Genomic DNA, 144,179 nt, shown 5'->3' with positions numbered 1-144,179 from the left:
TCAATTCATTCAAACATTAGTACGCAATTTTCAATTAAAAAGGCAGTAAATACTAGACTTAAGGAAATATGCTAAACTTTAGAAGGAAATAGATTGAGAATAGGTACTCCCAAGAAACAGAAATGTGGGCTTCATTTTTCTGATGATCTAGAAATACAAAATAAATCCATCTGCCCTCTAAACTTTAAATACAACAAAAATCAAAAATTTAAATATGTAGTACAAAATATGATGAGTAATACAATTTTGAAATTCTTCTAAAATGGATGTTTTATGCCTTGATATTTTATAAATATATCTATTTTACTTCCTTAAATCATCTCAGGCAGGTACATCCTGACAACACTAAACAGAAGAATGGACACACACAAATGAGACCATTCTAACTAGTGTGTGTCAGGTAATCACAGACCCAATGCTTTGTTTTAACTTATACAGATTTTTATGGGAAAAGTTGCTTGTAAATCTTGAAGGAAACTATGTAAGTCAGTCTCTTACCATATCTTCAGGAAACAACTTGCCTTTCTGTTGTTTAATCTTTTGCATCAGGTCCCCTCCATCACAATATTCCATCACAATATACAGATGTCCTTCAGCTAAAACAAATATAAGACTCTTTAGGAAAGCGTAGTGGCCATAATCAAATTCAGAAATGCATGCACCTGGGGGAGTTCATATTTACCTTCAAATGATTCTTTGAAGGCAACAATATTGGGGTGTTTCATTCTGGCTAACAAAACAGCCTCCTTCCTAGAATTCTGTGTATCAGAGAAAGACTAGAGGAAGATTTTAAATAAGTGTAAATGTAATATTCATTTTAAAGCAGACAGCTTCACAATCATATAGTTTATACAATACTTCAATGCCAGATACAGTTTTACAGCACTGCACTTTGACCCAGCTTAAGTTTCTCAAACTCTAAGAGAAAACATATGGTGATTTTTCAACTATGGCTATATTTTGCATGCTTAAGCTGACCTCTTATATTCTGACAAGTATAAATGTAAACTAGTGTTAACATCAGTCTAAGCATAACCTGATTTGAAGAGCCAGTAGGCCATTCACAGTAGTCTATCCTTAAAGAAAACTAGAGATTTCATGTTTTTACTGTCTGCATCTCTTTATCAGTCCACGGGCCCAGATAAAAAAGAATATACTGGTGTATTACTGCAGCAAAGATGGACAAAGACCATACGCAAAGTAGTTTCCAAAACTGTTTATCCTTTAATTTACTCTATGAGGATAAAATCCTGACTGCCTTATCTTACAAAGAAACCGCACAACGGTTCTCAGACCAGCAACCTCAGCACCAATAGGGAATTGGTTAAAACCGCAAATTTACAGGCTTGTCCAGCCGCCTCAAGCAGAAAGTAGGTGTGAGGCTCAGCAAAGCGTTTTAACAAGCCCTCCAGGTGATTCTGATGCTCACTCAAGTTTGGGAATCACTAAACGAGGTCAAGAATGAAGGTGGGGCAGGGAATAGCACTCTGGGAATTTTATTAAAATGCATTTTTAAAAAAATTGATCAAAACAGTATTAAGCAGCCTCCATGGCATGGATTCTTTCATAGGACAACTAAGTTACACAGTGATAAATAGTGATAAATGAGCACCTTCCTCATCATACAGGGAAATAAAACCTACAAACTGATCCACAGAATAGGTTCCCTGATACCAAAGGTTATTAGCATTTTAGGTCTTTGCTCTTCATTGTATCTTTATGTTCCTTTTTCATTAATATTACACCTGAGTTGTTTTTGGCAGACTCCCTACACTCTTAGGTATACAAAATTGGAAATTATTACAAATTATTCTGAGATAAACAGCAATCGTCACCTTGGACTATTTTTTCTTTTTGTTAATTACAATAACATAAGAACCACATACAACATATTAAAACCTTGTAAAGCTAATGGGTAAACCCATTACATCTTTGGCACCGAGGAGCAATTCCATGTCAAATCTCAAGAGCTTATTCTCCTATACAAATCGCATGTGCACTTTCAACATGAGCTAATTTCTTCAGCAGTGACCTTGGGAAGCCTTATTTCCTTCATGGCAAACATCTGATGACTGCTGTCCTGCTGAACCAAAAGGGCTCTGCCAAAGGAGCCCTCCCCGATCACTCTCAGGACCGTGTAGCCATCCATGCTGGGCACCGAGACAGCCCGGCTCCACTCTCGCAGTCACCACGAACTCCCAAACTATAGTCAAAAACAGAAACGTGTGAGTTACATTTATTTTCAAAAGGCTGAATTAATGCAAAGTAGCTCTAATCACCATGACAGGACAACAGCAACTTATTCCTTTATTATTCAACAGGTAGACACTGAGTACCTGCGCCAGATTTTATAATCCTGCACAAATCTCTCACCATCCCTGCCATCACGGACGCCGCCGTATAGGCGGGACCACAGATCTCAACACATGTAGAGTAGTGAGTCTTACAGAAAGAGTTGGCACACAGCAGAAATTTCCAGGGGAGTTAGGAAGAGGATATTTAAGCTGAAGCCTGAAGGATGAACTGAAGCTGGCTAGTAGGCAAAAAGGGTTTTCCCTCTGATGGAGGCAGAGGGAATTGCATATTTAAGGGCAAAAGAGATCGTGTTCAGTTTGAGGAATAGAAAGAGAACTTAGATTAATAAAGCAGACAGGGCCTGTCTAAGCCAAGTTCAGGTTGCCGAACTTTATCCTTGGAGTAACTAATGGGCTGTCTCAGAAGGGTTTCAACCAAGACAGCAATACAGTTATATTTGCCTATTAGAACACTCACTCACTCTGGCTACAAACTGAATGGACTGGACAGGGGATGGGGCAGGAGGGCCAGAGTGGAGACTCCAACAACAGACAAGGCAGGAAAACGATGATGGAATGGAATAGGGTGGTGGTAATAGGGATAAAGAAAATGGGACGGAAATATGTAGAAAGAATTGGCAAGATTTTTGGTGATCGATTTATGGGGGACAAGTAGGGAGAAGGTTTCTGGTGTAAACTGGGTTAATGATGGTCTCATTCTCTCAGAGAGGGGAAAGACACAATGGTTGTGTGCGTGGTTTTTGTTTGATTTTTCTGACAGTGGGAATGTGGCAGGGGTGGGGAAAGGCATGTTGAGTTGGAGGTGCCTGTGACTAAGAGATATTAAAGAGTCTCTTAATTTCAGTCTCCCCTTCTATGCTTCCCGGATAAAGCATCTAGTTGCACTGCTTAATATGTAAGATAGAATGAATATAAAGTTCCTAATACTTGGGTACATAGGCCTCCCAAATAAATGGCAGCTATTATTATTAAAAGCTTAGAAAGGTAATGCTTTCTTTTTTTCATTACAGGAAAAAACACTGGAGTGAATTTACTTGATTTTCAGAAAGCTTATTTGTAGTGTTTTATTTTATATTTTTTAAATCATACCACAAGGAATTATGAGGCACTGAGAGCAAGGTAGATAAAAAAATCACAAACCAAAACCTATGGTATAGAGAACTGTAAAACTTCGTTTATATTCCTGTTTATCATAGAATTAGGAGGAAACCCTAGAAATAATTACTTCATATAACCAAATCAGATGCATTGTCTTCAAGACAACTTCTCAAGAACAGTTAGGTCTTTCAGTTTATTTAGGGACCTGGAAAAAAAAAAGTTCTTTGCCACTATTCTACGTGACCCCTGGTATTACACGATTTAACACGGAGGCAAGTTTTCCCACATTCCTATTCGTTTTTACTGCAGGGTGTTTATTCTACTACGTGACCGGCAGTAACTGATAATAAACACAGCAACCACTGACACTTCTTGGCTGAAAACCACAATTGGTCCTCTCTGCCCACATTTGCCCTTTTATTCAACATTACACCCATAAGATCATTAAGAGACTTGCATGTACTCTGAATGTGACAAAAGTGTCCCTTCGCATGCCTATGCCAAACAAAAACTAATAAAGTGATTTGCAAATACCCAGAAGTGGGATCGCCGGTGAAATACAGGTGAGGTTGAGAAGGTGCGCGCGGAGTGACCGCAACACGGAGGAGACCAGTCACCCAGCTCACCGGCGACCAAATCCTTGCTCCCGGGGATCCCGCTCCCCGGACAGGACCCCACCTGCGCCGCCCTCCCTCCGCCCCCCGCCCCCCGCCCCCGGGTCTGGAGGCGGCGCGCGGCGGGCGGCCAGGCCCCGGGCTGTGCTGGGGCCCCGGCCCTCCCGCATCCGGGGCGCGTCTCCCACGCGCCCCCATCCCGCGTGGACGCCGCCCGCTCCCCAGGCCCCACACCGCGATCCTCCCTCAAGAGGCGGCCTGCCAGACTAGACGGCTCACCCACTCCTCGGCGGCCAGAGTCGGCTCCTTGGCCCCCAGGACTGGCGCGCTTCCGCTGGGTAGGCGGGCCTCTTGGTCGTCTCTCAGGTTGCGGGCCAAGGAAGCTTCCCTGGTCTGGCGGGAGGCCCCGTTCTCGGAGTAGGCGGGCCCATGAAGGGCGCGTTCTACAACTGTTGTTCCACCTCGCTCTAGAAAAATTCCAGTAGTATTTAGGGAAAGTAACTTTTGTCTCCAAGCGAACAGCCAACACAGATAAATGTCCCCGGGCACAGCACTCAGTTTACTGGCTGTGAACTTGGGCAAGTGTAGAGGGCAGAACAATGGCCCTCCAGAAAGGGCTACCAGCCAAGAAATGCAGGTGGCCTCAAGAAGCTGGAAAAAGGCCAATAAACGAATTGCTCCCTTGGGCTTCCAGAATAAACAGAATCCTGCTGATACGTTGACTTTAGTCCAGTGAGATCTATTCCAGACTTCAGATTTCCAGAAGATAATAAATTTATGTTATTTTAAGCCGCTAAATTTGTGTTAATTTGTTACAACTGCAATCGGAAACTAATACAGCAAGTAATTAAACCTCTCTATGTAAAAGTATAATAGGATTATTATTGTGAGGATTTAAATACATTAAATATATTAGAATATGTATGTTAGAATATATATTAGAATTATATTTTAGAATATATATTAGAATGTAGACATGTTAGAATAATGTCTGGTTATACTTGTAAGTGCTAAATGTATGCACTATAACATGTAATAGTTAATACCGTATATGGTTGTTCTGAAGTGTAGTGATAAGAGTAGGCGTATAATGTTTGAATGGTCAACACTGGCAACACTTGTACTGCTTGCTTTCATGGTATGCAATAAAACAGACTTGTTTCAATGAAAACAACGAAAACAAAACCACTACACATGCATATACCCAGAATGCAGCTTACAGCTTAAGTTTCCATGAACTACCACTCCTGCAGACTGAACAACAGGCACAGACCTCAACCACAGCATGGGGGAGAGAGAAGGTGATAAAAGAACCAACTCTTTTCTTCCCCACTGAATGTCAACAGTCATGAAAAAGACTCCTTCCCTGGTTTCATCAGTGTGTCAATAACATCTTTTTTGGAGTGACACAATTCAACCAATAACAATCAGCAAGCACAGACTGGTGAGGATGGGGACGTGGGGACATTGAGAACAGATCTGGCCCATTTTCTATAGCTATTGCCAAGCATGGATCCCAGCCAAAGGAGATTCTGAACTAGGTAGTGATTGGAAATAATAAAATGTTATTATAGATGACGTACACAAGTTACTAGGTGTTAGACACTGTTTTAAATGAGTTTATACGTGTAAAGTACTTAGAATAGGACTAGATAAGTGTTAGCTATTAACTCATATAATCTTCAAAATAACCCTAAAGGTAGATACAGTTATTATCTCTAAGGCGTAGACAGGTTATTTGCCGCAGGTCCCACAACTAATAAGTGGTAGAACTAGAATTAGAACCTAGGCAGTATGGCTCCAGAGTCTGCCTCACCCATTACACTACAATAATGTTAGAGAGATGGTGCAATAGTAAACAGTACCAAAAGTTACAAAGTCTAAAGAGGGCCCATTGGATTTAACAGGTAGTCTTGAAGAGAGTAGTTTCAATGTGATGAAGGAGAAAATCAGATTGCAGTAGTTGAGATGGGATGGTCAAGAAGAATTTTGAAGATTCTTAGCCGTACAAGGGAAGGAAAGAGGGTGATAACACTGGGTAGACGGAAACACAACATTATGAGAGTATTTTATTTGTGGGGAAATTATAGATAAAGTTATATGTTGAGGGATAATAAATCAATGAAAGGAAAGACAGGCTGAAAATATTAGAGGCAGAGGGGACTAGGAAGGTCTAGTTGAGACTGAAGCAATCAGAAACTGGTATAGGAAGTAATTAAACTTCTCTATGTAAGAGCCCAGTAAACGGATTCGATGACTGACAGACTCACTTCTGAAACCAGAGGAGGAAATAAGCTTGTGTATGAATGTAGGCAATTTTAGAGGAGAAGGAATCTTGAGAGACTCAGTTTTCTCTATGAAATAGAAAATTAAGTCATCTATGGAGTTTGGGTGTTGGGACAAAAATCTTAAAAAGATTTTTTTAATCAAGATTTTTATATTTGCTTATAAATTATATACAGTAAAATTCTGAATAGTGAAGTTTCGATTATTTTTATCAGAATACGAGAGGAAGCTAATGTGGACAAAGGTTACTGAGCAGCTCAGAGGTGATGCCAATATATAGCTGTGTAATTGTCTACCGGTAGCAGTGAGAAGTTTGGATTAATCTAAAATTGAGATTATACAGATAAGTAAAACAGAAGTACACTGGGATGAGAGTTGAGGGTGCTGCTTTCAGGATGGTTGAAGTGACACACCTTGGTATCTAGGCTGAATATCCTTGTGAAGGAAGTGACGTCTAAACTGGCACCATCCAAAATGGAGCCATTAGACATGTGCGGATATTGAGCTCTGAAAAAGTGGCTCATGCGAATAGAAATGTGCTGTAAGTATAAAATACACACAGGATTTTAAAGACTGTGTACAAAGTAAGTAAAATATTCCATTGGTAATTTTATATATTGATTAATGCTGAACTGATATTTTTAATATATTGGGTTAAGTAAAATATATAGCTAGTAGGATATTTTAAATTACATATGTAGCTTGTAATATATTTCTATTTCTAGTGCTGGTCTAGAGAGTCGTGATGGGGGGAAAGGGAGCATTTGATGAATCAGAGGTCTGAATTAAGTAAAAAAATACATATAGAGAGCCAGGGAGAAAGAAAGCTAGCAGGAGAGTAGGTGTGAAGAGAACGGGACCATAATGTCTAAGATGTCAGGAGAGGAGCAGTTCTTGGTGATGCCACAGTCCACGTGTGGCCTAGGAACCAGTAGCTGAAGGACGAGGCAATGTTCATTGGAATGAGAGCTGAGGGAGTGACCGAGAAGTCCTTAGATGAAATTAACAAGGAGAGGAGGCAGTAATCTAGTTCAGGACTTCTCAACCTCTGCTCTTGTAATGCAGGGTCTCATCTCCTGCTCCCCGCACAAGAACGCAGGATATGGTGAGGCCAAAAAGGAACACCCACGGAGCCATAGATAGGGGAATCATACCACTATATTCTCAATGGTGGTGATTGAGACACAAAAAACAAACATCCACCAGTACCCCAACGAGGTGTCTTCAAGTACCCCACTCGCTTGCGTCCCAGAGAGACACAGGAAGTAGGATCTGCAATCCACCATCCGCTTGTTAACCTCACTTGCTGGCCGCAATCCGCAGTCTGCTTCTCTGCCAGCCAACCAACCAACCAACCAACCAACCAACCAACCAACCAACCAACCAACCAACCCCTTGCCAGCGTAGCCACAGCAGTTATATTAGTGGCTAACGGCTAACTGGTTACAGCTGATGGCCACCCAGCCACAGTGGATGGCCATCTTATTATAGCTGATGGCCATCTAATAACCGAGCTAGCACCTTTTCACGTGAGGCCGAGAGCCTGTAAACTGCTTTCTGGGACTGTCCCCACAGCACTGTTGACAGTTGGGCTGGATAAGTTTTCGTTAGGGGGCAGGATGGGGGTGGCATTGTCCTGTGCTTTACAGGTTCTTTAGTAATTAATGTCTCTGGCCTATCCCTACCCCCTGCCCTCAGTCATGACAACTACAACTGTCTTTAGAAATTAGAAATGTCCCTGGGTGGGCATGGGGATGGGGAGAGGTGGAGGCAATGCAAAATTGCCCCTGGATGATAACCACCCATCTAGTTGGATACTCTGAGCCTCAAAAGAAGGTGGAAAAGTAACAGTCTTTAGGTGATAACACAGTAAGCAATTGCAGACATCACCTCTCAGCTTTGCAGTGTATGGGGTACAGTGAGCAGGTAAAAACTGATTACAGAGCCAGATTTGTCCTGGTAAACAGTATACCTACAACAAATATTTTCAAAATGTCAAACTAATACTGTGATACCCAATGAACTTGGAATCTCAAAGTTAATTTTCCGGAGTTCCTAATGAGATAATAGGCTCCAATTCCAGGACTTGTTGATAGAGAAAAAAAGATTCTTAATTTTGGGAGCTCCCTCTATGTATTAAGTGCGTTAGGTCTTACAGTTTCACTACAAGCCGTGTATATAGACATGAGGGACGCTATAGGGGCAGATTCAAGCAGGCATGAAACTGCTCTACTTCTGAAACTTTGATGAAAAGGAAGAGAATAAATCAGACCTGAGAACCCATCCACTTAGCATCAGGTGGGGCAGCTGGAAATCTGGGAGCTGCAATCATCAGAGGTCAGCTCAGGTCAGGTCTACCATTGGGCTGGAAAGACTCAAACAGCTGGGGGCTGGAACAGCTGGGGTTCCTCATGCATCTGTCTCTGTGTGGTTAACTCCTCCCAGATGAAAACCCCATTGCACCGACCTCCCCACAGTGGTTGGAGTTATATATTCTATTATTTTTTTAAGTGGGTATCCTTATGTTTAACTGTTGTAAGGTATAATTTACATATAACAAAAAATTCACCCATTTTAAGTGTACACTCCAATGTTTTGGCAAATGTATAGCCCCATAACCATAATTAAGATATGGAACATTTCCATTACTCCAAAACGTCCCCTCCCCCACATGTGGTCCCAGGTAGCTTCTGATCTACTTTGTCAATATAGTTTTACCTTTTCTAGAATTTCAAGTAGATGGCATCAGTAATTTTTTCCTCTGCCTTCTTTTAACGTTTTTGAGATTCACCGTATCGTGTTTATCAGTAGTTTGTTCCTTTTTCTTGTTTCCTTTTGCTTAATTTCCATTATGTGGACACAGCATACGATGTTTTTTAACTCATCAGTTGATGAGTTTGAGGCAAATATGCATAAGACTACTATGAACATCTTTATGTACAGTCTTTGTTGGGGTATGTTTTCATTTTTCTGATACTTAGGAATGGAATTGGTGGGTCTTATCCTTGTTTTATATTTTAACTTTTTAAAACCCCAAGTACTGAATGAGGTTTAAATGAGACGAGAGTACACGTTATTTCTGCATCCTGCTCCCAAACATGACAAACTCATTAGCAAAATTAGCTTTAATTCTGTCTTCAACACCTCTCCTGTTGAAATCATTGGAATATTTTCATTTCATGTTTTGTAATCAAACTTTAATACCAGGGGTGCCAAATAATGTATGCAAGTGGACACTATGGTCAGCGTTGCTCAAGCAGTAGTTAGCCATAATCAGAAGTGTCTGGACGCTGATGGTAACCACTTTGAGCACCTCCTGTAATTGCAGAAGTCAAACGTGACTTGTATTCATCTTTCGTTATTGGTATACATCGAGTATCACAATTGTAATAGTTTTTTCCTTTCTTAAAATGTGTATACTTTTTTTGCCACCCTCTGTATACCTTGGGCATATAGTTCCAGTTTCACAATCCATTTCCTCACAGAATTTTGAAGATCTCAGGTAGGGTAACTGGTCTGGCTCCTCAATGTCTTACACTAGTCCTGCTGCCAAGTGTGGCTAAACTCTGTGTGCTCTACCCTACCCTTCAATGTTCAAGATTCTTTTAAAGAGTCTTGCTCTTTTCCTAAGGAAAAAATGTACTTTACATTTCCTAATATACCTAAATTTAACTATTTATTCTACCAGGAAATTATTTTTGCAAGTGGTGTAGAGATTGGAATTTCTTGTTCTCAAAATGGAAGGCTGACTTGACTGACTCACAGCCATTCTTCTCTCTACTGTATTGAATTATAAAATGTACCCTTTACTAAACTCCCAAATGTCTTAATTAATGTTCCATTGATCTATGTCAATGAAAATTTCCTTGACTTAGTCAATTAGACAAAAAGCAAGATGCAGAACCATACATGAAGTATGGTGCCATTTATAGCCAACAAAGCAAAATAAAATCTACATACACACGTTTATGTGTGTATTTATGTCTGTGTATGTTACATATACAGAATAAAAATTTGGCAAGTTACCATACAAACGTTAGTTACATTTAAGAAGGGTAGTGGGATTAGAACAGAGGGATTTTGCTTTATTTGTATTCGGATTGAACACAAGTGTATTTGGATACACAACTACCCAAATATAGGAAAACCCCAGGCAGGAATGTTTTTCCCTTCATTGTTCCGTTGACTGCGACCTTTGCTACCCAACCTTCATATGGTCACCCAGTGCCTCATATTTATATATTTCAGGTCTAACTACATAGAAAAAATTAATTCAGTCCTGATTCCACACACCTATGGTAAAGAATCTGACATTCCAGCTATTATGGTCAGGTGTTCATTTTGGCCAATCAACCAGGGGGACAAGCAGATAACGTAGTACAAAATGATCAGAGGGGATTATTGCCACTTTACCTTCACAAAGATGGGGTTCAACTAAGTAGTCTCCATTGTCACATAACTTTTAAGGGAAGGTAGGAGCTGAGATTTTGAATAAAGGACTTCAAAGTTCTTGCACCATATATCAATCCTTAGAGGTAGTTAGCTTGGAACAAACCTAGGTCAGACACCTAACTGAAAAAGAGTTAGACTAATGTCTATAAATGTTAGCACTAGGACTATTTAGAGAGACGACTTTTCCTCAGTTAAGGGAGGGAAAAACACTCTATGGAATTTGTCCAAATATAGAACTTTATCTCAAGTTCTCTTTCACAGAAGTATTTAAAGCCATGCTATATGACCAAATGAAACTTATGCTATATATATTATAAAGCTCAGAAATATAGACCAGCATGAAGTGTATTTCAAAGTGGCATATTTTGCGCCGTTCATACAAAATATGTAAAGAACAAATTAAAAAATTGAGGTAAAAATTAGGGTAAAATTTGAGATAAGTACTAGATTGATAAATTTTCAAAAGTAAATAACCATTAAGCACATACTTATTTTAAGTGTTGAAAACCTCAAGTCAAATTCCGAAGGCAAGATTCAAATTTATTCACTGTGGTTAAAGTGCATTTCATATTTGTTGAAATAAATGTCATTGAAACATCATTATGTAGACATTTTAATTTATTGTATTCATAATAGCTATAGTTTAAAAACTAAAAATCCCATTCTCTAGAACATGAGAAGACAATAAATAGAAGACAAGTGCTATACAAATGGAATATATGAACGTCAGTAGGACTATGTATGTGACTTTCAACCATATTCACATCACACACAGTTTTAGCTAATCTTACAATGACTTACTTGAAACAGTAGAGCTGGTAGAGGACATATGCCATTTAAGTATCAGTTCAAAGGTATATAAAGACAATTTTATTGGTGGTATTTATGTGTGTGGGGAGAAGAAAACTATTTACAATATCTAACTATCATGTTTCAGGGGACATGATTTAGCTGAAGTTTTTATATTACAAAACAAGGTTAAGTATTCGTTATTTTAGAAATATCACTGAAACTAGAATGACATTTATTAACTATATTCAAGGAACATAGCAAACTAGTTGATAAAATTTACCTATCTTAGAGAAAACCTTAGATTGTTTAGATAACACAGGAGTTAGCTTTCAGACACACAGAAGGCAACACCCGCTATAATGGCAATGTTAGTAAAAGAGCTTACTGCCGTGAATACTTAGATACTTGGCCAACTCCTGACCTAAGAGACATACAAAGTCACAACAAACAAAACAGCCCAGGAGTAAAAACCTCATTCCTTATCATAGCTTCATTTCTCTTCTTTTGTTTCAGGCTCCATATACATCCGGCACAGGGCTGCATTAGGGCGGCATATGAAAGCATCACTTTCATCTCCCAACTCTGTTAACTGTTCCAATGAAGACACACAAGGATAATGATCTTTTAACATATCTGGCAATTTAGAAATGTTGTCTTGAAGACGTCGAGAACGTCTAACTGGTGTTAGAAACTTCAGCTCTTTAAATGTAGAATTTATTTCATCAACTTGCATCTTCTTTTTCACACTAAAAGAAAACCCCACAAAATTATTCCCAGAGTTAAAAAACATGTTAACATTTTTACTTTGTATTTTGATGCTATTTATCATACTATAACTTGTATTTTATAACCAGAGATTGTTTGTCATATAGAAAGAGAGGTACTGCAAGCTTCTTGAAATAAAAAACTTAACTCTTTTTTCTATTTTGGTTACAACTTATACACACTAGATACTTGAAAATCTGTAGAACTGGCTAACTGATGAATTCCAAAACCTACTGTTATCAATAATACACAATCAACGATTAAAGAAAGTGAGGTAAAAGTTTTCTTTTTCAAAATGGCAATACTTACAGGAAAGCAAAGCAAATGCAGTATTTAAAAGGTGAAATGTCCAAATGATATTCGATTTGTTCGAAACCTTTCTAATAACAAATACTAGTTCTAATCCAAAGCTATCTTAAAGATTTAAAAGTACCATATTTATTATCCCTAAGCATAAAAACAAATCCCAGCATATTACATTTTAAAAGCTTACCTTTGTAAGTATGGTGTAGTAGACACATTATATTTAATTAAGCAACTCTCTCTAGTTTCTGTACTGGGAGTTTTAACATCATTGGCTGGATCTTTTGTTTTGTCATTTTGCTCTGGTTCACAGTCTTGAAATACCACATTTCTATGATGTTTATTTTCCATTTCTGGTTTTCCTGACTCTAGTTTAACACCGGTATCTTCAATGTTGACTTCTTGGATTTGTTCCTTGGTTGCACAAGGCTCTTCAAAAATTTCTCCTATAGAAATATGTATATATATATTGAGCTTTTGGTCAAATTGAAAGAACAAAATCAAGCTACATTAAAGTTATTCATAGTGGGCCAGATTTTCAAAATAAAAGAAGCAAGCCATCTCCCAACCATTACTTTTCCTAAGCTAATACTGCTGACAACTGTTTAACAAATACTAACTCCTATGTGTCAGGGATTACAGATACAAATATAAGAATGTATCTTTGAGACGTTCACGTTCTATGGAAGAGACATGCTTGACAATAGTTAATTATAAAATGAGAAAAGGCTGTAATTGAGATAAGAATCCGTAAAAAGGAATAACTGAATTTGCTTGTGGGACAGGGCGATGGCTAGGGAAGGCTTCATGAGTGACATTTATGCTGAGTTTTGAAAAATGAGTACTTGACAAGACCAAGGAAGGCAATCTTGGCATGAAGCTTAAAAGAAAATGATCTACTAAGACAATACTAAAGGGCCAGTGTGCTTAGGATATAGGGTGAGGAGCAAGGTCAGAATGTGGGAGGAGGTGATGAGTTCAGATATGTGGTGTGATAAAAAAATTACGGCAAATGCTGCTGCTGAATGCCATCCAACCGAAAGGTAGGGATCTTCAATACCGGAAGTGGCGCATCAAACCTTAGTAACAATGTATGACAAGTTTCAACTTATTCGGTGCAGTCAGTTGGGCGTGAGCTACAGTTGAGAGAAAGTGTATTTCAAAGTGTGCCATAAATCATCCATCATGACAATGCTCCATTGTCATACATCTTCTCTGGTATGGAACTTTCTGTCAAATAAGAATATTACAGTGTATCCTCATCCACCTTATTCACTGGATCTGGCACCGTGCGACTTCTGGCTCTTCCCCAAAGTCAAAATGATTCAGGACATCAAGGCAGCCTCAGCCTCGACTAAAGAAACTCACGAACTAAAGCGTAACTAAAGACATTCACGAAACAGGACTTCCAGAACTGCTTCAGAAAGTGGCAAGAACGGTGGGATACGTGTGTTCGAAGCGAGAGGGAGTATTTTGAAGGAGATTAATAGAAATGTGTCTTTTACTGTAATACATTTTTTTAATTTAATCATCCACCATTTGTTTTTTTTGATCACACCTCAAAAAGGTAGGGAGGGATTAGAGGGTAATTATCTTTATATGCAAGAAGTTTGGTTGCATAAAAAAAAACAATCCGTTGGAGAGACAGAGATACAAGTAGATTTGGATACTATAAAGGATGGTTTGGAATAGCAGGAATGAAAACTAATAATCTGTGATGGTAAGAAGATAAAGCTGTTGTAACAGTCTAACCAAGGTGGCAGAGGTAGGTGCTGAGAAGGAAAAGCCTGATTTAAGAGTTATTTCTGAGTTCAGCAATAAATGAATGCATGTGTATGTCTGAATGAGTGTATGTATTAGGGGCAACTCTAGAAAAATTTCTTGCTTAGGAGTCTTTAATGACAGAGTAGGATTTTTTTCTTTCTTTTTCCTTTTCTTTTTTGGGAGGAAGACATGGTATGGGGAAGCAGTGTGGGAAGAATTCAAAATAAAACATGTGAAATGCTTGTGAGACATGGTAAATCCACCAAGCTGAAAAGACCTCTGGATTTGATTATTAGAAAATTATTAGAGACTTTTACTAAGAGATGTTTCAGTAGCATGATAAAGTGAATGCGGTTCTTTTAGTGAGAAGAAGTTAAAGTAGGAATATGGATTCTTTAATTCAACAAATATTTAATATATGCCTAATATACGCCAGGCATTGCATTAACACTGGGGAGACAATGGTGAGATCAAATATTGTCCTTGTCAATCAAGTTTATAGTTTAAAAGACTAGACATACAATCGAGTGCATCAATTATTGCACAGAGAGAAAAAACATGGAGCAAAACAGGTGCATCTAATCTGGCTGGGTGAAGGAGGAAAGGTGGCTATCAAGGAAGTACCCCAAAAGAATGACGTCTGAATCGAGGTCTAAAGGATAAAGAGGAATTAGGTTAAAAGTTGAAGACTGGCTTGGATAGACCCAGAGGCAAGACAGTATAGCCCCTTCTAGGAAACAAAAAAAAAGAAAGAAAGAAATTCAGGGCTGTGAAGGAGTGGAAAAGTGACAAGAAGAGGCTGGACTAAGCAGGTAAGCAGGTAAGTGATGGGGCATTTCGGTTGCAGTGTTGAGAATGGATTGGAGCTAGAAAAGAAAAGCACGCGAGTTAGGAGACTCGTGTTGTAGTCCAGATAAGGGCTGTAGGTGATCTTGACTACAGTAATGAGAGTAAGGATGAAGAGGATTAGATGGGTTTTAAGAGATGCTTATGAAGTTAAACTGAATTTGATTGGCTGAGAATAGGGTGATGTGGGAAAGAGGGAGCGAAATATAACCCCAAGATTTCTGGCTTGGAGAACTGGAGTGTCAGTTACTGAGATAGGTAACCAAAAGGAGGGTAAGATTTCCTTCTTGTGTGTTCAAGTTTGGATATGTGGGATCGAGGTATCTGGTGCTCGCCTCTCTTACTGTCTTCTATTTCCCAATGGTACCTACAAATACTCTTAATTTGTAAAATTGACTTTGTATCTACGACTTATAATTACATATTATAAGCCAAGTTTATTGATAGCATTTCTTTTTCCATCTAAAGACAAATATTCTACGTGTTAAAAAGATTCCACTAACTAGTATTACTCTATTAAGGAAAAATAAGATAGAAAACAGAATGAGGATTAAATACTGTTTTCTCTTTCCACATATCTCTCGAGCGAGTGAGAATTATGAAGAAGCCTTTTTAAGTGAAATTCTTATTTCCACTTTGCTGTCTTTAGCATATAAGGCACGAGATTGGGTTATTCTTTTTTTTAACTTTTAAAAATTCAGTTTTAATTGACTTATAATATTATATTAGTTTCAGGTATAAAACATTGATTCATGATTTGTATATATTGTAAAAACGATCACAATACATCTAGTTAACATCTGACCAATGCATAGTTACAAAATTATGTTTTTCTTGTGATGAGAACTTTTAAGATCTACTCTCTTAGCAACTTTCAAATATACAAATACAGTATTATTAACTATAGTCACCATGCTGTGCGTTACATCCCCATGACTTACTTATTTTATAACCGGAAGCTTATACCTTTGGACCCCCTTCACCCATTTCACTGGGTTGGGTTATTTTTAAACTTTTTTCCTCCTTGTCTGTGGTATTCTACTCTTTCCTGATTTTAGCTCCTACCTCCCTGACCATTCCTACTAAAGCTCCTTCATTAAATATAACTAGTAAGATCAGATCATATACATCTTCTGTATTTTCTCTTGGGGGTATATTAACGGTGACCATATATTGAAATAGTCATTGTTGAACTAAACCAATAAAAGATGACCCCCCGTTGCACATAGATAAGCTATTAGCACATTAACCTCATTGAACAGTTTTTATTTTTTGTAACATGTAATCAAAACGTGTATAATACACTTAGAATTTCAGTATGATCTTTGATTTTATTTAAAGTTTAGCCCTTGACCTATATCTTTATATTTTAAATTTATTTTGTGTACTGAAAATAAGGATACTTAAAACTAACCTGGAAAGCAATTTAGCAGCATATATGAGCAGCCTTAAAAAGTTTAAACTATTTGACTTTTTAAAATTAATCAAAAGAAAATAAACAGGTGGAATGAATGATGGTATATAATAGGTGCTCAAATATTTGTGACTGGGTGATATAGTTCCACTAAAAAATTGGAAATAACTCTAAACAAAGAAACAAATTAGCTTACACTTATACTCGTATGTAGTGATTTCTCCTCTCCTCTAAGCTAATTAATATTAATAGTGGCTAAAGATTAATAAACTTACTATGTGCCACAGAATTTGATACTTACATTATTTCATTCAATGGTCCCAACAATTTTGAGAAAGATATTAGCATTGTCTCATTTTATAGGTAAGGAAGGGGTTACATTTCTTGCAAAAGTTCACAGTAATTGGTACAACCTAGAGCTGAATCTAGAAAATGTTTCCATTTTATATACCTGACAGATAATGAATCTCTTCTCTCTTCTCAATCTACTAGTCCTAGCAAAGAGAATTCCTAAATGAGCTTCTCTACAGCACGGAACAGATGACAGAATCTCATATGTAAAAAGTCTATAGAGATCATCTAGTCAAACTGCCTCATCTTTAAGACAGGAAATAAAGACCTAGAAAGGTAACTTTCATAGACACTCAATGACAAATTTAGGTTTTGAACGAGATCTCCTAATTAAAAATTCTTCGTACTACACAAAGCTACTGAATCTGAGAGGTACGTCAACAAAAGTATGAGGAAAGATCAATCTACATATTTAAAAAATTAAAAATGATAAAAGAAAAATAATTCAGCAAAGAAATTTAACAAAATCACAATTCACTTGAAAGAAACAAAAGAAACTTACCAAAAGTAACTTTTTCTTGACTCTTCATTGTTAGAATATCTACAATTGCATGTCGCATCTCTTCGATAGGCTTGAATTTTTTAAATGAAAAGAGCAGACCTATATTAGTATGATATCCTCCGACAGTATGTTGTCCAAGTTGGAAATGTTAAAACCAGTGATTAAATTTCATATTTTAAAACAAGACAATGGCTCTTAGACACTTATTTGCCACTCAAATTGAAAAAATGGCTTCCTTTTCCAAATTATAAAATAAAAATGAACTTAAGGGATAGCATTTCATTAGTTTAAAAATTTTCCCCATAATTTCTTTTAAGCCTTTGGTAACTATTATTGCTGGATTACTTTGAACAAAATTAGTGAACAAGTAACAATTTAACATTATTAATATCTATTACAAGGCTGATTTTATTTAAGTTTATTTTATATTAAGTTTACTCCTTTTCTCCTACATTCAAGCACATGGTTGTATTTTTGTTTCGCATGGTATTAAATACATCTTTGCCCAGCTCAAGGTTCAAAAATTCTACAGTTCACTAACTGTCCATTATGTGCCAGGTATTATGAGCACTTCCTGTGTTCCTCTGAACTACCATACCTGCTAATGCAACATATTCAAGATATTATATAAACGGAATGCTCTAGCTCCTATTCTTAGTTCTTAGAACTTAGTCCTGAACTACTCACTCTCCCATCCTGCTTTCAATTTTCTTGGCTAATTTTGATCCTTGTTTTAAATTTCAACTCTAGTGTCACATCTTTTTCTTTACACTACTGCTTTCTATGTGAAACCTTAGCTCTAGTGATGCATCCTACTTCTACTGCCCTAAGCCGCCTTAAGTAATCCCCCACTTCTGGTTTGGTTCAATGTAGTAGGGACTTAATACTCCCTTCCAGGTGGGATTCTGTCAAATACAATTCTTCTTCTTCAAAATGTTTTATACATAACAGCCGTTGTGAGACTGTCTACTGAATATTTGATTTGATTCAGGTGAAAGGTCAAATAGCATTTGTTGGTTTTGCTGAGACTGTTGCAAGTAGACCTCTTATTAGTCTTTTCATTGCATTGATTTCAAGCTTGTTCTCCAAAATGTGTCAAAAATCCACAGATAATAATTACAGTGTTTATATCTTTAAGTAAACACAGGTAAGATGCTACATTTTATTAAAATAAATGATTCAAGTACAAAAATCTCCTATTGTTATTCATTCTTGAAAAACACAAAAATATAGGAAAATGTACATCTGCTTTCCTAAACTTCCTTTCTGGAACCCTGAGCTCATGGGGTAAAGTCGAGTGCTGCAGTCAGTGTCATGGTAATGCCGTGTTTTCCCGAAAATAAGACCTAGCCCGACAATCAGCTCTAATGCGTCTTTGGAAGCAAAAATTAATATAAGACCGGTCTTATTATTATAAGACCGTGTCTGTAACATAACACAACACAACACAACATAACGTAAATATATTATATAATAAAATATAATAAATGTAATATAACATAATATAATATTAATTTTTGCTCCAAAAGACGCATTAGAGCTGATTGTTGGGCTAGATTTTCGGGAAACACAGTATTACCATGCCACTGACTGCAGCACTCAACTTTACCCCATGAGCTCAATGTTCTAGAAAGGAAGTTTAGGAAAGCAGATGTACACTTTTCTATATTTTTGTGTTTTTCAAGAATGAATAACAATAGGAAATTTTTATACTAGCAAAAATTAATACAAGACCCGGTCTTATATTGTAGTAAAATAAGACCGGGTCTTATATTAATTTTTGCTCCAAAAGTGCATTAGAGCCGATTGTCCGGCTAGGTCTTATTTTCGGGGAAACATGGTTATCATTCACCTACAGATGAACATCTCAGCAAAAATGTGAAGGAAAGGCTAAAAAGAGAATTTTTTCAAAACTCTTTGTAAACAATCTCCAAGAATGCGTTTTTGAGAAACTTGGTCAAAAGGAAATACATTTTAGGAACAATTTGCCCATAAAAACAAACAAAAATAAAACACACTAAAGAGCCTCAAGATACAATTTATTCTATACCCAGAGCTCTGTGTAGTAAGAGCAGGAAGAGGTGAGAGGTACGGTATCAAACCACTATGGGTCAGAAAAACTAGTTTATTGCCATTTTCTGTATGTGAGCAGGACCTAACATACAGCATATAAATGTGAGTACATTAAGATATATTCCTAAAGTGAAAGAGTTCTCTTATAAAGCCATCAGAGCTGCTAATATTTAAAAAGTTAATTTAATTCCATTTGCTTATATTCAATAAATACATTTTAATATTAAAAATTGAATTTCCCAGTAGATTTCTCAACTAGGAAATGTGCAAAATGACATGTTGTGTTAATCTATTTCTCCCAGGAAGTTTCATTAAACGTACGTTTCAGCTTACAGTATATCCATTTTCTAACATCCGATTATCCCTAGTTTTAGGTTGAGAAACAGTTTTGTGACTGTAATCCTTGTCACCTTTAAACATTCATTGTGACATACGTGTATATTTCCACAATTTTATTCAGTTATTTTGATAACTGAATAATTCCAAATAATTCCAAATAATTCTGAATCATTTACACTGTAATTAATGAAGATCAGTAAGTTGTAATCTCACCTGAGCTCCTGCCAGAATCGCCTTCTCATAGATTGCGATAATATTTTCAATAGGACTCGTGAGTGGTTCAATTCGTGCAAGGCATATCCAATATTTAACAAGTTTTTTGGCATCTGGAATATTTTTAATCAGGCCATTCAGTGTGTCCAATATTTCTTCTTTTGGGCAGCCCTAAAATATCAAGAAATAAACTGAATGCTATCTTTTAGCCTAGAAAGTATGAGTAATTAAGTAAGCTTACTATAATCAAGATCAGTGACTGAGAGGGGCAGCCCATTAGCTCAATTGGTTAGAGCACAGTGCTCTTTAACAACAAGGTTGCTGGTTCGATCCCCACATGGGCCACTACGAGCTGTGCCCTCCACAACGAGATTGAAACAACTATGTGACTTGGAGCTGATGGGTCCTGGAAAAGCACACTTAAATAAATGAAAGTTTAAAAAGAAAAAAAAAAGATCAGTGACAGAGAAAAAGTTGACAGAAAATTATGCAGAAACATATTGACTATTATCTTCCTTACTCTAAACTTATTCTGAATGGCTAGCAAGCAGCATACCAGCCATAAGTACGAGGAACACACACACACACACACACACACAAAATACGCGCTGAGAAAAATATTGGTAAAACAGAAGACTCAGAGTAACACTCTACCTGGCTTTGATGTTTATCCTCTTAAATATTGTGGGATTCCATTTGTTAATACCTTATTTAGAATTTTTGTAACTACCAAATATTTACTAATGAAAATAACTTGCAGGTTTGTTTAAATTGCTTTGTCAAGTTTTGATAGTAAGGGTAAAATGAATCTGTAATGGTTTATATAAGAGCTATATATTGTTAAGCAGTAGGGCAGAAAAATTCCATGGTATCAATAAAAAAACCTCAGCTGAGCAGAAGTAAGAATCAGCATTCCCCTGACTGTAATTTCACTGGTCCTCAAAACTTCAAAGAGTTTAAAGATGCTCATGGAACTAGAGTGAGATTTGAAATCATATTCTGTATTGCTCTGGATCTTAGACAGTAGGGTGAGACCAAAGCAAAATTGAAGAGTAGTGAGGAAATAAAGAACATTCTGGAGTTCATTATTATAGTCTGTTTGATTCTGCTCCAAATAGTAGAATATGTTTAAGACCATGATGATATTGTTGGAGATTAATGGGATTTTTGTTTGCAAATATTTTAATTAACTTGAATTTAATCTGTGATAATAATGATTCACTAATTTGTATTGCTAGTCTTTGGTAAGTTAGTAACATCTTAGAGGAATACAATATTTATAACTCAAGTAAAAATTCTATCTCTGATATATTTACATAAACTCAATGAAATACAGTCCATTAAAGGAAAGGCTAAAGAGAAATAATCTCACTATTAACATGAAGTCTATGTAACACCACTGACACATTACTTGGTCAAAAAAGATTAGCAATGTAATTTAATTAGATATTTATGAAGGTGATAATATAATCTACTACACAAATGGAAGATAAACACTCTACCTCATTGATTAGGTTAAGGCACTCAGAAACTGTCTTGTTTACTTTTTCAGTAAATAATCTTTGCTCATCTTCTTCTGCCATGGTAGTCCAAAAGGACCCAACTGGTTTTTCATTTTGTCCTTCAGGTTCAGGGTGGGTAACTACTGAGCTAGAAGGCCTTTTCAGCACTCTTCCTTTGCCAGCTCTCCACTCACTCAGACGAGCTCTACAGTTAGAAACAGTATATAAACATTACTGTGATATTGCTGATAGCATTGTCAAATAAGAGGAAAAGTTTAAAAATATCTCAGGTCTTTAAGTAGTTCCATGCTAGTGGCACATACATAGATCACAAATTTGAAGAAAAAATATTAAACATATCAATGTTAATTTTATGCTTAACGACCCAAGAGTGAATTTTTAAATAGAGAGGTTACAAAATATTTCCCAATTTTATTAAGCATTTCAACTTTTATTACCTAAAACAACCTAAATTAAAATGTACTCCAGCACAATAACTTAGGTCATACTATTCCACCATATAAATGTGCGTAAATTTATGTGCATATGACAGAAGAGAATCCTCACAAAAAACTTCTAATATATTCAATAAAATTATAAACCAAGTTTACAAATGGTACAGTATCAAAAATTAAGGTAACTAGATTACATCTACTTACTTTCTCTCTTCTGCAGTTTCTTTGGGCTGAGCAGATCTACTATTGATAGTTGCTTTTGCGATAGTATGTCTACGCTGGTCAATGGTTTTTGACTTTTCTGTCAGTTTGGTACTAGAAGATGAAGCAGGCTTGGCTATAATTTCCGATGTGATGCTTCTTGATAGTGCCTCATTTCTTTTTACTTCCTGAGAAGAACTGGTTTTGACATTAGATGAAACTGAATTTAATTGCAGTAAACCTTTCTCAGGTGGCCCTTTCCGAATTGTAACATTGGCAGAGGTTCTACTGATGCCTCGGGTCATGGAGTCCTGGGTATTATTGTAGTGACTTCTAATTGGAGGACGCAAAAGTTGTCTGTTCTGAGATGTAGTGCTCACAAATTTAGTGGTAGTCTTCATATTTGGGGCTCTCTCACTTTTCACTGTTACACTGCTGGTGTTTATAGGCTGAGGCTTTGTGGCTTTAAAGATAGTAGTTGAAAGTTTCTTCGTTGTTGCAGAATTCTCCTCTTTGACTTGTACAGGTTTTCTAAATGAATTAACCTTAGACTGAACAATTTGGCCACGGTAAGATCCAAGCACAGGTTTCTTGAGCATGTAAGCATCTTGCTTTGGTTTTTCTGTAGTGATTTGTTTCTTTTTAATATTGTTTTTAATGTGAAATGCTTGGCTTAATGTCATACGTTGATTTTGGGGCTTATCTTTATTTGGTAACTGCAGAGTTTGATTATTAGTCTCCAAATTATGTGTGTCAATTGCTATAGTTGAATTGGTTAATTCATTAGAAGGTTTTAAAGGAATACAATTTTTTTCAATTGTTATGTTATTTTTGCTCCTTGTAGGTCTACTGATATTTTCTTTATCAGCCTAAAAGAGTTAAGACAAATCAGTATTTCAGAAAGAGTTTAGGAAAGGAAAAAAAGGACAGTTTATAAGACCATGTCCATATCGTACCATTTTTGTCTTAAGTTTCAGAACTTTTGTTTCTTCTTGGACTTGACCCTCAGATGTCATCGCTCTCTGGTCTCTACTACTTAAAAAAAGAAAAGAAAAGAAAATTTTTAACCCCATGCCAGTTTCCTTTTGGCGGGGAGAGATAGAAGAATAATAAGTTACCTGACTTCATAATTTTAAATGGAGGCAATAACTGAGAGATTTATTTGTCCTAAGCAAAACTTTTCTTAATATAGGGTGATCAAATGTTATAAACAAGATGGCTGAGAAATTTAAAGATATTTTCTTAAGTCTTAACACTCTACCCCCACAGAATATGTAAACACTTGATAACCTCATTCTAAACCATTTTGTTCTTGTCATTCAAACAAGTCTTCAAAAACCTTTATTAAGCAACACTTTCTTTGGTTAGTTTTAGTTTTAAGTACTCAGTAATGGACTTACACTGAAAATAATTTTAAAATAGTCTTCTCAAAAGAAATCCAAAATTTTCCACACACACCTATAGCTTAATCTATTAATATGGACTAGATGGTTTCTAGATGGCATTGCATTTAGAATATATATCCAAAGAAAATCCCTTCTCAAGAATTTGACTTAAACTCCTTTTCCTAGATACAAACTGGTTAGTACAGGCTGTGAGAATCTCTTAGCAAGTGAAGAAAGGAAAAAACAGGGTCAATTAGATGCCATTGATTCTAAGATAGATCCCTCGTTCGGAGATGTTCAAATGTGAAAAAAGTGTACATTTAGTCCACACAAAATAATTTTGGTTATATTTCCTTTCACATCTACTTGCTCAGTCTGCTGGCAGAAGGGACATGGCTTGTACCACACATTTTGAATGATGGCAGCGAAGGGTCAAAATGTGCCACTGAACAGGGTATCTTGGCAGCTACCTTCTGAGTGCTGATGCTTCCTATTCCTCCCAGGCAGGCCCAACACCCAGACCATTGCAGCGTCTCCCCAGTTTAAGCTCCTGCACTCCTAATGGCAAATACTCCTCTTGTCATTCCCTGGCCTGCTGTTTGGTGGGGTGGGAGGAGATGATGCGCAGGGTCAACCTGCCAGGGCGCTCCCAATGTGGTACCTTCACTAATCAGGTCCCTTATTGAGCTCAGCCTCTAATACTTCTGGGCTTACAGTACACTGTGATATTGTCTCACTAAGCAAATTAGAAGCAATCTTAACAAGAATTAGCTTATATTGCCTCCATCAAAGACTACCAGTCTATCTGCCTCTGCACCCATATACTCTGCCTCTGCACCCATATACTCTGCCTTCCCTCCTGTCTAATGTATGCACTGACACATGCTGATCTAGGGCCAAACTCTCCATTCCCTCTTGCCTACTTAGGGGCTTTGCTCCTGTGATTATTTGCTCATTCTTCAGCATCATTAATTTGTCCCTCTACTAGGTCATTTCCATCAGCATATAAACACTACGTATTATAGCTCATCTTAAAGTCTTAAATCTCATATTCCCGTTCAGCTACTTACTAATTTCTTTCCTTTATAGCAAAACTCCTCAAAAGGAGATATCTATATGCACTGTATATGTTATCACATTCTATCCTCTTCTTAGCTATGCCTATCAGAAATTTGTCCCCACCACTTTACTGAAATTCCTAATGTCATCTACTTCAACAGTTTGTACATTCAACTCATGGTCAATTCTGTCTTCGTCTTACTGAATTTTTCAACAGCACTGATACAGATAGTCATTCTTTCTTTAAAACATTTTCTTCACTTACCTACTGGATTATCAGTTCTTCTACTTTCCCTCCTACCTCAGTAGTCCACTTCTCTTTTATAAGTCTCTTTTCTTCCTAACCTCTCTGGGGCTCAAGGCCACATTCAAATTTTAAACTTTTCTTCTGCCTTTTAATTTCAGTTTTGTACTTCTGAGAGACTCCTCTTTTTCTGTCAGTGCTGACATAATTCTAGTGCTTAGTCTTGAAATTGCTAGCCTTCCTAACTGCTAGCTAAAAACTTCTCAGGATGAACAGAAACAGATTCTCAGATACAGAGAACAAACTGGTGGTTGCCAGAGGGGAGGAGCGTGGGGAGACAGGCGAAATTGGTGAAGGGGATTAAGAGACACAAACTTCAAGTCATAAAATAAGTCACAGGGATTTAATGTTTTAGTATAATCAATAATATTGTAGTAACTTTGTATGGTGACAGATGGTAACTAGACTTATTGTGGTGATCATTTCATAATGTATAAAAATATCTTATCACTATGTTGTACACCTAAAACTAATATAATATTGTACGTCAACTATAACTCAATTTTTTTAAAAAAAGGAAAAACATAAATTAAATGATTAAACCTTAAAAAAACAAAAAAAACCTAAGGATGATAAGGGAACCCACCTTATTCACCTGTCCAGTATGGAGACTTAAATTAAAATATATAATCCTATTCTATCTTGTTATGATAAAATTGCCCTAAGAAGAGTTATTTGAACAAAGGAGTCTTAAAATACCCACACTAAAGTTAGTGAAATAGAACTGTTTAATTTTGAAAAGCTGCAACTCTTATTGGTTGTCTATTTAATAATTTGTAGCTCAAGTAATAATATTTAAATTGACATCTGTTTCCTGAAAGGAGTAAAAATAGCACTTGTGAGGTTTCTTGGTAAAGCCAAGAGTTTTAGAATTTTCTTTTCTTTCGATTGTGTATAAATTATATACCCCATGACCCCAATGGATTCCTTATTTAAGTAGTTGAGAGTCACTGTCTTATTTGAATTAATAGTCTCTACTTATTCTCTAATAATCTCATTTCACTCCTAGGTGTTAAATAAATATCATCGACACACTGACAATTCCCACGTGTATATCTCCAGAGCCAATCTCAAACCCTGAACTTCAGACACATAAACTATTGGGCATCTCCACTTGGATGCCTTATTGCTACCTCCAATCAACATGGTCATGGTCGAAACAGAACTCCTAATTCCCCCACTCCTAGTTCAGTATTCCCCCTCTTAATATATGGTATCACTAGCCACTCAGCTATTCAAATCAAAAGTCCAAGACCATTTTTTTGGTTTGTGTTAAGCGAAGATTTATGGGATTTATGAAAATGTTTATTTAAAAGTAAAACAATTTATTCAAGTTAAAATTTAAAAAGAAAGTTTGGAAATAATGACAAACTTATAAAGTGGCAAAAGTATAAATAGTTCAAAGACTGCTCATGTACTGTTTACCCAAATTTGAAGATTGTTAACATTTATCCTACTTGTGCTATGATTTGCACTCTTTCTGAGCATGTGTATATGTGGAGTATATATAATTTTTTACCTGACATTTTTAAGTTAAGTTATATACACGATGGCCTTTTATTCCTAAATACTTCAGTGTTTATTTCCTTAAAATAGGGATTTTTTTTTTCCCTTACATAACCACAGTATCAAATTCACAAATTTACCTTGATATACCACTTTAATCTACTGTTTTCCACAGTTTTCTAGTTGAAAACTGACCCAATAATGTCCTTTACAGCATTTCCCCTACCGCTACAGGGTCAGGTACTGAATTTAGTTGTCACATCTCTTTAGTCTCCTTTAATCTAGAACGTTCAGGATCATCTTTAACTCCACTCTTTTTTATTAGGTTGGTACAAAAGAAATTGCAGGTTTTGCAATTTATTTTTAGCCTTTAAAACCACAATTACTTTTGCACCAACCTAATCTATCATACCATACCTAATCTATCACCAAGTCCTCCTAAATATAAGCAGAACCTGACCACTTTCCACAAGCAAGGGTATGAAGCATGCATACGGACAAAATACAACAATGAGTAAAGTACCTAATGCAAAGAACTAAAAATTAAAATGAGACTTTTATTTTTTTAAACTCATGAGGATGACAATGACATTGGGAGAAAATTAGGGAAACGAGGAGAATAAAGTATTTCAAGAACCAATCCACTGTGTGTAAAGCCAGTGAGATCATGAAATCATCTATCATTTATTGGGCTCTCACTATATTCCAGGCATAGCACAACGCATTCCCTATCTCATTTAATCTCCAAGAAAAACACCTATTACTACCCTATTTTCATTTAAGTAAATACATTCAAAAAAGCAGTGTAACGCTCCTGAATTTACACAGTTGTAGCGGCAGACTTCATATTCCAGCCCAGGTCCCTATGACTTTAAAGCCCATGCTCGTAGATGGCACAGAAAGAGCCTGGAAGGATGTTAACTAGCAGTTATTGTGAGAGAGTGAGGGGACCTTTTCATTTTCTGCTTTATATACTTTCATGGGTTTTTGTTTTAGTCACAACCATGTACTATTTTTAAATTTTTAACAAAACAATACAAATATATTCTTATGGAAGGTTGAGACTAACACAAATGATTTCTAAACATTAAGGAAGGTCACCTCCCAAAGAACAACTCCCCTCCAATACACACACACACACACACACACACACACACTCACTCACTCTGACTAAAACCTTGCAGAATTATAGAAAGACTGGCTTTTGTAGCACTGTAAAAGCCATTGGTCAGTATTTTAGTAAATATACACAACTTTGGATTAAAATGAACTGTTTCCTCTTAAGAGTGTGAATTAATTTACACAGAAAATCATACGGCTATTGAGCACTTAAAATGTGGCTAGGTTCAAATTGAGATGTGCTGAAAATGTAAAATACACATCAGATTTTGAAAACTTAGTGCCAAAAAAGAATGTAAATAATTTTTTTAAGTATTACATGTTGAAATGATAACGGGATATGTTAAATTATGTTATTTAAATTCATTTCATCTTAAAAAAAAAACCTTTCTAAATGTGGCTACTAGAAAATTTTAAATTATATATGTAGCTCATAAGACATTTTTATTGGACAGTTCTGATATAATTTTACAGATCTGAAATTTAAAAAAAATTGACCTCACCTGGATAATATCTTATTTTCCTGTTTGTATGCAAATATAGTTTTTCTTTTGAGTAGATGTTCCTTGAGGTTTTGTTTTCTTTGTTCTAAATAACAAAAGAGCTACAAGTCAACATTAGTTACAATAATAACATCAAATATTGACTACGTGAAGATTTTACTTCAAAAAACGTTCTACTTATGATCACATCTTGTATATAACAAAAAATTTCCCAATTCAGTATCACCTTTGAGAAATAATCCCATTTTTAAGAGACTGTTACCATAAAAGGTCCCCACAACCACTTTGCACAAGAATCACATCATCTAAAGTGAAGTACGTTGAATCATTTTCAACATACAGTTACTGAAAGGCAAGCTTCAGGAAGCCAAATAAGTGGTAGAGATGAAAACTAGATTCCAAGTTGTCTAATTTACCAGAACCGGGGTTGGGTGAGAATTTCTTTGTTCTGTTTTCCCAGGTGTAGGCCAAAGAAATAACAACGTTACTTCTGAAGACCTAGCCAACCCTAGATTTCTATAATAATGTCTATGTCGTTAAATTGGGAGCATCAGCTGAGACAATAATACCACCTCTCCAGAAATTCGCTCCCGACTCAGGAGGTGGGACTGCCCTGCGCAGGCGCAATCGGTTTTCAGCGTGGACGCCGCCCGGCCCCCGCGGGTCGGGTCCCAAGCCCCACACGCGCCCCTTTGCTAAACGGAATCCCTGAAGGTAGGCCTGCCTGTCTCCACCACCAATGGTCCAGACCCGGCCAGTAACAACCGCACGCGAAGCGCTCAACGTGCACACTACCACCACGGATCGGGCACCACTCTATCAGGAATGCAGCTAGGAAAAGCCAAGTGACTGGCTAAGGCTCTCCAACAACTGGTCAGGGTTGAAACTGGTCTGCAGACCTAAGGCCCTGACGGCTAAGCCGGAGTCACCCCTCCCACCCCCCAAGCCTCCCTCAGTCCGGGTGTCCTCAGGCAAACCACCCACCCGCCGCCTCGCGCCGATCGATCGATCCCGCTACCGCCGCCCTCACCTCTGAACGTGGGGTGGGCCCTCTGACTCGGGGGAAGCAGTAGGTCTTGTGGCACAGCTTGGGCACAGCTCATTGCAGTGCGGGGTAAGGAGTTACGCCTCGGATTTGACCGCTTCGCAATCCCTCTGAGTCCGGGAGCACCGCGCAGGCCGCCCGGGGCTCGGATTTTAGACCGCGCGGCTGCCGCCTCTGTCCATTGGTGCCGGCGTGAATTGAATGGGCCAATGGGCGCAGGGGGCGGAGCCTGAGCTACGGTTGCCGGGGCGGGCGTTGTGTCTGACGGTTTCAGCTGGGGCCGCTCTGGTCTGAGTCCTAGGGTTTCAAACCAAAACAAGGCTCTTTGCCCTGGACTTGTAAGTTCGTAGGAGTTGCCTTGCAAAGTCTCTGCCCTGTAACAGATAGGACTTGACTTTAGACGCTCACACTCCATTGAGGAAGACGTGCGGGAAAAGTGTTGTTTGGCTGCGCTTCTTATTAACCACGGGCGTGTTCACTGAGGAGGCGGAAGAGGGTCTAAGTACCGACTATCAAACCGAGAGCACTAGTATTTCCCTTTCACAAATATTACTTCTTTGCCACATCAAAGCTCTGAAGTGGGACATTATCATCTCCTGTTTCACAGATAAAGGAGCAAACTTTAAAGTTATTTGTCCACGTTTGCACAGCTTGCAAGAGGGAGCTGAAATTAGGGTATAATTTCTTTTGTACTACACAATTACCAGATGCAAAAAAGAGAGGAGAAAGGGATAAAATGAGGATAGACCCTTCTCTTATAGTCGTTCTGTGAAGATTAAAATAGCATTTGTTGTAGACATTTTGTGTGTTTGTGCGTTTCAAAGACAAAACAAAATAATTCAGAACTAGAAAAGGGGTGGGAGTGGCAGGGAGCTAGAGAGAGTTCTGGACTGTGCTTTTGTGGTTTTAAGCACTTGGCTCATAGCATTTCTCCGCCTTGCTTCATCCTTGCATTAAGGCTACACTGGACTGTTGCAGCAGGTATTATGCGTGGAGACAGAGATGGGAGAATGCAATTTCTACCTCCCCTGCCCAGGTGTGAGGGCCTCCACAGCTGACTCTCAGGCGTGGCTAGTTTTTCTTGTCTTTCTCTGCTTTTTTCTTTCTTTTCAAAAGATTTTTATGAAAGTATATCTAACATACAATATTATATTATCAGGTGTACACAATAGTTATTCGACATTTATATATACCTAAGGAAGTGATCCCCGTAAGTCCAGCAATGATCTGACACTGTACCACGCTATCAAAATATTATTGCCTATGCCGTACATTACATCGCCATGACTGGAAATTTGAAACTCTTATTCCCTTTCACCTTTAACCCCCTTTTTAAATGTTTCAATTACAGTTGTTATTCAATATTATTTTATATTAATTTCAGGTATACAGCATAGTGGTTATATAATTTAGAATATAATTTAAGAAGTGATCCCCTAACTAGTCTAGTACCCACCTGGCACTATACATAGTTATTACCATATTATTGACTGTATTCCTTATGCTTTACTTTACATCCCCATGATTATTTTGTAACTACCAATTTGTACTTCTTAATGCCTCCACCTTTTTTATCCTGCCCCCCAATTCCCCTCCTATCTATCACCTCAATAAATCTAGTACCCATCTGACTCTATACATAGTTATTACAATATTATTGACTATAGTCCTTATACTATAACCTACATCCACATGACTACTGTGTAACAATCAATTTATACTTCTTAATCCCTTCCCATTTTACACCCACCTTCAATACCCCTCCCATCTGGCAACCGTCAAATGTTCTCTGTATGTATGAGTTTGTTTCTGTTTTGTTTCTTTTGTTCTTTAGATCCACATATAAACGAAATCACATTGCATCTGTCTTTCTCTGTCTGACATCAGTCAGCACAATACCCTCCAGGTCCATCCATGCTGCCATAGATGGTAAGAACCCATTCCCTTCCCTGGCTGAGCAATGTTCCTTTGTTATATGTACAACCTACTCTTTATCCGCTCATCCACTGAACACCAGGCTGCCACCACATCTTGGCCATTATAAACAATGCTGCAAAGAACATATGGTTGCAAATGTCCCATAGAAGTAACATTTAGGGTTTCTTCAGATAAATACCCAGAAGTGGGATTACTGGGTCCTTCTTTGTCTTTTGTTATAGCCTTTGTTTTAAAGTTTATTTTGTCTGGTATAAATTTTGCTACCCCAGATATTTTTGTTTGTTTCCATTTTCTTTTTCCCATCCCTTTACTTTCAGTCTATTCGTGCCTTTTGATCTGAAGTGAATCTCTTGTAGGCAGCATATGTAAGGGTCTTGTTTTTTCTTATCCATTCAGCCACCCTATCTTTTGACTGGAGCATTCAATCCATTTACATTTAAAGTAATTATTGATAGATATGTAGTTTTTGCCATTTTATTATTCATATTTTCTTTTTTTTTGTCACATTATGTGACAGAACAGTTTAACAAAACAGAACAGTTAAAAAGTGACTCAAGAACCTCCAAAGCATTATGCTATGTGAAAGAAGGCAGCCACAATAGTCACACATGTGGTATGATTCCATTTATATCAAATATCCAGAATAGATATATCCACAGAGACATAACAGATTGGTATTTGCCAGAGGCTGAGGTAGAGGGAAGTGGGGAGAGACCACTTAATAGGTAAGGGGTTTTACTTTGCAGTGATGGAAATGGTTTGGAACTAGGTAGAGGTGGTGGTTGTACAACATTGTGAATGTATTAATGCCACTGAGCTGTTCATTTTAAAATGGTTAATTTTATGCTATTTGAATTTCAGTATTTAAGTGGGCATAGGGACAGAAAGAAGTGACTGAAAGAAAACTGTGGAGATCTCAATAGGCTGAGATGGTGAGTAGGAAAACCTACAATACTGCTAGGTTTTCCAACATGGCAATTCTCCTCTAATCTCCAGGCTCACCCACTCCAAGAATGGTATCTTTTTTTAAGACACTCTTTAAATACCATCATCCCACAATTGTTGGAAAGAAGGGAGACCATTTTCTAAAAGATCCAAAGAGAGGACTTCCTTCCAGGTCTTCACCAACACAGCTGACCAGGAAACTGCAGCCACCTGGAGTGTGGATGATCAGCTTCAGTTGTTCTTCCTGCGGTCATGTGAAACAGGTAAAGCACTTGTAAGAGAATAGGGTGGGGCAAAGGGACAGAAGGAAGACAAGGACCAGATGAGGTCACAAATTCCAGGGAGGAGGGAGCCTCAAGAAAGAGGGAAAGGTCCAGTGTTGAGCACTGAAGAGGTCAGATAGGACAGGGACTGAAAGGAAACAATGGGATCAGGGCTAGGAGGTTCTGGCAAAAACATTCTGTGGCAAAGTACAAAATATTGCTGAGGGAAACAAAAGAAACCCCTTAATTTAGAGAGATAGAATATGCTTATGGATCAGAAGACCCTATATTAAGATGTTCATTCTCTCTAAGTTGATCGCAATCCCATCCAAATCAAAATCCTAGAAGGCTTATCTATTGAAGTTGACAGTTGGATTCTAAAATTTAAATGGAAATGCAAAGGATCTAGAGAGACAAAACAATTTTGAAACAGAACAAAGTTGGAGAACTAATACTACCTGACTTCAAGATGTATTATAAAGCCACGGTAATAAAGGACAGTGTGGTATTGGTGTAAAGAAAGACAAATCGATGGAATAAAATGGAGATCCAGTGATATACTCAAGCCTGTATGGCGAATAGATTTTCTACAAAGTTTCTAAGACAATTCAATGGAAGAGAAGGATAATCTTTCCAAATAGTGGTGCTGGGACAACTGGCTATGCACATACAAAATACTAACTGTGACCCTTACCTCAACCCTTATAAAAAACAGAGAAACAAACAAACAATACCCCCCTTCCCCCAAAAAAACCACCTTAAAATGAATGTAGATGTAAATGTAAGAACCCAAACTATAAAACTTCTAGAAGAAAACATAGGAGAAAAATCTTAGTGACTTTGTGTTAGGCAAAATTTCTTATACAGGAAACAACCTGAACTATAAAGGAAAACATACATTAGATTTCACCAAAATTAAAACCTTTTGCTTTTTGAAAGACACTTTAGAAAATGACAAGGCAAGCTACAAAGTAGGAGAAAATATTTGCAAAACATATTTGATAAATGACTTTCATCCAGAATATATAAGAACACTTACAACTCAGTTTTTAAAATGTGCAAAAAAATTGCACTTCCCCAAAGAAGATAGAGTAACTGAAAGTAAGCATATAGAAAGATGTCTAACATCATTAGTCATTAGGTAAATGCAATTAAAATCACAGTGAAATACCACTCACTATGCACCCATTTAAATGGTTAATATTTAAAAGATAGACAATACCAAGGTTTGGTGGATAGTTGGAATTGTCTTACACTGTTGGTAGTAATACAAATATATAGCTAATTAAGAAAACAGTTTGGCAGTTTTCTTAAAGTTAAACATGTCCTTACCATGTGATCCAGCAATTATACTTTTAGGTATTTACCCAAGAGAAATGAAAATATATGTACACGAATGTTTATACCAATTTTATTCATAATAGCCTTAAGCAGAAAATAACAAAAACTCCATCACCTGATGAATGGATAAATTGTGATAGAATCATGTAATTGACCACTATGAGCAATAAAAAGGGACAAAATACTGATAAATGCAAAAACATAGATAAGTCATAATAAGATGACATTACATTTAAGAAGCCAGATACAAAGGACTATATAATACCTTATGATTCCATTTATATGAAATTCTGGAAATGCAAAAGTATAGTGATAGAAAGCAAGACCAGGGGTTCTTAGAAGCTAGGAAGTTGGAAGAGGAATTGAATGCAAAGGAGCCTAAGGAAATTTTTAGGGTGATGAAAATATTCTATATATAATGACTGTGATTATGTGATTGTAGTCAAAACTCATCAAATTGCATATCTAAAAACTGGTAATATTTATTGTATGTAACTTATACCTAAATAAATAAAGGAATTCCAAAGAGGGAAGAAAGGAAGGAAGGAAGAAAATTGCTATTTAGTGTCCAAATGAGTTTTTGGACAAGTTTTCTTTTTTTTTGTTGGGGAAGGGGAACAGGACTTTATTAGGGAACAGTGTGTACTTCCAGGACTTTTTTCCAATTCAAATTGTTGTCCTTTCAATCTTAGTTGTGGAGGGCGCAGCTCAGCTCCAGGTCCAGTTGCCGTTGCTAGTTGCAGGGGGCGCAGCCCACCATCCCTTGCGGGAGTCAAACTGGCAACCTTGTGGTCGAGAAAACGTACTCCAACCAACTGAGCCATTTGGGAGCTCAGCGGCAGCTCAGCTCAAGGTACCATGTTCAATTTCAGTTGCAGGAGGCGCTGCCCACCATCCCTTGCGGGACTCGAGGATTTGAACTGGCAACCTTGTGGTTGAGAGCCCACTGGCCCATGTGGGAATAGAACCGGCAGCCTTTGGAGTCAGGAGCATGGAGCTCCAACCGCCTGAGCCACTGGGCCGGCTCTGGACACATTTTCTTAATATGTCAAAGTATTCATCTATCCCTAAGAATTCATTTTTTTAATTAGGGATTTTGAATTATTAGTAAAAAAAATGTCTTTTTACTATTCTTTGATGATCATTTGATTTTTTTCTTTTTTGATCTATTAATTAGTTAAATTTTGATAACAGATTTCCTAATGTTGAATTGTTTTTGCACTCCTTGAATAAACTCCACTTGGATTACCATTCTTTTAATAGTCTGTTTGTTTGTTTTTGCAAATATTTTATATAATATTTTACATTCGTATTTATGTGTGACCCTTTTCTAGATACTCTGTTATAGTATTTTTGTTGGGTTTTTGGAATCAGTTTTTCTGGCTTTGTCAAAAGAATTTGGATACTTTCTTTGTGCTCTGCAAAAGTTTTCATGGTACAATAATTATTTTTTCTCTCAAGGTTTAAAATAATTCACTTGTGAAATTGGTCCTGACGTGTTTTTTTGTTAGTTTGTTTTTGATTTTTTGTAACTCTTTGATAACATTCAATTTTAGATTTTAAAATATATTTTCTTAGGTTAATTTGAAAGTTCATATTCTCCAAATATCCATTTCAGTCAAGTTTTCATATTCATTTGCACAGGGCTTTGCAAAATGTCTCTTATGGGAACCACAAACGGAACCCTACACCATTTTCCCCACATGTAGTGGGAAGCTCAGATCATAGAGCCCACCCACTTATATTTTTATTATCTCTCTTCTCTTTAAGAATTTGACTGATGGACAGTCTTAATCTTGATCACTGCATCTTGAGGAAAAGAGGGTCTTTATCTTGTTTCTACTGGCTTCTCAGCTTCCCCTCTCCATTGCACTCACCTGCAGAAACTGCTCCCAAGTTAGGGATCTGAGGACTGACCCATGGGAATCCTGACAGCCCTGCCTATTGGATTTCAACATCTTCCTGCTTTCAATTAAATGCTGTGATAGTGAATTTTCTGTCAACTTGGCTCGGCCACAGAGTACCCAAATAGTTGGTCAGATGTTATTCTGGGATTAACACCCAAAGTTAGTAGACTCATGATATTAACTGAAAAATTTGAAATACAGATGAGAAAAGTCAGAAATAGACCAGAATATGCACAGGATTTCAGAACATGATAAAGGTGGCAATTTAATTAACTGGACAAAAGATGGTTTCTGTTTATTGGTAAGAGTCTTGGCTTTCTCATAATGCCTGTGCTGCAGACCACTGATTACGTGACTGGAGGAGACAATGGAACCCTGGGGACAGAGAAGGTGACTGCCCTCCACCCTTCTGCCCGCATGGGCAGGCAGTTATGGGACTCGAAAGCCTGGGACTTGGGTGAGGCAAGTGGCCTCCCTTGCACGGTTTGGCCTCACTCTCCTTGCCCTAATCCTGGCCTGTTGGGTCCCACCGTTATTTAAAATGGATAATTTGTTCATCATGGATTTTTTAAATTAATATTTATTTTTTAAAAAATATTGCTTTAAAATATCATTTATCATTATCACTGAGTCTTTTGGCACCCCTTTAAATTTTGCATCTGAGGGGAGTGCCTCACTCCCCTCACCCTAATCCCAGCCCTGCCCAACATGAGAGTAACCAGCTGCTTGTCTTGCCAGCAGCATTGGAAAGAAGTTGAAATGCCTAGAACAGTGCCTGAAACACAATACGTGCTCAATAAATGTTTTAAAAATATTTGTTGAATGAGTGAGTAGGTTGAGGACTGAGACGCCTGTCTTGAAGTGATTCAGAAGCGAAGTTCTCAACTTACTGACCTAACTGCCTCTGTTCCCCTGGGAAAAAAACCACCTGTCAATCCATTCCATGTGAGATCCTAATAGGCTGCCCTGCATAGGTGTTGGGGAATCCCACCTACACTGATAAATAAACACAAAAGTGATCATAAGCCACTTACAGGAATAGTAGTGTGTGGAAAGGGAAACATTCCCCCTTCTCTCCTCTGGTTCTTTTGGCCTGTTAAATAATCAAATCAAAATGAGACACAATGACAAATGAAAATCTAATTTCAGGCACGGGAATCCCACATACATGAGAGGTTCAGAGGCCGTAAGGGAAATTGAGGTATATACGACATTCTGAGCTAGAGATGAGGTACGGCACGGCACGTTGGGTTTCAGCTCATTGCAGGAACAGCACATGTTCAGTAATGAGTGGTTTGCCCTGCCATATAGGTAGGTCTAAAAGGTTATCTCTTATTATGGGCAAGGCTTCAAAATTCAAATTCCACTAGATAGTTAAGGGCGGGATGGCAAAAGTTTCTCTTGAGCCCACAAGTTTCTCTTGGGCTGGATGCTTTTAGCCCCAAATAATCCATATACCATACCACAGGGGCACATCTTGGGGTGACTCGTTCTGAACCCTATTAACCTAAAAATAAAAGGCTTTTCAAAGTGAAAGGCAACACGCATCTCTTTGAGATCACTAAGAATATCTATCTGGTATGCACTGATTCAGGCAGAAGCCCAAATGGTATTCCGAGCAGGAGACAAAGGCAACAAGTATGGGAAAGGGAAAAGGAACAATTATGTCAATAGAAGGAAGGCATTTCTATTGGTGCAGGTAACATAACATAGTGATGTTAATTCTAAATAATGCTTTTAATTTTTAGTCTGATAGTCATCAGTTCAGTAGTCATAATATCTGTTTTCTTGTTATCCTTGCAAACGGTGTTTTGGGACACAACGTATCTTTAGGCCTAGTCCAAAACTAATTTTGCCCTGTTTTAACATTCCAAAAATTTGAGGCATAAGATGTCCAAGGCACTTCCTCTGGCATGGCAGCTCTGGCTCCATTTTAAAGTGGCTGTGTTTATGTTATTGTTAACAATCCATACAATTGCTTAAAGGAGAAGGAACAGAGGAATTAGAATAGGAGGCTACTGCAGAGTGCAGAACTCAGGGATGTAATAAAAGAAAACTTCATTAAAAATATATAATGATAACTCTCAGTAGATAGAATACTCACTCAAGTGTTTCTGGAACTTAAAAATATTCTAGCACTTAAGAAAATTCCTCATTTAAAAATTCAGTAGGAGAATTGGAAAAGTTAATGGTCACTGTTTTTTGTGTTTTTTTTTCTTTTTTTTTGCCTTCCCCGGGGCCCCAGGCGCAGACACCACCCAGCTTCCCTCCTTCCCAGCCGGCGGGGCCCTTTCCGGGCTGGGGAACAGCAACCCCAGCTGCGGCGGCAGGAAGCGAAGCCCTTGTTGATGCTGTTCCACCGCGCGCCTCCCCGCCCTCCGGCGGCCACCCCCGCTCTTCCCCGCTTGGGGGCGCCCCCTCCGTGCCTGTGCATTGGCCCGCCAGCGGCGGGGGCGGTGGCGGTGACCGTCAGTTTTCGCTGAGGAGAAGCATGAAACGGACTGGTTGGCTCTCCCCAGTCCCTTTCCCCGCCCTGACCCCCTCCTGGCTCTCTGGGATTTAGTCCCTGTGGAGTATCCCCTCCACCCCGCCGCCGTTTCCTCGGTCCTCGGATGGGTGGAAGTTACTGCCCTCGAGGAGGCAGCGGCAGCCGCCCTCGCCTCGCCGCCCCCGATTCGGTGCCCGTGGGCCCGGAGAGAAGGTGCCGCCGCCACCGCCGCTCCCCCCAACCCGCTGCCCTCGGGCCGGGCTGGGTCGAGCTGCGATGCCCTCGGACTTCATCTCATTGCTCAGCGCGGACCTAGACCTGAAATCGCCCAAGTCCCTGTACTCGCGAGGTGCGTCGGGCTGGGGGCTGGGGCGTGGGAGCGGGGAGGCCGGGCCCCGGGCGAGTCAGAGGGGTCCCCGTCGTGGGGGACTGACGAGCCCTGGCTGGGATGGCGTGTCCTGGGGGGTGAGGAGAGGCCGACGGGGGAGAGGCCGATGGGGTTGGGTGATGGTGGAAGGGGCCGGGGAGGAGTGGCGGCCCCTCCCCCGCGGAGGGGGGGGGAGGGAAGGGAAAATGCCGTCGTCGCCCCCCGGGTCTCTGCAGGACCAGTCGCTCTGAGCGTGTCTCCGCCTGTCTGGCCTAATGGTCACTGCTCCAAACACAAATTCAGCCCCCAAATATATACAAATTTAAACCAGACACTAACCAGACACTAATCATGTTTCTTTTCCTTGGTTTTGTGCATCTAGGTTAATATACTTTTGAAATGCCTCTTTTTCAGACCCCTCCTTCAAAGGTGTTAGGTCAGCTATGGGCATGGTCAAAGGGGCCAGGAGCCAAGTCATACCCTTCTGCCAAGTCAGACTCCTCCTCGCATGACAGAAACTGGGGCCCCTGGCATTTCCCTGAAGAGGCAGCGGACCTTTGGTGCGATAAACAACTCTGGATGCAGCCACTCGCGCCCGATCTGCACTGGGGGACCTGCCCAACTGCCACCTCACTCAGCCAACCCCCACCCCAAAAAATCACAGATATGCCTCCCTCGCTCTGCCCTGGGCGTGACTTCACCGGCCCTGTCTGTGGACCGGTGAACCTCGCCTGGGAGCACAGAATAAAGCACTCACCTTTCTTAACCCGCCTGACTCTCTTAGCCTCATTATCTCCTGGCAAGCCTTACGTTTGGTGCTGAAACCCAGGAGGAGCAGCCCCCCCCCCTTACTGGTGCGCTGGGCCGCCCTCCTCTCCTCCCTTGCAACTCAGGACCTATTGACCTTCCACCCAATTTTGGCTGTGTGAGAGGTAAGTCCCGCCCCAGGTCTGTCTCCAGCGATCATCCACCAACGTCTCCGTCTGTAAATTCGCGGCCACGTCGGAGATTGTCTTCCGTTCTGTCCTAGACCCAGGACAGCTGCGGAGACATCCCAGTTGTTCCTCGGGTCCTCTGCCCGTCCCTAGCCTAGACCTGGGACGCTGGTCTTTGGTCTTGACTATTGATCCCTGAGAACAGACATGGGAAACCAAAATTCTAAACCTGACCCTCAGATCATATCTCAATATAATAAAGGCCATTTATGATAAACCCACAGCTAACATCATACTCAGTGGGGAAAAGCTAAAACCATTCCCCCTAAGATCAGGAACAAGGCCAGGTTGCCCACTTTCTCCACTTCTATTCAACATAGTGCTGGAAGTTCTAGCCACAGCAATCAGACAAGAAAAAGAAATAAAAGGCATCCAAATTGGTAAGGAGGAAGTAAAATTATCATTATATGCAGATGATATGACACTATATATAGAGAACCCTAAAGACTCCACCAAGAAACTATTAGAGCTGATAGATGAGTTTAATAAAGTAGCAGGATACAAAATTAATATTCAGAAATCAGTTGCATTTGTATATGCCAACAATAAAACACCAGAAGAAGAAATTGAAAAAGCAATCCCATTTATAATTGCTCCAAAGACTATAAAATACCTGGGAATAAATTTAACCAAAGAAGTAAAAGATCTGTACTCAGAAAATTATAAGACACTGAAGAAAGAAATGAAGGAAGATACAAATAGATGGAAACACATACCATGTTCATGGATAGGAAGAATTAATATAGTTAAAATGTCCATACTGCCTAAGGCAATATACATATTCAATGCAATTCCTATCAAACTACCAATGACGTTTTTCACAGAAATAGATCATATAATCCTAAAATTTATATGGGACCATAAAAGACCCCGGACAGCCTCAGCAATCTTGAGAAATAAGGACAAAGTGGGAGGTATAACAATACCTGACTTCAAATTATACTACAAGGCTACAGTAATCAAAACAGCATGGTACTGGCATAAAAACAGACACATAGATCAATGGAACAGAATAGAGAGTCCAGAAGTAAATCCATGCCTTTGTGGCCATTTAATCTACGACAATGGAAGCAAGAATGTACGGTGGGGTAAAGACAGTCTATTCAATAAATGGTGCTGGGCAACCTGGACAGACACATGCACAAAAATGAAGCTGGACCACCTCCTTACACCATATACAAAAATAAATTCAAAATGGCTTAAAGACTTAAATGTAAGATCTGAAACCATAAAATACCTAGAAGAAAATATAGGAAGAAACTTCACAGACATTAGTCGGAGTAAGATTTTTACTGATATATCCCCTCGCTCAAGGGAAGTAAAAGAAAAAAATAAACGTGGAATTACATCAAACCAAAAAGTTTTTTCACAGCAAAGGAAACCATCAATAAAACAAAAAGGGATCCTACTGAATAGGAAAAGATATTTGCCAATGATATATCTGATAAGGGGTTAATATCACAAATTTATAAAAAACAACTCAACTCCCAAAAAACAAACAACCCAATTAAAAAATGGGCAGAGGACATGAAGAGACATTTTTCTAAAAAGGACATACAGATGGCAAACAGACATATGAAGAAATGCTCAACCTCACTAACCATCAGAGAAATGCAAATAAAAACCACAATGAGATACCACCTCACCCTGGTCAAAATGGCTATCATCAACAAATCAACAAACAAGTGCTGGCGCGGATGTGGAGAAAAGGGAACGCTTGTGCACTGTTGGTGGGATTGCAGATTGGTGCAGCCACTATGGAAAACAGTATGGAGGTATCTCAAAAATCTGAAAATGGAACTACCCTATGATCCAGTAATTCCACTTCTAGGTATCTATCCGGAGAAATCCAAAACTCCAAAAATCTTTATAAACCTGACCCTCAGACACAACTCGGGTGTCTCCTCCTCAATTTTAAAAAATTGGGCCTTGATCAGGATCTTTACCCTCGGCGCCTGATCTTTTATTGTACTGTTGCTTGGCCCCAATATGATTTGGACAACAGGTCAAAGTGGCCTGTAACCGGGACTTTCGATTTCAATATTCTCACCGACCTCGATAATTTCTGCCGACGAACCGGGAAGTGGTCTGAAGTCCCCTATGTTCAGGCTTTCTGGGACCTGCGCTCCCGTCCCTCCCTCTATTCCACCTGTTCCACAATCCAAATCCTCATAGCCTGCGAAACCCACTGTCTCTATCGCTCCTCCTCTCCCCTCTCCTCTCTCCGAGCCTCCCTAAAACCTGTCTTGCCCCCCTTCCTGTCCTCCGCCATACCCAGGGCCCCCAACACCTCCACCCCCCACTCCTCCTGCATTACCCTTACCTCCCTCTCCTACTCCATCCCCACCTCCTTCCCCGCTCGGGTCGCCTGTCAGTAGCCATACCCGTTCTCATGATCCTCCTCCTATTACCTCTGAGTCCCCTCTTGTCTGCCCTCTCCAAGAAGTTGCAGGGACTGAAGGGGTGGTCCGAGTCCATGTCCCCTTCTCCCTCACCGACCTGTCACAAATCGAAAAGCGCTTAGGGTCCTTCTCCTCAAGCCCTACTGCCTTCACCAAAGAATTCCGATATCTAACCCAGGCATATGATCTTACCTGGCATGATATACACATCATCTGCTCCTCTACCCTAACCGCAGATGAGAGAGAGTCTTTGAGGCAGCCACCCATTTCATTATGCAGTCAGCCCCTGACACCCGAAAGAAATTAAAAATGGCAGAAGATGGCCCTCAGACCCCAGTCCGAGATCTACTGAATATGGCCTTTAAAGTCTTTAATGTTTGTAAGGAGCTGGCAGAGTGGGCCCAAGAAGCGCGCCTGCGACAGAAAGTAAATTTACAAACCCAAGCCTTGGTAGCAGCCCTGCAGCCGACCCCTGTGTGCAACCCCAGGGGACCAGCGCACAGTGGGGGTTCGCGGGGGGGGGGCACGAACACCACCAGGAGCTTGCTTCAAATGTGGAAAAGATGTTCACTGGGCGAGGCAATGCCCCCAGCCTCGGGCCCCCACGAGACCCTGCCCAGTGTGCGGTCAGAGCGGTCACTGGAAAAGTGACTGCCCCTGGAAGAATGATGGACTGTCGGCGCCTCAACACAGAGGGACCATTCTTCCAGGGAACGACCTGCCGCTGGCCCTGCTGGGATTGGCCGAAGACTGATGGTGCCCAGACTCGATGACCCCCATCACCCTCACCGAGCCCAGGGTAACGCTCCAGGTAGCGGGTAAATCAATCTCCTTCCTGGTTGACATGGGGGCTACCTCCTCTGTCTTGCCCTCCTTTTCGGGCCCCCTTCCCCTTCCACAATCTCGGTCATGGGTATTGACCGCAAACCCACCTGCCCGCTAGCCACTGTACCCCTTCCTTGTCTCCTAGAAGGCAAGTCCTTAACCCACTCATTCCTAGTTCTCCCTTCATGCCTAGTCCCCCTCTTAGGCCAAGACCTCCTTACCAAGGTTGGGGCCACGCTGCAGTTTCCCCACGGCCCCTCGACTTCCCTACTCCTTACTCCCCTCCCCTTCTCCCCACAGAAATCCTGACCCCCCTCTCCCTCCATCTTTAGTCGCCCCGGCAGTCTGGGACACCTCTACTCCTATAGTAGCAAGACATCAAGTCCCTGTAAAAGTTACTCTTAAAGACCCAACTTCCTAACCCTCTCATCCTCAGTTCCCCATCTCTCTTACACATGGCCAAGGGCTCAAGCCCCTCATTACCCGGCTACTTAGTCAAGGACTCCTCATACCCATTAACTCCCCCTGCAACACCCCAATCCTCCCAGTCAGGAAACCAGATGGGACCTATAGGCTAGTTCAAGACCTCCGACTAATCAATGAGGCCGGCATTCCTATCCACCCAGTGGTTCCAAACCCCTACACCCTCCTTTCGCGTGTCCCGCCTGGTACCACCCACTTCACGGTGTTAGAGCTCAAGGGCGCCTTCTTCATCATCCCTCTCGATTCAGACTCCTACCACCTTTTTGCCTTTTCCTGGGAAGACCCTGACACGCAGACTTCCCAACTATTGGCCTGGACAGTTTTGCCTCAAGGCTTTAGAGACAGCCCTCACCTATTTGGCCAGGCCCTAGCAAAAGACCTTCTGCAACGCCCCCTTTTATTGGCTGTACCTTTAACACAGTTCGCTCCTAGTGACAACTCAGGACAGTGCCCTTCCTCCATCGCCAAGATACCATTATACCTTGCCCCACTTAACCTCACCTTACCCATATGCTACGGTGGTTCTAACCAGTCCTTATGCAATACAACCCGACCACTCTCGTCCACTCTTCAGGCTCCCTCTGGCACATTCTTCTGGTGCAACAAGACGCTCACCAAGTGTATAAATGCCTCTTCCCCCACCCCCTGCATTCCGACCACCATAGCCCCCCAACTAATGCTCTACACCCAGGCTGAATTCACAGAACTGCAGCCTCACTATGAGAAAACTTCCACTGCTGTTCAAAAGAGGGCTGCTTTCCTACCTCTTATCCCAGGGGTCTCCCTCGCCTCCCTCGCCTCCTTCTTTGTAGCTGCCGGTTTAGGCGCTGATGCTCTGGGGCACAGCATCCACTTTGCCCAGGACTTGGAGACACGCCTACAGGTTGCCATAGAGGCTTTCTTAACCTCCATCGCATCGCTCCAGCGACAACTAACCTCTGTAGCCCAAGTTGCCTTGCAGAACCGACGACCTCTGGACCTGCTAACCGCTGAGAAAGGAGGAACCTGCCTCTTCCTCCAGGAAGAATGCTGTTACTACATCAACGAGTCCGGATTGGTCGAGGAAAACGTGCAGACCCTGAATAAGTTACAAGAGGAGCTCCGGCGCTGGAGAGGGTCTACCAACCCTCCCTCAGATTGGTGGCAATCCCCCCTGACTACGTGGGTAATGCCACTAATAGGCCTACTCGTCCTAATCAGTCTCCTGCTTCTAATGGCCCCCTGTTTTTTAAAATTTCTACACAACCGCCCCCACGAGATGTCCAGAGTTACAGTGAACCAGCTTCTACTCCACCCACACTCCCGGCTGCCCACGAGCCCTCGCGTCACGGACCAGGCCTAGTACCCCTCTCCGCCCCGTTATCAGCAGGAAGCGGTAAGATTGACCTCGCCGCCCCCTTATAACCAAAAAGGCCGGAATGTTAGGTCAGCTACGGGCATGGTCAAAGCGGCCAGGAGCCACGTCATACCCCTCTGCCAAGTCAGACCCCTCCTCGCATGATGGAAACTGGGGCCCCTGGCGTTTCCCCGAAGAGGCAGCGGACCTTTGGTGCGATAAACAACTCTGGATGCAGCCACTCGCACCCGATCTGTGCTGGGGGACCTGCCCAACTGCCACCTCACTCAGCCAAACCCCACCCCAAAAATCGCATATATGCCTCCCTGGCTCTGCCCTGGGCGTGACTTCACCGGTCCCGTCTGCGGACCGGTGAACCTCGCCTGGGAGCGCAGAATAAAGCACTCACCTTTCTCAACCCGCCTGACTCTCTTAGCTTCATTGTCTCTCCGCAAGCCTTACAAAAGGCATGACCACCCTCAAAAGAGCACATAATTTTATTAATTATCCTATAATCAAGTCACAGACATTTTACCGCCTTCTTTCTCTCAAGTTCATGTAATCTTCCTTATGTTCCCTCCTTAATTTCAAATGTGTAAATGAAGCTGTCACTCTGGGAAGCATTTTTCCCAGTCTATTGAGATCTTTCTTGCTTCCAGGTATGTTCTCTGTTGGCCTCAAATAACCTCTTGTACTTTTTCCCTACAGGTTTGGATGTTCTTCTGTACATCTTTCTACCAACAGACTTAGACCTCTCCTGTCCAACAGAACTGCACAACTTAGAGAACTCATTTACATAAACAGGACCTAATTGGTAACCTGGGCGGGAACTTTCACTATAAAAGATGGCCTCCCCTTTGTCTCGGTGGAACATACTTTAAGTTGCTGCCTGAATCTGTGTCTCCTGAGAGCTGCCAATACTTTTTATTCTTTATTACAGTCTAAAATTAATTTTGTTTTACATTCCCTAGTGCCCTTATACCTTTTTTCTATCTCTTTCCCAGCCAGGCTTCCTCTTCTGAGAAAACTGAAACAATTCAGAGATTTTTTTGCAGATTTACAGCACAAAATCTAGCTACTTCTCAGGATCTGCACCACCATGCTCAGGTCTCCTCTGATATTAGAAATAGCTCTGATCCTCTCTTGTGCCTTCTCTCTCACTTAAGGATATCACTCAAGCAAGTCTCTCTCTCTCCCATACCTTATCAACTATTTTTTTACCTTCAGTCACTGCTTTTTGCATTCAAATGTATTATTTCTTCCACCTTAAAAACAAATAAACAAACAAAAACAAACTAAACTCCCTCTTAATCTCACTTCCCCTTCCTTTTAACAACCCATTTCTTTGCAGCAAAACTCCTTAGAGTTGTCTATCTTTCCTGCCTACAATTCATCTCCTCGTTCTTCTTTTAAAACCACTCCATTAAGACTCTTGCTTACTCCATACCATTGGACCTACTCCTGTCAAGGGACCCACTCTTGTGAAGGCTGCCAATAACTCCACAGAGTAAAAGCAGTCATCAATCCCCATAGCACTTGGCCATCAGCAGAATTGTATACAGTCCACCTTTTCTTCTCCCTGATATAGTCTCCTCACTTTTGGGACATTACACTCTGCTGGTTGTCTTCCTATCTCACTAGCTTGTTAAAGATCAAAACCATAGGCCCATAATGGCATCACTTGTGCTAAAAGCCCATGATACCAAACCTAGATTTAATGCCTGATCTATTTGCAATTTCAACCTCTCCCAGAAAAATAATCAACCAGTATGGAACTTTCTCTTCAAGCACCAGTAAGGTAATCCCTCACATAGGCCCTCTCCATCCCCCATAGAAAGAAGAGGCAATCTACATAATGAAACCCCTTCAACCCTTCCCCCAAAGAAGTCCGAACCCCAAAATGATCTTGCCCCCTTTTTTTTAAACCTAATAGCTCCCTTACCTTTCCCTTCTTCCTACAAAATCCTTCCCTTTCGTACAACCCCTTGCAGCACCCTCTTAGTTGCTAGATGGGATGCTGCCCGATTCATGAATTAATAAAGCCATTTCTATCTTTAAATTTACTCAGTAGAATTTTGTTTTTTAACAAGCTCCTTCCCCATCTGCTTTTCTGTGCCTCTTCTCCTGACCTGTGTTAATTTGGTCTAAATTAATATTCTTATGCTTTTAAGTGGAGGCTGTTCAACCTCACAGCCATTCTGAAGGACAATAATTTTCTGTTGATTAAAAGGTATTGAGAAATAGCCTCATAAGCAAATGAAAAAAGAAAAAGAAAACAAGAATAAAGTAACTATAAAGTAGCAAAAACTAATAACTTGGTCTGGGAAAAGACCCATTTGCTGGTGACATTGCACTGGTTAAATAAGACTTCAGTAGGTGGCAGGCACTCTAAAATGTGTTCAAACTCTTTAAAGCAGTAATTCTATTTTGGGAAGACACTCTAAAATAATCCTAGAGAAAAAAAGTATCAGTTGTAGAAGTATAAACATAGGTGTTCCATTTATAATGCAAAATATATAAATAAAATGAAAGGGGCAGTGGAAGAGGCCCAGGCGGTAGGAGTAGCTGCTGTGGACCTGTTTGAGGGGACCAATCCACGGGTAAATTTTGAAATGTCTAAACTCATGAGGTCTGTGTAAATATAGGAAATGCCTTAATGGGGGGGTGGGGGAGGAAGGAGCACAAAATAGTACTTACATACTGCCTGTATTACTGGCCAGAAAGAGTTCCATCACTGCCGCTAGCAGAGCCAAACACCAAACACTGAGAAGTGCAGTGGAGAAAAATTGGCTATTTTATTATGAATGGCGCCACCCAGGAGAACCGAAAGCTAATGCTTAAAAGCCGGGACTCCTGTATGGTTTACAGACAAGACAAGGGGTTTTAGAGAGCAAAATCACAAGTCATTATGAGTAAGGGTTTTGGGGTCATGGGTCTTGCTGATTGGTCTAGAGTGAGGTAAGAGCAGTAAATCATTTCAGGTGTTGAGGTCAACTTCGGTGTCTTTCAGTCTGGCTTCATGAGTGTGGCCCCGGGGTCTTTCTGTTTTAGGTCTCAAGAACTGAAACACAACTTAGGCCATGATGGTGTCTTTAGCGTAACTGAAACTCATACTTTGTGACCCTTAGTCAAGGCATGGCCATTTTTTCCGGCTGCTTCAGGGGATTAATGGCTACTAAAGCTTATAGAGCTGTTGTAAAGACACTGGAAAGTGCTGGGGCTACATATTAAATCAAAATCCCACATTAAATCAGGACCCTCTGTTTCAACTGCAGCTGTGTAAAAACAATTCAGGCCATAAATATTCATTTGGAAAATACATTATTTACAGCCTTTAATGAACATGGCAACATGCTGGGCACTGACAAGAAAACGGCACAAACTTACAGGAATAATGCACAATAAAGAAGTCCAAGCTGTGGTCTGGGCTCCATCAAAGTCCCTTGTAAGCCCTGGGTTTGTGCCCCAGTTGGACAAAAGATGGGGTAGACATCCTGTCTGGGGCCATTGGCGGACCCACAGCCAGGGGGCGTTTCAAGCACGTCTTCACGTCCCTGGGCTCCTGGGGGCCCTGCGCGCTCCCTAAGGAGCCCTCGGCCCTCTTGTTCGCCGCTCCCTCCCCGCCCGCCGCCAGGGGGCGCCGCAGGCCGCTAGGCGCTCTGTCGCCGCCAAAGAGCACCAGCGCAGGCGAGCGGCTGGGGTCGGCTTGGCGGCGACCATGGACCGCTTCGTGTGGACCAGCGGCCTCCTGGAGATCAACGAGACCCTAGTGATCCAGCAGCGCGGGGTGCGCATCTACGACGGCGAGGAGAAGGTAGGGCGGTGGCGCGCAGCCCGGCCCCTCCTGGCTCTCCCGGCCCTCGGCGCGCAGTCGGGCCGGCCTTCCGGGCCTCCCCCTCGCCGTGGGCGCCCGCCCAGCGCTGCGCACCGGCTCCAACTTTGGACTGGTTCCCGGCGGGCGCGGGCGGTGGCAGCTCCCCTCCGCCCCCCAAAATCCTCCTTAGGATGGTACAGCTGTGGGGGCCACGGCTGCACGCGTTCAGGGCGGTGATAATGACGGCCCACCCCTTGGGGTGGTCTCAGAACCCCTCAGACGCTGATCTTGGCGGAATGCCGGCGCAGGCCAGCCCCGCCTTTGTTAGGAGACTGTTGTGTTCCCTAACCCGGGGGCTTCGGGCTGTGGTCCTCGTGGGAGCCGCAGGGATTCTGGTCTTGGCCAGAGCGGCAGACAGATTGCTTTGAGAGGATTTCTGAAAAGAAGTATCAGTGAATCGTTGGGACGGCTTTGCTAAAGGCTTTTAAAAACAATTATTTTAGAAAGGAGTTATGAGCATTTATTTTATAAAGGGATGTAATAGGCCGTGCCTTGTAATCGTAGCATAAACCTTAGGAGATGTGTTTGCAAATCGAGAGGAAACATTAACTGTAAGCATTCTGTGGAGACTTCCATCAAACTATTCAACTGTCATCCTGTTCTGGATGAAATGTATAAGCTGGAAATAGAAAAAAATTAAAAACGCATTTATAGTTTCCAGCAGTTTTACTTGCTATTTCTCCTTCCTTGTTCTGCTAGTGAAACTTCTTTCTGTATCTTTGCATACGGTCCTTGCCCCATAGGTAGCTTTTCCTGGTCGGTGCTTACTGAAGCTTGAGGCTTCCTTCCGCCTGGAGAAATGGGGGCAGGGTGCCACAGCATCTAGAGGCACCGCTGACCCAGGTGCTCTCCCTCCCGTTCGCGCATTTTCCATGTACTGTGTTGTCTCCATTATTGGACCAAGGTCTTTTTCTTAAATAATTTGCTTGGACTTAATACCACTTTACTGCCTCAGCACTTTAATTAACTTGATCTTAAATTGGGTTTGCATCTTTTGGTTGGAGTGACAGCTTAATGTTTTTGTTTTTTAAACCAAAGATACACCTTTGGAACTGTTTTAAATGGGAAGCATGATCAACCTCCCCCCCTTCGGTGGGTGTGATGATGCCCCCACTCTCAGAACTGAATGCCTACAATGGTAGGTTGGTCTTCAGAGACTCCTTCAAAGCCACTCCCTTCTGAAAATCAGAGCACCGCACTCTTGTTCTATGCAATTCCAATATGCAAATTAGGAACACCTTGGCTGGCATAAACTACAATGTTATATATTTAAACAAAAAGAATTAGTATCTGTATATGAAAAACAATTAAACCAGCAAATTCTGTTTTTTTCCTTTAAATTTTTTGCTTTTTGTTTTAGCAGACAAGTAGATATAGGTATCAGCAGATTAAGGAAAACTTAGTTGAGACCCTTTGATCTAGTCAAGAATTCTTAACTGTTCTAAACACTTGGAGTGGTGAAGGAGGGGTGTAAGTGTCTTGGAATTGAAACAGCTCTAAGATGGGCCTTTTCACCACTGTGGACCCTGGGCTGGATCTGCTCAGTTACTTGCTGAGCTGCTGTTCCTGGTGTGATTGAGGGTCAGACTGATTCCTGGGGGAAAGTCCTGTGTCCTGGCTTACTCCATATGCTGGAAGGCTTCCAGACCTTAACATGGGCTGAAGACTCTAGGAAGCTGCACATCAGTCTCCAGATCTGATCAAGTTCCCTTTGGAAATCTCTCACTGACTCCCTTGATCTAGACACTGCAGTCCAGATTGCTTAGCCTTCATAGCTTTGCATCCCAACTCATTCCCCAGGCAGGCGTGCACATGGCAGCCTAATAGGCCAGTTGGACACCTGGAGGGCAGGAAGTGTGCCTTATGCATCGGTGTATCTCCTGGCTCATTTTTGGTATGAAATACGTTTTAAAAAACCTGAATAATTAAGAGCACCTACTGTGTGCCAGTAACTTTATATATAATCTCCTTTACTCCTCTCCATGGGCATGTGGTGAGTATTTTATGAATGAGAAAATAACTCTCAGAAAGTGACTTGCCTAAGATCACAGTTATCTGGAGAGACAGGAGTTAAATCTCTATTGATGAGACTCCCAAAGCCTGTGCTTTGTTCACTGTGATGCCACGCTTCAAAAATACAGCAGTCACCAGTGCCAGACTCTTTGTGTAGTGTTTAATATAGGTAATTCTCCCCAAAATGAGGACACTGAAACCCTCAGCTGATAGTTGAGAAAACTGACCTGTCCAAGGTCACACAATTAATAATTGGTGGGGCTGGAGTGGACTGTGCTCTTCCCCCTGGCCAAGTGCCTCTTGGGAATAAACGCCAGCTTGCTTGTTTATACAGGCACAGTTTTCATGGGCCCATTATGACCGGATAATGTGTTGTTTTCATAAGCAGTGTAGACAGGCCATTTGTTTTAATTCACCGAAGCGTCTATAGCCTCGGCTAATTTAAAACATAATGTGAGAAGGTTAGTAGCATATAAAGTGGCAAGTTGGTAGCATATGGTAGAAGATTTGGGAAATATTTCTTTTCTTTCATCTAGCTGGTTTCACTTTTGATTTGGGAAATAATCAGAGATGCATAAAAATATAAAAATATAATGAATGAGGATGCTCATCTCAGCATTGTTATATCTGTTATATATTATTATGTATAAGGAAAAATTGGAAGTATTCTGAATGTCCACCATAGGGTTTGGTTCATTAAATATGACACGCCCTAATCAGCATGAGGAATTGCTAATGATAGGCTGCTGAATGAAAAAAGTAAGTTAGAGTACTATAAATATCATGACCTCATTTTATTTAAAGATTATACACACACACACTATATATATATATATATATATATGTATATATATATATAATATATATACACATACACATGTATACTCACATATGTGTATGTGTGTGTATACACACTGGTATGATTGAGAGATTTCATTTTGTTTTTTAGACTTTTAAAAAATATTTTCCAGATTTTCAACAATATGTTACTTTTTTTGATTAAATTTATTGGGGTGACAATGGTTCGTAAAATTACATAGATTTAAAGTGTACAATTCTGTAATATGTCATCTATATATCACATTGTGTGTTCACTACCCAGAGTCAGTTCTCCTTCCATCACCATATATTTGACCCCCTTTACCCTCTTCTACCATCCCCCTCCCCTCTTACCCTCTGAATATATTACTTTTATAACAGAAAAAATACTAAATGAAAAAGAAAACAGGGTAAGAGCTTATTCATTGAATGCCTAAGTTAGATCAACTTTTAAGCAGTTAAAATTATTCTAGCTCTGAGTGGTAGAAGCAAACCAGCCTAAACTTGTCTCAGGTTTAGCTCATAATCCCTTGGAATCCCTGAAGGGAACTATTACACAATTTCTTGATTTAGAGCAGCAACATTTTACCTTTGCGTTGTTAATTGACATTGCAACAGAACATACTCTGGCTTCAGCTTTAAATTCACATCCTTATGTTTGGATTTCAGTAAGATAAATTGCAGTTTCTTAATCAGAACTATTATTATGCTCTATTGTAGCATCATGTACTCGCAAATTGATGAAATATTTGCTGTTGGAAAAGGGAAATCCTGTTGGCAAAAAAGATTTTTAAAATATCTTAAACTCAATTATTTGGTTTTACATACACGAGATTACCAAAACATTTGAAGACAAACTGAATTAAGTGCCAGGAGTATGTATGTTTTACTTCTGATTCAGAGGAAAACATGCAATTCATAAAGTCTTTTCTCTGAGGCGTTGAATAATCTCTCACAGAGTGTATTTAACCTAGATGGTTCAGTAGGCCTCTTACCATTAAAGTAACCATATTACTTAATACTTACTAATATTGAGATACCTTACTCAGAAAATGTTTTTTTTTTAAAATTCTTGTCAAACGTGTTGGTTTTTTATTAAAGGACTTTTTTGACAAAAGCATGTTTCTGCATATGTTTAACAGAAATAATTTATATACATTTCAAAGTTAACTGAAGTTACATATGGCTGTAACAAATTTCTTTATCTTTTTTTGTTAGACAGGTAATAAAAGTTGTTAAACATGGGTAAGCCAAAAGAAGAAACTTGAAATAATCAGTAATCCTACTAGCAATAAACCATTACTTTTGGCATACTCTATGTGTGTGTGGTTGCACGCTTGTGTATGTGCTGTGTGAGTGTGTAATCATACTATGTATACTATTTTGACATCTACTTTTTTCTATATTAATATGAGTATCTTGTAATATATTGTATCAACTACATACATCATTAAATTCATGGTTATTTTTACTTAAGGATGATATATAATAAAGTTATAATTGGTTATTTACTTGACAAACATTTTAACCACATTATTTTAAACTCAAAAGGATTATTATTTATAATAAACTGGACACTCACTAAAATGCTTTGAGTTTGTGTTGTAAGACAGCCTTATAAATTGGACCAACCTTGCAACTTTTGAAATAACAAATTATTCCTCAAAAGGATATAAGCAAGTCCTACCTGAGGGCAATTTCTACTTTCTAGTAATTAGAGTTAATAGAAGCTTCCAATATTTGTCTTGCTTTTAACAGAAATAAAGTGGTTTGATTTATTAATCTCTTGGGTTCCAACTCTAAAATTTGCTTATTTATATCATTTTCAATGCATAATACCAAATGAGGGCTAAAGGTTTGATCCTAAACACCCAGCTGGCTTTTTTTTTTTTTTTGTATTACAGTTTTTTAAAAAACAGCTTTACATTTATGTTTTCAGTAGATGATACAATCCCATGATAAAAATTCAAAACCCACAAAAAGTATAAAGTTAAAAGTCTCCCTCCTCCCGTTTCTTCATCACCCAGTTCCCCATTGGACGCTACCAGTGCATCATTCTAGAGAACTGTGCATACGTAGATATTTGTATAAAATATATTTTTTTCCTTTGTAAAATATAAATTTGTAATGTACTTTGCATACAAAGTTCTTATTGTTGTTTTTTTCACTTAATGTGGAGAATTTATCATATTTCATCAATTTTAAATGCACATTTCCCCTCCACAGTTTAACAACTCTGTGATCAGGATGTATCTTAAAATCAATGGCACCTTAGATTTTATCAAATACTATAAGTACATAAAGGGTCTCCTCATTCTTTTTAATGACTGAGTAGTCCCTTCATTGTGTGGATGTACATTTCCCTTTTGGTGGACATTTGAATTGTTTCCTATTTTTTGCTTTTAACAAACAGCAGTGAATTACATAGCAGTATATCATTGTGCACACGTGTGAATTCATCTGTGGGTTAAATCCTCAGAAGTGCAATTATTGGAGCAAAGGATATGCGTATTTGTATTTTGATAGGTATTAATACACAACCCTCCATAGAAGTTGGCTCTCAGCAATGTGTACAAATCTTAATTCCCCAACACTTCACTTGCATCATGTTATCAAACTTTTGGACTGCTGCCAATCTCATGGATGAAAGGGGTATCTTGATGGTCCCTTAATTTGCCTTTTTCTTACTATGGTATCCGTGAGGTTGGGCATCTGTTAATGTGTCTGAGTCACTTGTAGTTCCTTTTCTGTGAACTTGCTAATAGTCTGCCTATTTTCCTAATGGATTATGGGATATTTTCTTATTGATTTGTAAGAGTACTTTACATATAAAGGAAATCAGCCCTTTGTGATGTGAGTTACAGTTATTTTTCCCCGTCTGCTATCTTTGCCCTTGGTGGTTTTTGCCACAAAGAATTTGTGTGCAAGCATGTATGTGGAGTTGAATTTATTAATCTTTTTCTCTAATGCTAATTGGTTTAATGTTTTTGTTAGAAAGACCTCCTCCCTGAAATTATTTTTAAAATTCTCTCATTTTTTTCTAGTGCTTTTATAAGTTTTTCTTTTTTTAAACTCAGATATTTGATCCATCTAGAATTTATTTTGGTGCTATGTGTTAGGTATAAATCCAACTTTATGTTTATTGTTTTTTCCTACTGGGCAACCCATTTGTCCCAGTGCCATTGGTTGAATCTCCATTCACACTTATTCTTGTATGTGTTTGTGTCTATTTATGAATTTTCTTACTATATAAAAATTGTTTTTAAAAATTACATGAGTGTTATATACGAATTCAGTCTCATGGTAAAAAAATTCAATCAATAGTGAAGTTTTTAAAAAGGGTTCTTTGCTTCTCTTCTTCCTATTCCCTCACGCTTTTTCTGAGATAATCATTGTTAACAGATTACCAAGTATTCCGTTTAGAACTCTTTCTATTACTACGTGTGTGTATGTGTGTGTATACGTATATATATCTCACGCGTAGTTTGGGGGATATGGAGATTATATCTATCCATCTGTCATGTGTAATATACTGTAAGTTGCTTTTTTCCCCACTCTATGTCTTAGAATTCCATGATAGTCTGTGCAGCTGTATCTCATTATCCTTTTTACCCTCGATATGGATTCCATAGTATGAATGTATTATACTTGATTTAACCACTACCTTATTGTTACACATCTAGGTTGTTTGCAATTTCCCCTAATTTTAGCAAAGCTTTATATAAAACTTATGAAGTGTGTAGCATTGCTTCTCTTTAATTTGTGATAAGCCTAATTCTAAAATGTTTATTTATGATTAACTTACTATTGTGTAATTTGTGAGGAAGAAAAACTGAACTACATTGAGTGGTATGTTATTAATATTTGTGATCTTCTCTTTCTAGATAAAATTTGATGCTGGGACCCTCCTTCTTAGTACACATCGACTAATTTGGAGAGATCAGAAAAATCATGTAAGATACAGTTTTTTATACCTGTTCTATGTCTTAAATCACTGAAGTTTTTCTTTCTTCCTTTTTCCTTTCTGGCCAAGCTATAAATAGATGCCTCAAATTTTTATTTTCAGAATGTGAGCAGAATATGTCCCATATGATCTCTCTGAATGGAATACAGATAGATGGGTTGGAGTGTTTTCCCTCATTCAATTCCAGAAAAGTCTATAGTTTCTGAATAGAGAATCATGGTGACTCCTGTTTTTTAAACACCAGTCAGATCCTGCCCCATACTTGAATGTTCATGTGTAACAGGAGTAATTCTTCCATCTGTTGTCAGTGGTCCTTAAAAAAAACTCATACGTCCTCAAAACAACCCATTCTGCTGATTATTGTTGAGAATCAGGAGGATAGGTATGCTTGGAAGTGCCTTTTACCTGCTAAGAACAGCCCCTACGCCACTGAGCAGGAGGAGAAAATCGTTTTTTCATTTCTCAGAAGAGGAAACGAGTTATGTTTATAGAGCTGTCTTTATTCCAAAGAGCTAACTTGAAAGTGTGTGTGTATAAATTTTGGTAAAATAAACAATCTCTTCTACATTATTTTAATAATTGTTGCCCCCCCTCCTTTAAATTTTAATTCCACAGATAAATAATATACTATACTGAGGCTCTTTGAAAGGCCACTAGCCATTGTAAAATCTAAGACTTTATTTTTGCGCCCTTAGTGGTGATATTGCCCTTATTGATAATGCATTGCCTTAGAACTGTGAATGTTGTCCAGTTTTTTAAAAAGAAATATACACTGAGGAAAGAAATTGTTTTTGGAGGGATCGCTGTCTTTAAACCATATGTTTATAAATTAATGTTAGTAGAATTTTTTTGATTATCATATAAAGAGGTTAATTTAGGAATCCTTAAGCGAGCTATTAAATGCCAGCCATTTATAATAATTTAAAAAATGACATGTACTAATAAGAGGAAGCTACAGTAGTATTTTCTGTTAAAAATTACTTGTGGGCGGGTGAGTGAAGTATAAAAAATTATAAAGAAGAAAAATCAGTAACACACTCCTTAAAGTTGTTTCGATTTACCTGTTCTATTTTTTGTTTTCCTTGTAAGAGTATATTATATGTAAAAAGTTTCATGTAAATATTACTTTTTAAAAGACGTACCTACTGTAAAAACGAAGGTAGCTTTTAAACCTCTTATGTTCTTCCATGCAGTAAAATGCATTGTTATTTTTTATTAAGTGCCTTAAAGGTATTTGGCACTCTATTAAATGCTATCAAACAAGAATTTCTGACTATTCTTATGAAACATGTTTTCTATTGATTTCCTCCCAGGAATGCTGCATGGCCATTCCTCTTTCCCAAATTGTGTTCATTGAAGAACAGTCAGCTGGAATTGGGAAAAGGTAAGGTCTGTATATTACAGTCTTTATTCACTAAAACATTTTCATTCAAGCTGTTATCATTAATTTAGTTGATTTATTGCTGTGCCGTGACTGCATATGTGGAAATGAATCTAATGATTCATAACAATAATTTTAAAAAATACTTTTTTTTTTTTTTTTTTTAAAGATTTTATTGGGAAAGGGGAACAGGGCTTTATTGGGGGAACAGTGTGTACTTTCAGGACTTTTTTTCCAAATCAAGTTGTTGTCCTTTCAATCTTAGTTGTGGAGGGTGCCATTCAGCTTCAAGTTGTTGTCCTTTCAGTCTTATTTGTGGAGGGCGCAGCTCAGCTCCAGGTCCAGTTGCCGTTTTTCTAGTTGCAGGGGGCACAACCCACGATCCCTTGTGGGAGTCGAACCGGCAACCTTGTGGTTGAGAGGACGCTCTCCAACCAACTGAGCCATCTGGGAGCTCAGCGGCAGCTCAGCTCAAGGTGCTGTGTTCAATCTTAGTTGTGGGGGGCGGGGCCCACCCTCTCTTGCGGGACTCGAGGAATTGAACTGGCAACTTTGTGGTTGAGAGTCCAGTGGCCCACGTGGGAATCGAATCGGCAGCCTTCGGAGTTAGGAGCATGGAGCTCTAACCGCCTGAGCTACCGGGCCGGCCCCCCAAAAATACTTTTTTTTAAATTAAAGTTTATTGGGGTGACATGCAAAGAAAAACTTTAAGTATGTTCTAGGTCATTTGAATTTTCCTCTGCTGTGTCTTCCAAGGAGATCTAAACTCTATTAAAAAAAAATATTTAAAATAGTTACCTTCACAATAGTGTCTTATTTTTAAACATCTCCAGGGAGGAGGAATTCAGTTATATGCCAGGTTAACTTTTCTCAGGTATTCTCTTTAGTTCCCAGCTCTCCCCCCACTCCCAACAATTACCATATCTCATTGATTCAAAGATATATGTACATTTTCACTCTTAAGCATCTCTGAACCAAAGATACTTTTTTTTTTTTTAAATTTTTATTGGGGAATATTGGGGAACAGTGTGTTTTTCCAGGACTCATCAGCTCCAAGTCAAGTTGTTTTTTCAAATCTAGTTGTGGAGGGCATAGCTCAGCTCCAAGTTGAGTGGTTGTTTTCAATCTAGTTGTGGGCGCAGCTCACCGGCCCCTGTGGGAATCGAACTGCAATCTGGGTGTTATGAGCACTGCGCTCTAACCAACTGAGCCAACAGGTCGCCCCCAAGATATTTCTTTGATTTGATAGATTTTAAACTTGATGAAATACGGTATTGAATGATCCAAGAAATGATTATGTGAAAAAATTGGCATGGATCTTTTAGGCTGACTTTGGGATTTTTAAACTTCATTTTGTGTCGTAATTTCTTAGCTTTTCATTGGGTTTCCTTTGACAAAATCTGGTAGCAGGGCTCAGGTTTTTCACTTTTAAAGATTTTTTTAATGCTTGCACCCATCCTAATTGTCATAGTTTCTTTGCTCTACTTGGCAGTTCATTTCAAACAGTTGTGTGATTCTTGCACAGTTTATTTGCTCACCTCACCTAAAGATGTTTACCACAAAGGAATAGATGAAAAGTCCTTACAAATCTGTCCCCAGTTCACTAAACAAAACGTTTGTTACATTGAATAGGCCCCACACATGTTTCAATTTGATGATGATATTTAGGCAACCATATGGGCCTAAACAAAGTAAAATTGAGTAGTAGGTGAATCTGTAATGTGATCATAAAGAAAGCTTTAGGCTAGATATCCAAGGTATTTTGGTTAAGATTTTTGGTTTTGCTGATCTTTATAAAAGATTGTTTATTGAGCAGGTTGGGGGGAATAAAGAGGAAAAGAGACATAAAACTGAACAAATATAGTGGTATTTTTGATAGCATAGAAGATAATGGTAGTCATAAAGATTATGGTAATTTGTGTTCCTAGAGCAGCAGCACTTTGAGAATTGTTTTTGCTATTGGATATCTTTCTAAATCATGCTGTTGATTGAGTGGCGTTTTCCAAAAATGACACTGTAGCATGTTAGTTTTGGATGGAGTTTTAATAAAATGTCAGCTGGCCAGTTTTACACAGATAAGTTTTCACATTTTGTTTTCAAATGGGTAAGGTAGTGTGCTTTGGCAGAAATTATAGGCTCCTGGTAACCTCTGGGGATGACTCTGTAAATGGAAAACCCTCATCATAAATGAAAATCATAAACCACCCTAAATTTTACAAATTTATTTTGAACTTATTTCCTAAAACCACATTTTTATTTCGTCCATAAACCTAGTAACTTGAACTTTTTTGTTCATAGCTTGTAAGTTTTTGGTAGAGATATTTCTGAAAGGTTCATCAATACTGAATTAACACAGACTTTCAAAGGATTCCTTTCAGGATGTTCTTTGTTTCTACATGAATTTTAAATATGACCTGAAATATATTAAAAGCTATGAAAATAGAATCGATGATTTTAAAAGGCAATTTTACATGTTACATTTGCTTTTTCTTTAGTGCCAAAATAGTGGTTCATCTTCACCCAGCTCCTCCTAACAAAGAGCTCGGTCCATTCCAGAGCTGTAAGAACTCCTACATCAAACTCTCCTTCAAAGAACATGGCCAGATTGAGGTAAGTTTCTGTAAGAATAAAATTGGACTAGAAAGGTGTGCTTTATTCTATATGAATAAAATTGGACTAGAAATTTTTGTTGTTTGTTAATATGAAGGAAGGCAATATTGTTTACATATTGTAAATATGATAAAGGCAGCATACCAGGTATCACCATATTTTTACAATAAAATTTTTGATATCTTAACCCTTATCAGTGGAGAATCTGAAGTGTAGGTTTCAGTAGGAACAGGAAGCAGGAGGGTGTGGTCACAAGGAAAGAGCGGACACTAGAAATATGCCACTAGGAAAGTTTTCAGTGGTACATGTAGTCTGGTGAAAGGGACAGAGTGTAATGCAGTGACATGTTAAACTACTTCAGTATCTGAAAGCTCACTAGCCTTAGTTCAGCAGTGTATCTTTACCTTTATTAACTCCATACAAATATAATCACTTAACATACTTTTTCCATACTATAATAGTTTAAATGTTCTGATGAATAAGTTGCTGTATATGTATTATTTAAACATTTATAAGTCTGTGTGTTGATTGCCCCACTGATGTCATAAATGATCTATGTTCTTTTTTTCTATAGCACCTCACCCGGTGCTCTTCACACAGTAGGCACTAAGCAAATATTAGTCACTAACTGAAGTCACTCTCACTGTAGGTGAAAAATACAGTTGATTTTTTTGTGAACAGAGGCATGTTTTGGCCCTAATTTCTTAAATTAAGGCTCCCTACACATTTTAAGACAAATTATTCTCTGCTTCCTTCATGGATAATGGTTGTATATTTTTCTTGGCACTGTGTCTGCTTCACTATAGATTGAAAACAATCCACATAGGCAGGATTGTTTAAAGTAAGTATATTTATTTCATTGTCACTCATCTCTTTGTTGAGAATAGCTCACTTTATATAGACGGTCAGTTCCTTCTTTTTTTTTTTCTTTGTTCTTTCTGAAGTTGATCCAAGAAAAGAACTTCCTTTGATTTTCTTTGATGTCTCTGAGAATTCTAGGCTTGTTGCAAATGACTAAACAGACCTTTCAACTAAAGAAATGTTAAGTAATGATTTGTAGGAGGATGCCACAACTTGACTGACTCATTTAAAGTGTATCTGTGTGTATAACAGTTTTACAGGCGTTTATCAGAGGAAATGACACAGAGAAGATGGGAGAACATGCCCGTTTCCCAGTCATTTCAAACAAATAGAGGACCCCAGGTATTTTTAACACTGTTTCTTAATCCAGTATTTTTAGCTCTGTACTTATCTTCATTAAGAAAAAATATTTCTGTGATTATAGAACTTTCCAGAAGTAAAATAGTGATATTTTATTAAAAATTTATTCTCACAGAACCTCATTTAGTGCTCTATAGACAGGAGCCACTTAATAAAAATAAATGACTACAGAGTAATTCTTGGGATGGTAGAAGTTAGATTCCACTTGCTTCATTCTGTTCTTCATAATCAGTGTGACATCTGAGAGAACAGACAATACCACTGAGTAACATTTTCCAAGCCAGTTTTAAATTAACTACCAACTATGGACAGATACTTAAATGTGTAAAAGTAGTTTGTATAATAACTGTCAAGTACCAAAACTTTTAACTATAATTTTTTGCACATTTGAGACCCTATTATATATCAGATACATAACAGGTTGCCAAAGAACAAAAATGGATAGGAAATTTAATTTATAGGTAAAATGAAGAGTCAAATATGCCATTTATTGTATGTTGAATGCTTCTTTATGATGATTTGAAGATTGTTATGTATGGCAAGAAACTGACAAATATTTTGAAAGGAAACTAGATCTAATTGTGTGCTGTTTTTCTTTGGTTTTTTTGTGGGTCCTTTCCCGCCATTGAAAACACAATGTGGTGGGTTACAAAAGATTGTGTCCTTCCTATTTTGTATGTTTTATTTTCTACTTTTGTTTTTCAGCCAGGGAGAATAAGGGCTGTAGGAATTGTAGGCATCGAAAGGAAACTGGAAGAAAAAAGAAAAGAAACTGACAAAAACATTTCTGAGGTAACTCTTACACAAGTTCCGGTCAGCTGTCTTTTTCAGCCATTTGTGTTTATTCTTTTGGATACAGCTGTGACTAATTCCATTCTGTATATTGGAACATATTTAGTTTGCATGAAGCTACGCAGTACCTTATTCCATGTAACAGCCCTACTTCAGGTTGGCATGGTTTAGCCAAAATGTGTTTTAAAAAGTTTTTCCAAAAAGGAATACAAAAAGAATGCAAATTTGTATTTTGCAATGTTAGAAAATATCTGGGATTGTTGTATATAAATTTAAAAATGTAGATGGAATTTGTTGGAGGATACTCCTAATGAATTCAAGGTCTTCGATATAATTACTTTGGACATTTGGTCAACTTAGATGAGGGAAAAATGCTATTCTGTGGCCCTTAACCCTGGTCAGACACCACACAATTTTACGCTGATGACCTCTCAGGGACCAGACACAGATACAATAAGAATGGCTCAAACTAATCCATCAGCTAGGAGAACAACCCTAAGCATGTACATTTCAGTGTTTTTAAAACTTCATCATATATGAGGAAATTCAAGCCAAGGGGAAAGAACTCTAGTTAAGAAAACCTGTTATACATTAGATTCTGCAACTAGTTAATACATCTAAACATATCATTGGTTTTCCCACATTTATATAATAATGGCCATGGATTTTTATGAAATGATTCTATGAAGTAATCGTTTAGTTTTTATAATAATTTGTAAATAAAATTTCATTGAAGAGTGCTGTTCATAGAGTTTCAAAGATGTATATTAATCAAATAAAGTCTTAACTACAAATAGTTATTGAATACCTGTGTTAGTCAAGGTTCTTCAAAGAAACAGAACCAATAGGAGATAATACAGATATTGACATATAGATATATTGATATCTACGTCTCTGTGCATAGAGTTATAGATCTGTTTCTATCCATATCTTTTTATATATACACAGTGGGTTTATTATAAGGAATTGGCTCATGTGATTGTGAGGACTGAGAAGTCCCACAACCTGAGAAGTCCCAAGCTGGTGACCCAGGAAAGCTGGTGATATAAATTCTAATCTGAATCCAAAGTGCTGATGGTGATAAGTCCCAGTCCAAGGGCAGGAGAAGACTGATGTCTTGCTCAGCAGTCAGGCAGAGGAGTAAGTTCTCGCTTCCTCCAACTTTTTGTTCCTTCACACCCTCAGTGGACTGGATAATGCCTACCCACACTGAGGAGGGCAATCTGCTTTACTCAGTGTACCATTCACATGCTAACCTCATGTGGCAACACCCTCACAGACACACATTATTCTTAATGTTGGATCAAATACCTGGGTATCCCATGATCTAGTCAAATGGACACATCAAATTAATCATATAATAGTACCTATTCTGGGCCTACTAATTGAAAATACAGATCATTGTTGAGGAACCAGGGTATTTGTCCTATTAAGTGCCCGTCATATAGGTTTTGTTGATTGCATGCTAATGGTAAAGTTGTACCTGCTCCTCAGCCCTACGAGTTTCCCGCAAATTGGTAGCTAGATCCAGAGGCTTGATCAGACTCCTGTTTGATCCCTTTAATAAGACTAGAAGTCTGTGCTTTCATCAGGAGGTACATCATGTCTTTTTTTATGACGTTAGTAGCTGTTAATGTTCAGTGCATAGGTCTGTTGATTCATTGTTGGTTGCAAATGTTGATATTTTATGGTTTATTTTTCACTTATTAGTTGGAATACTTTTTAAAGAGATGTTTGCCTTCATCTACTGTTTGGCTACTCAGTGATAGGGAAGGTAGGAAAAGTGCCTTTTCCTTTATCATCATGGTAATAAATTGGTTGCTTATCCTCCAAAGGTAACTAATTAGGTTTTTTTACATATTATTATGAATTTATAAATTTTAACATTTTTGATAAGTTTCAATCATTTGCAATTATTATTCTATTTAAAGCTCAAATTGTCCCATCTTTGGCCAGTGGGAACCTCTTCAGGTTAGCTTTTGATGTGACCTGGTGGATTTGAATAGCTTCCTTACAGTCTGGTGTGAAAAAAGTTCGAGGACCATTTTGTACATTTCCTGCCGCATCCTGTACATTTCCCACCACAGATCTGGAATCAACCATACCTGAGAAACGGGTTTCTTTTAGTGAGAAATAGTACTTCAAAACCAGTCTACCTCTCAGGAATATTCATCTCTATCGATTGATCTTTATTTTTAGGTCTTTTCAGTGGAAAGAGCTACAATTTTTTTTGTTTTGGAAAAAAGTGCCTCATGAGGTCATACTGATAACTTCCTATTCAAATTCAGGAGTATGCTAACAAATAATAACTAAACCTGTTAAAAAGAATTATTTTGTATGTGTTCTCCCTATTCCTCCCGCATTTTAAAATTAGGTGTGCTGCATCTACTGTTATATATCAGTATATATCAGCCATATACAGTATATATCAGCCACTGCATATACTGTTTCCCCTCTAGCTCTCATTTAGTCTCAGTTTTATAAGTAACTATATGTGTAATACTACCAGTCCTTTTGTTGATCTCCCTTTATTCATTTTGGTTGTCTGAAGTTTATCCTCTAGTAGATTTTTCAGAAAGTATTCATGGGAACAATATCCCTTGAGTTCTGGCATACTTGTATTCCTTATATGTGGAAGTCAGTTTTGGTGGTTTTTGGTGGTAAAATCCTTGGCTCACATTTCCTTTCCTTGAGTGCCTTCGATATGTTACTTTCAAATTTTTGTCTGGCATGAAGTGTTGCTGCCAAATAATTTTTTTCTTCCCTTGAAAGCCACTTGCTGTTTTTCCTATATCCCCAAAGGATTTATTTATTTATGTATGTATTTATTTATTTAAATAAAGTCCAGTAATTTTACCGGAATGTGTTTGTGTGTTTACTAGAATGTGTTAGTCATTCTGGGTTGTTAATATGCTTTCAGTGTTTGGTTTCAGAAGGTTTTTCTTTTAGTGTCGGGGAAGTTTTTCTATAATTTTCAATAATTGTTTTGATTTTTTATTCTGAGATGTCTATGAACTGTATGTTGTAGCTTTACTGCCTGTCTTCACTATTTGTGACTTTCTTTCAAATCCTTTTTATCTCTTCCTTTCTTTTTTATTGAGAAAATTTTCCTTTTTTCACCTGTTGTTTCTCTTAAGACATTAACTATTGTGTTTATTCATTCTTGTGTTCTGTCTAGTGTAGTCTTTATTTCAGAAATGATTTTTAAAAAATCCTTTCCTGAATCTTGTCACTTCATTTCTGATTCATGTTGTCCTTTCTCAGCATGTATCATTTTTAAAACATATTTTAGCTCATTTTGAAGTAAAAGGTTGTATTTTGATCTGATCTATGAACATGTCTTTCTGGCATGCTTCACTGTTTGTAATGTTATTCTACTCATTTTTAAAAAATTTTTTTCTTGGAGAATGTTGGGGAACTGTTTTTCGAGGGCCTATCAACGCCAAGTCTTTATCCTTCAATATAGTTGTGGAGGGCGCAGCTCAGCTCCAAGTCCAGTCTTAGTTGCAGGGGTTTCAATCTTTAGTTGCAGGGGGCACAGCCCACGATCCCATGTGGGAATTGAACCTACAACCTTATTGAGAGCCCGCGCTCTAACCAACTGAGCCATCCGGCCGCCCCTCCAGAAGCTCAGTGGCAGCTCGTTGTCTTCAGTCTAGTTGTAGAGGGTGCAGTTCACTGGCCCCTGCGGGAATCGAACCGGCAACCCTGTTGTTGAGATCTTGCACTTTAACCAGCTGAACCATCTGGCCGCCCGTCATTTTTTTCTTATAATAATTTTGATAGGGATTTGACCTTGATACTTGCTGTTGCTAATTTTCAAATGAAATTAGTTTTCCTGAACTTTTAGTGGAAGATATAGTTCAAAGTAGCCTTTCTTACTGCACAGAGGTCTCTTCTGCTCTGTTCATACAGGGTTAAAAAGGTGGTGGCTTGCTTTCTGTGATTTCCTACCCGTTTCCATACTATTTTTATCAGAACTTTTTTTCTCTTACTCTCTTATCTCTACCTTGCTCCATTTTTTATTCCTCTTTCAGTAGTTTCTCCCCAGTGTGGGATTCTGTCCTGGAAGAGAAGGCTAAAGGGTCAGTTTCATGAGTTCATAGACTACTTCAGCCCTTCCTGAGGACCCTTTGTACCCACCCAGGATTGAAGTGGGCAAACCCTCCCAATTTGATTTACTGTCCTCAAGTTGGCCCATCTCACTTTTCCAGTAACCACCTATTGGGCTTTTGGGGGTTGTCTTATTCCAGACCTATAAGTTGCCCTGGTGCCTCCCTTTTCTTTCTCCTGCCTAGATGCTGATATTATGCAGATCTTGTGGCGTTTGGGGTTTGTCCACACCTGCTTGTATCTTGGGGTTTCTATGAATCTTGTCACTTAGTTTTGTAGTATAAGCTGTCTATGGGTTTTGATTTTGAGATCTAGTTGCCCTGTCTGTTTTTATGTTGGGAATTGGAGAGATTTAAAAACTGTACTGCCATAGCCACCATCTTCCCAGAATCCTTTATTCCCATAAAATTCCAGCACTTTAGCATTAGAGGGGTTCTTACTATCCAGAGAAGTGATTGTCTCAGAGCTAGTGACTAGATTTGGAACCGGGATGATGAGAACTCAGGTCTCCTGATTTGCAGGCAAGTGCAGTCTAATACATCATGGCTATTCTCTTTGCCACCCAGAAGGTGCTATCATGGTCCTCTTTCAGTGACATTTGTTGTCTTCCTTTTTGTGTGACACTTTTGGAGATGGCATCAGACAGTGAACTAATTTTGCATTACTAGTGTTCCTTTTTCTGAATGCTGCCAAACTAATTTAATGTTCACAGTATTGTTTTTCTGACTTTATGGAATGTTTCTCTGTTTCAGTCTAATTTCCCAGAGTTACATGCTCAAAGGGTGCTACACAAGCATTGTGCTCCCTTGTGCAGCACACAGTCCTTGCTCTCTACTTTGTGGGAGCCCTGTATCATGTTTGAGATGTGGTGATATGCCAGGTAGGCCGGCACACAGGCAGACAGACTTTCTCTGCAGTGTGAGAAATTCCATGTTAGGAGAAAACAGTGGCAGCAAAAGGAACAAGGCCTGTTACTTCAGTTGGGGTCACGGAAGACTTGTTAGCAGAAGGAATTCAAGGCCTGGAAGTTGAGCAGATGCTAACAGATGACCAGTAGGGATAAGAGGATCCATGTGGAGGGAATGCAATATGCAAAGGTACAGAATCAAGATTATTGAAACGGAAAATTCAAGAATGTATTAACAGTTACTGAAGCTAATAACCAAAGTAATGACTGAAAGTCAGTAAGAAATAATGCTACGGATCAGCTTAAGACAGTATTCCCTAGTTAATTTTAAGGCAGATGCCACTTTTTTTAAAATCAGAGTGGAAATTTACGGATATGGAAGAGAGAGAAGGTTCTGTAAACTGGAAATTGAAATAATAGAATGGGCACGTGCATCAATTTTGCGTTTGTACGTATGTTACTTCAATTTTACTGTAGATAGTTTCTCCACCCATTTTTTGGATAGTTGGCTAATTCCAAATTTAGAATAATAGAAATAGAAGTGAGGAAGCTTTTGTTTGTGTTTTATAATTACTCAAAATATTTTATAGGAAATTCTTCTAAGGCACTAAAATATTTATATTTATTTTTATGAACCATAAGGAGTAATGACTAATTTATGTGAACTCTGTTACTTTTAGCATATTTTTAATGAAAATACAATAAAGTGATTTACCATATAAAATTTAAAAGTATTGTCTTCCTAGTTTTCCTTAAACTTCTTTTTGTCTTTTCAAACTAAAAATCTAAGTGTATAAAGTGTTGTGTGTGTTTCATTTTTGAAAACTAGGTTGTTGGGTGATTTGCCCTCCATTTAAACGGTAGAATTGACTTTGTTTCAGAGCTGGTGCCCAGAGTTTCCCACAAAAGGTTTCCTGCATCTGCTGGCTGTTGCTGATAAGAATCCAGTGTTTAAGCCTTTTGTTTATCTGAGGAAATTCCTGTTAGGTGTGTGCACATTCCCCTTTGTTTTCAGTATTAGCCTTAGTGAGTCGGCCATAAGAATCCTACACAACACTCTATTCTTCAGCAAAATCCATTTGCAGGTGGGGGGTACTTTCCTGCATGTAATTAAGATGGGCATGAGCTCATCAGAACCTATTGATCACAATTCTATGTGGACGAAAGATTTTCAATTAATGATAAATTGCTTAATCGGTTTAAAAAAATAACATCTGTGCCCATCAATTAGACAGCAGGTATTCTGCACAGGAAGTATATTTTTGGTAATTTGAAACAAATTTATATAAATGTGTCAGATTAAATTTGAAGAGGCCTTGGAAGTGGATGTTCTTTATAGCAAATTAAACAGTCGATGGGTTTTATTTAGATACGTTTTGGTGGTATTTGAATGTTTTCCTTTTGTCATAGTGACTGTCTCCAAAGTCACAGGTGTAATCTGTTCAGTATTGAAGAGGCTGAGACATACGGTTTCAGTTAAATTATACCTGGTATTGAAGCTAACATTGTTATGGGCAAAGAAGTATTTCTGCAGCTGCATGTTGCCATTTTCAACCAGGAAAGCTTCCCAATGCCTTTGATTCTTGACCTCCCATCAGGAAATGATTTGGGGAAAAGCCAGTGACAAATTTTCTTACTTGTGTCAAAGAACAGTGAATAATATTTTCTGAACTATTACATATATCACTTTTTGTTTGTTTAATCATTAGTAACTATTTTCTCTTTGAAAACTTGTTTTTTGCAGTTTGTTTTGGAAAATTTATTCTTTCTTAGCTAAACTAATTCTTAGAATAAGAATTTAGTAATAGATTTATTACTTGTATAAATATTTGTATAAACTGACATCTGTAAGACAATTTTGTAAATTTTTATCGTAGGGAAGAAAATAAGAGTGCTTCATTGTTGTAAAACACTTTAATTCTTTAGACAGATTCCAACAAAAACTCATTTCTCATTTCAGGCCTTTGAAGACCTCAGCAAGCTAATGGTCAAGGTATGTATCATTTACACCTTGTAACGTCATACCAGTTATGATACAGTTTTGAAAATACCTTGTTAGCAGATACTTTGGGGACATTATTTCTTTTCAGTCTTTCACTGTTCTGTTGACAGGCTAAGGAAATGGTGGAGTTATCAAAATCAATTGCTAATAAGATTAAAGACAAGCAAGGTGACATCACGGAAGATGAGGTAAATAGGTTGCTTTTTAAGGCATTAGAAACTACACAGATAATGCATCGATGTATGGGGGATTTACTCGTTTGCTTTCTTAATGTAGTGTTTCCTTTCTTTTAGGATTTGAGGATATATGAAAGTGCTCAAGAAAAAGTTAGCCATAAAAACTTTGTTGATTCTAGTAGGATTAAAGGATATTTCACTAATTTTTCTTGGAATGTAGAAAACAGATATTGAAATATGTAAGGAGTGACTGTCTTATACATATCCCTGTTTGACATCTGTTTCATTAAATTTGTCTACAATTTGGTCACAGCCATGTTTCTGAGTTTTCGGCTGTATCATTGGGTTGACATTAAATATAGCATAGTTGTTATCTAAATCTCCTCTCACACCAAACTTGTGAGGTAAATGGAGTATGAGATACCAAGATAGAAGGAAGAATAATTAGATTTATGCAGGGAACTACTAGAAAAAGAGTAGAATTGAATTTATAATGGAGGGATTTCAAATGTCAGGATGGAGAGACTAATTCTGAACTCTCTTTTTGTACATTTTCTCCTCATTATAGACCATCAGGTTTAAATCCTACTTGCTGAGCATGGGAATAGCTAACCCGGTTACCAGGGAAACCTATGGCTCTGGCACACAGTACCACATGCAGCTGGCCAAACAGCTGGCTGGGATACTGCAGGCACCTTTAGAGGTAAAAATAAAACTGAAATGGTCTTTTTAAATTGTCTTAAATTACTTCCATGCCATCAGAAATCTTAACAAGAGCATAACTCCTTTTGTGACGTGGTTACTATTCAAATACATGTTATTTTTTCTTTCAGTAATATTAAATTAGTTCAGTGTCCTTGTGAATGGAGTCTTTGTCGGTAATCTTCTAAATTGTTTTCAGTGTTCATTTTAGAAATCTGTAACTTTGTAAATCTAAGTGATATGTTTTTCTTATCTCATTTTCAAAAGGAAATATATGATCTCTATATTTAGATATATTTCCATATAAGTTTTAAAATATGTACTATTAATAATTTCATAAGATTCATCTTCAACTCTAACATTAGTTTGGCAATCAAAACTTTCTTTATTAAAGCACTTGTATTAAGAAATATTTCAAACATATGATGAAGTAGGAGAGTGTAATGAATCCCTATGTGCCCATCACCTAGCTTTTTCTATAGGCCAACCTCCACACAGAGTTATTGTAAAGCAAATCCCAGACATCACATCATTTTATCTGTAAATATTTCAGTATGTAATTATAATAATAAAGATGTCTTTGAATGTAATTTATAATCCCATTCTACAACTAAAAAGTTAAAAATAATTTTTTAATATTATCAAATACCTAGTTAGTGTTTTCATTTTCTCTTACAGTTGGTGTGTTCAAATCAAGATCCATTGCAATTGGTTGATTTGTCTCTCAAGTTCTTGGGTTTTGTTTTTTTTAATTCCATGGGTTTTTCCCTTCTCCCATCTTCCGCCCCACCACACACAATTTATTTATTGCAGAAACTAGTAGTTTATCTGATAGTGTCTCAGACTCTGGATTTTGTTGACTTGTATGTTAACATGCTTCCTTATCCTGTGTATTCCCTGCAAATGGGTAGTTATATCTAGAAGGTTCTTTTTTTCCTGACAATATTTCATAGAGGTCTTGTGCATTTTCATCAGGAGGTACATAATGTCTGATTGTGATGTTAGCAGCCATCGACAGTTATTACCTAGACTATTAATTCATTAGGGTTTGCAAAATGGTGATATTCTTAATTAGTTCTATAATTTCATCTTAATTTCTTAGCTGGAATAACTTAAAACATTTAAATATACTTTTAAAACATGGTAGAGAGCCCCTCTTTTCATTTAGTAAACGTTAAAAGAGTGATAATGACCTTAAAGTCCAAATATTGAATTTGAAATACCTTATGATATCTGAATTCTCCCGTGTAGTTTTTAAAAGTTTCTTAAGAAATTTTATAATTTCTGATTTCACTGTGATTATGATTTCTAAGAACTGCTAACTGGTGATGGTTATAAAAATACTTTTAAAAATTTCATATTTTAACAGGAACGAGGGGGAATAATGTCACTTACGGAGGTGTACTGTTTAGTAAACCGAGCCCGAGGAATGGAAGTAAGCATAGAATATTTAGATATTCTTTTTTTTTTTAATTAAATATAGACTTTCTTTATACAAATTCCCCTACAGTGAATACAATGTGAGGAAGGGTTGTGAATATCAAAACTATTTGAGAAGAAGTACAGTGCAGGGAAGAGAACACTGCTCTGGAATCCATGAGGTGGGTTCGGATCCTGGCTTTGCCGAGTGACCTTGACCTTGAATAGCTTACTTAACCTCTCAGACTCAGTTTTCCTACATTTAAAATAAGGGTTTAAACTGACTGATACTTTTCCGCTTGTACAGTCTGTGTTTGTATTGTGATTAATAAGATTGTACATGATGGCCTGTCTCTGTGATAGTGTTTTGACTTAACTGGGTGGGGTACAGAGTGCCGGCAGATAATACTGAGGGAAAGCTGCCCCGCTCCTTTGCTGTGACTCAGCGGCTGTCCTTCAACTCTCATTGCTGCTTCACGCCCAGATATCCTTAGCCTGCAAGGTTCTGTCCCTGAACATTTTGTGCCCTCGCAGGTAAACACAGTTTTGTGGTGTCAGCAGTTACCTCCATGCAAATGACTCACACACCAGTGCTCACCCCGGTGCCCCGAGTTGAGCCTGTGGTTGGTGTTTTTATTTGAATAGTCATCATAACTGCCATGGGTGGGCACTTACTGTCCACCAGGCACTCTGCACTTATTACCTCATCTGTCCTCCTGGTAACTCAGTGAGGCAGCTACTGTTTTTACTCTCCCCATCTGGGGGGAATTGGGATGAGGAAATTGAGGCTTAGAAAGAGAAAATAATTTGACCTATGGTGTACCTGTAGACAGTCTGGAGCTGGACTGGCTCCAGAACCATTGTATGTGACTGGAAGCTGTGCTTGGCATTCACCACACCGAATGGATCCTTTAAGGCTGCATGGTCCAGAAGGGGAGGCAGTAACTAGCTACATGTGACAGTTGTGAACTTGAAATGTAGTTGACCCAACTTGATATGTGTTGTAAGTGTAAATTACATACCAGATTTAGAAGACTTAGTACAGAACAAAGAAATGTTAACCATCTCATTAATAGTTTTTCATATCAATAATATGTTGCATTTTTTGATCTATTGGGTGTGTGTGTGTATATATACATATAAATTAATTTCACCTGTTTTAATTTTTTTAATATGACTACAAGAAAACTTTAAATTACATATATGACTTACATTCTGTTTCTATTGGCTAGCACTGCTTTAATGAATAGAGAAGTCTTGGCTTCTTTGTTAATCTTTCTGCCTTGTAGTGATTAAGCCACCTAAAATTCTTGATAAATGATAATTTTTTAATTTCCTCTTCTGTTTTAGTGATCATTATAATTACATAGCATCACTCTATTAATTTGCAGTGTAAACTGGATTTTTTTCCCCATTAGTTGCTCTCACCGGAAGATTTAGTGAACGCGTGCAAGATGCTGGAAGCTCTGAAATTACCTCTCAGGTAAAAGAACCTATACAGGAAGTTTGCCATCCGTAACCACTGCACAGAGTGGACAGGAAAGCCCTCCCAGGTCTGCCATCCTGTGTGGCGAGCCTGCATTTTGCCGTTACATTATATGTGAACAGAATTCACGTGGCACCACAAGCACCTCTGTCATCCTAGCTTCCATGTTGTGCGTGGCCTGAGTGATTTGGGGCCTTGAGAGAAGAATATGGGCTCCCCCGATGAAGTCAGGGTAGCTAGTCCCTCTTCCCTGAGACTTTGTGTTTATCTCTGGGAACTCAGAAGTATAAATGTTCAGCTGTGAATTATATTTTTCTCATCCTCAGGTTAGAAACAGTAACCATATTTTATTCAGCATGTGGATTATAGTTCATATTTTTTTAAATCGTTCATTCATGAGCTTTTTAGTGATGCCATAATTGCTTGCAGTCTTTAGGTTTTAAATGTTGTTTTGTGTTAATAGTGCCCTCATACCTGGGCATAAAAGAAAGTGAAAAATATTTGTGCCTTCTTAGTGGTTGAAGATCCTATATATTCATGGCATTATTCTCTCATCTACGTTTTTTAGGCTCCGAGTTTTTGACAGTGGCGTCATGGTAATTGAGCTTCAGTCCCACAAGGAAGAGGAAATGGTGGCCTCAGCCTTGGAGACAGTATGTGAACTTGGTTTCCTCCAGTCATTAAGGCTTGCCGTGAGGACCTGAATGCCTAGCAACTTGAGAAACAGGATTTCCTTTTGAACTTAACTTTACTAAAAAGTAACGTTTGCAGACCCAGTTAAAAATGGTTTATCATTAACAATGAAGAAGTATTAATCAAAATTATACTTTGAAAGCTTTTCGAAGCTTGTTAACACTCAAACATCTTAATAAAGAATTAGAATTAGTGAGGTGCTCTCTTTTTGTTTGAAGCTTAGTCTTGACAATGTTTTTAACTTTGTTAATCAGAATGTTACTGATGATTGAACTTTTCCTTTCAGCAACACTTACATAAAGCAGGCTTACAAAACATCGCAAGCTGTTTTATGAAATTGTTGCTTCAAAAAATATGAAAAGTAACGATAGTCTAGATGGATTTTTATGGCCAAACTGCTATTACTCATTAGGATACTTGAAATATTACTGCTTTCATAGCTGCTACAATGAGCCTTATAATTTTGAATAACTCACATTTATACTTTTTATTTTCAACTAGATGAAAAACCCAAGACTATAGATATTTCAAACACACTTTTGAAACTAACCCTATACATAACGGTCCTTCACTGGAGCATATAATGTGCACTCAATTAGAATTTGTTATATGTTCCTTTTCAGAATATTGAAGTTTTTTTGTTTTTTTTTTTAGGATTTAGTACAGTGCCTTTGTTACATTACAGAGGGTTTCATAGTATGTTTTCATCTACTTTATTTGGTCTGGGTCCTTCAGCTTTTATAGAATTAAACATTAGTGAAGAAGACTTACTTCTATAGTGAATATTCTTTGTATTTAAGTAGAAAATTCAGTAAATTATTTCCTGAGTATACCGGTAGACATTCTCTCTAGGTACCTAAGTGGTGTAAATTGTGACATATTTTTCTGCTGTGTGTTTGTTAGGTTTCAGAAAAAGGATCCCTGACATCAGAAGAGTTTGCCAAGCTTGTGGGAATGTCTGTCCTCCTGGCTAAAGAAAGGTAAGTAAGGTCCTTGCTCTTCGTTACAGCTTGTGATTTTGAATGGACAGATGATTGTACTTTTCTCCCCTTGATTCCTAGGTTGCTTCTTGCAGAGAAGATGGGCCATCTTTGCCGAGACGACTCTGTGGAAGGCTTGCGGTTTTACCCAAATTTATTTATGACACAGAGCTAAGGGTTTTGTATTTAAAATACTTTTTATCCATATACTTGTGTCATGTGGAGGTTGTATGACACTGAGCAAAGACTAAACCGTGAGAATAAATTGAGAATTTACTGGAACTTCACAGTATAAAACCCTTTTAATTTTTCCCTAAATATTATTGTCCAGGAATTTTATTTAGGATAAAATATTGGAAAATACAGAAAAATGAATACAAATGTGAATTTGAAATCTTGCTACAGTAATCTAGAACCCTCAGAGTTTAACTTGAAACATGGTGGATTTTTAACTTAATCTTTAAAACTAACCATTTTTTAAAGAAAGGAATTTAGTTCCTGGGGGGAAAAAAGAGAAGTCACATGTTTTGACAGGGTACGTCATTATTTTAATGTGACTAAAATTCACTGAATTACAAATAAGGAAAGTTTTTTTCTGTTTCTAATGTGCCCATTTTGGGGATTTTCATGAAGCAAGGTCATAACATACAGTGTAGTTTAAGAACCTGACAACACTGGAACAAAATATCAAACCGCGGAATGCCATGGGCAGCTCCTCTTAAGGGCTTTTCTTTAGAAGCAGTCATATGCATGTTTTAAAGACCAAATAAAACATCTTACAAAAGGAGAGGATTTTATTTGACTTACATACATATTAGCTGACTAGTTTCTTTTCCTTTTTTTTTTTTAAGCGATGATTTCATGGCTGGCATTTAAAGAATGCAATTATGTCATTTTGTTTAAAAAATGCTGTGGATCTTGAAACTGAATTAAAGAGCTGTATAGACATGCCCAGAGATACGATTACTAATTTGGGAAGTAGATGGCTCAGGAATTCCCTAGGATTGTGTGTGGGTGAGGGGCTGAGAGAACCTTTAACTAGCTTAGGGACCTTGGTGCTTTTTACCTCAAATCCACGGGAACATAGACATGAAAATGTAATACGTCTCCTTTTTCTTCCCCCAAGGAGTTTGAACACTGAACTTTCAAAAATCTTTTCTGTCATATTTTAGCAATTTTTTTTTTCTTTTCCCCACCCATTGTAAGTTGTGTGGAGAAACTTTCCTGCTAACAATTATTACTGAGGTCACAACCACCAGCAAATACTGAATTTAGATCGCTTGAGTGTTAAAGGAGGCTCTCTGACTTCATGTGTTCCTGCTGTACAGCATACAGTATGTTGACAGTACCTCAAACTCAGGGACCCCACAGGCACAGAGGAGACCCTTGTTCTGAGACTGAATTAGAAGTGGAAGGTAGCGATGGGTTTTGGCCAAGCTTCCGGAAGTGGTAGTATCTGTATTGAGAGAATCATTGCGATCAGGAGGCGGCCATGCCCAGGTTCACTCTCTGGGGTCCCTAAGGCATTCTCACTGAGAGGTGGAGCGCCACGCCAGAGGCTGCTACAGGTGCCCTTTGGGAAAGGTACAGGGATCCTCAGCTGCAGACCCAGGGAATCTCTCCAAATGCAGCCAGAGTCAGTCCCTGATCCCTGCCCGAAAAGTGGCTGGCACTGCTTTGCATCCTTCAGTATCTGGGGAATGTGCCTGTGGCATCCTGCCTTAGTCTTCGTTTTCCAAACCTGTCACTGATTCCACGTTGTGATGACAGGTCCCCTAATTCCCTCATTGCTCAGCCCCCGGTTTGTTTGGGGGTAAGCTGAGTGTCTGGCTGCCCAAGTCTTTTGGGCCATTGTGTAACCTTGTTTATACCGTGTTTCCCCGAAAATAAGACCTAGCCAGACAATCAGCTAATGTGTCTTTTGGAGCAAAAATTAATATAAGACCCGGTATTATAATATATATTATACTATACTATACTGTATTATACTATACTATATTATATAAGACTTGGTCTTATTTTACTGTAAGACTTATAGTAAAATAAGACCAAGTCTTATATTAATTTTTGCTCCAAAAGACACATTACAGCTGATTGTCTGGCTAGGTCTTTTTTCGGGGAAACACAGTATGTCACTCCTCTCTCTGGGCTGCACTCATTTTCTCCTAGTGCTGTGGCAAACTTGTACATGCATGTGTGCACATACATGTACTTACACAATATCTCATCTGCCTAAGGTTTTTAAAAATTACAAAAATAAATAATTTGTTTCACCAGTTGGAATGAATTGCAGCTAAGATGGTTTGAGATACTGGGATGTAGCTCTAATGTTTGGATGCATTACAGCAAACTCCCATAAATCAACATATTTATTTATATTAATGTGACAACACATTAACAAAAAAGGAGCAATTTGAATTGTATAACGTGAACTAAAGAAGCTGTAAAGTGACATATGAATATATTTTGCAAACATCACATTAATTAAAAACAAGTATGATTGCTTTTATTGTTTTATTTTTAAAGTGGGCATTCTTCATTGTTTCCAGACCTCTGGATGTATATTTTTATCTTTTATTTTTTTCTTCTTTTTTTCAAATAAGGTGTTATTTTGATCCTCTATTGGTAGAGGTTATGTTTAAATACAACCAACCAGGCCATAAGTGCAAAAAAGTTCTGTCTTGGTGCTTATCATTGGTATAATTATTATTTTTGCTTTCCTAACTTTGCTCTTAAGAGCATAAATCTGTTTGTAGCTTTATTAATGGAATATTTCTAGTCACATACTGTCAAAATTTTTTACATTGTACAAGTGAACATTGTTTTCAGGGTTAAATGCTTGGTATTAATGTACATAAAGTTATTGGAAAATTTAAAAATGATTTTTCTTAACTTGGTGTCTTTTTAAATATTCTGAAAAATAATGAAAATGACAAACATTTGGTTAGAATAAGCCAGTATGTTACCATTTGTTCTTTTAGATTTTATAATCAAGGTTTGATTATAAATATTTATGACCTCAAGTTCGTAGTATTTTAGTTGTTTTTAAAAGAATGGCAAATGGCTCATGAACTGTTTTTTGTGTTGGTTTTTTTTTTAAATTTTTGATGTGAATTCCACTGTTGATTGACCATGTATATTCATGTGAATGTACTATCTCTTGTTCCCTGTTACCAGACTAATGTAACTAGATGTGGATTCATCATATCAAATACTTAAATGGTTCTCCTTTGCCCAACAATCTCAAAGTCTTCATTTTGATACAGTAGAATCACAGCCTACAAGGTGGTTAGGTTTTAAAGACTGTGCCTAAGGTTGAAATGGAGCATGCTCAAAATGATGCTTGAAAATCTCTTAAATTGCCAATAAAGTTCTATGTATAGTATTTCAATTAGAATCCCTGTAGAGTGATACATGGGTATGAATATTTTATGAATATAGTAAGTACAATATATAATAAAAACTACATATCAACAGTAGACTTTTATTGCACCAATAATTAAACTATTTAAATGTGTGTCTTTTTTTTTTTTCCAACAGATATGGTTGAATTTAAGTAAATTTATTGCTTATCCCATCCCTTATGATAGATCTAGAGTGTAAGCTCTACAAGGGCAGAGATTTTTATCTGGTTTGTTCATGGATATGTCCGCAGAGCCTAGAACAGGTCCTGGCACACAGGAAGCACTCAATAAACATTTACTGAATAAATGAACTCTGATATATATATACCTATTTATAATTTGGCTCAAATTTATCCTGCTTTATCTCACATTCACTTCAGTTTAAAAACACATTTTTTTGAATACACACCAATTTAGTGTGAAGAACTTTTTGGGCAACTGGTGGGTAGACATACCACAGTAAGACATAGTAGCCCTTGCCCTTAAAAAGGTGGCGTAGTTGGGGAAATGGACATGTGAGCAACCTTAACTGAGGATGGAATGAAGTGTTTGCCATGGAAGGGGTACAAGTACCAACGTGTGGAAGACAGGGAAGAGCCCTTTGTTCTGATGGAGGGATTTAGGAAGGCCTGTGGGGGCTGAAAAGCTTAGGAAACTAGGCTCACAAGGACCATGAGGTCAGCATACATGGCAGAAGGCGCCGGGGTCAAAGGAACCGCACGAGGTGTGCTTCCTGGGACACACTTCCCTTATCTGTCCTGACTTCTTCTGTTACTTCCTTCCACTCATTTCCCACTTGCGCTAGAAAAATTTTGTTTCCAGTGCACAACTCGACTCCGTAAGAGTTACTGTCTGCCCAGTATACTTGACTATATTTTGTATTGTTTTCCAATTGGTGTCTTGATGCCTTAAGAAAGTGAATAAGTTATGTTTCTTTAAGTTCAAGGACTGTTCATATAACACTTCTTTTGAATTCCCACTGGCCTAGGTCAATGATTGCACATGGTAGATTGCTAGAAGTATTAACTGAATTGAGTGATTTTTGGATTACAATGTGTTGTGAGTTGACTTGCAAACCTAAATCGGTGTCCTTAACCCTCTTTCCATGAGGCTTCTCGACCAGACTTGTCAGGGCTCAGCCCGTCTGAGATACACTCTGTCTTATCCAAATTCCATGACATATCCATGATGTGGGAAGCACCCCAGGAAAGTCAGTTAACACACACGTAAGATCTTATTACAGTGCGAAAATTGGGTCATTCATGTTCTTCCTTGTGTTTTGACAATCACGAGTCAGTTAAAGCTTTTCTCTCCGATTATTATTTAGGGAAATAAAAGATCTCACCATTTGTATAAAGGATGCTACTGACACTGAATACATTTTACACAATTTGCACAAGATCATTAGAGCAGCTGCTGACCCAGAAAGAATTGAAGATCTTAACAGCCAGCTTGTTTTAGTTCAATACTGACAAGACCATACCACTGTTCTTTTGAAAGCTTTTTTTTCTTCATGTCTGTTGCCTTGTTTTAGAAAAGCTTAAACTATTTACCTGTATAACAAAGACTGTAATAATACAGTTTGGCAAGAATTGTAATTAAGGCCAAAATGACCAAGTACATTGATTCAGCCATTTGTACCTAGATTTAGGTCTTTCTACAGCCCCTCCCAAGAGTGGGTCTCGAAGGGAGCATGTGTGTCTGAAAGATTAATGCAGAACACGTCGCTTTCTATAAGTTTCACTCAGTCACCAAGAAACTTCAATATAATTAATACTATATGCCTTTTACAGTGGAAGAAAAGAGGGATTAAGTCATTTGCCCAAGGTTACAGAGACAGGACTGGAATTAATCTCAGCTTTATGTAACTAAAGCCCACAATGTACACTGAGCTTTTGCTTTCAGAACTGAAAATGCCAGGGACTGTGGCATGTATTTGAAAAGGAATCCCAATTTGAGTTGATGATTGGATGGATATTGGACTGGCAGTGAAATTGGATGATGGCCTTAAAGCCTTTTTTGAAACTTTGGATGGATTTAATTTTTACCGCCAGAATTACTTATTTGACAAGATTTGGTACCTCTGACAACCTCTGATAACTGATCATTGAATAATTGTGCTACCTTTTAAAAGATTAAGTGATAGATTCAATATGCTATATTTTTTAAGGGTTTTAACAATTGAAGTAAAATTTACAAACAGCGAAATGCACAGATCTTAAATTGGATGAGTTTTGACAAATGCATAATCTGTGTAACTCACACCCCAACCAATAAAATTTACCTATTATCCCCAAAGTTCCCGATGCCTCTTTCTAATCACCTGCTCCCCAGAGGCCACCACTGTGCTGTGATTTCTATTACCACACATTAATTTTGTCTGGTAAATGGCATGTTTTGTGTACTCAAAGTACAGCTGTTAAACTAAGTGGAACTCTAGCCTCTCCTATTCTCATAAAAAGAACTTTGACACCTGCAGGGTATAGTTTTTAAAATGTCACTTTAAAATTAATTAACCATTTTGGCTCCTGAGAAACACGAATACACTTTACCTGAACTGTTTTCTTTTGAAACTCTTCAATAACATTTGGGAAACCAAATTTTGGGGGAAACCATGTTTAACAGCCCACCAGTTATGTCACTTCAATGACTTTGTTTTCCCGCAGAAGAAAGTGACACTAGGGAGAAGTGATCCTATTTGAAATGTCAGGAGACTGCTGGCTCTCCCTTAATACCCGTGTCCCGCCTGCCGGGTTTCCTGTCCCCAGCCGGCTGGCGGGGCGCGGGCAGGAAGGGATGCGCTGCCCAGAGCGAGTGGGGGCGGGTGGGGGCGGCCCCGCCGGCTTGCCCTGCCGGCTCGCGCAGGTCCCCCGCCCTCCGGTGCCGCCTACCCCGCGCAGTCGGGGGCGGGCCTGGGTGGGGCTGCGGGAGGCGAGCGCAGCTGGCCAGGGCGCTCTTCCCGGGACGCGGGATGCTCCGCGCGCTACCTCGTAGGCCCTGAGGCCTCTCGCCCGCCGCCCTCCTCGCCACCACTCGCCCCGGTCCAGACCGCTGCTCCCGCCGGTCCCGAGAGGTAAGAGGAGCCTTCGTTACCCGGAGGGCGCTCCTGTCCGCGGGGTCCTCGGTGGCTCCACTGGGGTCGGGCAGTGCCTCCAAGACCCTGCCGTTCCCACTCTCCCCGCAGCCTGAAAGCACAGGTGGACGGTGTCAGTCCCTCGACGCACCCAGGTCCCTTTCCTGGCTCCTTGGTGCTCAGCCTTCGCCCCGAGGGGACAAGCTCTGAACGTGTGCGTCTCCGCCTCTCAGAGTCCCGGCTTTAACCTGAACCCGGCTCTGCCCGGACGCAGGTGTTGCCAAGAGACCGAGGCTAACAGTTTGTTAAGTCCAAATAGTTGAGACCCTCGAGGAATAGCGTCTTGGAATACTAAGCGTTCCGGAACAAATTTGCTTCTTTTCAAAAAGAAATCCTTTCTGGGATATAGAGTATGAGATATAAGTATTTCAAAATGGTCCACATTTTAAGAGAGCTCTGTGTGATGACAGCGGCAGGGCTACATTTCCAAGCATGAACTTAAGTTGGGAGCCTTTGGAAACTGAGCAGATTGGGCGTGCACACAGCTTTCCAGGGAAGCTGCATCCCACCCGTGGGACCAGGGCAGAGTCGACTGGACTGCGTGTAAAAGTAAAGCCAGTTTACACGAGCTACTTTGGAATTAGGGATTTCCTCCTAATAAATATTATTATTAGATGTTTACAGACACAAGCGTGTGCAGGTTTGTCAGAAGGGACAAAATCACTTTGCTTGTTTTTCTTTTCCCTTTTATTTTTTAACATGCCATTGGTTTCATGGACTTGAGCGTAATGCATTGTCTTTTTTGCAGCTATGAAGACACTGTAGGGGGTTATCTTGGCTGGTGTCACCAAAAACATGGGATCTGAGCTTGACGTAATGCCATTAGCTATTGAGAATATTCACAACTTCTGCCTACCCTCTAGCTGATACGTTTAGAATTTGTAAACCGTTATGACTGTGAATGCTATGTAGAAGTATTTTTAAATGTGTAGAAAATATACTTAGGTTCTTATTTTCTCAAAACGATTCTCAAGTCAAACATTTTAAGTAGCCAGTACTGTATTGTGAACAACATGTTGGGATAAATTAAGCAAGCAAGGTTACAAATGAAAGCATGCTATCTTTTTATTCTTTTTTTTTTTTTAAATAGTGCTTTTTACCCAGCATTCAATTCCATTCTGGGATACTCTGTTAAAGTCTTCAAATTAATGGTTGAGCTAGTAAAAATTCAGTATTTATTTTCAAAGCTTGAGAACATTAAAAAAAAATCCATATGATGATGTCAGGTATGCTGGTTTATTTTATAATTCCAGTCCCACTCAGTTCAAAATATAGATTATCACATATTTTAGGTTTTACTGGTCATTTTCTTCAGAAAGAAAATGTGTTATAATCACAAAATCAGTTGCAATGGGGAGCTTCTTTGAAAAATGTTTATTGCAGGGAAGCAAGCAATTTGGGAAAAGCCAGTTCACCTCTTGGGAGCTAGGGATGGCTGGTTCCTTCTTACTTTGGTTACTGAGTATCAGTGACTTAAAGGCCGAGTTTTAATTGCCCTAAGCCCCACGCTTGCCTGAGAGATACATGATGCGTACCTGCTGTCTTTGGCCAAGTTTCCCAGTCCATGCTCAAAGAAAGGATTTAAGTCAAATCTGTGCCTAATTCCAGCAAAACTGAACCTTTTTTTGTTGTTGTTGGGGAGGGAAGGGAGCCCTAATCATCTACATAATTACGCTTCAGATTTCTGCTTCCCTTTGAGGAAGTACAGTATTTCCTTTGTTCAACCAACTCCTACTGAAAGAAAGCTAATAGTAACACATCGTTTTTCTTTCCATTGAATTTTTTATTGTTTCAGTCAGTCCTTTTAATTCCATTAACTTCTATCTTAATGGATGTAAAAATATATATTTTTGGAATATACTATACTTATTAAAAATTATTAACTGGGTAATGGGAATGTAAACATTAAGAAAATATACTCGGTGATGTTTAGTAGCCCACAGTTTACTAGACTCTGGTATGAAAAAAAAAGGGGCACTTAAAAAGCCCTCCCTCTTATTCTGTGGTCTAACAGCTGTTTGTATCAAAGTGAGTGCCTGCTCCCACAAATATCAAAGTTGAGTGCCTGCTCCCACAAAGCGTTCTAAAGCACAGGCCAACAAGCTCTTTCCTGCCCTCCTAGGTGGTCTGGGAAGATTGCTGCATGAAATCATCTATCTCCTGGTGCATACCAGCAGCAAAAAGACTGACAGACGATGATAATTGTGATTTCTCTGTTTTCTCTTTAGAGTACCCTAAATAAGGAAAGTGAGGGCCACATGGTGTTCACATTTAACTGCAATACCCTGGGTATCTTTTTTAAAGGTTTGATAGTTGGGCTATAGCTCCTAGACATTAAGAAATGAAGCAATCCAGATAACACAACAACTGTGCAAGAAAGACAGTAAGTCCCCTTGTGGAAGCAAGGCAAGGTCTACACAGCACAATGTACGATGAAAGTTTGGCAAAAATTTAGTAAATTCTCTAAAGTTTAGTAAATCAGTGTGAAATGCCAGGCAGATAAACATGTGAAGAGGTATTAACCCAGATTGGCTATTAGTTTTGATGAAATTTGGCAAATAACAAACTCTCTACTTAAGGATGTGCTATAAAAATGAGCCTTGGTGTTCTGCAAAGATAATCTTGGTGTTGGGCATCCTGGATGTTCTTAACAGGTGAGCTCTAATGGAACAAAAGGGACGTGTACAATTACAGGTCATTTTCCCAGTGAAAATTATTAGGTTGGTGCAAAAGTAATTGCAGTTTTTGCAATTGTTTTTAACCTTTTAAACCTCAATTACTTTTGCCCCAACCTAACAGTGTCCTTTCTATTTTCCGTATCACCTAGGAAGTTTGACTTCTTACAATATGTTTTGTCATTTCACGATTACTATTTTAAGAATCACATGGAACAGAGCCATCATTTTTTTGAGGTTCTAATTTCAGGTGTTTTTGAAAAAAAAAATTCACAATTTGGATGTGAGAAAGGACATGAGGAGACCAAAGACTTGGGATTTTGCTGATCAGAATGAAACAAATGTTGAAAGACTTTTCAAATCTATTGTTGGTGGTGCTCTGTGACTATGGTGAGTATTGTAAGTATACTTAGTGCTATAGGGATCAATGAAGAAACATAATTATGACATTTATAAATGCATAAATGCTGGTGATCCTGTATGAAGGAGGCAGGGCAGGGTTTACAGTGCAGTCTCTTTTCGACTGTGATCCTTGCACCCTTCTGAACTATTGATTCAAATTTCACTTTAAATATATTCTTAAGTCTTTAAAAAGATAAAAACAACAACTCACTTTCAGTTTAATTAGAGATAATCACACACACACACAAAACAATGTTTTATACGTTGGGGTTTAGAGTAACATTTCTCTTGACAGGACAGTTTTGCTGTTAGAATATCTTTGGAACCAATCCAAATTTCAGGCCTTGCCAGTTGTGTGCCTTAGATAAATTTCTTAATCCCTTTCAACCTTGGCAATCATATTGACTTCACAAGGTTTTTGGGATGCTAAAATAAAATCAAGAACGTGAAACATCTTGAATGTCTGAGCATACAATATGTGTTTAATGTTAGTTTTTTCATTCAGTTAGTTTCTAAAAATTGAGTTCATTTGTCAGGCATGCAACTACTGAACCAATAGATTCAATAATTTAACACTAGTTTTGACGATTTCCAAATATGTCACAAACATCTAAGGCAGTTGATGGTGTGAGGATGGAAACTGTTTTCATTTTGATGAAAAAGTTACGAACTTTGGCTCCTGTAATACTGGTGGCACAGCCAGTTAAATGGACGAGAGTATTCATTTAGTCCTGTGAATCTCCTTTCTCAGCCATTTCTTTTTTAAGAAGCTTAAATAAGAGACACTCAGTTTACGGAAAACCAATCTGGGATTCATTTCTTTTAAAGTCATTTATCCCTACTTAAAAACCGATTACATGTAAGAACCTCATACAAAAAATTATAAAGGTATCCTTGGTTTCATAGTGATAAAGACATCAAAATCTTACATTTAAACAAAGTCTGCAAGGATGTTTGTTGAGCACGAAATACCTTACTGGAATATAAAAATAAAAATTGAATGAGCTTAAAATAGAGGATAGAGCATAAAAGTTGAGTGCACAGGCTACTAATGGAAGAGGAGGTATTTTCATAGTTCTGGGTTGTTTTTTCCCCTATTCATTTGATATTGATCAAAATATTCCATTACCATTTCATTTTTTTTTAAAGCAGCATTCTTATATTGAGACACCAGTTCCTTTAAATATAATAAAGTAATAGGGAGAGAGGAAACAAAAGAATAGAGAAAACTGTACTGTTGTAGTCAGGATGGCGTCCAACCAAACTGTAGTTTTCTAAATGAGATGGTGTTCTTGTTTGTAAAAACAAGAGTTGTAGAGTAAAGTAGCAAGCTTTCTCTTTATTATACACATGCTGCTGCTGCTGCTGCTGGAATCCATTGTATCTTTTTTCTCCATTTTCAGCTGGGCATGTGTGTCTCTTCATTGATTGGCTGTCCAAATCAGAATCTGATCTGTCTCATTGACAATTCCTGTCGTTGACAATAGGCTTTCATTAGTTAACTAAGAGGCTTCTTAATCCAGTGAGCAACGGAGTCTCTTTAGCCACCTGTTCACAAAAAGGTACCAGGTCAGCTCTGAACCAGCACACAAGCTGTGCCAGAATCAGCCACTGTCTTCAAACTTGGAATGTCTCCATCCAAAAGGAAGTATCCCTCAACTTCTGTTTTGACTAAATAAATATATAAAAAAAGAACTTTATCTTATTAGGTTTTTCAAGCAAGTAGTGAGTGATCAAGCATTCAGGTCTATCCAAGTTTTATATCTTTGATTTCACCTCATCTTAAGTAAGAAATGGATGCTGAGCTAATTAAAAGAAAATGCCAGAACCTCTATGTGCCAATATATTCATTCATGTGCTGATTCTAATAATCATTGATTGAATACATGTAAGGGTCTATTTAAAAGAGTACCAGGCCAAATGACGCATTGAGGTCCTTTGGACGTATATATGATATGATATGTACATGTCATATACATATGAGGTATATGTAATAAGAATAATAAATTCATACTTACACATGTTGTTTTTCAAACCAAAAGGGCATTGCCGTCCTTTAAATCTACAATTGTTTCTTATCCTATCCATGTGCCAGCTGATAGTTGCATTGCCAAATTCTGTCTCCTTTGGTACGTATTTGGATAGGGTTCAAAATAGAAACAAGGATTCTGTGTGTCTGTTTTTTCCACTCTTTACTTCAGCTGCTCTGATGGGTCTCTTTTTCAAAAGATATGATTGATTCTAATGGAGTGATATTTGTGGGCTAGTAGTCATCTATCTGCCAGTAGCACTTGCTGTGATGTCATTAAAATTGCCAAGGACAAGCCAGCTATTTCATAAATGTTCACTCTACCTCTTGGATGATCCATGCAGAATAGAGTGTCAACATTTCTTATTCATATAAATATTTCTGCCTCATACAAACCAAGGGCAATGGTTTCTTTACAGTGAAATTGCCCAAGTACTTGTCTTGAATATTAGAAAAGTAATAATTTTGAAGTATGTATAGGGTCTTACCTTTTAAGTAACCTAGAGCAGTTTATTATTATGTCTTTTGAACCAAGCTTTCTCTCACTTCACTGTAAATCCATTTCCCCCAAATACCTAAACACCAGAATATGATTAAAGTGAGAAAAGTGACGTATTGAATATTTAATCTTAAGAACTCTCAGTTTTTACTCTCGCTTTATAGATTTTCATTGCAGATATATTACATTGTTGAATGTTGTGAATTCAGAGTACTTATCACTAATTTGTTATTTGAAACGTAACCGTAAGGGGGTTGGGGGGTGGGAGATGAGGGTAAGGGGGATCAAATATACGGTGATGGAAGGAGAACTGACTCTGGGTGGTGAACACACAATGTAATTTATAGATGATGTGATATAGAATTGCACACCTGAAATCTATGTAATTTTAATAACAATTGTCACCCCAATAAATTTAAATAAAAAAAAATACTCATAAAAAAAAAAAGATGAAGAAAAAGGAACAAAGCCACTGTAGGATGGAAACACTGCGGTGCCCGGCCCCCAGAATCAGTCATTTTACATCATCCTTGGCTCAGTGCAGACTTCTCTTGTGTCGTAATGAGTTTTTTCTTCGATGTCTCCAGTAGTGGTGCTCAAATTTACAACCTTTGTAAAACCCACTCTGATCATTTCATTTCAGTTCTTGGAGAAGCTGAGTATCTCTTCGTGAGAGAGCCAGGACATGTAGCACTAAGCAACAGCACCGTGTCTGTGGATTTCCAGTATTTTGATGGTGCTAACGGGACGCTGAGGAATGTGTCTGTGCTGTTGCTGGAGGCCAACACCAATCAGACCTTGACCACCAAATACCTCCTGACCAACGAGTCCCAGGGGACAGTCGAGTTTGAGTGCTTCTACTTCAAGGAGGCTGGTGACTACTGGTTCACAATGAGTCTGGAAGCCACAGACAGCAGCACTCCAGTCCCCTGGTGGGAGAAAGGTGCATTGCTGACGGTGGAATGGCCTGTCTTTCATGTTGACCTGAATAGGACATCCGGGACAGCAGAAGGCACCTTCCAGGTGGGCCTTTTCACCAATCAACCACTGTGTCTGTTCCCTGGGGACAAGCCCAGCGTCTTGGTGGATGTCATCTTCACCAAGAGTCTTCCTGAGGCACGAACAAGGCAGGGACAGCCCCTGGAAATAAGAACCAGCAAGAAGACAGAACTCGCTCAAGGTCAGTGGGTTGAGTTTGGCTGTGCATCTGTGGGGCCAGAAGCTTACGTCACTGTGGTGCTGAAACTGCTTGGCCGAGGCTCAGTCATTACCTCCACAGGACCCATTGACCTGGCCCAGAAATTCGGATACAAATTGGTGATGGTGCCAGAACTCACATGTGAGTCGGAGGTGGAGGTGAGGGTGCTGCCACCGCCGTGCATCTTTGTCCAAGGAGTGATTGCCGTCTTCAAGGAGGCCCCCAGACGCGTCGGGGAGAGGACCATTCGCCTGGCTGAGAACAGCCTGACCTTGGGACAGAGGAGAACGGTGTTCAACTGCACTTTGTTTGACATGGGGAGGAATAAATACTGCTTTGACTTTGGCATTGCAAGCAAAAGCCAGTTTTCTGCAAAGGAGCAGGAATGCATGCTAATTCAGAGAAATATAGGTTGGTATTGAGATTTAACTTTTTTTTAATCAAACTGATGCCTTTATGTGGTGAAAATCATTTTGAATTTAGATGAACTTACTTTTCTGTGAACTATACTGTCATTTTTATGGTTCGCGCCTCACAATGTCTCAGATGGCATTATCCTCCTTATCTGAAAAATTAAGAATGCTGGTAAGCATACATGGCTCACTGCTGACTTAACCTCTCTCGGTCTCAGTTTCTCCCTCAGTAAAGTGAGGATAATAAGAGTATCTACCTCAGAGAATTGTGAGAATTGAATGAAATAAATGTGTACAGTTCTTAGCATAGTGCCACGCGTGTAGGAAGAACCAATAAACATTAGTTATTACATCAGATGGCCAGTCCATGGCTGGTATGATCAGAATTTAAAGCTAAATCCCAAGCTGTATTTAGTAACTTCTGGATTGCTCTTGCTGAGCACGTCTCTTTCCTTTTACGTCCTTCATTATAAGAATGAAGCCTCATTAGTGAGATTTCAAAGCAAGATTTCTAAAAACTTTCAAATTCTGAATTCTTTGCGTAATGCCCTCTCTAATCACAAAGAACTGGGGTTATTATAATTCCATCCATACTCCATGCCCCTCTTTGCATTTCTTTCCCTTTTCTTGGGTGCGAGCCTGGTCTTGGCAAGAGCGTAACCTGGCAGTGATTGTGTGGTTCATCTGCATGCTTCTGTCTTCATCCCCACCCAGCCCCTTGACAGCCCAAACCTCCAACCATCTTTGTAACTCCAAGTGTTTCCTGCTCCAAATTCACCCTTCATCTCCTTAGAGGAAGTCCGTTTCCTTTGACTGTCTCCCCACTGCCCTGCTTGCACGTGCCTCTCTATGCAGCCTAGATTCCACAGGTCGTCCCATCAGTCTCTCTCCTACCGACACCCTAAACTCTGCCCTGTTGCCCTTCTGATGCACCTGCTGGGCCACACACCTCTGCATGGGTGCAGCCATGTGCTGGCCACCCACTCCACCCAAACTGCACGAGAAGGTAGCACCCAGGCAGATTGGGGCCAGTATGGCTAGGTGATGCCTCCACCCTCACCTGGGCCCACCACGCTACCCAGGGAGGCTCTCTGGCCGGCTCTGCTTTTGTTCTCCACAGCCACTTGTTTCACCTCCTTTGCTCGCTTCCCTCAAACCTCCCTTCTGCCCCCTGGTTAAGTCTCAGAGCTGATTTGCCCCCTGCCACACCAAGCAGCTCCCTCACGGTCCCACCAGAATCCCCAAGCCTACAGGCATTTGTCCCATCCTCTTCACTCCTTTGCTGTTGGGGCGGTGGGAGGAAGTGTCATTCCTTCAGGACAAAATGAACCCTCCGCTCCACTGCGGAGCCCAGCCTCTCTGCCCATTTCAGGAACCTTCTCTTAATCATTATCCCTTCTCTCTCCTCTGTCTCCACCTGTCCCTTCTTTACTGGCTTAGTCCCATCAGCTTGGAAATGTACTTAACTTGCTTATCTAAAAGGAAAACAGAATCAGCCCTCATTGCCTGCTTCTCCCTCAAAAATCACCCTCTTAATCTCTTCTTCCTTTTATATAGCTCAGGTTCTTGAAAAAGTCACCTATATTTTGGGGTCCATTTCTCCCCCTCACATTCACTTTTCAACCCACTCCAAACCCACACCCCTCTCCTGAAAATGCTCTCACAAAAGCAGCCCGTGGATGACTTTCAGGTCCCCAAATCCTGGGACGCTTTTCAGTTCGTATCTTCATTGATCTTGAGTCTGTGACGTCACCCCTCCTTGTTTACCTCCGGCCACCCGGCTGTTCCTTCGTGGTCTCCTTTGCGTGCTGCTTCCCCCGCCTCTCATCCCCTTGAGTGCTGGACTTCTGCATCTTGTCCTAGAGTCGGCATTTTTTACTCTTCACATACTATGCTACGTGCTCACTCTCCTGTCCGGAATCTCTCCCCGACATCTGAGTGTTGCTGAATCGCTTGTCAGCCCTCAGGTGTCTTCCAGGCACCTTAAAAGCCACATACCTGGAATTGGCCTCATCATCCTGCCCTCTAAACCTACTCCTCAGTATAGGACTCCGCCGTCTGTCCATTGTTCAAACCCAAAACCCAGGCGTCTTCCTCTTCTTCACCTCCTGTAAATAATTCACGAAGTCCTGTGGATTTTGTCTCCTCAAAAAAAAATCTCTGAATGTCTGAATCTCGTCATGTCTCCCCAGTTCCACCGACACCACTTGGTTCAAGCCTCCATCATCCTTTACTTGGACTCGTGCAACAGATTCCTAATTGGGTCCCTCCATGCACATCATTTGCTCTCTGTAGCCAGAAGGATTGTTGAAAATTGAGGTCAGCTGAGGCTGTCCCCCTTCTTCAAGCCTGTCAGTCACATCGTTTGACAGGAGGGTGAGAATCCACAGGGTGCTCCATGGCCAGGCTGCCCACCCCACAGTCACTGTAGGGAAGAGCCTGGAACCCTTCCCCCCACCTTCACCTGGTTAGCATTAACCTGTCCCCCAAGTCTCCACTTGGGTTACTCTTCTTCAACCCAGACTAGTTAAGTTGCCTTGCTGTCAGCTGGCACAGTTCCTCTTTCATGGCATTTATCACCAAGGGTCATTGCTTGTTCAGTGTCTTTCTTCCCCCACCACCACTCCCCCACCCCACCCCCAGATTGGAGAAGCTCGTTTGGTGGCGAAGCCAATCTGTGCTTCCAGGAAGCTGTTTGTGATCTTCATTTGGCTCACCAGTATGCCTGGCACATTAACAGGTGTTCAGTATGTGTTCCTTAAAGTGAAAACTGAACTCAGGGGTGGCTAATCTCAGCTAAGTATTGGTAGAAAAACAATTATATTAAACTAATCATTCAAGGTGTGCTTGCCTTTTCAAAAGGAGTTACTTTTGTTAAGAGAAAAAAAATTCCAATTGACTGAATTTAATGAAACAAACCAACGGGAGTAGAGACATTTGGACCATTTGACGAGAAGACATCGGAAACAGGAAGTCTACCTTGTTGATTGTTGGCTTTGCCCAGGTACTTGCACTCAATGTCTAAAGGCTGGGATTTTCCCCACAGCAGTAGGGGGAAGACACAAGAGCGGGCCGGAACAGGGAGTGGTTCTCTGTGTCCAGGCTCCCTGTGGGGCTGCAGCAACCAGACACCCCTAGCAGCAGGGCTGGAAGCAGTACCTGGAGGGACTCAATGCCCCTGGAGACCCCAGAGTCTCTGTGTGGCTTTCCAGCAATGGCCCTGACCCTGGATGATCTGTGAAATTTATGCTACTGATAGGAACCTTGGTGCCTTCCTGCGTTTTTAGTATAAAAAATTTTGACTGAATCAAGTTCTCTTCTTTCAATTTTCCAATTAAATTGACGGCTCTCACCAGTAAAGTCCCTGAATGATGCCATTCACTGAACCCACCACGTCTTGTGTGAGCCACTGACTCCACTGAATTTCTTACTAGTTCCTTTTGAAAATGGAATACTGTGTTTGATATGTTTGTCTCTCTTCCCAAATATGTCTTAGAACCACAAGATAGTATGTAAATAACAATTTACAGCAAACATGTAATAGATGTTACCAAAAATGATTATTTATGACCTTCATTTATCCTACTTAGTCTGAATGTTTATATTTTTCTCTGCGTAGATGTTAATGTGTGTGGTTATGGGGAGTATTAGTAATATATGGCACAGGCACTGTAATAACTTACAAAAATTGAAATTGAGAAACCCTATATTCTGAACACACCTGCCCAAGGGTCTCATCCAGGGAGTGTGGTTCCTGTATCTATCTCAAGGCAAAATATATATTTATATATATTTTGAGGCACAGTTGAGAATTAATGATAGAGGGTATAAATTCATATTCATGTAGTTTTTTTGGACGGAAGCAAATAAAAATCATGTGCAGTTAACACATACTTTTCTTGATAATTTAAATTTTTTGGTTATCTTCTTGTCTTTCTGATGAGATGGTCTTGCTTTTCCTTCATAATGACTGAACAAGAGCTTTTTTTTACCAGGAATACTGTCATCTCTGTAATTTTTATTTGAGTGATTTCCTGTTTCCTGTTTGATTAATTTGGTTTAGACATAGAAAGACATAAAACTTAGCTTAAATATTTATTTTTTATTGTTGATTATCCTGCAAACCATGATTTTACTTTCAAGGTGAAAAGACAAAACGTTTCAAAATGATATTTTTGACATTAAGATTCATGCTTTTATCAAAACTTTGATTTTTTTCTGGCCCCCCACTAATAAAATTTTTGTTGTCAATTTGACAAATGACTTTATATATTTAAATAAATTATATTTATGTAAAGTAAGGAAGAGTTAAGAAAGAATAACAAAAGGATTCTTAGCTTTTGTATTTCTACCTCTTGTGGTCTCAAATATGAGCTCAAGAGGATAACCTATACATTGACTTAATTGTCAATTTAGATTTCACAGTAATGGAATTATCAATGGACTTTTCAAAAATAAATCACAACACATTAACTCAGAGAGACTTTAGTATCAGATTCCCAAAGCTTTGCAAGTGCTGGGGGTTTAGTGTCTGAACAACTCTGAAGCTTTAGGACAAAGCTGGCTCATTGTTCTGCCATCTGAAGAGCTGCACTGTGATCCGTGAGGCACAGAACCAATATTGTGTTCAGTTGAACCTCTGGATGGAACATAATTACCACACCTCAGTTGATGTTGGTCCAGGATACTGGTTTGTAATGCTCCCACTCTTGTGTAAATCCCAGAGATTTTAATTGCTCTAAAGAACTCATATTCCATGACTCACTCCAAAGATTACACCACTTGGCTCACCTGAGAATGTATTTGCCTTACACGTTCTCCTTGTTTTTGTAGTGCTTTGTGTACCTTTGACTGCGTTGTGAGTTTTTGCTAGTAAAGGATGACGAGAGACCTTTATGCAGAAGATATTTTGATGCCTAGCGTTGCCATGACTAGTTGGCTAGACCTAGTGTTGGGTCTTAAGGTTGGATGGGTGCTGATAGAGAAGGGGCTTAGGATAATTCTTTATAGGGAACTATTCACTTTATCTGGCAGTGATTGCATATATGCTTGGAAGAGAAGTTTGCATTTTCAGTCACTAACTGTCCTAGGAGTGTTTTGTATGTATTTTGAAGCTTGGGTGTTAGGTACATCCCCATTTAGGGTTGTTAAGGCTCCTTGCTTGAGTTGACACACTCTCTCTCTTTTTTTTTTTTGTATATAGTTATTTCCTAGAAGGTTGTTTTAACTGTGCCTTACATTTTTTTTTCAACTGCAATTGACATTAAATATTTGTTTCAGGTGTACAGCATAGTAGTTAGATATTTATATAACTTATGAAGTGATTCCCCCCAATAAGCCTAGTACACACCTGGCACTACACGTAGTTATACACAATGGAATACTATTCGGCGGTAAGAAAAGATGAAACAGGGCCATTTGTGACAACATGGATGGATCTTGAGATTATAATGCTAAGTGAAATAAGTCAGACAGAAAAAAGTAGAGAACCTTATGGTTTCACTGATATGTGGTATTTAAAACTGAAAACAAAAGAACAAGACAAACAAATGAAGTAACAAAAACTCATAGACATAGACAATAGTTTAGGGCTTACCAGAGAGTAAGGGGGAGCTCTAGTAGAGGGTAAACGGGGTCTAATATATGGTGATGGAAAGAGAACCAACTTTAGGTAGTGAACACATGATATGAGATATAGATAATGTATTACAGAATTGTACACCTGAAATCTATGTAACTTTACTAACAATTGTCACCCCAATAAACTTTAATTAAAAAAAATACAAATTGGCAGTTACAAAATAGTCGTGGGAATGTAAAGTACGGCATAGGGAATATAATATAGTCATAATATTGTAATAACTATGTATAGAGTTGACTTTTATCATTATGTAATGTCCCTCTTTATCACTGGTAATTTCCTTGCTCTACAGTCTACTTTGTCTGATATTAATATAGCCATTCCAGTCTTCTTTTGATTAATGTTTTCAAGGTATAACCTTCTTCCATCCTTTAACTTTTAACCTATTTATGTATTTATATTTAAAGTGAGTTTCTTTTAAACAGCATATAATTGGGTCCTGCTTTTTTATCCAATCTCACATTCTCTGTCTTTTAACTGGTGTATTTTGATTATTTATATTTAGTGTAAACATTAAGTGGTTGGATTAAGATCTACATCTTGCTAGTTTTATATTTGTTCCATCTGTGCTTGGTTTTTTTCTTCTTCTATTTTTTCTTCTTTTGGATTAATTGAATATTTTTTATGATTTACATAAACTATTCTATTTTTTATTGTTTATGCATTAAGATTTTTTTAGTGATTTTTCTAGAGTTTGTAATACACATCAAATTGCTCTCAGTCTATCTTCAAATAATATTATTTTGCTTCACGTGTAGTGTAAAGACCTTATAACAATACATTCCCAATTCATTCCTCCCATTCTTTGTATGATTGTTGTCATACACTTTATATATGCTATAAACACATAATACATTATTACTACTTTGCTTTAGACCATCAATTATATTTAGAGTATATAAAAATAAGAAAAAAATGAATCTTATCTTTACCTTTATAAATGTCATTTCCATCATACTTCATTTCTTTATATAGATATGAGTTTTTGTTTGGTATTATATACCTTCTGCCAGAAGGATTTTTTTTTAGTATTTCTTGTAGTGAAGGATTGCTGGTAACAAATTCTATTAGTTTTTGTTTGTCTGAAAAATTCTTTATTTCTCCTTTACTTTTGAAAGATATTTTCACTGGATATGGAATTCTGGGTTGGTCAGTTTTTCTTTTAGTACTTTAGAAATATCACTACATTACCTCTAGCTTGCATAATGAGAAGTCTGCTGTAATTCTCAGCTTTATTCTTCTAATGTGTGATACATTGCTACCTTTTCCCCTCCCTCTTGTCACAAAGTTTTCTGTTTGTTTTTATTTTTCAGCAGTTTGAAATAGCAGTGTGCCGAAGTTTTTTGTTTATTTGCTCTTTTTAAAAATTCTGCTTGGTGTTTTCTGAGCATCTTGGATATAGTTTGGTGTCTTTAATGAAGTTTTCAGAATTCTTGGACATTATTTTCTTTTTATCTTCTGGTATTCTAATTAGATGTGGAAGAGACTCTTTGACATTGTCCCATTGCTCTAGAGTATTCTATTTTATTTACTCTGTTTTTCTCTTTGTGTTTCAGTTTGAGTGATTTCTATTGATCTATATTCAGTCACTGTTTCTTTCTTCAGCTGTGTTGAATCTACTTATGAGCATCTAGGATGCATTCTTCATCTATTACCATGCTATTTATTTCTAGCACTATATTTGACTCTTCAGTTTACAGTTCTCTGATGAAATTTTCCATCTATTCATGTATCTTGTTCACCTTTTCCACTGAAGTCTTTAACATATTAATCAGAGTTATTTTAACTTCTCTCTCTCTCTGATAGTTCCAATATCTGGGTCACATCTGAGTTTGGTTCTCTTCATTACTTTGTCCCTTGATACTTTATTGTTTTTTCCTTCTCTGTGTGTTTCATAATTTTTGTTTGAAAGTTGGGCATTTTATTTAGAACTGTAGACACCAATAAATATTATTTGCCTGGAAATGGGCATACCTTGTTTTTGCAACATAGTAAGGGATTAACATAGAAAGGGATTGAACTGTGTTTGGGTTTTTGTTGTTGCCATGGCTACCTTCAATGCATAACAGAGTTCAGAATTTTCTAATGTTGCTTTTATTTAGGGTAGGATTTGGGTTGCCAGAGGGGTTTTCTCCATGCTTCTATTGCACCCTCTGCTTTAGGCTTGAACTAGCCCATCAGAGAGGTTTTCACCTGTCATTTTTGACCCTGCCCCAGCAGTAGGCTGTTGTTATTTGATACTTGGTAATTACCAACATGCTGCAGGGTTGGGGTTGGGCATTTGGGGTGAGAGAACATACTCTTTGCCAGGTCAGCCTTAGTCTTTGGCAAATGCTGAGCTCTTGAGTCTCAAGGATGGAGCCCTCTTGATGATCCTGCCCCTCCCCAGTGGTAGAAGCTCTCTAACAATCTGGGCCCAGAATATTTTCTGCTCTTCTCCAGGGATGAAGGACTTTCTTCCTTTTTCATTCCCTAGTAGCACTAGATCCCAACTGGTGCTCTTAGAGGGACAGAGTTTTCTGTCTTGTCCCCGGTGGTTGAAGCATTTGTTGATAGGGCAGATGAGGAGGAGGATCTGGGTTAGGTTTGAGTCTTGCCCACAGTGCTTCTTCCCTCCACAAGCCTCCACCAACAGGAAGGTGTTGTTTGGTCTTGTACTTCCCCTCATCCTTCTTGTGAGCATGTGGTGAGATCTGCAGAAAAGAGCCTGAAAGTGGGTACAAATGCCCCTTGGGTATATGGCTCTCGGTGGTTCTATGTTCTCATGTTAGCTTACACTATGCTTCTAGTGGTTCAGTACATTTTTGGATGACCTCTCACCAGCTTGTATGATGCGTGGCACCTGCCGCAGGAAGCAATGTTTGCATCGTGTCTGTCCTTGGAGGAGCCTGTCTTTCCTTATATTTAAGGCCATTTGGCTGCCCTGTGACCTTAGTTTTTTGATGGGTTCTAGAAAGGTTAACATTTTGTAGTTTCTACAGCTTTCCTGTTTTAAGGGTAGGAGCAACACTCTTTCTACCTTTCTACATCTTTGGAAATGCTTTTACTGACTTTTCAAGGCCCGAGATTTGAGTTTTCTGTTTCATTTGGGTGCAAATAGATTCTGATTCTCAAATGAACTAGTATTAAAAGCATGGCTAATGTCCTTGCAGAAACTTGGGGACTGTGGCAGCCTTGGAGCCAGTGTAGTGCCACATGTGGGGACGGTGTCAGAGAGCGTCGCCGTGTGTGCCTGACTTCCTTCTCCTCCAGACCTGGCTGCCCTGGAATGTCCTCGGAGACCTCCCCATGTTCCCTGGAGGAGTGCGCTGGTAGGTATTCTTATTTCTTCAGGAGTCTCTCGCCAGACAGACTATTGAACCCAGACCTGCTTGAAAATCACCAGTCTGAGTTCAGGAGTGGACTCATTAAAACCCTGCTGTTGCCGCTGGCTGTACTAACTCCGTACTCATTAGTGTGTCATTAACTAGGAGTAGCTTGCCAGTGAGATGCAAGGGGATTTAACACTATAGAAGAGAGGGAGTGACAAGGAAATCTATCTAAATTACAGGCTCAGATATATGAAATCATTTTTAAATTTACAAAAATGAGAGAAATGTTCATTTCTTCCCAGGATTTTTTTGTTTTGTTTTCACTTTTGTTTTAGTTTTCCCTCCTTTACTTTTCCCCACCAAAATTGTGGGAAAACATTTAAAATTTTTTATTTTCTCCCCATCAGCCCAGAAAAACTCCATAGACCATTAATTGTCAAAATGAGGCAACACACCCTGTCTTATCTCCTGGATGGCCTTATATTTATTCTTTACCAGCCCTACCCAGGAGGAGACAGTGGGGAGAGTTCTTGACATAACATAGAGACTGCTCTTTCCTTCATCCTCTAAGCATCTTGAAGGCACACACTAGTAGGTGTTCAATGAGAATTTGATGTGAATTGTCTATAGATGTGATGCTTACATGACTCAGGTTTGCTTTAGTTTATGGAGCTGAATCCCATTCATTTGTCACAGGTTAGAGCTCTAAAGAATCCTTGTTCTTCCCACACACCATCCCACCTTCTGCTATACAATCAGTCCTCCATTTAATTGGCTGGCCTTTGCTGTGTTCCTGACCCTTAGATAAAGTCCTTCTGTCAAGTCCTGACTTTTTCTGCTTTCCAATTGCAGGTTAGAAAACCATCCCCACTTCCTTATCCCATTCTAATCTGGAGGAGTTAGATGTTTTTCTGTGTTTGGATCTCAGAGCACCTTTTAGCCAAAAACACAGGCACCTGGCCACACCTTGGTCAGCGTCTGTGCCTGTGACCTTAGGAAATCATTCTTGTTCTTGTCGTTCCACCCAGTGCTGCATACCTTCTTCCCTTCATTCCAGCATCCTAAGGACATTCTTTCCTCTGTGTTTTTCCTATTACAGCTTCAGACTCAAGTCTCTTCTCCTAGCCCTCAGCCTGCCCCTCTTTTTTCATAAGCCCAGGCCATACCCCGAATCTATTCTTTCTCTAGTTATGTCATACTGTTTTCTAAGGCTCTCTTCTCTGTCTACTCTTTCCTTTATAAGTCTCCTTCACTTTTCATAGTTCCTTCCTCGTGTATAACTTCCTTCAAATACACCTATTCCTCTGAATTCTGAGATGGCATGTTGTGTTGACATATCCCTAATACTCAAATGAATTTAAAATCAACTGCCACTGGCTTTTACCGCACCTTAAGAAGTGTCGGCAATATCAACCATTTATAGACCATTTGCTATTTGCCAGCACTTTAAATATACTATCTCACTTAAAGCTCACAATAACTCTGCAAGGTAAGGATTGTTATGCTGGGCTCAGGTCTTGAGAGCTTGCTGCCTACGAGGCATTTTCCTAAGTGCCTTGTACATGTGAAGTAGGTACCTCATTATCTCCACATACAGACGAGGACTCTGCAGCATGTACGTGGGTCCGTGACCTGCCCAAGACCATAAAACGCTAGACAGCAGGGCCCTCAACCTGACCTTATACTAAGCTACCGATCTCAAATACTTTGCCTTTATAGATGGACCAGTCTAGCTTTCTAGAAGCATCAACAACCTGAAATGAGCAATCGTTTTTGAGGATATGTGGTGTTATTTCATGTTCTGGCATCTTAACTCTTTAATCCTGGGTGGGAGCTAGAAATTCATACATTACAAATGAGCACAAAGGATAGGTGCTACAGGCACCCCTACTTTTATGGTAAGTGGTCCTCAGATAAATGCTTATGTGGATAAATGCAGTCATTTCTTCCAAGTGTTCTTTTTTTTCTTCAACCTATTTTCCACTCTTTGGAAATAGGGAGGTCTGTTTGCAGGCTGACTAGCATCCGGAAAGCTCCTTCATTGCAGGTGAAAGAGGGAAGACTAGATGAGGCAGAGAAGGGCGCGGCCAGCAGCTTAGGGGCTTTTCTCCAGCTATGGTTTTGAAGGGAGCCAGCCAAGTGAAGAGGCCCACAGTGTGCAACAGAACGCTGCTACGCCCTGACATCAGCAACCATGCAGATGAAAGAAGTGATAAATCAGGAAACAGTTCTTTCAGCATTCAACTATTTTCACTTGGTTGCGAGTTTAGAGTTTTGTTTGGCCTTGAAAGGACATTTTTATGCCAAGGTCTGGTTGTAGTCCTACGTTAATTTGGTCCATCTTGTTGAACGCGGGGTGGGGGGGAAGATCCAATTGCTGTTGCACCCACGTTCTGTCTGGTGGGATATTGATCGTTTTGCTATTGCTTTGTTAATAATGAATTGATCCATTAATTAATCTACCATTTATTGAGTAACAGCTATGTGCAAGATACTGTGACTGGGGTTGGGAATATATAGATAAGACATGTCCCTGTCTGGAAGGGGCTTATGACACAGTTGCTCAGCAGACATATAACCAGGCGTAATATATAGTACAATATAGAGCCTGCACTGATAAAGGTATCCACACCTTGCTATGGAAGCTTCCAGGGATGATAATCCATGCTGGTAATACCTCTGTTCTTGGAAGATGTGATATTTGAGCTGAAGTTTGAGAGCTGAGTAGGACTCACCCAGGTGAACTCGGTGAGAAAGGGAATTTCAGCAAAGGGATGGAAGCATGGCAGAAGGTGGCACCTCGAGACCCAGAGAACTTAAAATAGTTTAATGTGGCCACAGGGTAGTGTGCCAAGAGAGACTGATAAAAACGAGGCTGGATAGACAGCCAGGGGCCAGATCCTGAGGGGCCTTGAAAGTTTGGACCTGTGTCTTAGAGGGATCTCTCAGCTGTCGTGTGGAGTACACTAATTCTGTAGAGAAAGAGGTAAATAGAGGTACAGCGGCTGCTAAGTTTATGGAGGAGAGGATGGCAGAAGCAGCTCGGGTGCACTTGCCTGATAGCTTCTATTTTTTGTGACCTAGCAGACTGCTGAGGAAGAGGATTAGGTGGGGCTTGAGGAAAGTGGTAAAACTTTGGAAGAGCGAGTTGCCTAGGAACCCGTGGAAGGATTTAAGTGCAGCTGAGGTTGGGTGCTATGAGCACACAGAGGCACTGGCCTGCGTGGGTGAGTTACTTTCTTCACCAGGGGCAGGCTGGAGCAGCTAAGAATTCACATGTCTGGGTTTACGAGTATCTGGTGATGGACTTCTGCTGCAGAGCAGGGAGAAGGGTACAGCTCAGTGTTAGAGGGCAGAGAGTTCAGGTTATTGGCAGGAGAATGGTTTTAGTGGTGGATCGTGGCTGTAGGGAGAGAAGTGAGGCCAGGAGACGGATGGCAGATTGGGAGAAAATAAAGGGGTTGGAGAATCAGAAGTTTCAGTGAGGTTGGATAACCAGTGTAGCAACAGAGTATGTGAGAGGGACACAGACATAGCACAGGGCTATGCAGTTTAAGATTTCAGAAGAGGAACAGCTGCAGACAATGGGAAGGTATGATATGATATAACACTGAAGTCGCCCAGATGGTCCTACCTATGGGATGGTGAGGAAGACAGGCACCCAGTTGCTAGTGACTGATGGCTGCCATGGGTCTGGGAGACAGCAGTGCTGAGGGAGGAGTAGGGGAGACTGGTGGATGGCTTGGACATCACACTTGATCTTAGCCCAAAGGCCAAGAAGCCATGGCTTGGGCATCTAAAGAGAAGTTTTATATGGACGTGAAAAATAGTTGAAAGTGGCAGTCAGAGATGAGGAGACTGAGGACACACCTGCTGTTGGCCCTCTTTGCTTATAAATAGTGTACGTGTCAAGCTTGCCCCCCTAAGAAGGTGGGGGAGAAGCTGCGCCCTGAAGGACATCCAGCCCTCATGGAAGGCAAGGAGGTGAAGGGAGTGTTTTGTGGAAAGGTTCTGGATGTTGAGGGGTTTGGTTGTCAGACGTCCCATAGGGTACGGTAGAAAGGTGAGAGGGGAGCAGTGGAAGGATGGGCCCAGGACTAGTTTCGATAACACGGTGGGGAATGAAAGAGATCAGGCAGGTGACTAGAAGGACTTGAATGGTGGACAGTGACCAAGGAGAAAAGAGAGGTGAGGCCTCGTGGCATAAGTTGGTCTCGGGTCCCCAGATACTTCAGTGGCAGTACAGGCTGTGGCCTCAGGTAGCGTCTGAGTCTTGGTGAAACATTTTGGTGACTGTGGGATAAACCAGTTTGAGAGAGCAGGGAAGAAGAAGAAGAAAAATCCATACCATATGGAAGGTAGGAAGGGGAGTGGATTGCTGAAAATAGAAGAGGGAGAAAGCGGAGGCTTCAAATTTAGGAAAGACAGTTTCTGTATATTGGAGAGAAAAGTGAATTATATTGTCAAAAGTCTTATTTTCATGTATTAATTTCTCTTGACATGGGCCAATTTCGGTATAGTCTACCTAAATTATTTTGCATTTCGAGTTTTATACTCGTAAAAATTTCCCGATGTGCATCTCAAAGGCACACTTAACTACAGAGATCCCATGTGTACCTTAAGTGAAAACCTTGATTTCACCTTGATGCTTCCCTCATGCAGTTTCTATGTAGAAAATTTGAGGCAAGTGTCAGCAGGAGCTAGCAAGCCCAAATCACCTTATCATGGCTTATCTGATCACCTCACTTCCATGGGTCTCTGTTTTTCAGTTTGGCTTAAGCTGCCAGCAGAGATACATATGTAAGACAAGGAATATCCTAGTCCTTGTTTATTTTACTTTCTTTAACTGCTAGACAACCCGAGTAAGCCACTCAGAGACCTTAAAACCATGCAGAAAAAACTACTAGAGAATACATTTATTATTATTATTATTATTTTTTATAGCTTTCCAACCATCCAGTTCGTCTCCTCTTCAGCCTCAGGGTCCAGTGAAGTCCAACAACATTGTGACGGTCACTGGGATATCCCTCTGCTTGTTCATCATCGTTGCCACCGTTCTCATCACGCTGTGGAGGAAGTTCGGCCGCCCCCCGAAATGCACCACCCCTGCCCGGCACAACTCCATCCACTCGCCCAGCTTCCGGAAGAACTCCGACGAGGAGAACATCTGTGAGCTGAGCGAGCAGCGGGGGAGCTTCTCGGATGCAGGCGACGGGCCTGGGGGGAGCCCGGGGGACCCCGGCATCCCGCTGACCTACAGGCGGAGTGTGCCGGTGACCCCCGAGGACGAGGCGTCGGGCAGTGAGAGCTTCCAGTCCAACGCCCAGAAGATAATCCCCCCTCTGTTTAGCTACCGCCTTGCCCAGCAGCAGTTGAAGGAGATGAAGAAGAAAGGCCTGACCGAAACCACCAAGGTGTACCACGTGTCTCAGAGTCCCCTGACAGACACCGCCATCGACGCTGCCACAGCCCCGCCCTTAGACCTGGAGAGCCCCGAAGAAGCTGCGGCTAACAAGTTCCGGATCAAATCCCCATTTCTGGACCAGCCTGCGGTGGGCGCTGGCGAGAAGCCTCCGTCCCGGCTGGACGGCACCGTCTCCCAGGCCAGTTGTGCTGTCAGCCCCAGCCAGACCCTGATCCGCAAGTCACAGATGAGGCACGTGGGCAGCCGCGGGGGGCTGTCGGAGAGGAGCCACGCTAGGAGTTCCCATTTCAGGAGGACGGCCAGTTTCCACGAAACCAAGCAGGCCCGGCCGTTCAGGGAGAGAAGCATGTCCACCCTGACTCCTCGGCAGGCGCCGGCTTACAGTGCTGGGGCGCGGCCCTGGGACCAGGCCGAAGACAGATGTAGGCCTCAGAGTCGATGCGCCCTCGTGTTTCCTGAGAAAGTGGACTCTTTTCAAGGGACAGCTGGAACCAGTGGTCTATTAAGCCCTCTCCCGAAGTCCTACACTTTGGGGCAGCCCACAAGGAAACCAGACCTGGGGGATCGCCAGGCAGGATTCATGGCAGGAGGTGAGAGAACAGAGCCTCCCAGAGCTCGGAGGGGACCGTCCCCCAGTCACAGGAATGTCTCAAGGAAGCAGCCTTCACCCACGGCCCCCAAAGATAGCTACCAGAGGGTCAGCCCCCTGAGCCCCTCTCAAGGTAGAAAAGACAGGTGTCAGAGCTTCCCAGCCCACCCCGAGTTCGCCTTCTATGACAATACATCATTCCGCCTCACGGAGGCTGAGCAAAGGATGCTGGATCTTCCGGGATATTTTGGGTCAAACGAAGAGGATGAAACCACAAGTACACTCAGTGTGGAGAAGCTGGTTATCTAGACAGAGATCAGCCTGAGCTGTCACACAACTGGGGACCTTTGCCCAGGTCATGGTGTCAGCTGCTCACATCGTCCTGTGGACTGTTTTGTTAAACTATTGTACAGTGGGACAGAAGTGGGAAGTAACTCACGTGTGTACGCATGCATTTTAATTCATAAGAGATTCTTTATCCTGAACATTTTCCGTTTGTTATCCTATTTCTATTGGTTTATTACTAATAACTACGATAATAAAATTGAAACAAGAGTGAAATAGGGCTTGGTCTCATGTGGATAAGAAAGATGACAAGATGTGACTTGTGAGTGTGAAATGCTTTGAACACTTCATTGGCAGTTTCCCACTTGAAATAGATTCAGGTGTCTCAACTCTAATAAGGGCTGGAACAAAATGAAATTGTTAACACAACTCTGAATTGTAATTTATTAAGTTATAAATACTTAAGAATTTGATGCCTACAGGGGCAGTATTGAACAAGTTTCATGTTTGGCTAATTAAGTCAATTAGGACTGTTAAGTACTAGGCTACCTAGACATGGTGATACAACGAGATATTCCGGAAGAACATTCAGGCCAGATTGGGTGATATCTTAACTTTTTTATGCAACAAAGAGTACTGGTGGCTTGACACAAAATTATGTGAGTTAATTCTGCTTTGGAGAAATAACATAAGAAAGCTGATTGTTCAGGTAGTGAGTCAAATGAAGACCTAACCACACATGCATCATTGTTTTGAGCAAAAAGTAAACATTTTGGAAAGGAAAGTGTTGTCTCCTGAGAGAGCATCAGCTGGAACATAGGCAGTGGATGGCGGCTGGGCCACTGCCTGGCATAGGATGCTGACTGAGCTCCTGGACCAGAATGGCAGCCAAGACCCCAGGGGGTGTCCTTCTGAACTGGGGACGTGTGTGTTTCTGAAGATAATTTTATCATCTTAGAAAGTACATGAATTAATCTCAGGTATATGGAAAGCAGGAGGACTTTGCTATGATCTTACAGCTTAAGCTTTTTTTATTGGAAGAAAGGGAAAGAGAAGATTTTTAGAAATTTAGAACTACTTCTGTTTCCTGATTCAGTCTGCTCACCACATTTTACAAAGGAAGAATTTGAGGCTCAGGGAGGGGAATTAATTCCTGCAGGGTTGGATGGACATGGAGTCATTTCACCATATTCTTTGCATACTGCCATCACAGCCTTTGCAAGACTTCTCTAACAATAGCAACTTCAGGAGAAAGCTGTCCCTTTGCAGTAAGAGGGCACAGAGAGCTGCCTTTACTAGTTTTTCTCAAAGGAAGCTTCCTGCTGCTTGATATTAGGACTGGTCTTGCAACTTGCTTTGTTTGGAAGTGAAGGCTACACAAAAGAACCTGAAGGTTTGGCTCCCTCATTGGAAGTCTGCCACCAGGTACCATGTGGGCACTCTGCAATCTGGTGTACTTCCTTTCAGCCCTTGAACCTAAAGCCTTACACTTAAATAGCTGCACTTTCTTTCTTGTTCCCCATGACCTCTCCAGCTGCCACACCCATCCTGCCTTTTCAACTGTTTTCCTTCTTCCTTTTACAGTTTATCAGGATGTCAGCCTGCTGGTGAGATTTTGGGGACTATTGGAGAGAGTGGAATTAGATGGAACAAAAAAATCACAAATTCAAATACTGTACTTTTAAAAGTTTCTCTTATATTTGTTGCGTTAGCACTTTATTTGTGCCATTATTATTGAAAATTGAAACATACTTTCTTTTGGAAATGTTTCGATAATAACTACCTTTCAGGAACAGGAGGAGTAGATTATTCAGTGGTGTCTGACAACTGGTATGTGCTAATGCAAAGAAGAGAAAACCATACCTTTTAATCTCCATTTTCTTTGTTTATCATACTAGAAAGCTTTGTTTTCTTTCCAAGTTCACAGGCTTGTGTGCCATCCTTTGAGGACAAAGGATACATGCTCACTTATTTCAAACTTCACAGTGAATTTCCCTACAATGTCAGACTGAGACCAAAACAGCCACAGGGAAGGTGAAAATTCAAGAAAAACACTATAAATAGAAGGATTATGCTTCCCCAGTATTTATGCATCTAAATGAATATCACAGTGACCTAATACCAGCATATAACACATTCACCATCTGTCTACTCTGGTTTTTTTGTGGCTCTTACAAAGAGTCAATCTCTACATTTCGAAGTTAAGCTAATTTGGCCTCTGCCTCTGTGAAATGGAAAAGTAGATGCTTCAGCGTTGTCTTTAGTGGATAAGTGCTAAACTACATTAGAAATAATCTATCTGCACTATTGTGTTCGTAGGTCAGAGCCCCAGTGACTGCCATTGAGTAGTTCAGTAAAGATTTGTTGAATACCTAGCTATTCAAAAGCCCTCAAACTATATTTGTGGTTGAACTAGAACCACAAATGTGGTTGAACTAGAACAAAAGCCCTCAAACTATATTTGTGGTTGAACTTTGAATCTTACACCATTATGAATAGGATGTGTTCCTAGGAGCTGTTACGGGGTTTTAATTTCTAGAAGTCTCCAAAAACAAAGAGATCCTCATCCTTTGGAGATATTATCCCGGCTGAAGGGCAAAGTATCTCTTGAATTGCAGTGTCTGCAATGCAATAATTGCATTGTACTGCAATGCAAGTAATTAAGCAATTACTTAATAAGTATTTAATGTATATGAGACAGTGGCTTGCAAGTGGAGGGGTGCCCTGCCTTCCATTCACCCCACTGCTCTGGAGTCTGCAGCACCTCTTTGGGGCAATTGCTCCCCAGTTGTGACTTCTAAAGTGGCATTGATAGAGCCTAGAATATTCAGTGTGCCAAGCCCTTGTCCCACTACCCTAATGATAAACTAGCCCTCCCTTCAGTTTTCTTTCCTCATGCTGTATTCCCCTCCAACCTAACCCACAAAATACAAAACTACTGTTTTAAGACTTTGATGAGTTCTCATTTTATTCTAGATATGTATTGTAAAAATATCCTGCACAGTTTTTAGTCTGGGCAGTTTGTGAGTCATTTTTACACACAAATGACAGTGCATTTAAAACTCATAGGATTATTTAAGGCCTTGTTTCTTCGGGTCATACCAGCTGAATCATAGATTGGACAAAAAGAAGTAATTTGGAACAGTTAAAAGCATACAAGTTTAATCCTGGCCCTTTCCTAGCGAGCTGTGCTATCTTAGACAAGTCACTTAATCACACGAATCTGTTTTCCAAATGTAAAATGGAATCATAATCCCTCCCCTTGCAACTGGTTTAGGATGGGGACTTGAGCACACATACTTACTTCCTCTCCCTCGTAGGACTCAATGAAAATAACAGTAAAGAAACAGAAAGGGTACAAGACCTAAAACAGTTTAGAAAACAAAAGGAGAAGTGATTTTAATGAATTTCTGTAAGACAAAGTGCATGGACAGACATTAAGTGAAAGAAGCTGTAGCCCAGGATACGCTTAGAAGGTCTTACAGAAGATGAGGTAGCCTCCCTGTGTGGTAGAACCTTGCAGAGGTTGGGGAGTCACAGAAGTTGTTAGAGTGAAGAGAAGGTGGAAGACAGTAAAGATCTATATATGAAAGGGTTATCCTCTGTCACTATTCCTCAAGTCCGGTACTAAGAACACTCCGCAACTGGGTTCAACCACAGACAAAAACAAAACCAACCAACCAACCACCAAATGACCAGAGGGGACTTTTTAAGACACTGAAGGATCTTTCTGAGAAACCTTGGGCAGTTGGAGTTGTCATTGGCACTCCAGCACAAAGCCACCTACATTCTGGCATTTGAGAGGCCTTAACACAATGATCAGATATCTGACTATTCACCCTAAATGGAAGCCTACCAGTCAACAAGTTCTACTCATGTGCTTAAAATTCCCAGTCAGCCTTTCTCCTGGCTCATTTTGAAGAAAGCCTGACAGCTGAGAATAACCAAACATTTAAGAAAGCCTACAGTATGACAAAGAAAGAGAAAAACCCCAGAGAAAACAGATATAACTCAGGAAATACAAGGAGAGTCAAATAAAAACCCTACAAAACTATCACTAAAAAGATATAAAATGATGTTACATTTATTAAATAAGAACATGATGCTATAAAAAAGAAGAATCAGAAAGTGGGAATCAACCCTTGGAAATGAAATATTGAATAGAAGATTGTAAGCTAAATTAGATGAAATCTCCCAAAACCTGGAGTAAAAAAATATAAAATGAGAAGAGTAAATACCCACGCGCGTGCACGCGCACACACACACACAAGATCAATCAAAAGGGGATCCAATAAGAGAGTAATAGGAAATCCAGAAAAAGCAGAGAAGACCGAGGGGGAAAAACACCAAAGAAATAATAGAAAGAAAATTTCCAGAACTAAAGATTTGGGCTTTCAATTAAAAAGGGCCTTCTGAGTTTTGTTTAGAGACAATGGAAAAGGTCCCTGATCACTTGGAAGTTTTAGAACAATAAGCAACACAGAGAAAATCCTAAGAGCTTTCCTGGGGTGGGGGAACACCAACTCCTACAAGAAACAAGAATCATGCTGGCATTAGGTTAGCTACAGTAGAAGCAGTGGTAGAAAAGCTTCAAAATTCAGGGGGAAAATTATTTTTAACCTGGGAAACCTATGCCTATTCAAATTAGTTGTGAGAGCAAAATAAAGACATTGTTAGACATGCAAAGACTCAGCTCACTTGCCACATACCTTTTCTTGAGAAGTTATTTGAGCATGTACCCCATCAGTAGAACAATAAAGTAACACGAGGAAGACATAGGATTTAGTGACCAAGAATGTCAGCTGTGTGGATGACTTAGCCACCAGTTCACATTCAAACAAGAAGAGGGCTCCAAGAAAGAAAGGAATGTCATAGAACATGGAATTAGAGGAAAATACACTATAGGCAAAAAAAAAAAAAAAAGCATAAAAATAAGAAAAACAAGTAGAAATTTAATAAAAGACTCTATAAGAAAGTCCCAATACAAATATGAATCAAGCTAGAATAGGATGTCAACATGCTTCAATAAGAAAAAAATAAGGCGGTATTCCAAGCAATAGATAGAATGGTCAAGATGGAAAAGGTTCCTCTTTCAACAAGAAAAGAAAATGCTAAAAAAAACCAAACAAACCAAAAACAAGAACCATGATTTTGAGCAGTTGAGCAGCACGGGGTTGTGACAGAGAAGGAAACACACTTCTTGGTTCTGTTGTGAAGCACAGTTTTCATAAACATGGTAGTGTGAATGCTGTTTATTGGTTACTGTCAGACTAACCTAAGGACAAACTATAGAAGACTTAATTATGGTTACAGAATGGAATGTAAATATTCTCAGTCATGGAAATCTAAGAATTAGAGTACAGTTGGCCCTCCACATCCATGGGTTCTGCATCCATGGATTCAACCAACCATAGATCAAAAACAGTATTTTGTTTTTTAAAAAAACATTTTTATTTAAAATACAGCCAACATACAATATTATATTAGTTTCAGGGGTACACCATAGTTTTCAACATTTATATATCTAAAGAAGTGGTCCCCATGATAAGTCCAGTAACCGTCTGACACCGTACTATGCCATCACAATATTATTAACTATATTTCCTATGCTGTACATTACATCCCCGTGACTTATTGGTTTTATACCTGGAAATTTGGACCTCTTATTCCCCTTCGTCTTTTCCTTCATTTTTAAATTTTTCAATTACAGTTGACATTCAGTATTATTTTGTATTCATTTCACGTGTACAGCATAGTGGTTAGACATTTATATAATTTAAGAAATGATCCCCCTGACTAGTCTAGTACCCACCTGGAACTATACATAGTTATTTCCATACTATTGACTATATTCCCTATGCTTTACTTTATATCCCCATGATTATTTTGTAACTACCAATTTGTACTTCTTACTCCCTTCACCATTTTCACTCTGCCCCCAAGCCCTCTTCCATCTATCACCCTGATAAATCCAACTCATCGGACACCATACATAGTTATTACAATATTATTGACTATAATCTTTATGCTATACCCTACAGCCCCATGACTACTTTCTAACAACCAGTTTGTACTTCTTAATCCCTTCCCATTTTTCACTCACCATCTCAACCCCCCCTTTCATCTGGTAACCATTAAAATATTCTCTGTATCTATGAGTCTGGTTCTGTTTTGTTTGTTTTGTTCTTTAGATACCACATATAAATGAAATCATATTGCATCTGTCTTCCACTGTCTGATATACTCCACTCAGTACAACACCTTCCACGTCCATACATGCCACTACAGGTGGCAAGAACCCATTCCCTTCCATGGCCGAGCAATATTCCATTGTATATATGTACCACCTCCTCTTTGTCCATTCTTCCATCAACAGATACCCACGCTACCTCCACATCTTGACCATTGTCAACAATGCTCTATGAACATATGGATACACACGTCCCCTCGAATTAACATTTTGGGTTTCTTCGAATAAATACTCAGAGTGGGATTACGGGGTCATTTGTTGTCTCTTGTTATAGCCTTTGTTTTAAAGTCCATTTTGTCTGGTATAAGTATTGCTACGCCAGATTTAAAGAATTTTTCGTTTGTTTCCATTTTCATTAAATAACTTTTTCCCATCCCTTTACTTTCAATCTGCGTGTGTCTTTCAATCTGAAGTGAGTCTCTTTCAGGCAGCATATGTAAGGGTTTTGTTTTTTCATCTGTTCAGCCACCCCATGTTTTTTATTAGAGTGTTTAATCCACTTACATTGAAAGCAATTGTTGATAGATGTGTAGTTATTGCCATTTTATTATTCATATTTTTTATGGTTTTTTTTTTTTTTTCCATCTTAAAGAAGTCCCTCTAACATTCCTTGTAATACTGGTTTGGGAGTGATGAATTCCTTTAGCTTTTTCTTGTCTGTGAAGGTCTTTGTCTGTCCTTCACTTTTAAATGATAGCCTTGCTGGGTATTGATTGTAGTGTAGATTCAATATCACTTTGAATATTTAGTGCCAATACCTTCTGGCCTGCAAAGTTTCTGCTGAGAAATCAGCTGCTCGTCTTATGGAACCTCCCTGGTCGGTAACTAACTGCTTTTCTCTTTCTGCCTTTAGGATTCTCTCTTTGTCTTTAACTTTGGCATTTTAATTATAATATGTCTTAGTGTGGGCCTCTTTGGGTTTATCTTTCTTGGGACTCTGAATTTCCTGGACTTGTATGTCTATTTCCCAGGTTAGGAAAGTTTTCATTCATTATTTTTTCAAATAGATTCTCAATCCCTCGCTTTCTCTCTTCTCCTTCTTTTACCCCTATGATATGAATGTTGTTACACTCAATGTTGTCCCAGAGGTCTTTTAAACTATGCTCATTTTTTTGGATTCTTTTTTTCTTTTTGCTGCTCATTTGGGTGTTTTCTGCTACCTTATCTTCCAAAATGATGATTCAATCCTGTTTCATCTAGTCTGCTGGTGATTCTCTCTAGTGTATTCTTCATTTCAGTTATTGTATTCTTCACTTCTGATTGGGTTTTTTTTTTTTATTTTTATGGTTTCTGTGTCCTTTTTTTATGTTTGTTATCTCTTTGTTGAAATTCTCACTAAGTTTCTTGAGCGTCCTTATAACCATTGTTTTGAACTCTGTCTCTAGTTCATTGCTTCCCTCCATTTTGTTTAGTTCTTTTTCTGGAGTTTTCTCTTGTTCTTTTATTTGGGATGTATTACTTTGTTTCCTCATTTCGGCTGCCTCTCTGTGTTTGTTTCAATATATTATGTAGGGCTGCTATGTCTCCCAGTCTTGCCATGTGGCCTTATGTAGTAGGGGGGGGGTCCTCTGGGGCCCACAGGCACATTCTCCCTGGTCACCTGAGCCAGGTGCTCCAAGAATGTCTCTTGTGTGGGTTGTGTGTGCTTTCCTGTTATAGTTGAGACTTGATTGCTGTTGGCATGTCAGTATGTGGTATTGAACCCCAGTCTGACTGCCTGTTGGGTTTGGCCACATCCATAGCTTATGAGCAGCTGTGAGGGAGGCTTACCCCATGGAGCAGGATTTGCCCCAGCTGGCTCTGGTGCCTGTTGAGACTGCCCTTTGTGTGTGCTACTTGTGGAGCTAATTGGGTGGTGTTCTGCTGTGGTCTGAATCCAACCTCCAAGTATGTTGGTTCTGGGGCCTTTTGGGAGGAGCTCCCGTGCAGGCCCAGGTCACCCACTGCCTGTGATTGGCCGGGAAGTACGTGGTAGGAGCTACAAAGCAATCCATGGTTGGTCGCTGCCTGTGCTGTACCTGGAGGTTTATGGGAGAGGCCATGCTACAAACCCAGGAGAGCTGCCCCAGTACTGGGCCAAGGGTAGCTCTGCAAAAAGCCAGGACACTCTGAGGGCTGTTGCCACCTGCCAGCTCCCATAAGGTTCAGCTGCTGATAAAGTCTCCTGTGGTACACAAGTTGGTTGAGGCAATGTGTCATGCGGGAGACCCTGCTCGCTGCGCCATTTGTCACGCCAGGTGTCATGCGGGGCGGCCTGCAGGGTCTCTGCTCCTGCTCCCTACATAAGAACGCAGGATATGGTGAGGCCAAAAAGGAACACCCACGGAGCCATAGGTAGGGGAGTCATACCACTATATTCTCACTGGCGGCATCCGCCTCTCTGAAATCCGCTCTTGCTAGTTCAGCCACCATCTCCTTGCTAGCCCCCATTTCTGCTAGCGTAGCCACAGCAGTTATATTAGTGCCCAATGGCTCACGTGGTTACAGCTGACAGCCAACTCGCCACAGCTGATGGCCATTTGATCCTAGTCGATGGGCATTTACTACCTGAGCCAGCACCTTTCTATGTGAGGCCGAGAGCCTGGAAACTGCTTTTTGGGGCTCTCTCCCCACACAGGGTTTCAGTGAGTCAGCAGGGTGCAGTAGCAGAGCTCACCAGGCCAATCAGATTCAGATTTGGCCTGTGGGGGCGGGCTCAACACAGGAAAGATGGTGCCCAACTGCCGGCTGCATGAGAGGAGGGATCCACAGGTAAAATGGGGACTGTCCCTCGAGTCCTCGCCTCAAAGTTACACAACACAGTCTCTCCCCAAACGTCTCTGACGCCCCAGAGTCACCATCTTCCGCAGGAATCCAGGGTGAGTGCCTGCGCGGGCCCTTTAAGAGGAGGTCTGGGTTTCCTACAGCCTTCCATCCCAACCGACGGTCAGAATCCCAACTGTTTTTCTCAGTCAGATATTGTGGGGGCTTCTCATCCCGGCACCAGTACTCTGGGCTGGGGAACCTGGTGTGGGGGTTGGGGTCCCTCGCTCATTCATGGGGAGTCTCTGTGGCCAAGATATCCTTCCCGTTTTCAACTGCCACACATGGTTGTGGGACCAGCCTTTTCCCCCTCTCTACCCCTCCTACCAGTCTCATTGTGGCTTCTTTATAGCCTTAGTTATAAAACTTCTGTTCAACTAGTCTTCAGGTGGTTCTCCAAGTTGATTGTTCTAAAATTTAGTTGTAATTTTGATGTGTTCGTGGGATGAGACAAGCATAGCGATTATCAATCTGCCATCTTGGATCTCCTCCAAACACAGCATTTTTGGTAGGGGTTTGGCAATCTGCAGATACAGAGGGTCAGCTGTGTGCATTGTTCTACAGTTTATATAAGGAACTTGAGAGTCCACGGTTTTTGGTATCTGAAGGGTGTCCTGGAACGAATTTCCCATGGATACTGAGGGATGACTTATACCTTTACAAAAAGTTTGGAGGTAAAAGTGGAGGTGGCTAGTCCAGGAGAAGTAAGAGCTCAAATATCCTCCTCTCACAAAATGAAAAACCAAGAGATGCTGTCTGTATTAAGGAAATAAGTTGCAAAAGTGAACAATAGAACTAAAAATAATAATGTAACGATTGTGTGTGTGTGTATGTAGGGTGATATTAAGTAAGCTGAAACTTTATCTGTCATTGCAAGTCAATAAGTAATGTTATAAATAACAACTCTATCAAATTTATACAGCTGAGAGCATCAGGAGGAGAATTAAAAGCCAGAAGGTAAGAGTGGTTGCACTTGCAAAGTAGGACTGAGGCTGGGGAGTAAAAAGCTAAGAATTATTGCTTTTTGTTGTAAATCCTTCTGTACTATTTGCCTGTTTGTTTGTTTATTACTCTAACAAAACAAAATCAAACATAACAATCCTATATACAGGGTTATGGTGAGGGTCAGTTATAGTCAATTACTAATTCCTGGAAATTTAATCAGTAAGCCATTTTGTGGCTATTATTAATAGAATTTGCTTTTGGTATTGTTACTGGACCACCCAAACTCCCCACCCTGTTTGGTTTTTCTTCACTGGGGATCCTAGATGACTCATACCCCAAGCTGCCCTGTCAGGTCTACTATCTACTGTTTTTCCCAGCATTCAAATGGCGAGCCTTGTCTCTCCTCCAGATACCACGTCTGCTCTGGTGTGGGTGCCCCAATCTTGCGGTTGTTGCTGCTGTCACTTTCTCATTCACCTACTGCCAAAACACATCAAACTGCACTTTATTGCTATAAATCGATTGATATAAATTTATTTTATCTGTTCAAATGCATGCACTTAGAAAATTTTAGCTCATAATCATATAATTACTCCATTAAAAATATAGTTCATCATACATGAAATCTTGTATCAGTTTTTGTTATTTCTGAGCTTTACACCATAGAACTGCTTTAAAATTTTTTTTCTTTAAAAATAAAGCAATATTTGCTCATTATGGAACATTTGAAAAACAGACATAATTGCTCTATTCCTCTTCATAAGCTTGGGGTACACAAAGAAATCCCATTTTGTTAAAATTAGACAACACTGATTGCAATACCACTTCTAAAGAGAAGGTCTCTCTTTTCCTCTTTGAGTCTTTTGCCCTGAAATACCTCCCACCCTGGATGCTTACATTTCCTCTTCCTTAAGTGTCACTCCAGCCAGAAATCTGGAAGTCATCCTAAACTGCTCTTTCCCCTTCATTCTTCAGATCTACTCAATAATAAATCTTCAGAGCAGTTTAAGTACCTCGCCCAGGTCACATAGCATCTGGTGGGTGGGACTTAAGAGCCAAAATCGAGTAAACACTCGAGGTTTGTGCTAAAGCACACTATTCTTAGGTAGTGTTATATCTATTGGGGCGGTGTGGGTGGATGTCCCACGGAGAATGTGCATAGAATCAAGCCTCCTCCAGTTCCCCTTCCCTTCCCAAGAATCTTCTCTTGGCATCATTGCTGTCACATAGCTACTAAGTGGCAAAGGCAGGATTTATTTCCTCAGTGAGTTTTTATTTCAAACTATTACATTTTTTCTTATTTTGTTTTTTCCCCCCAAAATTTATTAATAAAATTTTCAAATAATCAGAATAGTTCAAGGAATAGTACAATAACACTTATATATCCACCACCAGACTTCAACAATTGTTGACATTTGCTATACTTGTTTTATTTGTCTATTTACTAGGTTGAGCCATATGAAATTGTAATAGAAAATGGTTGAAACAATTAGAAACAATTTCCTGTAGCTCAATCTAATGAGTGCGTGTGTGTGTGTGTGTGTGTGTGTGTGTGTGTGTGTGTGTGTCTGGCGTCATTGCTTCTGGCCCTTTCAAAGGATAAAACTAAAAAACACATTTTAAAAAATCATGAGCTCATAGTGCTATTTTGAGTCAGATTTTTTAAAATTGTGGTAAAATACCTATAACATAAAATTTACCATCTTAGCCATTTTTATTTGTACAGTTAAGAAGTGTTAAGTATATTCACATTGTTGTGCAACCAATTTCCAGAACTTTTCATCTTGCAAAACTGAAACACTATACCTGTTAAACAACAACTTCTCATGCCCCTACCCCCAGTCCCTGGCGACTGGCATTCTATTTTTTTGTCTCTATGAATTTACCTACTCTAGGTACCTCATATAAGTGGAATCATACAGTATTTGTCTTTTTGTGACTGGCTTATTTTACTTAAAGTAATGTCTTCAAGTTTCATCCATGTTGTAGCATGTGTCAGAATTTCCTTCCTTTTTAAGGCTGAATAATATTCCACTGTATGCATAAATCACATTTTGTTTATCCATTCATTAGTTGATGGACATTTGGATTGCTTTCACCTCTTGGCTATTGTAAACAATGCTTCTATAAACATGGGTGTACAAATATTTCTTCAAGACCCTGCTTTCAATTCTTTTGAGTATATGCCCAGAGTGAAATTGCTGGATTATATGGTAATTCTGTGTTTCATTATTTTATGAACCACCACAGTGTTTTCCATAGCAGCTGCACCATTTTATATTTCCACCAACAGTGTGCACAAGGGTTCCAATTTCTTCACATCCTCTCCAACACTTGTTATTTTCCGGGGTTTTTTTAATAGTAGCTATGACATAGCATCTCAATATAGTTTTGATTTACATTTAGCTATTGATGTTGAACATCTTTTCATATGCTTGTTGGCCATTTGTATATCTTCTTTGCAGAAGTATCTGTTTAAGTCTTTTACCCATTTTTAAATCAGGTTATCTGTTTTTTTGTTGTTGTTGAGTTGTAGGTGTTCTTTATATATTCTGGAGAGTAATCCCTTATCAGATACATAGTTTACAAAAATTTTCTTCCATTCTATAAGTTGCCTTTTCAAACCTGTTGATTGTGTTCTTTGATGCACATATCAATTCAGATTTTAACATTACTTTGTTTCTTAATTTCTACAATTAGATATTTGTACACTTTTTTCTTACACTAAACCTCTTGGTTTCTAAAAATATCAAAATATTTATTTGCTTTATCCTATAATATTCACAAAATAGTCTCAAAAATGCTACAATTGCAACTCAAAATAAAAGTACAATATGAAGTTTAAGATGTCTTCAAAATTCTTTTGTCCTTAGAATACAAAAGAGGTATAATCAAAGCATTGTGTTAAACAATTCATTCCAAATTCTTGTCTCCATGTGGTTATATGACCAATTTCATACGCAGTTGGATTAATTTGTTTCAGTGTGTGCTTAATTTTAGGGTTTGCTTTTCTTTAAATATGTAAAACATTTACATGGATCACAAATAAAAAGTCTGTAAAAAGATATACTCAGAAAAGTCTCCCTTCCACCACCACCCCTACCTGAGAAGTTTCTGATTTGTCCTTCTATTGTTTCTTTATGCAAAGTACAATACTTATGTATATCTATATATTCATATTTCTCTCATTCCTTACACAAAATGTGAAAGTTTTGATATCTTGAAGCACTTCACTTTAAATGTATGAGTCTTAAATTCTTTACTTTTAAAATCTGCAAATAAGGCTCATGATAACCAACTACATATAAACGTAAGAAATTGCTGCTCTAAATGATAAATTTTGGATACATATTTTAAAATAAAGTGGCAGTGAAGGATACTGGTATCATCATGAGCATTTATTAATATTTTGCCTTTGTCATTCCTGTTCTCCCTCCTTGCTGACCATAAATATACAGCAGCCTGGGAGAATTTACAAGCCTGCATTCCCACAGTACTTTGCTCATAAACCAGTTTCGTATTCATCTCATTATTTTATAGTTATTTATATACTTTTGTTCCCAATAGCGAGTGAGAGCTGAGAGTAGGGATCATATATCCTATTCCTCTTTGTATCTCAAGCAGCACATCGTAGGGGAAAGCTCACTGTCTGTGGAATCTTGGCTCTCCCATCTCCCAGCTGCATGAGCTCATGCATAGCACTTCACTGCTATGGACTTCAGTTTTCTCATCCATAAAGTAAGAATAATCTCTTTCTGCCAGACTGTTGATAACATTAAGTGAGATGATATGAGTGACGGGCACAGTGTGTGGCCCAACCATCCTCCAGGCTCTCAGTACCATGTGGCCACCATTTTCTTTGTCCCTAGATTCAACTTCCATTTCCGTTTCTGCCATCAGCTCTTTTAATAAATTTTACATATTTATTTTTTTATTATCTCTGTCCAAACCAGTCGAAATACCTCATGATATCCCTGTGCTCTCTCTATTGACAATGAATATTCTTGCTTCCTAATTCATAGCAAAAATGGAGTTAATTGAGGCAGTGAGTTGGGCACACCCTGATTCACAATTCCCGGGAGTAACATGTCCACAGACTACAAGTGAACAGTGTCCCCTGGAGTTGTGCAACTTTGCAGCTGTACTTCCTGGCCTCCAACCTTTAAACTGCTTCCAAACTCTTCTTAGTACTTTTTCCCCTGTCCTTTGTACCTGTACTTAGGATCCCGTCTCTTCCCTTTAGCATCAGGCTTTTTGGAGGATTTATTTAATCCATTTCCTTCTCTCTTATCAGCTCTTTTTTTCTTCCCCTACCCCCTATTCACTCATCAATTCATTGCAATCTGGCTTTTAACTTCACTAGATTTAAATTGATAGCAGTAAAAACCACTAATTTCAAAGCCTTTGCATTTCCTCACTACAATGTTTTAATCACTCTCTTTTACATTGTGTCGACACCTCTCCCAAGGTATCCCAACTCCGTACCTCTCCTTACCTGTTTTATTTTTTTCTCCATAGTATTTATTCAATAAATTAAAATTTCACATATTTATTTGTTTGTGACCTGTGTCTCCCACTAGAATATAAACCTAGAGGGCAGGGATCTTTATTTTTCTATTTTGTTCACTGATTTATCCCCAGTGCTTTGAACAGTATATGAACTTGATAGGTGCTTAGTGCATATTTACTGACATGAACAAATAAATGACTTTCTGGTTTCCAAATTCATTGTCTCCTTTTCAGACTGTGTCCTACGTGGCCTCTCGGTGACATCTGACCCTCTCTTCCCTGCGCTTCTTTGACCACATTCTCTCCTGAGTTTCCTCCTATTTTCAGACCACTTTTTACTTCCCTTTGTCAGCTTTTCGTCTTACTTTTAAATATTGGTCATTCTGGTATTGTTCTTATTACTTTTCTATTTTTACTCTCCACACTTTTCCAGGCAAGCTTATCCACACTCGGGGTTTCAACTAACATCCACAACATGAAAATTCTCACACATGTATCTCCAGCTCTTGACTCTGCTCCTTCTGTCTTCAAAGTGGTCATTTCATCCTGGATCCCAACACATCCTTTTTGCCCCCCACACTGCTCTATATTCTGGAAGCACCATCGCACAGTTGACCTTCCCCCGCCCCCCCAATTAGAAACTCAGGAGTCACTTTGAATTTCCCTTTTCTTTCATCAGCTCCTTGCATTTAGTAAGTCACCAAAAACTGTGTCATTGTTATCCCTGCTTGTCCTACCTCCATTGCACTGCCTTATCATTTCTTGCTTGTACCGTTTCATTAATTTTCTAAAATTCCCCTGACTCTATCTTGCCTTCCTCTAATTTATTCCACAAATTCTTTTTCAGATGCAAATCGGACCATACCACTCCTCTAGGGAGTCCCCTTTAGTGACTCCCAACTGTCTGCAAAAATGTACCCAACTTCTTAGCATGGTACAGAAGTCCCTCCAAGATCTGGCAATTTCTACATTGATACAAATATCCTGCATACTGTGTACAGTTCCTTAAAAAACCCCCATTCTTTCTCATCTCCTAGACTTTACACATTGTGTTCCTGATACACAGATGACCTTCATGCTTTATCCATCTGGTGAACTACTTAGGTCCTCCCTGATATCCCTGGGCACAGACAAGAAGCTTCTTCTGTGTCCCCTTCTACCATGATACGAGTATACCCCCTTTACAGCACTGATTACATTGCAATAATATGTTTTTCACATATTTGTCTTCCTCAAAATCATTTTTTGTTACCTAAGTGCTCAGGTGAATGACGGGCATAGTTTTCATTCAATCAAATTTATTAAATTGAACAAAAAAAACCCCTAATCATCATCACCATCATCTCACATTTAGCATGATGTTCTAATTTAATGTGTTCCTAAAACACTCTCTGTATAGCCCAGTGTTGGGCAATTGTTAGTTTATGCAGAAAAGGAGAAGCCATCTGTGTGCACTGCAGAGCAGGGCCTGCCAAATCAGGAGCCGGAGTTCTTGTCTCTCTGCCTGTGTGTGGATTTCTTGGGCATTTGACAGGTCAGGCTTCAGTTTCCTCAACTGTAAAATGAGAAGAACAACCCGAGTTCTGAGGGCAAACAAAAAATGTAAGTGGAACTAAAGTAACAGCCACGACTCTGCTACCACAACCATCTATAAGCTTTCCCATTCCAAAATCAGCTCTGTATTTTGTCTATTTTTGTAGTGCAATTACAATTCTGTTTATCTATTTTATGTTTACCAGAGTCACAGGTGGTCATTTTAGATGGCAAACTCCAGAGGGGCCAAAAAGCCTTGTAACCCTTGACGTGGGGTTGAGCAGAGTGTCTGGGCTTTGTCTGTACTGGCTGAGGTGACTTGAACAGATCTCAGAACAACTTTTGAGCAAGGTCAGAAATGGCAAGATTAGAAGCAGATTTGCTGTGATTTTACTTATAAGTAACAAGGAGAAACTGTTCTGCTCCTGGTAAGTGGAAAGCATCAGTTTATCTAAAGGAATAAGAAAGGAAACGGATGACCTGAGCTGTTAACCCAAATCCTTTTAGGGAAATAGGTGCTGAAAAATGAAAAACCCTGTCTAGACGCCTTTGTGATGTCTGGTTATACTCCGAGTAGGCTCTGTCTGAATACCTGCTGAATGGATACTGAAGGACTCTAGTTACTCCACTGGATGTCGCTTTAAGGAGCCCCTGGGAGCAACTTGCCATATCCCTTAACAGGGCCTTCGTGCTGACAGCTGCAAGATGTGTACAGGTTCGCATCATTGCTAGGTGATGGAGGAGGAGAAAGGCCAGTAAGCACCTAAGAATTCAGTAAGAGTAGTCTAGCAAAGAACTGCATACAACCGCAGATAAAAATACTACATATCAGGTAGTGTAAACCTTATTCAGTTAGGTATACTAGTATTAAAACAAAAACTAAAGCTGATGTGTGGTTGCCTGAGGATAGACTTTGGCCTACAGATGACTTTTGGAAAAGAAGTTTTAATTTGAATCTTTTTTTTGGCGGGGCCTATACAGTCCAGTTTCCCACAGTTCCAAAAAGTTCCTATTATCTTGTTTTGTGCATTTACATAACCCATGAGATCCATGAAGGCAGGAAGCCCTGGCTTTAGAGGCAGCAGAAACCAGAGCAAGACCTTTGGGTGCCAAACTGGACTAAAATTAGAATTTAGTCTTCAAAATTGGCTTAATCTAGCTTTCAAAACAGATGGGCCTTGTTTCTTCATCTGATTTACACACACACACACACACACACACACACACATACACGGTGCCAAAAAAATGTATACACATTTTAAGAAAGGAAAAAACTGTATTAATTGTAATACTCAATATATACTGTAACAAAAGATGAATACAAGTCACGCCTGACTTCTGCAATTATAAGAGCTGCTTTATATTTCTGGTATAAAGACAATAATGTATTCTTTATTGATATTTTGATTGACATTCAACGTTTTATTATTAAATTGGTGCAAAAGTGATTGCGGTTTTTGCAATTATTTTTAACCTTTTAAACCGCAATTACTTTTGCACCAACCTAATGCTATGGCATCCTGTGGTACAAATGTATAATTTCTTCGGAGACTTCTAGAACTATAAAATATTTTTGAAGCTAATTAGAGACACACATCCAAACAATTTCTCTGTTTTCCTAGTTGTTTATTATTATTAGGAAAACAAGAAAAAAACATGGGACAAACAGCTCTCAGCAGAAGAGCCACAGCTCTTTTTTCATGAAGTCACCATCTGTTTTTACTCTAAGATTGCTGAGTCCAGATGTTGTTATCCTCCTAGCACAATCCCCACAGTGAATGTTTCCAACTGGAACTTCATGTTCAAGCAAATCAAAGCAGAGCAATGTTTTATGTAGGTTGGACTTCGGCTGTTCTGAGCTATCCATTATTAAAAAGACAATTCTGTTGATTTTGTGCTGTGGTCTCAATCAGTAACATGGTCCCTCATTCATTCCATTCAACTTTGGATTTTGCATGTCAGAAAAAATTATTTAAATTTCAAGTCTGAGATGCTATAGGAAAAATGCTTTCTCAAACATGAGCAGTAGCAGGAATTTGCTATGAGTTCCTTGCTCAGAGTTGTAAAAAATAAGATTATGACAAGGATGTTTGTTTGACTTAACTTTTAAAAAACTGATTGATTGTGAGAATTCATAAAGTGATATTCATAAATAATGATTGTTTGAAAGTTGTATGAATCAAAAGAACAAAGTCATGAATGAGTAATTTTAACTTAGTTTCCATATATTTTAAAACCTGCTTTAAGACTAAAGGAAGCTTTTGAAGAAGAAAAGATATCCCAGATCCCTAACGTCACTTTTTATTTCAGGGTGTTCCTTTCCAGCCTTTGACATAGGTGAGTAATTAATGGATATGATGCAGAATACATTTATTCTGCTCGGATAAAATATCCAAAGTTCTGTTACTTAAAGTTTGATGATCCATCCCATAAGGCACAACTCAAGTGAAAGAGGAGGCTTTTTTTCCCCCATTTAACAACAATTTTTAAACACAACATTCACTTTCAGGGAATTTGTTTTCTAGAGTTTGAGAGGGTATGGCAAATGTAAAAACCAACAGCTGTTTGTTGACTTTGTGCAGAAGTCGTACAGGCTTGGCAAAGCAGAATGTGTGGAAGTATTTAAAAAAGTCAATCTGATAAGGCATCGCAACAGCAGGACTAGGGAATGACTGAGGTTGGGATGGGCTAGAAGCCATGCCGAGGCAGGATCTCTGCGGTTTTGCACTGATGGGCCAACGACAGGAGAGGAGAGCAGAGGACGAGAAGGAGGGACTAGGTCCAGTTGGAATAAACTAGGCCCTGAAATTAACATGTAGAATTACATTTTTGTGAAGAAGCAGCTGCGAGGCCATATACTATTTATACTTAAACTGTTACAGGATGCTAAAGAAATAATTTGCCCGTGTTATGTTTTACCAAAAGCCAGGACCACTGTTTGTATTTCTAAATATTAAACCTGAATGGGTGTCATTTGGATATTAAAAGGTTAAGTCCGAAGAGGCTAGTCTACCTGCATTAGCTTCCAGGGCATCAGCGTATGTAATCCCGCCTGATATTTGTTGAGAGCTTCTATATACAAGGCACTGGTAAAAGCATTTGACATGTATTAAATCATTTAATCTTTATACCAGCTTTGTGTGCTAGACATCCCCAGACAAGGACATTGAGACCCAAGGCAATTAAAGAGCTTGTCCAAGTCACACTGAGTAAATGATGGAATCAAGAGCATACCGTAGGCAATTTCCTCCAGAGCTCACACTGTGTTGTAGTGGCCTCTCTGATGTGTGGCTTCTAGAATGGTGTCTAGAGAATACTCACTCCCAAAAGGACTCACAGCAAATGTATTCATGATATTTCCTTCTAACAGATTCACAACTAATGTAAGTATGATGAGTGATCTGGTTCGTTCACTGGGGTGACCTCTTCAGCCTGAGTTTATGTGGGTACAGTCTGATTTCTACCTGCTCAGTCCTCAGGTGCTGTCTCCTAGCTCCCTAGGACGTCCAGCCATCAGGATCAGTGCAAACATTTGGCTTATCATTTGGATTTGTTTTCGAGTACTTTCTGGTCCTCTTATTATTTGCCCTGTTTTTATCCTACTCAGTCTAGCCTTTAAAACATGCTTTTTGTAGCAGCATATTTATATATTTTTGTAGTAGCATTTTTAGATATTCTCTACTGGGAAAAGTGACTGAATATTTACTTCTCAACATTTCCCCTCAATTATCTGAGATACTCTTTTCTAATATTACTGAACACCAGCTCGGACTTCTCAAGACCGACCTAACTCACCCAACAGTAAAACGATTTCAGGTGAGTGAGGAGTGGTAGGTGCTACTTCTTTGGAGAGGCATATATTAACTAGAGCAATGCTTCTCACAATGTCTGGGAACCATAATCTTCTGGGGAACCAGATGAAAATGCAAACCCAATCCCTAACCTCCTGGAGAATGAGATTTAGTAGGTCTGGGGTAGAACTAGCCACATTTAAAATAATCACCCTTGAACTGCTTCTCATATCACTGGACAGCTGATCTACTTTGGAAAGCACATACCTAGCAGAAGGTTGGGAGAAGCATAGTAATCTAGAGAGAGGGCTATACAAATTGTACTCATGGACTATGAGAGATGCTCGCTCTTTGGGAGACAAGAGCATGGATTTTGAAACCAGACCACTGGATGTGAACTTTGTTTCCTACTAATTACCTATCCAACCTTGAACAACAGTTGTAAACATATTTGTACCTCAGTTTCCTTATGTTAGATGGAGCTAATAATACCTTTCACATTACATTGCTGTGAGGATTAAATGTGATAACAGAATAAAGTATCTTGTAGACTTTTGGCTAATCATAGCTTTTAAACACATGCATTTATTTTCATACATGCTGAAATCCCAAGAAAATGAAGTAACAGAGTCCAAAAAGGCATACACATCTAAGGACAAGAGAATGGGAAAGGAGAAAACAATAAACAAGAAATGTTACCAAAGTTTTGGAGAAAGTAAATTGGATGGAGGCAGAGCAGATATTTAATTGGAACTGACCAGTGTACACTCACATTTATGGAGGCAGTGTCCATTCAGTGCTCATGGTCTCCTTGTAGTTAAGTATTTTCATGGTTACTCTGGGATGGAGAAATGGTAATTGACTTAGCAAGCTGAAACCTAAATCTAAGAAAGCTGCAGTAAGTGCCTGAGGAAAGGAACATCAATGAGAAAAAGCTGACATTCTCTAGAGAACACTGGGAAAGCTCAGGATTTGGCAGCACCAAACACCGGAGAATAAGGGCTCAAAGCAGGGAAACTGGCAAAAAAAAAAAAAAAAAAAAAAAAAAAAAAAGTGTTAGAGCAGATTTAAACTCAGAACCAGATTTCTTAACTGCAGCTCTGAAGTCAATAAAACAATGAAACAATTTTTTCAAAATGTAGAGGTTTTTCAATGAAGTATTCTATACCAAATCAAACAATCAAGACATTTTCAGACACAAGGTCTAAAAAATTTTGCTTTTTCTGTTTTCTTTCTCAAGAAGTTACTGGATAATATCTTTATGAAAATGGATGAGTAAACCAACATAAAGGAAGACACAAAGGGCAGGAAAGGATGAGGAATTCCTAATAGATGGAAAAGGGAAGTGCCAGGAAAATTATGCACAAAACCTTGACTGGAGGACAATGTACAGCTCCAGGAAAGCCCCCCCAAAAGAAAAATGGAATTGATAGATGTCCCCCCAAAAGAAAAATGGAATTGACAGATAATCCCAGGAAGTACCTTCCCATGGAGGAGATGAAGAGACTGTGGAGTTCGCTGTTGATGGAGAAGCGGATGCAGAGGCAGCACATGTTACAGGCCCTGGTGGAGTTCCAGTGCAAGGCAGTAAATATGCAGTGGGTGGTAACCATGATACTCGCTGTCCACATCATGGGGGTCCTGCACACAATTACCAGCAGAATTACCAGAACAGAGAGAGTGGGAAAAGAATGAGGCACCGAGTGTGCTCCCTTGCCAAGGCCAGGCCCATTTCCCACCTTACTGCCTGCAGGGACCGTGTGGGCCTCACTCACAGTATTCCAACCCTCCTGTGCAGGGAGAAGCGTTGGGTGAGCTGACAACCAAGGTACAGGAGAACAAAGGAGCCCAGTGAGACAGAGTGTGTATCGGGTATAGAGCACGATTCTGCAGGGACCTGGGCACCAAAGGCAGCCTAGAGAGGAAAGCAATGAGGAAGATATGGAAAGTCAAGGAGATGAGACCCGAGGTCAGAAGCCACCTCCATGTCGGTACTGTGGCAACTTCAATTACTGACGCAGATGCCAAAGAAGATGGCAAAGAGACAAAAGCAGGGGATCCACCAGCTGAGAATTCTTCCCTTCCAGAGGCTGAGCAGGGTGAGGCTGAGTAAATGCCAGCTTACCATCTCCACTATCATCCAGTTTAGTCATCCAACCAGAAGAAATGAATATGAAATTCCAGCAATAAGAAATGAACAAAAGATTGGAGCTGATGACCCCAAGTGCTTGCTCTTTGCCGGTTGACTGTATAACTAGAACTATCTGCATTATCTGTGCAGCATGGGGTTTTTAGTATTTTTCCCTAAAGACGTCTCTTTTTGGTAATGAGAAATGTGTCTTTTTAATACTTTATTTATTTTGACATTCAATATTATTTTATATTAATAATTAATTAATTTCAGGTGTACAGCATAGTGGTTAGACATTTATATAATTTAGGAAGTGGTCCCTCTGAGGATTATGGAAGGACTAGTCTAGTACCAACCTGGCACTATACAGTTATTACAATATTATTGACTATATTCCTTGTGCTATACCCTACATCCCCATGACTACTTTATAACAACCAATTTGTATTTCTTCCCATTTTTCGCTCACCCCTACCTCCCTCCCATCTGGCAACCATCAAAATGTTCTCTGTATTTATGAGTTTGTTTTTGTTTTGTTTGTTTATTTTGTTCTTTAGATTCTATACAAGTGAAATGGCATTGCATCTGTCTTTCCCCGTCTGACATACTCTACTCAGTACAATACTCTCCAGGACCACCCATGCTGCTCCCAGATGGCAAGAACCCATTGCCTTCCCTGGCCGAGCAATATTCCTTTGTATATATGTACCACCTACTCCTCATCCATCCATTCATTCATCAACGGACACCCAAGCTGCCTCCACCTCTTGGCCATTGTAAACAATGCTGCAATGTATATACGGATGCACACGTCCCTCAAAGTCGTGTTTTGGGTTTCTTTGGATAAATATCCAGAAGTGGGGTTACTGGGTCCTTCTTGTCTCTTGTTATAGCCTTTGTTTTAAAGTCTATTTTGTCTGGTATAAGTATTGCTACCTCAGCTTTTTGTTTGTTTTTGTTTGTTTGTTTCCATTTTCATGAAATATCTTTTCCCCATCCCTTTACTTTCAGTCAGTTTGTGCCTTTCTATCTGAAGTAAGTCTCTTGCAGGCGGCATATGTAAGGGTCTTGTTTTCTTATCCGTTCAGCCACGCTATCTTTTGATTGGAGCATTTAATCCATTTACATTTAAAGTAATTGTTGATAGATATGTAGTTATTGCCATTTTATTATTCATATTTTTTATCTTTTTTCTTTCTTTTTGTCTAAAAGAAGTCCTGTTAGGTTTCTGTGTAATACTGGCTCGGTGGTGATGAACTCCTTTAGCTTTTTCCTGTCTTCAAAGCTCTTTATGTGTCCCTTGATTCTAAATGATAGCTTTGCTGGGTAGAGTTATCTTGGTTGTAGGTCCTTGCTTTTCATCACTTTTCATATTTCCTGCCATTCACTTCTGGCCTGCAAAATTTCTGTTAATAAATCAGCAGATACTCCTATGGGAGCTCCCTTGTAGATAAGTAACTGCTTTTCTCTTGTTGCTTTTAAGATTTTCTCTTTGTATTTAACCTCTGGCATTTTAATTATGATGTGTCTTGATGTGGGCCTGTTTAGGTTCATCTTGTTTGGGACTCTCCACGCTTCTGGGCTTGTATATCTATTTCCTTCACCAGTTTAGGGAAGTTTTCAGTCATTTTTTTCAAATGGATTTTCAATTCCTTGTTCTGTCTCTTCTCCTTCTGGTACTGTTGGTGTTGTCCCAGAGGCCCCTTAAACTCTCCTCATTTTTTTAGATTCTTTTTCTTTTTGCTCTTCTGATTGGGTATTTCTGCTACTTTATCTTCTAAATTGCTGTTTCCATCCTCCGCTTCATCTAATCTACTGTTGATTCCCTCTAATGTATTCTTCATTTCCGTTATTGTATTCATTTCTGACTTTTTTTTTTAATGTTTGCTATCTCCATTTTTATGTATCCTATTTCTTCGTTCTCCCTGAGATCAATGAGCATCCTTTTAACCAGTGTCTGGAACTCTGCATCTGATAGACTGCTTGTCTTCATTTTTTTTAGTTCTTTTTTCTGGAGCTTTGTTCTAGTCTTTTATTTGGGACATATTTCTTTGTCTCCTGATTTTGGTTGCCTCCCTGCGTATGTTTCTATGTAGGGCTGCTATGCCTCCTGGTCTTAGTAGAATGGCATTATGTAGCAGGTGTTTTGTGGGACCCAGTGGTGCACTCTCCCTGGTCACCAGGCTGGGTGCTCCAGGTGTGTTGCTTGTGTGTTGAGCTGTGAGAGAGATTGCACATCAGTGAGAGAGATTGACCCTCAGGCTGATTGGTTGTAAGGACTGGCTACTATTACCACAGTGGAGGAGCTGTTGTGCAGGGGCTGACCCTATGGAGCAGGTTTCACTGTCACAGGGCTGTGGTGTCTGCCCAGTCTGCCCTGTGGGTGTGTTATCCTTTATTGTGGCCAAGTGATGTTCCAGGCCAGTCTGAAGCTGGCCACTGGGGCTTTCATCCTCAGGGCCTCCTGGGAGAGGACCCACTGCAGGCCAAGTTTAGCTGCTGTCTGTGCCCTGCCTGTGGCCATCTAGCATGAGCCACAAAGCAATCCAGAGATGGCCACCACCCACACTGTGCTTGGAGGTGTCTTGAGAGGCAAAACCATGAACCAATGTGGCTGTTGTTAGTGCCAAGCTTGGGGGCTGCTCAGTCAGAGGTACGGAACGCACTGAAGCCAGATGACTCTTGTTTGGGTTTTGTGAAACTTTGAGAGATTTTAGGAAAGGCTGCCGCATGAGCCAAGGCAGGCAGTTTGTATGAAAGAGCCACTGGAAGCTTTGGGTGTGCCAGAAAGTTGGGAGGGGCATGGTCTCAGGGAATCGCTAGGGTGGAGCAGATGAACTGTGGTAGGATAATTCGATGGGCACTCAGATATGTTGTCTACGTGCATCTGCATGATGGGAAGAGGAGAGCTTAACAAAGAAATAATGGCTTCCACCAGCTCCTCTGTGTGGAAGAAAGCTGCCCCTCCAGCTTTCACCCTAAAGCTAGACAATTCAGTTCCTCCCTATATGTCCCTGGCACCTTTCAAGCTGCTTCCCCAGTGCTGGAGCTCAAAGCAAGTGAGTCTATCAGCAAGTAAGTTCATGCGAAGTCCCTGTAAGAGGCACGTCTGGGAGTACAGCCGCTGCCCCCCCCCCCCCCCCCCCCCCCCCCCCCGTCTCACTCAGCTACAATCTCCGCTGGTTCTCACAGCCAGAACTTATAGGAACTTCTCTCTCTGGCACTGGAGCCATAAACTGGGGGAGAGGCTGGGATCCCCGCTCCAGCTAGACTTCAGATGATTCTCAATGATGGTTGTTCTGTAGTTATTTGTAATTTATGTGGTTTGTTTTATTTTTTTTAAGCCTTTTTTTCTCAATACACCTTGAAAGATTTTTAAATTGTTTCGTATGTGGTCAAGTTGAGAGTTTGAAGAACTTCATTTTCAATTACTAATAGAAGTTTACAACTTGGTTTTTTCAAAAAAGTCAACAAACTGCAAGCACCTGTTAATAAAGGTCTTGAAATTTTTTAAAAAAGAGAGAAAAATAAAAAATGAAAGAGATAAGACTAAATTCTCATAGTCCATAGTAGGAAATCAATAAATACAGCCTGAAATAGAAAAATCAACAAATAGCAGCATAAGGATTTTATTTATAATTTTGGATATAAATATTAGAAGAAAGTTAAATGAATTGATGGTAGTTTCCTTTGTGGAACAGGATGAGATTAGAGAAGGGTGAGACAGGGTACTTCTGTTTTTGATGAGAAGTCATGTAATAACATTTGTTTTAAAAAAATAACACACGTATGACTTTAACAACAGTGGTTAATTTAAAATATAAATGCTGTTTCATATATAGATGTACATATATACAGTGCATGTCACTGGTAAATACTCAATAGTTGGTAGTTATTTTTATTTGTGGAGAACTGTAGGTGAGAACTAGGAGGGCAGACTCAGAGGCTTCTCCAGAATTTCTATAGGAGAAACTTTAGAGACAGCAGTTGGATTAGAAAGTGGGTGTGGTGAGTTGGATTGTGGTTCCAAAAAGATATGCCCAAGTCCTAACCCCTAGTATTTGAATGTGACCTTATTTGGAAGTAGCGTCTTTGCAGATGTAATTAAATTAAGGATCTCAAGATGAGATCATCTTGGATTTAGAGTATACTCTAAATCCAGTGATTAATATTCTTATAAGGAACAGAAAAGGAGAAGACACAGAGAGACATAGAGGGGAGACTATGTGAAGATGGAAGCAGAGATTAGAGTTAAGTATCTACAAGCCGAGGACTGGGCGGCAGCCACCATCTAGGAGAGATGCATGGCGGATTTTGCCCTTCAAGACTCGGCAAGAACCAACCATGCCACCATCTTGGTTTCAGACTTCTGGCCTTCAGAATAGTGAGAGTATAAATTGTTGTTTTAAGCCACTGAGTTTGTGGTAATTTATTACAGCAGCTCTAGAAAAGTAATTCAGTGGGGTAGCAGACAGGCCTTGAAGTTTTATTTTAGAGCATGTATTTTATTCCTTAGATTGTATATTGATTGGAAGCTTTGATGGGGGACTGAAGCCTCCTTACACTATCCCTTAGTATTGCTACTGGCTAGATCACAAATTGGATGAGTCCAGTGAAATAAATATGTTTTATTTTTTCCCAGCTTTATTGAAACATAATTGACATATAATGTTGTGTAAGTTGAAAGTATACAACATGTTGCTTTGATACATTGATATATTGCAAAATGATAACTACCATAGTGTTAGCTAACACCTGCATCCCGTCACGTCATTACCATTTCTCTTTTTGTGGTGAGAACATTTAAGATCTATTCTCTTAGCAACTTTCTAGATCCCCAGAACTTACTCATCTTAATTGGAAGTTTGTACTCTTTGACAAATAACCCCTCTTGCCCCACCCCTCAGCCCCTGGTAAATCACCATTCTAGTCTGTTTCTATGAGTACAGTTCTTTTAGATTCCACATATAAGTGATACCATTCAGTATTTATCGTTCTCTGATTGACTTATTATACTGAAATAAATGTTTTCTTTTCGTTTTTTATTTTTTTTTAAGGAGGGTCGCAGCTCACTGTGGCCCATGCGGGGATCAAACTGGCAACTTTGGTGTACTAGCACCACGCTCTCACCAACTGAGCTAACCGGCCACCCCTGAAATAAATGGTTTTAAAGTGATTTCAGATGCATATGTTCATGTTATAGAATGTGTTTTTGGGAACAACAACATTTCTACACCACTGTTTGCCTATTTCCTCAAAGAGGCAGATATGAAACCAAGAAAAGAAATAGGTCTCCGAGCTTAATGAGACTACGCTGCGATAAGGCATTATCCGTTGACATTCTACTTCTTTTTTTTGAACTGGCTTCTTAATACTCTAAATTAAGTAAGTAATCTCTTTTTCTGTCCCATTCTTTGCTTTTTTATTTACCTTTTCTTCTTAGTGTCATTTATTTCAGCTGCCCTGGAAATACCTTTTAATGACTCACAGAAAGTCAGCCCACACCAAAAAGATGATAAATTTAGATTTCAAAATAGTGCCTGGATAGTTACTTATCAGTTTGCCCTATTTTTTTCCCATTTTATTATTTATTCTTTTAAAAAAAATTTTTCTTACACAGAAATTCATTTGATAGATGTCATGAGCTCAAATCCTACTTCCAAAACGTATCTTAAATATGCCCATGCTCTCCATCTCTAGCCTAAGGCCACTCCCATCTCTCCTAAGCTTTACTGCAGGAGCTCTGCCTGCTTGTCCCTTTATACTCCCATCTCTTCCTTGGAGAACAATACTACTCAGTTTCCTAAAACCATTCATTGGATGCACTTCAGATCAAATCTATGCTGCTTAATGCAGCCTACTAGGCTCTGCGTCATCTGACCCCACCATCCTCACCAGTTTCACCTCCTCCCACTATTTCCTTCAAACATCACGCTTCAGACCACATGGACTTTCACTCAGATCTCAAATACTTCAAATGTTTTCTTCCTCGGGGCCTTTGCACGTACTGTTCTTTTACCCACTGCTCCTTTCTCCATTCTTTTTTTCTTTTCTGTAGCTTATAGTTACATTTCACTTTCTTTATCTGTAGGTTAATTCTAAAATTAAAAGGCAGTCAATACTATTTTAACAAATGATTATGTATATGTAAGTCAATATAAAACAAATAGTAAGATTGGACCCATTAAAAAAAATTCCACTCTTGGGTATTTTACTTAAGAGAAATAATAACGTATGTCTGCAAAAGACATACATAAATGATCATAGGGCTTTACTTCTAATAACACCAAGCTGGAAACAACCCAAATTCCAACAATAGAGAATGAGTAGACAAATTGTGCCATATTTGTACTTGGCTAGTACTCAACAATAAAAAAGAATGAACCCCTAATACACATAACAAGTTGAACTTCAAACATTATATTGAACAAAAAGAACCAGACATAGAAAAGTACATGTTGTATGAGTCCATTTATGTAAAGTTCAAGGGCAGGCAAATGAATCTGTAGCAATAGGAATCAGAACAGCTGTTACCTCTGGGTGACTTGTGTGGGTGGTGGTGAGAAATGGAAGCGTGTCTTGAAATGACACAAGGGAACTTCCAGGGGTGATGGAAATGCTCTATACCTTGTTTGGGGTAATGTTACACAGGTATTTACATTTGTCAAAACTTACTAAATTGTACACTGAAGGTCTGTGCATTTTATTGTGCATGAAATTTACCTCAAAGAACAATATAATCTTTTGTTTCTGGAACTCGGCTGCTCAAAGGAGACTTTTTCAAGAGGGAGCCCAATGAGTCACCTTTTTTTTCTACCTTCCTTCATTTCTTCTGGATCATACCCAAAGCTCACGTATGTTAATAATCTGAGAGGTTATCAGGCCTCCCTCTGGATCTATAGACATGTATTTTACACATGTAGTGGTGTGATTCCTAGATGTCTCATTCCCAAGCCTACATCAGGTTAGAAGTAGCTGAAAAGTACACACTCAGGCACATTGGTCACAATGGTAATCATGAGTAGCTGACTGTGAAAGAGAAAAAGAAAATTAAAAGTATGACCTAAGAATTCAAAAAAGTGTGGGCCTAGAATAACTGAAATAAAATCAGACAATGCTATACATTACTCTAGCCACAGGGCATCATATGCTATAAGGGGTCCATCCAGAAATGTTAAATTATACCCAGTATACTCTATTTTTAATACAAGGGAGGGTACATGTATTAACATTCCCTAGAGGCCAGTTTAAATAATACGTTTGCTTTGGGCTTGAAGTGATAAAACTTCAGATAGCTGGATGAATCCAATCAGGGATTAAAGCCACTCCCTGGTAGAACGAGGACTGGTGGCAAAGGAGCCACCATTGAGTAGATGGCTACCATGAAACGACTGAATAGAGCTCCAGGCAACTGACAGGTGTCATGTAATCCCAAGTACTGACCTAACACCAGTACCGCCAACCTGTAATTTCCTTACTGCTGTAACACGCTGAGTCATGCTGCAAGCGTGGGCTCTCTTTGGAGCACATGTGAGCACTCCATAGGGTCAGGCTCATGAAAAGGTCTTGCTAGTTTTTCTGAAGAAAATCATTCTAAATAGGCTTTTAGAGAGTTTTCTGGGTGATTTCTATTCTACAGAGATTTGATTGCAGAAATTTTCCAGTAAACTTAAAAAAAACCAAGCAAAACGTAACTTCCTGTAACACTTAGAAAGTGTGTCTAGTGGGGCGAAGTATTAAAAACATTTGTTTGTTGCATCAAAGGATAACCTTAATGAGTAGAACTTTGACATGAGTGGGAAAGGTAGAATGCTAAAGCGGATACAACTTTCTGTCAGTGACTAAAGAAAACCTTGCTGGACTTGGAAAGCATAATGAAACAGGGTTCCCGTCTAGTTTGAGGCATTTGTAGTCTTCAACTCAGATTTATGACTGAATTAGATGCAGTGTATTTGCAGGGGTGAAGGGACCACAGGAGAATGAGAACAGGGAGGTGGATAATGTTGGAAGGAGAAAGCATGGAATGTCCGTAGTGGTCAAAAGAAATGCATGTGTGGGTGTGTGGGAGTGTATCAAGACAAACGAACACTGCCAAGCTGATTTGTTTTCTAACTGTTGAAGCATTCCTGGGACATGCTCTCTATATGCTAGGATTAGAGACGTGGTGAGTTTCATAAACTATGCTTCTCTATTAGAAGTACAAGCATTTTAAATTTATTTGGCACATGTATTTTTAATTCTAAAGAGACCATAATAACATTAACTTAACTTGGAAAAACATGACTCCTCATAATTCCACTACTCTTTAACTGGTAATGTTTTGTTTTTATGTTTTCTTCTAGGCTAAAATTCTCTTTCTTTAGCTATACTTTTCTTTCCTCTTGGCATAACATTTATTAAGGCAGTTTCTGACCCCAAGTAAACTGGGAACAATTCTCTAGTCCTGTATTATTCTGCCTGAAACTGGAAACTTGAACTGCTGAGATGAATTACCTGCAAATATAATTTCATGACTGTTTTTAAGATTCCCCCTTTCAACAGCTGCTAATCCATGATCATTTGGCCTGCTGAAGTAAAAGGAGGGAAACGTTGTGGGTATGTATACAAAGCAAGCCTGTAGTTCTCTAGAATGGGCTTAGGAATTATCCATCCTTATTTCCTCTTTAATAAGGAAAATGAAGCCCAGAAAAATCACAGAACTACCAAAAGCTAGAACTGAGATTTGAACCAGGCACTTACAAATTAAAACTTTTAACTTTGAATAATTTTATATTTATAGAAAAGGTTTAAAAAATAGTACCTAGGGTTCCAGTTGACCGTCATCAGCTTCCCCTAATGTTAACAATTACACAACCACAGTTTGATTATCAAAACCAGAAAGGTAACACTGAGACAATACTACTAATTAAACTACAGACCTTATTTGAATGTCATTAGGTTCCCTCTTGTGTCTTTTTTCCTTTCTGTCATTCCAGGATCCAATCCAGAATGTCACATTTAGTTATTATGTCTCCTTAGTTTCTTCCAGTCTGGGAGAGCTCCTTAGTCTTTGTTTTTCATGACCTCGACACCTTGAAGAGTACTGGTCAGGTATTTTGTAGAATGCCCCTCTACATTTTGTCTGATGTTTTCCCACAATTAGATTGAGGTTAGGTATTTTGGGTGAGAATACCACAGAGGGGAAGTGTCCTCAGTGTATCGTTTCAGGAAGTACACAATGTTGATATGTCCTATAACTGGTGATATTAACCTTGATCACTCAGTTAAGATGGTATCTTTCAGGTTTCTTCACTGTCAACTTACTGTTTTTCTTTTTATAATTGATAAATATCTTGGAGGAGATACATTGAGACTGTGCTAATATCCTGTTTTTTCTCAAACTTTTACTCAGGGATTTTAGTATCTATCAGTGCGTCTTGCCTGCAACAATCATTATTGTACTGTTTGCCTAGTAGTGATTTTGTAATTTATTTATACTTATATGTATGGACTCATGCATGTTTATTTTATTCTATGGATTATAATCCAATACTGTCATTATTTATTTTGTTCCTCAAACTGTTTCTAACTTTGGCCATGGGAATTCCTGGAGGTTGACTCCTGTATCTTTCTGTCATGTCTCGTCATGTTGGAGTTGTTGTTTTTAGGACTTCTTCATTTCCTGACACTAGGTTTTTCAGGCTCAATTAGATTTTCCCTGCCTAGCCCTAGAATCAACCACTTCCCCCAAAGAACCCTATGAATCAAGATCATTTTTTTTTAAGTGTGAGAAATTTATTTATTTATTTATGTTTCTGTTTGTTTATTTAATTAATTGATTTATTTTAAGAGCTTTTGATATAACTCTTATACTCCTCTCCACCAGTTCATGTTACATCTTAAATGATTTTTGACTTGAACACTTGATGAACTTTCTCAGAAATATACTATAAAGTAGGTGGGGTTTGTACTTGTTGAGTTTGTTATAGTCATCCAACATTGCCTTGCAGTTTCTCCCAATACCCTTCTGTCCGTTCTATTTGTCCCACTCAGATGATCCAGGCATGAGGTGGCAGGAAGGTGAGAAGATACAGAAGTGAATTTGAGTGTAGATAAGGGTACAGATGCAGAAAGACATGATGTGATACAGGTGAAGGTATGAATAGGGAGGCTGGGAGAATCCCTGGATGGGACTCAAATACACACATGTAAATCCTTTCTGCTTTACCACTGTGCAAATCCAAAAAATACAAAGCTTCAAAGCAAGTCAGAATTTTTGAAGTTTATTATTTTTTTTCCCTGGCACTTGATCCACTCTGCCTGTAGGGAAGGTGCTCTTTGTGACTTCAGCTTCTTTTTTTCTCTTTCAAGTTGCCATCTGCAGCTGTCTGGGCTGATTTATGGGGGTCATGGTAAGTCTGCTTCTCTCTGAGTCTCAGATAATCATTGCATATATATATTATATTCTCTGTATTAGGATGGAGAACATCCAACGTATGGACGTTAAATGAAAACATGGTTAATTCACAGAGGAAATTAAAAGGAAGATTGAAAACAGAAACTTTAAAAGTCTAGATTTCTTATCTTTTGCATAAAATAATAGAACTTAAAAGCAACTTAGAAAGCTATTCCAAATAGATGAGTATGTATCATGATTTAAGTGCCTGCTGTTAGGCCAATATTCCATTCCAGGATTCAAGAATGCTTAAGGTAGTAGCAATTGCTATTTCTTGGTGTTCGTTATGGAGTGTAAGATTATTTTTCTGTAATATGTATTGTCATTCCACATCTTTTTATTCTTAATTTTCTACAATGACACTACACTTTTTCCTAAACTTGTCCCGGGGTGTGTGTGTGTGTGTGTGTGTGTGTGTGTGAGAGAGAGAGAGAGAGAGAGACAGAGAGAGAGAGAGAGAGAGAGAGAGAGAGAGAGACAGAGAGAGAGAGAGAGAGATGTCATACTAGTTTCTTACTTTACAGGAAATTTAAATACATGTCAGCACAAATCTAACTGAGACTGACTCATTTGGCGGGGAGAACAAGTTCCATGCCAGAGTAAATAGGGAATAGGGTGAGATCTCAAGAAGAGGGAAAGGGTGGGGAAGCAGTTTACAATTTAAAATATGAGTAGAGGTGCTTTATTAAAATTATTTTTTAATTTCTCATGTTGAGTTTTATCCTGACCTCCCCAGTATCTTAGACTACAAGGACATTTCTTCATCCCCTCTGATCCCACAATCATTTAAGCCATTAAATCTAACCTGTTCTGACTCCTCTATATCTTGTACGTTTTTCTTCTCCTTTCTATCCCCACAGGTACTTCACTTGGTTCAAGGCGTTTACCAAGTTTTGTATGTGCTGTTGCTATAGTCTTTGTCCTGTCCTGGCTGTCTCTGAATTACTCATCCTGTAAAACTCATCCCAGGCATTTGTTCCTACTCGGTGAGAGCTAACCATACTTTCTCGCTGCCACCATCGAACCTTGTGCTAACCCATTCAATAGTCTGCCCTAAATGTATTCTAGCTAATAGTTTATATTCTTGTTTCCACTAGTTGACTGAGGCTATGAGCTCCCTGAAAATTTTGTCTTCTTGTTTCTATATACCAATACCTAGCAAGGCTGGGCACACTAAGTGCTTGATGAATACTTGGTCACTGAATGAACAAATGAGTGGGGCAAATAAATGAAGAAGGCCCACTCCGTTCACTGATGAACTGTTATTTAACTAGTAAACTACACACTGTCAATCCCCAGCAAACATTTCTCTCTGATTAACAATTCATCTATAGGGTGATTTAACCTTTAAGATGGCATCTTATAAGGGATAGTTTCTCTCCCACAAATAATTATTTTCTCAAAATATCAAGAGTTTTTTCCTTTTCAAGGCAATTATAATTATGTGCCTCATATCTCCACCTAGTGAAACAAATTGGAATACAGCAATTTAAGATATCTATGTGTGACTGTAAGAAACACAATTATCAGATTTCCTTGCCAAAATAACCTATTTATACATATCTGGACAGTCTCATGCCATTGGAAAATAATGTGGATATATGAAAAACTTACAATTAGCTTAATCTTTCACCACTTTAAAAAAGAGCCACACATATTTATTAACACAGACTGTTATACAGATATTTTATAGAATAACAGTTTTGTTAACTATGCAAACAATCCCAGCAATTTATGTTAATATTTATTGAGTGATTTTTTAGTGATTAAAATGTGCTTCAAGGTAAATATCATTTCATCACGATATCCATTTCTAAAAAATTATTATTTTTTTCCATTACAGTTGATATTCAATATTATTTTATATTAGTTTCAGGTATACAGCATAGTAGTTAGACGTTTATATAATTTATGCAGTGATGCTCCCAATTAGTCTCCTATTCACCTGGCACCATACGTGGTTATTACTATATTACTGACTACATTCCCTATGCTGTACTTTACATCCCCATAACTATTTTGAAACTACCAATTTGTACTTCTTAATCCCTTCACCTTTTTCACTCAGCTGCCCAACCCCCCTTCCCTCTGGCAACCATCAGTTAGATAAACACACTTTGTCTATGAGTGTGTTTCTGTCTGTTTGGGGTTTTTTTGTCCTTTAGATTCCACGTATAAATGAGATCCTATAGTATTTGTTGTTCTCAGTGTGACTTATTTCACTTAGCACAATAACCTTTAGGTCCATCCATGTTGTCATAAATGGTAAGATGTCATTCTTTTTCATGGCTGAGTAGTATTCCAGTGTAGATATGTACCACCTCTTCTTTATCCAATTGTCTATTGATGGGCACTTGGGTTGCTTCTATAACTTGGCTATTGTAAATAGTGTCGCATGAACATAGGGTGCATATATCTTTTCGAATTAGTGTTAGATTTCTTTGGATAAATACCCAGGAGTGAAATTGCTGGGTCATAAGGTAGTTCTATTTTTAATTTGAGGAACTCCAAACAAACCATTTTTTCATAGTGGCTGCACCAATTTGCACAATCCCACCAACAGTGCACAAGGTTCCCTTTTTCTCCACATCTGTGCCAACAGTTGTTGTTTGTTGATTTATTGATGAGAGCCCTCCTAACAGCTGATATCTCATTGTGGTTGGAATTGCACTTCTCTGATGATTAGTGACATTGAGCATATGTCTATTGACCATATGTATGTTCTCATTGGAGAACTGCGCATGTCCTCTGCCCATGTTTTAATTGGATTGGTTTTATTTTTTTGGTGTTGTGTTGTGTGAGTTCTTTATAAATTTTGAATAACCCCTTATCAGATGTATCATTGATGAATGTCTTTTCCCATTCAGTAACATGTCTTTTTGTTTTGTTGATGCTTTCCTTTGGTGAGGCAAACTTTTTAGTTTGATGTAGTCTCATTTTTTTGTCCTGTGCCAGGAGATATATCAGAAGAATATCACTCAGAGCCATGTCAGAATTTGCTGCTTCTATTTCTTCTAGGAGTTTTATGGTTTTGGGTCTTACACTTAAGTCGTTAATCCATTTTGAGTTTATTCTTGTATATGGACCAAGAAGAGGTGTAGTTTCATTTTTTTGCATGTATCTGTCCAGTTTTTCCAACACCATTTTTTGAATAGACTGTCTTTATCCAACTGTATGTTCTTGCCTCTTTTATTCATAGATTAAATGACCAAATAGGCATGGGTTTATTTCTGGACTCTCTGTTCTGTTCCATTGATCTATGTGTCTGTTTTTATGCCAGTACCATGCTGTTTTGATTACTATTGCCTTGTAGTATATTTCATAGCAGGTAGTGTGATACCTGCAATTTTGTTCTTCTTTCTCAAGATTGCTGCAGCTCTTTGGGTCTTTTGTGGTTCTATATAAACTTTATTAAGATTTTGTTATAATTTTGTGAAAAATGCCATTGGTATTTGCTAGGGATTGCATTAAATCTATAGGTTGCTTTGGGTAGTATGAACATTTTAATGATGTTATATGCTTTCATGTCCATAAGCATGTTATAGTTTCCATTTATTTGTATCTTCTTCAATGTCTTATAATTTCTGACTATAGGTCTTTCACCTCCTTGGTTAAATTTATTCCTGGGTATTTTATGCTTTTTGAAGCAATTGTAAATGGGGTTTTTTCTTAATTTGTCTTTCTGACTGTTCATTATTGGTTTATAAAAATGCAACTGATTTCTGAACATTAATTGTGTATCCTGCTACTTTACTGAATTCGTTTATCAGTTTTCTAATTGATTTGTGGTGACATCTTTGGGGTTCTCTATATATAGGTATCATATCATCTACAAATAATTACAGCTTTACTTCTCTCTTTCCAATTGGATAATTTATTTCTTGTCTGATTTCTGTGGCTAGAACGTCCAGCACTATGTTGAATAAAAGTGGAGAAAGTGGGCATCCTTGCCTTGTTCCTGATCTTAAGGAGAATGCTTTTAGCTTTTTCCCGTTGAGTCTGACATTGGCTGTGGGTTCATCATGTATGGCCTTTATTATGTTGAGATATGTTCCCTCTATTCTCACTTTTCTGAAAGTTTTTATCATAAAGGGATATTGGATTTTGTCAAATCCTTTTTCTGCATCTATTGATATAACCATATGATTTTTATCTTTCATTTTGTTTATGTGGTGATGATGCCCATTTTTATAAAGCTTAAAAATAAATATAGCAGAATAATATATTATTTAGGTAAATATCTATCTGACAATCATCTATGTACACTATAAAGAAAAGCAAGGGGGTTACGAACATAACATTCAGAAGAGTGGTCACCGCTATGGATCAGGAAGAATGGATCAGAGAGGAACCTCCAATAGCTTCCACAAGATTAGAAATGTTTTTCATTCAGTGTGAAGTCATGGGTACAAGGGTGTTTATTTTGTTGTTATGCTTTATAATTTAGATGTACATATTCTTTGATCCAGTAATCCCACTTTTGAGAACAGATCCTACAGAGTCCAAGCACCAGTATATAAGGATATACACAAAAAAGGGAGAAGAAAAGAGAAAAAAAATAAAGAAGTGAATACCGTTACTACATAAGTTCCATGTGCGCTCTACTTTGTGCTCTTATCTAAGTGTGACACATATGGTTTTTCATGAAGGCAGAGTTTAATGATATATATTATGAATATTATCATGATATGCTTCAATAAAAATTATTCATGTGTTAAAACTGTTTTTTAAAAACTTTAAGCAATATTATACCAAACATGTTGTTTGGTATAAATAGATACATATGCATAAATATAATAAGTATATTATGCTGATAAAAGAACATTGAAAACGAGAGTGGAAAAAGACTGGTAGCATAAAAACAGAGGTAAATGAATTACAATGCTTTCATATGGGGATTTCATATAAATCCCCATATGAATTTCATATGGGGAAATGAAATTCATATGTATATTATAGGAACATAATGTATATTATAGGAACATAATATTATATTCCTAATATTATTCCTATATATTATTATAATAATATATTATTATTATTAATATATAATATTATTCCTATATATCCTATAGAAGCATAATATAATAGGAACATAATGTATATTATGTAGGAACATAATGGTCTATAATTATGTATATATAGGAACATATATTATAGGAACATAATGTATATTATAGGAACATAATATATGTATATTATATTATAGGAATATTATATTATTATAGGAACATAATGGTCTATAATATTTTCTTAAGCCTATAATTTTAGTATGAATTAGTAGTTCTGCACCCAAAAATATTTTATATAAAGAGTGAATGCCCCAAACCTAATGTGAATATTGCTATTTGTCAGTACTTTGGATTCATTTTGTATTAATAGATAACACAAATAAATATCAATATTATTATTGCTATGAGTCCAATATTTGCAGCTAGAAGGATAATTGTATGACTCATAAAATTATAAAAGAAAATCAATTGTATTTCTATATGCTAGCAAGGAACTGTTTTTTTTTTCAAGTAAGCAATGGATTTATTAAAGGAAAAGGCAAGAAACTATTGAGAAATAAAATAAAAATTACCATTTGCAATAGTATCTAATACATAAACCTATTTATTAAAAAAAAGACAAGTCTATATAAATGGAGAGATATGTCATTTTGATGGCTTGGAAGTCTGAAGTTCATTGGTCTCTCCAAATTGATCTATAGATTGAACACAATCCCAATAACAATCCCAGAGGTACTTTTGGTAGCTGGTTCTAAAATTAATATGGAAATGCAAAATACTATGAATAACCAAACCAATCTCAAAAAATAAGAAAAGTACGAGAGGATTATACTATTTGATTTAAGACTTACTGTAGAGCTAGAGTAATCAAGGACAGTGTGGTATTGGCATAATAATAGACAAGAAGCCAATGGAACAGAATAGAGTCCAGAGAGAGACCCACTTATATATAGTCAATTAAATATGGCCAATTTGAATATATATAGTTAAAGTTTATTGGGGTGACAATTGTTAGTGAAGTTAAATAGTTTTCAAGTGCACAATTCTGTAATACATCATCTATATATCACCTTGTGTGTTCACCACCCAGAGTCAGTTCTCCTTCCATCACCATATATTTGATCCCCTTTACCCTCATCTACTGCCCCCCTCCTCCTTTACTCTCTGGTAACCACTAAATTGTTTTCTGTGTCTATGAGTTTTTGTTTCTTCATTTGTTTGTGGTATATATAACTGAACACAACAAAGGAACAGGATAGTCAATTATTTTTGCCAAAGGTGTTAAGGTAATTCAATGGGGAAAAATGTCTTTTCAAAAAATGGTGCTGTAGAAACTGGATAAACATGTACAAAAGAAAAAAAAGTTGGAAGCCTACCTTACACTATAGACAAAAATAAATTTGAGATGACTCATATATCTAAACCAGTGTTTCTCAACCCTTTTTTCATTATCACCTTAGGAGCCTTTTTAGACATATTTTCTCCCTAGTTACTCCCTGTGCTCCACACCTGCCACCCACAGTTGCAGAAATGAAAAAAGAATAGACTGTCTTAATTTGGATTCTCACAGAAGTGGGCCCTGAGACAAGCATTTAAGACACCAGTAAGGCAGTGGAAAAGTGATTCAGAGAAGGCAAAGCAAGACAACAGATAAAGGATACATTACCCAGCAAGTTGTCACTGTTGCAACTGGAGCTTAATGCCACTGGGGAACTTCAAGAACAAGTGTAGAATGCGTGCTTCAGGGTTATATACCCAAAGGTCAAGGGAGCGGACCTCTTATCAGTCATTGATTGAGATCTCTGCTCAGGACTTGTCAATCCCCTACCCTTCTCACTTATTTTGAGTGGGGACCTAAAGGGTTCTGGTGGCCTGGGAACTCTCAGATGCTGGTGTGCACTAAAATGGAAAGGTTTAGGGGAAACGGGTATGCTGCCAACAGCTTCTGCTTTAAATACCAGGCATAGACCGGAATGCAAAGTAATGGAAACTCTAAAACTCTGGTATAATCACTTTGGAAAACTGTTTGGCCAGTTACGTTGAGCATATGCATAACCTGTGATCCAGTAATTCCACTCCTATCTACGTATCCAATACAATATGAGCACATTTTGACCATATAATGTGTTAAAAATGTTCATGGAAGGGACTATTCATAATAGCAAAAAAATTGAAAATTCCCAAATTTCCATTAATAGTAGAATGATTAAATAAAAGGTGCTATATTTACACAATGGAATTCTCTACAACGAGACTGAATGAATGAACTACAGCTATATGCCTCAATGTGATTGAATCTCACAAACATAATGTTGAGTGGAAAGAGCCAGACACTAGAGTAGATACTGACAAATTCAACTCACATAATTTCAAAACTGGCACAACTAATTATTCTATAGAGGTCAGGATTAAGCCAGGATAGTGGTCACCTGTAGGAAGGAAGTGACTAGAATGGGGCTTCTAGTTACTGGCAATGTTCTGCTTCTTGATTTGAATATTGGTTTTGAGTGCTAAGTACATACTGCATTGTATGTGCACACTGTGAATGTTCATTGAGCTTTATTTACACTTGTGATCTGTGCACTTTTCTGTATGTTGTTATACCTTAACCCAAAATTTACACCCCGCAGAAGTTAACATCAGTATTCCTCACCCACCCCACCCCCGCCATAAAAAATACCTATTGTGATACTGACACATGATTAGAGAGACCAACCAATGAAACAGAACAGAATGTTCTGGACCCCAATACATGTGAGAATTTATACACTGTAAAGGTGTGGGCTGCTGTGTGCTGCCGTGGGCTACCATATGCTGCCATGAGTGGCCGGCAGCCAGCCTGAGCAGCCAGCAGCTGGTGAGAGCTGCGGTGAGCTGCTGTGAGGGGCCGCCCGACGACTGGTGACCCACTGCCTCAGCCGGGGGAAGCGCAAGGCTCATAATACCAGCTGGGCCAGGGAGCTGTGTCCTACACAACTAGACTAAGAAACAATGGTTTGAACCGGAGTCGGGGGACAGAGGGAAGCGGAAGAAGGGGGAAAAAAAGAAAAAAAATGGGGAAAGATATTTCCAATTCATAATCTATATAGATGGCTAATATCACTGATATGTAAAAGCTCCCTCAGATCAATAAGAAAAAGATCAATAAGCCACCAGAAATCTAGACAAAAAATATATGCAAACAGATCATTCAAAAAGAATAAAAATGACTCAAATGCATGAAAAGATGCTCAATCTTACTAATGATGAGTGAAATAAATGTAATGCTACAAAGATATTATTCCTGTAGTACTGAAAATCATAAAAATGTTTTATAATACACCGAGTTGGCAAGAGCATTGACAAGCAGGCATTCTTTTACATTGCTAGAGGGAAACTCCAAAGTTGGTGAAATCTTTATGGAAAACAGTTTTATTTTGATAAGCAATATCTATCAGTATTAAAGATAAATGTAATTTTATTTTAGAAATATACCTTACAAATAAATTAGAGATTACTAAAATATATATATGGTTATTAATTTCAGCAAGAGTAATGATACTGGCAATTTGGATGTACGAAAAGGAAGCCTAAACTTTATCATAGGTATGTATAGGAAAAAATGTTATATACAGTAGATGGTTCAGTGTTACCTGCAGTTTCAGGAATCCACTACAGATCTTGGAAAGTAGCTCCTGTGGATACTCACCACCAACAAGAAGAGAAGAGAAGGGAGAGCAGAGGGAAGGTCTTAGTAAACCTGGGAGGGGAAGGAAGACATGCTATGTCAGGCTTGAACAAATGTTCTCTACACATCTTCAAGTACTGCCCAGGTCACTCTTGAGCCTCTAGAGTAGGAACCAGGGACATGAAATCTGACCTTTGACCTGGATCAGCTCTCCTTCACCCCTTCCTTAAAACTGGCCAGCTCCTTCCTAATGGGGCAGGGACAGGAATATTTCCTGAAAACTGTACCATCTTGCTTTTAAGAAAAATTTCTATTGTCCAGTGGATGTAGGTTAAATGGGTCACTTGTTGAATATGTGAGATGGGATGGTTGGGGGCATGGGGTGGACCCTGTACCAGCCAGGACAAGACCTAGAAACAGCTTAGCTTCTGCTTAAACATCTCTTCTATCTG

At 39.1% G+C, this 144,179-nt stretch overlaps 4 protein-coding genes, 1 long non-coding RNA gene and 1 pseudogene across 13 annotated transcripts in view; 4 read left to right on the top strand and 2 right to left on the bottom strand.

The window, feature by feature from the left end:
• NEK3 (NIMA related kinase 3) overlaps positions 1 to 9,149 on the bottom strand; it is a 24,565-nt gene extending 15,416 nt beyond the window's left edge. Inside the window, exons 1-5 of one of the 5 annotated variants that reach the window (XM_033105170.1) lie at positions 9,032 to 9,149; positions 4,307 to 4,494; positions 2,033 to 2,203; positions 683 to 776; positions 499 to 596 (exon numbers count right to left, since the gene is read on the bottom strand). In XM_033105170.1, coding sequence (XP_032961061.1) covers positions 499 to 596; positions 683 to 776; positions 2,033 to 2,149 — 309 coding nt within the window. In that variant the 5' untranslated portion in view covers positions 2,150 to 2,203; positions 4,307 to 4,494; positions 9,032 to 9,149. The other 4 variants (XM_033105172.1, XM_033105171.1, XM_033105173.1 and 1 more) reach the window with 4 other exon arrangements.
• A 2,288-nt stretch (positions 9,150 to 11,437) lies between these two features.
• On the bottom strand, positions 11,438 to 29,374 carry CKAP2 (cytoskeleton associated protein 2). 3 transcript variants are annotated; one of them, XM_033103769.1, is made up of 9 exons: positions 29,192 to 29,374; positions 28,162 to 28,246; positions 23,242 to 23,320; positions 22,289 to 23,154; positions 21,630 to 21,834; positions 20,128 to 20,298; positions 17,503 to 17,572; positions 12,816 to 13,071; positions 11,438 to 12,303 (listed from the first exon to the last, which is right to left on the bottom strand). In XM_033103769.1, the coding sequence occupies exons 1-9, from the start codon at positions 29,262 to 29,264 to the stop codon at positions 12,048 to 12,050; spliced, it is 2,061 nt and encodes a 686-aa protein (XP_032959660.1). In that variant the 5' UTR covers positions 29,265 to 29,374; the 3' UTR covers positions 11,438 to 12,047. The 3 variants fall into 3 exon arrangements, with proteins under 3 accessions (XP_032959660.1, XP_032959661.1, XP_032959663.1); XM_033103770.1 differs by having other exon boundaries at positions 23,242 to 23,317; XM_033103772.1 differs by having other exon boundaries at positions 11,440 to 12,303; positions 28,162 to 28,262; positions 29,192 to 29,312.
• An 8,698-nt stretch (positions 29,375 to 38,072) lies between these two features.
• LOC117021541 (uncharacterized) lies at positions 38,073 to 39,218 on the top strand. The gene is made up of 2 exons (XR_004422879.1): positions 38,073 to 38,437; positions 38,870 to 39,218. It is a non-coding gene; the product is annotated as an uncharacterized LOC117021541 (long non-coding RNA).
• An 8,913-nt stretch (positions 39,219 to 48,131) lies between these two features.
• VPS36 (vacuolar protein sorting 36 homolog) lies at positions 48,132 to 74,221 on the top strand. Its single transcript, XM_033104873.1, has 14 exons — positions 48,132 to 48,310; positions 55,087 to 55,155; positions 56,480 to 56,550; positions 59,043 to 59,157; positions 60,271 to 60,360; positions 61,084 to 61,170; positions 68,151 to 68,183; positions 68,303 to 68,380; positions 68,937 to 69,071; positions 70,440 to 70,505; positions 71,908 to 71,972; positions 72,544 to 72,628; positions 73,572 to 73,648; positions 73,730 to 74,221. The coding sequence occupies exons 1-14, from the start codon at positions 48,215 to 48,217 to the stop codon at positions 73,821 to 73,823; spliced, it is 1,161 nt and encodes a 386-aa protein (XP_032960764.1). The 5' UTR covers positions 48,132 to 48,214; the 3' UTR covers positions 73,824 to 74,221.
• Positions 74,222 to 79,972: 5,751 nt separating this feature from the next.
• Positions 79,973 to 102,917, top strand: THSD1 (thrombospondin type 1 domain containing 1). 3 transcript variants are annotated; one of them, XM_033103763.1, is made up of 5 exons: positions 79,973 to 80,125; positions 83,111 to 83,250; positions 86,434 to 87,399; positions 96,195 to 96,353; positions 101,298 to 102,917. In XM_033103763.1, the coding sequence occupies exons 2-5, from the start codon at positions 83,193 to 83,195 to the stop codon at positions 102,674 to 102,676; spliced, it is 2,562 nt and encodes an 853-aa protein (XP_032959654.1). In that variant the 5' UTR covers positions 79,973 to 80,125; positions 83,111 to 83,192; the 3' UTR covers positions 102,677 to 102,917. The 3 variants fall into 3 exon arrangements, with proteins under 3 accessions (XP_032959654.1, XP_032959656.1, XP_032959655.1); XM_033103765.1 differs by lacking the exon at positions 83,111 to 83,250; XM_033103764.1 differs by lacking the exon at positions 96,195 to 96,353.
• A 21,017-nt stretch (positions 102,918 to 123,934) lies between these two features.
• LOC117021208 (Y-box-binding protein 1-like) lies at positions 123,935 to 124,595 on the top strand (annotated as a pseudogene).
• Positions 124,596 to 144,179: the final 19,584 nt, after the last annotated feature.

This window comes from Rhinolophus ferrumequinum, chromosome 4 (assembly GCF_004115265.2).
Source record: "Rhinolophus ferrumequinum isolate MPI-CBG mRhiFer1 chromosome 4, mRhiFer1_v1.p, whole genome shotgun sequence".
Taxonomy (NCBI): domain Eukaryota; kingdom Metazoa; phylum Chordata; class Mammalia; order Chiroptera; family Rhinolophidae; genus Rhinolophus; species Rhinolophus ferrumequinum.
Note: the sequence above shows the minus strand (reverse complement) of the source record. Positions and strands in the feature narration are given on the sequence as shown.

Coding starts and splice junctions, on each gene's coding strand:
- CKAP2 (XM_033103769.1), bottom strand. CDS start 29,264: ATGAGCTGTGCCCAAGCTGTGCCACAAGACCTACTGCTTCCCCCGAGT. Junction 23,321..28,161: donor GAAAATAAGATATTATCCAG/GTGAGGTCAATT, acceptor TCTTTTTTTAAG/TAGTAGAGACCAGAGAGCGA. Junction 20,299..21,629: donor GCCTTAACCTAATCAATGAG/GTAGAGTGTTTA, acceptor TTGATATTTTAG/GGCTGCCCAAAAGAAGAAAT.
- VPS36 (XM_033104873.1), top strand. CDS start 48,215: ATGGACCGCTTCGTGTGGACCAGCGGCCTCCTGGAGATCAACGAGACC. Junction 68,184..68,302: donor TCAGCAAGCTAATGGTCAAG/GTATGTATCATT, acceptor TTCTGTTGACAG/GCTAAGGAAATGGTGGAGTT. Junction 69,072..70,439: donor TACTGCAGGCACCTTTAGAG/GTAAAAATAAAA, acceptor ATATTTTAACAG/GAACGAGGGGGAATAATGTC.
- THSD1 (XM_033103763.1), top strand. CDS start 83,193: ATGAAACAAATGTTGAAAGACTTTTCAAATCTATTGTTGGTGGTGCTC. Junction 87,400..96,194: donor GCTAATTCAGAGAAATATAG/GTTGGTATTGAG, acceptor ATGTCCTTGCAG/AAACTTGGGGACTGTGGCAG. Junction 96,354..101,297: donor TTCCCTGGAGGAGTGCGCTG/GTAGGTATTCTT, acceptor TATTTTTTATAG/CTTTCCAACCATCCAGTTCG.